Raw genomic sequence first — 144179 nt, forward strand, 5'->3', positions numbered from 1 at the left:
ACCTCATTGTAGTTTTGATTTGCATTTCTCTAATGATTAGTGATATTGAGCATCCTTTCATGCGTTTGTTGGCAATCTGTATATCTTCTTTGGAGAAATGTCTGTTTAGGTCTTCTGCCCATTTTCAGGTTAGGTTGTTTATTTTTTTGATATTGAGCTGCATGAACTGCTTGTATATTTTGGAGATTAATCCTTTGTCAGTTGCTTCATTTGCAAATATTTTCTCCCATTCTGAGGGTTGTCTTTTCGTCTTGTTTATGGTTTCCTTTGCTGTGCAAAAGCTTTTAAGTTTCATTAGGTCCTAGTTGTTTTTTTCTGTTTTTATTTCCATTTCTCTAGGAGGTGGGTCAAAAAGGATCTTACTGTGATTTATGTCATACAGTGTTCTGCGTATGTTTTCCTCTAAGAGTTTGATAGTGTCTGGCCTTACATTTAGGTCTTTAATCCATTTTGAGTTTATATTTTGTGTATGGTGTTAAGGAGTGTTCTAATTTCATTCTTTTACATGTAGCTATCCAGTTTTCCCGGCACCACTTATTGAAGAGGCTTTCTTTTCTCCATTGTATATTCTTGCCTCCTTTATCAAAAATAAGGTGACCCTATGTGCATGGGTTTATCTCTGGGCTTTCTATCCTGTTCCATTGATCTATCTTTCTGTTTTTGTGCCAGTACCATACTGTCTTGATTACTGTAGCTCTGTAGTATATTCTGAATTCCAGGAGCCTGATTCCTGCAGCTCTGTTTTTCTTTCTCAAGATTGCTTTGACTATTCAGAGTCTTTTGTGTTTCCATACAAATTGTGCAATTTTTTGTTCTAGTTCTGTGAAAAATGCCAGTGGTAGTTTGATAGGGATTGCATTGAATCTGTAGATTGCTTTGGGTAGTATAGTCATTTTCACAATGTAGATTCCTTTACCCCAAGAACATGGTATATCTCTCCATCTGTTTGTATCATGTTTAATTTCTTTCATCAGTGTCTTATAGTTTTCTGCACACAGGTTTTTTGTCTCCTTGGGTAGGTTTATTCCTAGGTATTTTCTTCTTTTTGTTGCAATGGTAAATGGGAGTGTTTCCTTAATTTCTCTTTCAGTTTTTTCATCATTACTGTATAGGAATGCAAGAGATTTCTGTGCATTAATTTTGTATTCTAAAACTTTACCAAATTTATTGATTAGCCTTAGTAGTTTTCTGGTGGCATCTTTAGCATTCTCTACGTATAGTATCATATCATCTGCAAACAGTGACAGCTTTACTTCTTCTCTGATTTGGATTCCTTTTATTTCTTTGTCTTCTCAGATTGCTGTGGCTAAAACTTCCACTACTATGTTAAATAATAGTGGTGAGAGTGGGAAACCTTGTTTTGTTTCTGATCTTAGAGGAAATGGTTTCAGTTTTCACCATTTATAACGATGATGGCTGTGGGTTTGTCATATATGGCTTTTATTATGTTGAGATAAGTTCCTTCTTTGCCTACTTTCTGGAGGGTTTTTATTATAAATGCGTGTCGAATTTTGTCGAAAGCTTTTTCTGCATGTATTGAGGTGATCATATGGTTTTTCTCCTTCAATTTGTTAATATGGTGTATCACATTGATTGATTTGCATATATTGAAGAATCCTTGCATTCCTGAGATAAACTGCATTTGATCATGGTGTATGATCCTTTTAATGTGCTTTTGGATTCTGTTTTCTAGTATTTTGTTGAGGATTTTTGCATCTATGTTCACCAGTGATATTGGCCTGTAGTTTTCTTTCTCTGTGACATCTTTGTCTGGTTTTGGGTCAGGGTGATGGTGGCCTCATAGAATGAGTTTGGGAGTCTTCCTCCCTCAGATATATTTTGGAAGAGTTTGAGAAGGATAGGTATTAGCTGTTCTCTAAATGTTTGATAGAATTCGCCTGTGAAGCCATGTGGTCCTCGACTTTTGTTTGTTGGAAGATTTTTTTTTTTGTGGTATGCAGGCCTGTCACTGCTATGGCCTCTCCCGTTGCAGAGTACAGGGTTCAGACGCGCAGGCTCAGTAGCCATGGCTCATGGGCCCAGCGCTCTGTGGCACGTGGGATCTTCCCAGACCGGGGCATGAACCCTTGTCCCCTGCATCGGCAGGCGGACTCTTAACCACTGTGCCACCACGGAAGCCCTGTTGGAAGATTTTTAATCACAGTTTCAATTTCAGTGCTTGTGATTGGTCTGTTCATATTTTTTATTTCTTCCTGGTTCAGTCTCGGAAGGTTGTGCTTTTCTAAGAATTTGTCCATTTCTTCCACACTGTCCATTTTATTGCTATAAAGTTGCTTGTAGTAATCTCTCAGGATCCATTGTATTTCTGCAGTATCAGTTGTTACTTCTCCTTTTTCATATCTCATCTATTGATTTGAGTCTCTCCCTTTCTTTCTTTATGAGTGTGGCTAATGGTTTATCAGTTTTGTTTATCTTCTCAAAGAATCAGCTTTTAGTTTTATTGATCTTTGCTATCATTTCCTTCATTTCTTTTTCATTTATTTCTCATCTGATCTTTATGATTTCTTTCCTTCTGTTAACTTTCGGGTTTTTTGGTCTTCTTTCTCTAATTGCTTTAGGTGTAAGTTTAGGTTGTTTATTCGAGATGTTTCTTGTTTCTTGAGGTAGAATTCTTTGCTTTAAACTTCCCTCTTAGAACTGCTTTTGCTGCATCCCATAGGTTTTGGGTCGTCGTGTCTCCATTGTCATTTGTTTCTTGGTATTTTTTGATTTCTTCTTTGATTTCTTCAGTGATCTCTCAGTTATTTAGTAGTGTATTGTTTAACCTCCATGTCTTTGTATTTTTTACATATTTTCTCCCGTAATTGATATCTAGTCTCATAGCGTTGTGGTCGGAAAAGATACTTGATACAATTTCAATTTTCTTAAATTTACCAAGGCTTGGTTTGTGACCTAGGATGTGATCTATCCTGGAGAATGTTCCATGAGCACTTGAGAATAAAGTGTATTCTGTTGTTTTTYGATGGAATGTTGTATAAATATCAATTATGTTCATCTTGTTTAATGTGTCATTTAAAGCTTGTGTTTCCTTATTTCCATGCTATTTTGATTACTGTAGCTTTGCAGTATAGTCTGAGGTCTGGGAGAGTGATATCTCCAGCTATGTTCTTTTTTCTCAAGATTGTTTTAGCAATTCTGGATCTCTTGTACCATATAAATCTAGGATTATTTGTTCAAAATAACTGTTCTAGTTCTGTGAAAATGTTATATTTTGATAAGGATTGCATTATATCTATAGATGACTTGGGGTAGTATGGCAATTTTAACAACATTAATTCTTCCAATCTAAGAGCACAGGGTATCTTTCCATTTCTTTGTAACTGGATCGTGGTGTATGATCATTTATTGTTTTGTTGGATTTCGTTTGGTAGTATTTTGTTGTGGATTTTTGTGTCTGTGTTCATCAGTGTTATTGGCCTGTGATTTTCTTTTTTTTGTGGTATCTGTCTGGTTTTGGTACCCAGGTGATGGTGGCCTCACAGAATGAGTTTGGGAGTATTCCCTCCTTTGCAATTTTTTGAAATAGTTTCAGAAGGATAGGTGTTAAGTCTTCTTTAAATGTTTCCTAGAATTCACCTGTGAAGCCATCTCATCCTGGACTTTTGTTTGTTGAGGGTGTTTTTGGTTTTTTTTGCAGTATGCAGGCCTCTCACTGTTGTGGCCTCTCCCGTTGCGGAGCACAGGCTCCGGACACGCAGGCTCAGCGGCCATGGCTCATGGGCCCAGCTGCTCTGCAGCATGTGGGATCTTCCTGGACCGGGGCAACGAACCCGTGTCCCCTGCATCGGCAGATGGACTCTCAACCACTGCCCCACCAGGGGAGCCCTGTTGAGGTTTTTTAAATCACAGTTTCATTTTTAGTACTTGAGATTGGTCTGTTTATATTTTCTATTTCTTCCTGGTTCAGTCCTGGGTGATTGTACCTTTCTAAGAATTTGTCCATTTCTTCCTGGTTGTCCAAGTTTTGGGCATATAGTTGCTTGTAATAGTCTCTTACGATCCTTTGTATTTCTTTGGTGTCCACTGTAACTTCTCCTTTTTCATTTCTAATTTTATTGATTTGAGCCCTCTCCCTTTTTTTTCTTGATGAGTTTGGCTAAAGGTTTTCAATTTTGTTTATCTTTTCAAAGAACCAGCTTTTAGCTTCATTGATCTTTTGTATTGTTTTCTTTATCTCTATTTCATTTATTTCTGATTTGATCTTTATTATTTCTTTCCTTCTTCTAGCTTTGGGTTTTGTTCCTCTTTCTCTAGTTGCTTTAGGTGTAAGCTTAGGTTGTTTGAGATTTTTCTTGTTTCCTAAGGTAAGCTTGTATTGCTATAAACTTCCCTCTTAGAACTGCTTTTGCAGCATCCCATAGATTTTGGATTGTTGTGCTTTCATTTTCATATGTCTCTAGGTATTTTTTTAACGTATTTTTTGATTTCTTCAGTGATCCATTGGTTGCTTAGTAGTATATTGCTTAGCCTCCGTGTGTGTGTGTGTGTGTTTACAGCTTTTTCTTTGTACTTGATTTCTAATCTCATAGCATTGTGATCAGAAAGGATGCTTGACATGATTTCAATTTTCTTAAATTTACTGAGGCTCATTTTTGGGCCTAGTGTGTGATCAGTCCTGGAGAATGTTCCATATGCACTTGAAAATATAGTATTCTGATGCTTTTGGATGGAATGCTCTATAAATATCAATTAAGTCCATCTGGTCTAATGTGTCATTTAAGGCCTGTGTTTTCTTATTGATTTTCTGTCTGGATGATCTGCCCTAAGTCATATTAAAGAACAGTGATTGAACTTGAGGACATGGGGAGCCACTGAAAGATTTTAAACATTAATGTGACATGCAATTTTATTTTAGGACTACTTTTTGAGGCTGTGTGGAGTACAGGTTGGAGTGGGGTAACTTTAAGATTCATGGTGACATTGGCAAGCAGATTTGGTGAAATAATGGGGACAGGCATCTAAGAAGAAAGCAGTCCCAAATCTTGGCCTTTCAGATCCTTGATCTCATTTCTCCTGATCTTTTCCTCTATCCACTTTACCACCATTATGTAGACCACCTCAGAAGTCTTATATACATCACTTTTTACCTTCCAAACTCATCTACTTTAGCACCCTCACTTCAAAATGTCTTTACTCCAAAACACTGGCTCTATCACTTCTCAGCATACAGTCATCTCTCGGTTTCCACGGGATATTTGTTCTATGACACTCCCTCACCCCTCCTCAGATACCAAAATCTATAGGTGCTCAACTCCTTTACAGTTGGCCCTCTGTATATCAACCACTTACCCATATCCAACTCCTGTCCTCACTGCCCTCTTTACCTAGCTTAGATTCCATGCTCCTCACTAAACCTCTGCCCTGGACACATCCCTAATTTTCTTGTCCTTTTCTCTTTATCATGACCATTATTTCTGTTATTCCCCCCTTTTCCACTGGCATCTTCTCCCAGCATTTAAACTGAAGCATCTCCTATCTGAAAAACAAGTCTTTTCTCTAGGCCATATCTCCCTCTACCACCTACTCTCCCTCCTCCCTTTCACAGCCCAACTTATTTGCTGCCTAAACTCTTTACTTCCTCTGCTCTTGTCATTTATGTGCAAATAGAAGTCACCAAGGATAATGATAGGAATATTTGTTGAGAATACAGGACCCAGGTGCTAAACTCTTCAATAAATGGGGGTAAAGGAATGCGATAGCCTAAAGGTCAGGAGATGGGACTGCTGTACAGTCTTAAAGAGGAGGAGGACCATTCAATTATGACTAATCACTGATATCAGAATGAGGAGCTTGAAGCCAGCTTTATACTAGTTAAGGGAAATAATGTGGCATTCTTTACATAGAGGGAGGGGGAGGAAAACCATTGTGGAAGAAACTATATGTACCTGTCTGTAAATATGTATATACATGTATGTGTATGCTATCATTTATATAAAATTGTGTAAGTGTGAATGTGTGTATGTGTGTCTGTAAGCATAAAATTATGTCTGGAAGAGAGTTCACCAAACTATTGATAGTGGCTACCACTGGGTGGTAGGATTTTGGGTAATCTTTACCTTTTTTATAGTGCTCTTTTTAAATGCTTGAATATTCTTTCAAAATATGTGTCACCTTTGAATTTAGGAAGATGCAAAGTTACTTATCATTTTGGGAGAAAATTTTAATGGATTGTTCTGAAGTGGCTCTGGTCCTTGCCTTATCTTCAATTTAACTACATGTATAATGAGCAGGAGAACAGAAATAAGGAGCAGATGGGAAGTGACTTAGTCTTCTTGTACCATGGGATTATTAGATTTAAGCAGGTGGGTGAAAATTTGTTGTAGGAAGACATCTGAATCACATCTAGGCACAAACCTAGAGGCAGAGGCTCATCCCACTTCCTGACATTGGAAAATAAATCAACTTTCAAGTTTTTGCTTCCACCAGAAAAAATGATAATGTTGGAATTTATTGAATAGCAAAAACTAAACATCACATTATATGAGATAACATAAGCCAAGCACCACTACCAAAAAAAAGCCACAAGAATTTTGTTCTCTTTCTTTAGAAAATGTCATATTTAGTTTGTTGCAGTTGTTACAAACCACTAATCTGAGTAAATATCATGAGCTTGTAGTACTTATTGTCAGAGTTATTAGATTGTGATTTATGGGCCCAAAAGGTATATATACTCTTTCAACTGCTAGAATATAGCACTTAATTTTTATCACACTGAAAGATGATGTTTCCTTAAATTACTTGGAAAAATTTCTTCAATTGCTTGCTAATACATTTAAAATTTTTTGATCTTTTAAAAAATAATAAAGACTGAAAACATTAAATTATATGCATAAAACAATTAGCATACATACTCTCCTGTGAGTGCCACTACAGGATGACAAACTCAAAATAGAAATGTACATACTCTTCCATCTGTATAATGAATATTGACCACCAGTTTTGTTTTCGGCATTGAGTTGGGAACTGGGAATAGCATGGTGATAAGACAGCAATCATTGTCTTAAAAGATGAGTCTAATGGAGATCAGACAAGTTAGTAGGCAGTTACACGGAGTGGCATCTGCTTTACCTGGGAATGTGCAGGGTGCTCATGTGAGCACATAGTAGGGGCTCCTACCCCATTCTTCAAGAGTAAGGGAAGGTATCTTGAAAAAGTTCAATAGAATTTCTTTTATTCATGGTCTTAATACAAAATTTAAATCTCTTTTAATTATATTTTTCAAAAGACCTCTAACTTTTACCTTCTCTGGCAATATTTGAAATAAGTGACTTCAGGATTATGCCACTTAAGTAGGATATGATGGGTGGCATTTATTATACCCACTGTGACTTGGATGGACACCTTGATGAAACTCTATATGTGATATCTAGAGAATATGTAGGAATCAGGACAAAGGAGTATGGGCAAGGGACAAGGACAAAAGATAGGGTAACAGGAGTACTAGTGACATTTGTCACCAGGCAGCATTTTAAAATGGTGCTTCTCTTTGAATAGATAGTATACTTCCATAAAAATGTGAGTAAACATGAAAATCTTTATTTGAGATCCTACCTTTTAAAGCCATTTTTATCTACTGTCTACACATCTTGAGTCTAAATTTCCCTCACTAACTGCTCCAGCCCCTTATTTGTGAGAGTATTCTCTGTGATGTGGTGGCCTCTGCAGCTTGTATCCCAAGATCATGACCCTTGCTGGCCATAGTTGATTGGATTATGGAAAGACTATGCATGGTCAATCAGATTCCTTGAGAATTTGGAATTGTGACTTGGAAGTAATTGTTGGACTCCATTTGGCACTTAAACAAGAAAGTGAGATAAGACAGGAAAAACAAACAACAACTCCACCCCCCAACCCTGCCAGCCTCAACAAACAGGTGCAGAGAAGGAAAAACAAGAGACCAAGTGATGAGAAGTAGGGATACAGAAGGAGGGGGAGACTAGGGAAGAGCACCAAAGGTCTTTGTTTTAATGCCTCATGAAGTCTGTATTTCCTGCCCTTTGGTTCCATGAACCAAATATAATTCCTTATTTTATTATATAATTCCCCTTTCACATAGACTAGTCAGAACAGGTTTCTGTTTCTTTGTCAAATTCTTCCTAAGGTAGCAACAGAGTAAAAGACATGGATAAAGTGTCTCTTTTACCTCAAGAAAAATACTTGTGTGCTATCAGGTGTAGAGATAGAGGAGGGGGCAGTGTATACTAGAGATATCCTGAGCCCCCACTGGACCTTTAGGTGTTGCTTCATGACTGTCATTTGCATGTGTGTGTGGGATTCATTTGCTTAACAGCCCCTCCTGTTCCTTATGCGCCCCCTTAATGCTTCATTTTGGCATTTACCTCTTCTGCCAACTGCCTCAGTTTCCCGTTTCCCCATTTTCTACATGCCCAGGGAAATAGGAAAAATGTCTGATTATGCTGAACTTTTCATAATAGACCACAGGCATGCAGATAGGCTGCCATAAATGGTTTCTAGTCAGTTTCCTCTTCTGTACCATTGAAATACCGTCTACTCTTCAGAATTGCTATGAGGGTAAGGAAGGTAAAGTTAAGTGCCTAGTACCACACTTAGTAAATTTCTATCTATAACATTTTAAATGTTTTATTTAGAAATAGTTTCAAACTTAAGATTGCAAGAATAATGCAAATAATGCTTGCATACCCATTACCTATTTTTTAAAACATTTTGCTTCATTGATTTGTTTATATCTTTCTGTAATTTTGTTATGAATCATTTGAGAATAATTTGCGTACATTACGGTTACATATCCCTAAATACTTCAGTGTGTATTTCCCTAGAATATAATCTTACATAAACACAGTACTTATAGACTTAAGTAAATCAACATTGATACAATACTGTTTTCTAATCTACCATCCATATTCTAATGCTTATTTATTGCTTAAGAGCTTAAAGACAGATACTCAAACAGGAAAGAAAAATGACTGGTAAATGCTCATCTGGGCTGTAAGGACTGTTCAGAGTTGTTTACTTTGCCTTAACTAGTAAAGCACATCTCATGTAATCATTTCTCAGAATTAAATATTATTTTAACCTAAGGGTTTCCAGCTCTGTTTTTACATTGTTGCCTACTCTTTAATTTATAGCATTTCACTGATTCAGTTTATAGTTCCTTTTTTGAAGTTTTAATTTTTTTTAACATGTCCATTTGTCAAAATTAGCCATTTTTCCTGATTGCAAAAGAGGCAAAACCAAACAAAGAATAAACAATTTTGTGACTTATAACATATTAACTATATTAAATTTAACTTTACAGATTATAGATATTTTGCATTAGGTCAAAATTCTGATCTTTTGGACAAAATTTGACCATTATTATGGGAAAATGTATATCAGGTATATATTAGAAAAATAAGACTTTTTCAATGCAAAATGAATAAAAGAGACTACAAAACAAACAGGTTACACTAATCTCAAATAAGTGCAGAATTATACTTAATGCTAGGTTAAGAACTTTTCCCATTTCCTGTATTAAAATACCTGAGGGCACTAATATTCCATATCTTAGTGCCTATAGCACTGAGTCCATCAATAAAACTTGATTGTCTTCTGTATCGATGTAATTTTTTCTAATTTTTTCTTGTGCATAAATCTCACTGCTCTACCCAAGTCTGTAAACAGAAAACCAAGAATTTTAAATATTTTTCTTTAGAGTGCAGTGCACAAGATAAGTATTCAATAGCACCAATTAAATGTTGTTTGCCGGAAAGAGAAATGGATACCTGTTGCAACATATTAATACAGACAAACCTGCTCAGAGAGTCCTGAGTCCCCTACTTAGCTGGCTCTGTGGCCTTGATTAAGTCATAACTTAGCTAAGTTTCAGTTTTCTCATCTGTAAAATGGGGTTAATAATAGTTATTGCCTCATAAAGGCAGTGTGAGATTGGTATAAAAGGTTTGCAAATAAAACAAGCCTTGTGAGATAAGTCTAGTTTGGCCAGTATTTCCATTCTAAATTTCAGTACTCAGCATATTAACTTAATGTGCTTTTAGGTTAACTTTTATACCAATAGTTGCATATATCTCACCATTTACAAGTAGCTCAACTGAAATAGTCTGAGTCACCCACAAATACGGCAAAGTGAAATAAAGCCACCTCTGAAGCTCCCAAACTCCCAAGCAGGGCCTCACCTGAGTTTGTCAGGATTTTAGAAGTAAATTATGAACCACCACAGGGTACAGGGATCTCAAACTGGCTGGTGTGAAAGTCATCAATTCTGTTACAGAAATGGAGTCCCAGTGCTCTAAATCACATAATTTGGGGATTTTTTTTTTTTTTAATGCAGACTCTAATTCAGTAGGTCTGGAGTGAATGCTCCAGAGATTTTGCATTTATAAAATATGTTTAGTGCAATGTTTTGATGCTTTCACTCTAAAAACCAATGATAAACATACTGAAACTGTTTATAAAAGTTCAAGGTGTATAGAAAAAAAGAGCCATATTTGCAAAATTATTTATTTACATCTTAAGCTCATGGTAAAATCTTTATAGGATAGAATGGCTAAGATGAAATATACAAAGTCGATATAAACACATAAGCATTAATCTTTACATGAAAAGAATCTTAGTGATGGCTATCGGTGAACTCGGGTTTTCCTTTATAAAACCAATGTTCCCTTCAATCATGCTGTGATAATGTCTTCCAATAAGAACAGATTTAATGAATATCATTCAAAAAAAGCTGGGAAATAAAAAGCTAACTTGGATTTATTATTAAACCACTATCCATATGTCATAAAACCAAAACTGTTTTACAGGGCTGAGATGTTTGAATAGGTCCAAACATGATATAGTGAATAAGTTTTAAATAACGAATGCTTTGGTTATTAGGTTTTGACTTAGTTTTGGCATAACTTGTATAATTTATATCATTCTAGTGAGTCATTAGGTAATCCGTTCAAAACAAGACTTGCTTAATATTATCACGAAGCACTTAGCCTTGCCTTGAGTGAGACTACCTTTAAGATGCTGACAATAGCAACACATTTCTCTTTTCCTTTACTCAGAAAAAAGAAATCACAAAAATAAAAAAATCATTTTCACACGTTAAAGTCCACCATAAACTCTTATTCATTCTTAAAAAAACAAAAGTTCCTCATCATAATACCTGCCCTGGGTATTGGTACATTATTGAAATATTAGACCTGTAAGAACTCCTCATAAACCTTGAAAGCCTATGACTGTGATCTACTTATGTTTAAGGTTAAATATATAAACAATGCATTTGAAGCTTCTGGGAAGAATTCATATTTAAAATAGTTTTAAAAAAATCTGGGTTTATTAAGTTTTAGAAAAATAAATACTGTGATTGGTTCTACCCCTCCTCTTCTACTTCTCTTCCTTCACAAATTTGAACTTAATAGTTCAGGCTTCTAAAAAGCAGAAGAAAGCAAAATAGAACAATGTAGGTTTTATTATCCACACTTTCCTTTTCTAAGGGTAACATTATCACAAAGGCAAACTTGATTTTCTTTCCTTGAAATGAAGATCCTATCTCCTAAGACTTATTTAAATAACTGTTCTTAAGAAATCAAGAGAATTTAACAACCAGTACTTTTAATAAATGAGGAGTTAAATGCCTATAAGATATATAAGGTGACTGTAAAGAGTTCTATTATAAAGTCTGAAAGCAAAATCTAAACATTTAATAGTTTACATTTAATCTCTTTAAAAGGCCTTTTAAAAGCTGTAAGCTATATTATAAATTGCCAGTTAAATTCCCACTCTAGTCTACAAAAATAATCTGCTGCACAAATATATAATTTAAGGTAACTATATATTTCTTGTATTGATCTTTTTTCCAATTTTATGAGTGCAGTGAAGCAAGAAGTAAGCACCGAGGTGTTAGTTAAATTAACTTTCATTTGAGCAGCATTTTGATTTTAGATAAAGGGATTCTAAATGTAGTCTAAAATTTTCCAGAAGTCATATTTACATTCATTGTACAACACTTTATATACACATACAGATTTATAAGAAACAAATTAATCTATACTTTTCATAATGTAAAAAATAAAGATAAAAAACACAACACGTGTGATCATATGGTAAGCCATCTATTTGAGAAATGTGCTTGGTGTTCAGTTCTGACGGCAAAAACCTTGAATAACTTAAAGCATATCACATAAATATACCACAGGTGCTTAGTTTATTTATGACCTTAACCTAGGCCTATCCACAGTTTTAAGTGTTAAAGTCAATGCCATACAAGTAGTTGAGTTTACTAGTAATGTTTGCACTGGAGAAAAATGATTAGGGGAGGCATGACAGCAGATATCAAATGTTTTGAAGTGTAATTGTAGGGAGGGATTAAAATTAATTCTTTTCCAGGGGAAAATCGGGAATTTCTGATAATAGAGCTGTTCAAAAGTGAAAAAGTCTGCTTCTGAAGCATGAACTCCCAGTCCCACAAATGACCTTGCCTTGTCAGGGCTCTTGTAGCAAGGACTCCTGTGTTGGCAGGTAGGACTAATAGTACATGGTTAGGCCCAAGGAACTCTAAAGTTCCTTAATGCAAATTATTTTGTTGATATTGAGTTTCTGACGTGGCTTCCTAAGCAGTTTGCTTCATCTTTTTTTCCTGCCCATAAGGCAGTGTTTGATTTTCCTGTGATACCTCTTATAAATTGATGGGCTTGGCTTTCCTGGAATTTATCAAAGTGAATTTTTCTGATCTAATTACTCTTCCACAAAAACAAACAGGTGGCTGTGATGAGCTCTGTTTGTGTCCCACATAGTAAGTTCTTTACCAACCAACTCCTGGCTGAAGTAGGCTAGAAGCAGAGATTTTACCTGGGGAAAAAAGTTATTCAAAATGTTTACTGTTCTGTAATGTTCTAGTCTTGAGACTGAATGGAAAAATCCTATTTGGCACTCCTTTACCTCAGATGGCATGCGAATGCTTATCACAGTAAGAAATTCTTATGATCAGATTTGAGGTGCAGAGGAATAGGAAGCATGGAAAATTTGACCTATATTAAACAAACAAGCAAACAATAACTCTTCCATATGTTAGAAGAGGTTTTTAACTCTAAAATCAAGGCCTTTTTCCAGAAAATTAAATTCACTAAAAATGTAGAAATAAAAATCCCACTATGGCTCTAAATATATGACAAATAAATAAGGTCACATGGTTTATACATTTCAAATTCTTAACGAGGCCCTACAGTATTTCAGGAAGACGTCTTAAAGTATTGTTCCCTGAGTTCTTGAGGCAACCCCAAATATAAGTTCATGAAATCCAAGACTTTAGAGAGAGAAAAACCCACATGGTTTACTTCTCTCTCTTCTAGGAGTAGCTGTTTACTCCAAAGCAGTTTGTTCAGTGCTTACCCTATAGTTCAAATGCTTTAAGAATGTGGCTTTATCCATTTCTTAGAAGACAAGCTCCCAAATGAAACTTCTAAGAAGGAAAAAAAAAGAAAAAGACTGTTTAAAGAAGGTAAAGTTTTAACATTAGTTAACAGTGCAGTTGAGTAAATGAGTTTTAGATCTGTAATACATAAAGGGTGGTAATACTGTCATAGGTGTTAGAAGGTAGAGTTCTATGGACTCTGGCATTTCTGACCTCAGTGGTATTAATACCAGCTTCTCTTACCAAACAGAAAGTCTAACAATTAATTCAAAAAACCAGAACTATTAGAAACGGAATGACTTTTCATATGTAAATGTATGAGAAGATGTACATTTGGTTATAAAATAAAGATCAAAACAGCCAGCTAATAATTTCTCAACTTTTAAATATCTGCAATTTACATATAAACTTATACATAACAGTAATTTTTAAAAATTCATTCAAAACTGGGGTTTTAAGATTCTTGAGTTGTTTTTGTATCACCTTCTTGATGGCTATTAGAATATTTTTAAAAATTCAAAGCTTGGGAATAATTCAAACAGTGAAATATGTATTTGTTTGCAACTTCCATTATAGTCTATTTAGAAAAACTAATTACAATGAATGGAGATTTTAATTCTGTTGCTGGAAGTTTTACGTTAGGCTTAACTTTAAGCCATTAAAGTTTAAAAAAAAAACCCAAGAAAACCCCACAATAAACAACGGTTGAGAGAACATACTGAAATGCTCCATCCATTTCAGTAAAGTGCACAACTATGAGTGTTTATCCTTTGGCTTGGCTATGACCTTAAGGGAGGTGTAGAAGTCAATGGTGCTGGTGTCAGATTCCTGACTATATTACTGAGGCTGGCAATCTTCTCCTCTAGGAGGTAATTTTTCTTCTCTGCTGTTTTTTGTCGCTGTTCAGTTATTTCCAGAGCTTTCAACAATTGGGCATTTTCCACATACAAATCCTTCACCATCTCATCTGCTTTAGTATTCTTGCAGAGCTAGAAATAGAACCAGAAACATCTTGACTCCATTTCTGTAATTCTCTTAAATTTAAGGTCTGACATAGGACAGTTGTTTATAAAGGCAAATGGCTTCTATCAATTATATTCTTTCATTTTACAATACAGCTTTAACATCAGACCTGGCACCAGGGATACAAGTAGAGCAAATCCACTTATTCCAAGCTGTTTCTCTGCATAATATGTTTGTAGAAGTCACTAATAAAAAGAACAAATTGATATTTGAGGGCTCGAAAATGAAGGTATTTTTCAACCTAATAAATTAGGTATTATTTCTTTATTCATTCTCTAAAAATACCAAAATACTTCTATAACTTAAATTTCTGAGGGTGTGAACTGTGTTTAACTGTTATTAACAATAGGTGCTTGAGTTTCCCATTCATAACCACATACAACCTACTGATTGTTATAATACATGAGCCAAATTTTAAAATAAAGAGAGAAGATTTGGCAGTTACTTTTCCTTAACTCTCCCTCTTTGTATAAAACCTTGTCTAGAAGAGATATTCTAATCTTTATAGTTAGAATATACAGTCTTGTTTAGGGCAGGAAAACTTGTCAGCAGCATTAGGATAATTTTATTATTGCTCCTGTTAGTTAATATCTTATAATCTCCTTTCCCTCATTATACCTTTAACTCCTCATTTTACACCCAGTTTCAGGCAGGGCATCTACAAGTATAAAGGTTTAAGGGAATAAAGAAAACTAAGGAGTGGTTAATTAATTTACATAATAGCATTTCAAAGGGCAATGATAAAGACTATCACACTGAAGCCCAGAACCTAAGTGACTGGCAAGTTTAACATAATACTAACATACTTTCTATCGAACTGTTTTTATACAAACTTTCCTCCTTTCCTGCCATTAAAAAACACTTTGATGACTCTTATCTACTACCGAATGAAATTCAAACTCTGTGGCTTAGCACTAAGACCCTCTACTGTCTGCTCTTCCCTATCTCTCATTTCTTTTTCTTCTCCCAGGACAGGATGAACAGTTAATGCCAGTGTTTGTAGATGACCACACCCCATGTTTCCCATTTTCTTTATTTTTGAAACTGCTATCTGGCCGAATGCTTGGTACTGTGAACTACACTAGTAGCTGTAGTAAGTGAACTACACTCCATATAGGCAGGATTTTGTTTTGTTCATTGCTGTATTTCTAGTGCTTAGAACAGAACCTGGCATGTAGTAACTATGTGTTGAATAAAGGATTAAAGGATTGAATCAATAAATGTAAATACAGGTCCTTCTCTCCATTCTGTGTATTAAGATATAGGGCTGAGGAAAGTTCCTGTCTACCTCTGCATTTAGACTTTCCCTTGGAATTATTCTTCTTGGATTTTATATATCTGAAAAACCAGGTTGGGCAATTTCCACCTTCCCACTCCCGCCACAGTTTGTCTCAATCTCAGATTCCAGAGAAGTTATAAAACTTTCCTAGAAAGTAGTCCTTCTTGTATATCTCTTCAGTGGATGCACAAATAATTTCTAAGCACTGAGGCCACACCTGCCACCAGCAGGAAAAAAGGATCAGGCTAACTAGTGGTCCTGAATTCAAGAGTCCAGATTCTAATTCAAAACAACCTTTTGGGGTCTGGCTATAGCCATAAGGTTGTTTTTGAGGCTGTCATAGCTGTTGCAAACAGGAAAGCTAAAGTTATACTTATTATCCCCCAATTTTTTACCAATATAAAATTTCTTTTTATTTAAATAGGAATATTTCCTCTCTGGGGAAAAAAAATCTATAAAAATTCAATTTAAATTGAACCTCATTAGAAATGCTTTAGGTCCATGAGAGTCACTGCTAGCAAATATACATTTTTTAAATTGTAGACAAACATATGACTCAAAAGAACTTTGGAAAAAAACAACGTAGAATACAGAATTCATATTTTTGAAGTGGTATGGGAAAGAGTGACTCCTAAATTCTTCTAAACATTTATAATAGAATTTGCTTTTATTAGACAACAAAAGTTAACAAGTTAATAGCAACAGAGGAATGTAAAATTGGAGTTAAAGTTGAATATGAGGTGGGTGGGTAGAGATGACCTGGGAGGCTCACTTGTTCTTTGAGCTGATTCACTTTTTCCTGAAGAAGCCTTTTCACCAGTTTCAATTTTTGTTCAACTTCCATCATTCGTTCCTCCATGACAGTTACCAGGTGTTCCTGGTTTCCCTGAAGGAAAGAAAAAAATTTGTATTATCATTTGAAAATCATGCCACACAAAAGCACTAATAGTTAATTTTCCCCATAAAATGCCTAGAGAAAGGACAGCAAATGTTTGCCTTTGAACAGGAAGGGTGGATTTCTGATGAAATGGGAGCTCTGAACACTGCATGGGTTGCACATGTTAGAAAAGTAACCCTATTAGAGAAAGAATCAAAGACAAAAGAAGAATCTTACCTGTGTTACCATCTTCCCCTGAGATAAAGCAAAATTCTTAAAACCCATAATTTAAGATCTGTGTGTACTTATTATAGTAAAATAGGTATCCAAAGTAAATTAAAAGATGGTTCTCAACCTTTCATCTGTGATTTGGGTCTTTGCAATACTGTGGGCATCTCAACAACAAAATAATCAAAAACTGAGTTTATTTAGGATCACCTAACATTTCCAATTAGCTTGCAATATGTGTCTGTTTTTCCTTTGAAATGGCTGATTACTGTGAGGGTGTTAGTGTTTCTAATAGCCTCTTCCTGCTAGTTATTCTGGTTATTGGTTTCCTAATTTGACCTGTCAATGTGAAGCACATATCAGAATTGGAGGATGGATTTATCATTAGAACAGATTTAAAACTGAAAATCTCCCCATAAAAAAACTCCTAGACAAAACAATAGGGCAGAAAAAGGACCCTGGCTTCTCCTCTCCTCATACAACAGTGATGGATTAAGGAGTGTGTGGGTTTTGGAGCGCAGAGTGACCTGGAACAAGATTTAGAGTGCAACTGACGGCCCTTTCTCCCAGTCCACCAAAATGTTCACATAAAGAATTTCAGGGCTTCCCTGGTAGCGCACTGGTTGTGAGTCCGCCTGCTGATGCAGGGGACACGGGTTCGTGCCCCAGTCCGGGAAGATCCCACATGCCGCAGAGCGGCTGGGCCCGTGAGCCATGGCTGCTGAGCCTGCGCATCCGGAGCCTGTGCTCCGCAACGGGAGAGGCCGCAGCAGTGAGAGGCCTGCGTACCAAAAAAAAAAAAGAATTTCAGATTTTAAAAGGTTCTTCAAATGTTTAAGCAAGACTCAGGTATTAATGGCTGATGGCATAACCTGTCCTTAAAAATATTCCCAAAAAGGTGTCCTTTAAAAAGCACAAAAAGAATGACCAAATGTGAGTGGAAAGCCAACATGTGTTTGGATATTAAATAATAACATTTATTCAAGCATAAACGAAACAACTAAGCCATGAGACTAATTTGAAGAGAAAAATTGTAGTAGGCAAAAGACTAATGCAAAATTTCAAGAAACCAGGTCTTAAGAACATCTAAAATCCTATATTTTAAAAGTTATAATGGCTTTTTAAAGTTCAAACATAAATGGAAAATGCCAGATTTCCACTTGCCTTAAAAGAAAAAAAAAAAAAAAAAAAAAAGCAAAAAAAACAAAAAACAAAAAAAAAAAAAAAAAAAAAAAAAAAAAGCTAAGCAAACCAAAAAAAACCCCAGATAATTAATTCAAAGAACACGGGGCATGGCAAAAGAGTGGGGAAAGAGGAAAAACAAAAGCAGTCATATATTTAAAATTTATTTTATTTCATCAAAAATTTCCTTTTTCCTGTCAAAAAAGTATTATACATCTTATATAAAACAGTATAAATAACCCTGATTTTCTTCAAATTTCACATATAAAAGTAGTACCTTTTGTTAAAAATAGTTACAACATATGGAATGAGAAAATATATAGAATACATCCTTTCAAGAATCTCAAGTCCACACTCTTTAAATCGTATAAATAATTACGTGTAACAAGCTGAAATTTGTGAATTTGATTCACAAAATCTGTCATTTCTACATAAATAGGAAACATAATACTGCAAAGGCTTAACAACAACAATAATAATAATAAACTTAAAAGAGCACTTGATTCCAAAACATTTCTCAGCTTATGTCTCTGTTTGTGTGGTGTGTGTGGGTGTGTGCATTTGAGTATCTGCCATGGTAAGAAATGCCAGCAATAACAGCCCAGTGTTCACAGGTGCCCAATCCTTCTGTAGGAATCTGCATGCACTGCTCGCTGCTCCGGTAGCAAGGCCTAGAGAAAGAAGGCAAGTGGTACACTTCACCCTGATGTCAAGATTATGTTTTTTGGGGGAGTCTAAATTCACACATTTATAATGCAAACAATTTTTAAAAGCAAACATCAATACTACATATGCAAGCAAAGCAACACAAGGCAGAAGAAATCACATCACTCCACACACACAGACAACGTGCAGATTCTAATAGCTTTCTATATTCTTAAAATTAGTGTCAGCTTAGTTACCAGAAACAGGAGAGCCTGCCATGGCATTCTAGTGAGAGCAATAAGCAGTCCACCCTGCCATCTGGAGAAATTCTTTCTTTTTTTTTTTTTTTGAAGTACAAAAGTCTTAAATTTTGTCTATCTAATCCTCAAATAATTGAAGTAAAAGGATTAAACACTGGTGGGTGGGTTGGGAAGAGCATGTTTTGAAAATAGTGTATATGAAAGAGCAATGAGTAGGATCTTAGTCTAATCATTTGGTTTTAAATGTCCATTAAAAACTGAGGTCACTCAGTTTTTAATGAAGAGTTGAAGCATCTGTCCAACACCCACCATCACAATTTTAATTCTGGAATTAAATTTTAGTATTTGGAAATTGAGTGTAGGAAGCTTCCAAAAACATGGATTTTAAGCCTTTGTTAGAAAGAATAGATGACAGAAGTACATCATGCAAAAGCACAGATATATACTAGTAGGAGAAGAAAACCAAGTTGTTACAATGTATAATTATGGTGCTAATGTGACTTTGCAAAGCGAGGGTGAGGGGATTACAGAAAGAGAGGTGGGAAATTCCTTGTCAAACGTCAACTGAAAAGCAAGGTATTTGAAAACAGAAGAAGAGCATCCAAACTAGAACAAACTAATTTAGAATTCTACAAACTAAGGAGTAGTTTTAATTTTATTCCTAATTCTGAATAAATGGACAAGACCAAAGAGTCAAGAGACTTCTGAAAGAGGAGAATCATGAATGAAGCACTAAAGAGAAATAACTATTTGAAAACCTAGGTAATATAAGATTGTGTCTGGTAGTGAGCTGGGATAATGCTAATTCAAAGGGAAGGGGAAGAAGATCTTTATTTTCTTAAAGATAGAGTTTTTCAAACTAGATCATTAAAAAAATAAGTTAAATGAACTATGTCAACTAAAAGAGTCACTGATGACACATTTTACTTTATTAGTTGAGAAAAGTGCCCATTTGTGAATTCCATGGAACTCAGCAGGCTATACTCCTCTGGTACAAGAAAACCCAGGATGCTCTGTTAGTAATACATATCCTAGAGTTGCACTTGAATTCTGTAATATCTTTGGCATTAGACAAGAATGTTAGGTCAATTGTGCAATATGCTCAAGTGATCCTGAGACTTCATCATCGATTACAAATGTGCAAAGGAGACCCAGAACACTTAATTACCTAGCTTAGAAGCTGAGAGCTCAAAAGCAGCACTGCAAAAAACCCAAACCAAAACAGCACTGCAGTTCTGTGGATTTGTAATTCAGGTAAGGTGTAACTGCCTGACAAAAGATTTAGGTTCTTCATCCCCACATGTGAACTGGTATAACTTTCAAATAAGCAGGTAAAATTAAATTAGGTGATCTGAGTTTACTATTAGAAAAAGATCCTCATACCTGTGGTGTGTTGATTTCAGAAGTCCTGTTTTCAAGTTCCTCCTGCAGGCACTGGTTTATCCTTTCTGGCTGTAGCAGCTGATATTGAAGCTGCAGAAATTGCTCCCTGGGAACCATTGGACAGGCTTGCTGCTGGAGCAGCTGCAGATCCCAAGCATGAGGGGATGGGCTAAGCATCACAGTGGACCTCAGGTGCTGCATCTAGAGGATAAGGGCAAAGCCCTGGTCAGCTGCAGTGCCTTCAATCAGAGAGTTGCCCTTGAAAGTGGCAAGCAGAGAGTAATAAAGTCTATGAATTCATTAATGGCCTCTCAGACTCACTGGTAACTTGAAAGCAGGCAGCACATGATCCTGAGTAAGAATAAAGAATCATTTTGCTTAGGAGATAATACATTTAATGCATAAGCAGGCCTTGAAAGTTTTAGACTTAAACTGTACTTCCTCATTCTTAAGTGACTATAAGACATGAGGCACATGATGTACATATGTCTGAATTCTCCTTTTTTCTTCTTACACTAGAACATTTAATTATCCCTCTTTTTTTTTTTTTTTTTAAAAAAATGGTTGGAATAGGCAAAGGGGAGAATGAGGTTATGCTTTAGAGTTTTGCCACTTACCACTCATAAAGATTCTTAAGAGTGAATGTTCAATGACTACATTTTTTCCAAGTTAGCAATTTGTTTTCAAGATTCTCATCTTGCATCTCAAATTATTTTAACCTATCTTAGTTTATCAGACAGGCAATTCCGGGGCATAAGATGATACCCCAGAACATCTGGGAATTGAAGTACATGGAATGAAAGTATTTATTCAAGACAATGAGGAAATGGTATGTGTATCGCAAGCCAGTCAAAGTTGGGGCGAGGGAAAGGAGAAGGCACTGCATTTGGCTAGTGAAGCATGCCACTTCACATCTGTCAACACATTCAGCAGACACAGAGCTCAATGGAAGACATGCAACAAATATGACCAAGTACTAAACTCAAGAAGAAGCACCCCCAGGCATGTGAGAAGGGAAAAAGGCCCTCTAAGACACATCTATAATTAAATGTTATCATGAAACTTCAGAGCCACTATCCATTTCCTTAAATCTAAATTTCTGAGGTGGGGTGTTACCCATTTTGAAATATTTCTAGTTATAGATTTAGAAAACCCACCACTTTATTTTTAAGAATAAAGAATATGGAGAATTACGATCCCCTGATTTTATATCAGTGGGATGATTTTCTTCACACACGTCTTCAAATACTAAGGAAAATCCTGATGTAAATGTAAACAGATATATTCCAAAATTAAAGCAAAATGAAAATGAATATTGGCTCTTACCTTAAGTATTTATTAACTGTCATAGTGGTAGAAATGATTACATGAACAAGGAGTTTAATGAGATGTCTCCATGCCATGAAATTCATTGAGAGAATGTTCTACCTTCACACACTATCTCAGGCAGAGAACTGCACCCTTCTCTGCTAGTTCCAACCACAGAGTTCTAGGTACAGGTTAGCCACAGATAAAACAAAAACAAAAGAGAATTAAGGAGTTATACAAAGAGGAAGAAAATATGAGTTATAAAGAGAAAGAACAGTACAAATTGGGTATATTATATACTTGACCACATGTGCTCTAGTCAGTAGGAACTTAGAAAGAACCAACATTTACATTTCTCTGTATATAAATTTTACAGATATTAAAATGTCTCACATCTCTAATTCTGCAGCCACTTCCTCATCTATTGCAATTTGGTTGGTTTACGAGCTTGCTACCTTTACCTCCACCCATCCCAATATAATAATTCAGAAGATTTCAAGTCCACTATGGAATGGACCTGATGTTAAACACCTTGCCATATGGAGATGCAGAATATAAACTATAAAACATTTTTGTTGTTCAAGTGTCTGAACTGTTGGCTAAGAGGTACACAACAGACTTTAAGAATTGCTAATAGTCTATAACCCTGTTTTTGAGTGATCAAAATGAATTGCTTATAGAACCCTGCTTCACACAGTTGGAGAAAACCCTGGAGTGGGAGGCAGATTCTTCCATATTCTTGTCTAGTGATTTGGGATCTTTAATTACCCTGGGGTAGGGCTATGTATTATGTTACATCAGTGACTTTCAAACTGGCATATAGGGATGAGGAGAAACCCCTTCCCCCAAGGGGGTGCATACATCAGATTGAATCGCCTAGAAAGCTTTCCCTAAATTTCTTGATCCCAAAGATTCTGATGTAGGAACATCTCCCTGCCTACTCACTGCCTCTCCCCCAAACCCGATGAGAATCAATGCCAGAGTGAGAGGCATGTACCTATCCCTCAGGTCAGGTGGGCACAAAAAATGGTGTGAAAACCACTGTTCATCCTCAAATTTGGCCTATCTATAGATATCATAACATAAATAAAAATCCAATTTACAGGTCTGGTGGGAAGGTGGAATGGAGTGTTACTAGTGAATGGTTAGTGTTCCTGTTTGGGGTGATGAAAAAGTTTTGGAAGTAGTGGTGATGGTTGTAGAACATTGTGAAAGTAATTAATGCCACCGAATGCCACTTAACAAAATCTGTCATTTTAACCATTTATATCTATCTATCTATATACTTAGCACAATTTTTAAAATAATGTAATATACCCAAACCACTGAATTAGACACTTTAAATGGATGAATTGTGTAGTGTGTGAGTTACATTTAATAAAGCTGCTGAAGAATCGAATTTATATGTCTGGACAGAATTCATAGCTCGGTCTTATTTCTAATGAAACTTTAATTAGAATAGTGTATGAGATGTTCTTTTCAGTGTTCCAATTAAAAATTCATGCCTTTTCTTTTTCCAGCTCCAGGGCCAAGAACACTCAATTTCCCTCATCCATTAGCAAATATTTACTACTAGATCAGGGAGAAGAGTAATGAGGGGAAATTGCTTATGATGATTAATCATGTAAGGTAGGATTGGGAGAGAAGGGGGCTTCTGAGGCCAGAGAGAATGGTGGGAGAAGAACTGGCCTGTTGGCAGAGCACTTGGAGAGAATCTGACAGTGATTAAGTATACCCTGTTACTTTTCAATCAGGTACCAGACATGTCACGCTTCGCTTCAGATATCTTATTCATTAGAGTATATAATTATTTCATCAGAAAAGCATAGCTACATCTAAACACAGCCTGCAGCCCACGGTTTTAAACACATTTATTATACGCTGTCAGAGAAATAAAAAATGGTTTGGATTTCACTCTTCATAGTTTCACTAATCTCCCTATTAGTGGATAAATCAGAGAACATAAAATTGACAGAAACCTTAGCGGTCATTTAAATGTCAATGTGATATGTTTGCCCATATTTCATATATAAAAACCGAGCATCAAACTTACCTTTGCATGTATCCAGCTTCATGAAAGAAAATATTTACATATCTCTCTTCCTTCCTATAATTCTGGCTTAAAAATATTTGTATGCATAGTACTTTTTAAGAGCACAGAAAGACATTTTCTACCCAGGCCTCTATACCTTATATAAATTTTACAGGTCATTAAATGTTGGATTAATTAATATTTTCATTACCCAAAGCAAAGGATCTCAATGAAATTTTTACTTATTAAGGAGGATTTTACATAAGTTGTTTTACATCCTATAATTGTGCTTGGTATTCAGAAAGCAATTTATTAGACTGGAAACTCAATGTCCAAGCTGACAGGTTTTACAAATCCACATTTATATTTATCAGATGTACCTCTCCCAAGGCAGTGCTGAGTTACAAATATAGTAATGAACAACAGCAGCCCTTGAAAATTGAACCTCTAAATGCTAATGCTCTTAAATTCCCTGCATGCATTTCCCAACTGAACAGGTTGTTACAGAGCAATCACATCTATAAAACACTACACTGTGGGAGGTATCAGGAAACTGTTAAAACCACAGCAATGGCGAGAGAGCTCTGAGCCTCTTGGTCAGTACTGAACAGAGTCCCTGCCACTTGAATTTGTTGAGGTACAGGTCCTTGCATTTTAGGATAGTCAACATTATTCCTTCCTCTGTGAAGCAGTATATATTCCTATGGCTGTATAATTAGCAAAAATATCTATCAAACTTGGTAAGACAGACCAAAGAATCCAGCTTGGCAATGTACTTAGATTTTCACTGTTTTCATAATAGGAATTTAATGCTATGCTAGTCTCTCTCAACAAACGGCTCATTCATGGATTAAAATATTCTTCATAGCTAAGGCCATTTGCTTAAAAACTTACCTCCATTAGCTGCTCATCCAGTTTTACTTGTTTCTTTTTCAGGCCTTCATTTTCCAAATGAATTGTTTCTAATTCTCGTTCAAGGGAATTCATCTGACTAACCTGTTAAAAAACAAAAAACTCCCTCAAAACCAAAAACAAAACACTTGAGTTGCTCTACTTTATTTTGACGAATTTACGCTAGTCACAAATCTCAACTCTTGGAAGAAAACTGAGTTCATTCATCAAGGGAAAACAACAAACAATATAATTCAGTGTACTGATTATATTTAGGTAGTCTAGTTTTAATCACCACTCCTCACATAGAACAGATTCCAAAGGCAGGTAGCTTTCAAACTTCAATGCCACTCACTGTAAGCAGCACATTTTCTCTTGCAACCCAGTACAAACACCCACACCCACATATGTGTATGTGTGTGTGTGTGTATGAATATATATACGTAATCAGTTATAAGTATATATCACTAAGAGAAAAATTTCATGAAATTATCCTTACCATGAGCCATGCACTGATATTTTCTAGTATAATTTAATAACTTAAAATGCTGCTATTTAACTAGATTGATTTCATGATCCTCTACTATGGATCTGCAGTAGGGAAAAACATGTCTTAAGGCAAAGTTTAAAGGTATAGAACTGAGAATACATAAAACCTGATTTAACTCCTTTCTCTATTTTAAAGAAGAAATTTGAAGATTTTATGAGTATCCTTTTTTGGAATTCTCTTTATTACAGACTCTTATGAGAATCTAATGAGCTAGAGGACACTGGGACTCAGAATATTGCTAAGTAGAAAACATATGACACTATTCTAGAGTGCTGATTTTTGTTTCTATCAAAAAGAACTGAGGAGGGGGCTTCCCTGGTGGCGCAGTGGTTGAGAGTCCGTCTGCCGATGCAGGGGACACGGGTTCGTGCCCCGGTCCGGGAAGATCCCACATGCCGTGGAGCGGCTGGGCCTGTGAGCCATGGCCGCTGAGCCTGCGTGTCTGGAGCCTGTGCTCCGCAACGGGAGAGGCCACAACAGTGAGAGGCCCTCGTACCGCAAAAAAAAAAAAAAAAAAAAACTGAGGAGGGTAGCAAGAATTGTTAAATGGAATTAAGTGTAATCTTTCTAAGTACATTTAAATTCACTGTTATTTTAAAACCTATCATTAGACTTTTCCTTTGGTAAGCAGCTAGATGAAACCCAATGTCCTTCTGAAAAGTTTACTTGAATGTACCTAAACTTAAATGACATTTCAGCTTTAGAGCACAACCAGTCTCTTTACTGCCAATGGTCGTAACTTTCACAAACTTAAAAAAATTTTTTTGAAATATTTATAACAAAAGGAAATGACTGTTCATCATTCTTTCCAGATTTTTAAACAAACCATAATTTTCAGAAGAGGAAGGTAATACAGGCATACCTTGTTTTATTGCACTTCGCTTTTATTGTGCTTCACAGATACGGAGTTTTTTACAAATTGAAGGTCTGTGGTAACCCTGTGTCGAGCAAGTCTATTGGTGCCATTTTTCCAATAGCATTTGCTCACTTTGTGTCTCTGTGTCACATTTTCATAATTCTCACAATATTTCAAACTTTTTTATTATTATATTTGTTATGGTCATCTGTGATTAGTGATCTTCAATGTTACTACTACAACTTGCTGAAGACGATGGTTATTAGCATTTTTAGCAATAAATATTTTTAAATTAAAATATGTACATTGTTTTTTTAGACAAAATGCTATTGCACACTTAACAGACTACAGTATAGTGGAAACAATTTTATAGGCACTGGGAAACCAAAAAATTTGTGTGACTCACTTTATTGTGGTGGTCTGGAACTGAACCCAGAATATCTCCAAGGTGTGCCTGTAGTGAAAACTCTGAGTTTAGTTTAGAAAAAGAAAGGAAAACAAGTAACAACAAGAACTCCCACGGTAACACTGGCCTAGAACTCTAACTTCATGGAACCAAGAATAGAAAACAAACTGAGTCATGCTACAGAGGTTTAACCACGTAGTAGCCAGCCTCCAAGAGGGTGCCCAGTGATCCCTGTCTTCTGGTATTCAAACCCTTGCCTTGTCCCCTCCCCACTACACCAGGATTAGTCTGTGTGACCAATAGAATACAGCAGAAATGATTGTGTGGGACTTCTGGGATTAGCAAATAAAACTACTACAGCTTCCATCTTGGTCTTTTGGGGCCTCTCTCTCTTAGATCATTCATTGCCACAGCCTGAGAAAAGGCCCAGGTGGTGAGGAGCTGAGCCTCTGGCAATCAGCTAGCGAAGAACAGAAGCCTCCTCCTAACAGTTATATGAATACATCTGGAACGGATTCTCTAGTACCAGTGAAGCCTTCAGATAAATGCAGTCTCAGCTGATATCTGGACTGCAGTCTCAGGAAAGACCCTAAGCCAAAACCACTCAGTTAAGTTGCTTCCAAATCCCTGACCCACAGAAACTGAGACAATAAATGTTTGTTGTTTTAATTTATTACACAGCAATAGTTAACTAATACAGACCATATTAAGATGTTCCTAATATTCAGGCTATATATGTTTTACTAACTTATAGAAGCTTATGATACTAATGAAGATAATTAACCATCTTCTTTATAAAAACTTAAATTGCTCCTTTCTAGCGGTCACTCAATCAAAAAGAACCATGATACTGTTTTGACAAGATTACAAAAGCATAGATATAAGGAAGAACCAAAATATGCCATTGTAATCATTTCCTGGAAGCATGCAGGGGAAGAAACATACACTTAGGGATGCATCATAGTCAGAACACAGCCACTTGGTATTAACTCTCAAAAACTCACCTTCCTATTAGCAGGAGATCGTTCCTTTTGAAACTGTTCACACTCTCTCTTTAAGCTCACCTTTTCCTGCTCTGTGGGCTTCACAGTACCTGATGAGTTTAGATGTTTTTGGAGCTTAGGAGGAAGAAGGTTGGATTCCAGTTGACGGACCTAACAAGAACCAGTATAAGAGGAAGAAATGCTAATATAACCACCCAGCCAGGAAAAACAAAAAGCGAACATAAGGAAAGTTTGTATTCAGTGCTTGGGTTTTGTTGTATTAAGAAAACTTTTTCCAGTCAAGTCTGCCAATTCTTGAAGCTTATTACATTTTTGGATTTCAAAAGATCCTTTCTAGGTAAATCTATTTTTAGTCTGATGCAACACTGAGGATCAGAGAAGGACAAAGGGACTCCTGGCTCAGCCAAACAACTGGGAGTCAATAGTGTGACGTGGCTGCCAAAAAAACATAGTCTGTAGGCACCTTTGCTCTGACATGAGCATAACTTTTAGGAGTGAAGGGGGTGACAGTCCCATTGACTTTGTATTGGACTGTTCACACCTGAAACAATGCATTTACATCAACTAAGTTCCACGAGGACAGCAACCATGTTTAGTCTGTTCAACACTGCAACTTCAGTGATAGCAGAGTTTCTGGCACATGGTAGGTGTTCTAAATGAATATCTGTGACTCCTAAGAGAGTTCTTCCTCAAAAGAGGTATTTAAGCATAGGTTAAACATAGTTGGTCAACTACTTAGCAGAGGTAAAGAATTTAAACATCAGCTTAGTGATGAAAAAGATGATCTTTAAAGACCATTCTAGCCTTGAAATGCTGTCTTTTAAAAGGGGCACCTTTTCTCTTACAAGAAGTTAGACCAACAAGAACTGAGTTTAGTTTTGCCATTTTTATACTACCAGTCTTGGCGGCTAGCCTATTTGAATGAGGAATATATGGTTAACATAATTTCCATTCATAAGATCACAGATTTTAATATAGAACTGCTTATACAAAATGAAAAATATTATATAAACACAGCATGATAAAATTATATTGCAAGTAAATGATAAATTATACATTCTTAAAATAAGTCTGCCACACCAGAATACTCAAATCCATACCTTAGAATCACTGTATCAAACATTCATTTACAAACATATGCCACCATGTACAACTTTTCAAGTTACCTTCTCCCGGGAGTGTATGAGTTCTGCTTTGGTGTTCTGTACCACAGTTTGGAGTCTCTCATTCTCTTGCCAAAGCAGCTGTTGTTCCTCATTCGTCAGGTGATCCAACTTGTCCCAGGACAGCCTTTGCTGTTGGTTATGGAATCCTGATGGAAGGGTGCCTATTTCTGGGGCCCAGTTCTTAAGAGAGAATTGTAGAGTTAAGCCTTAAAAACAAGCTGATTTCTTTTTTGAGCATCTAATGAGAGTGAGCACATGTATATCTAGATATAAGTAAAACAATATTCTTGAATGCTGATTTAAAAAAAAAAAAGGTTTGGAAACTCTCTGTTTAAAATGATCTTTGGCAAAATAGTCCCGTCAAATCTAATAGCAAAGATGATTGTAGGGCAAGTCCCAGTTCCATATAGGACCCAAGCGCATAGAGATTGGGGACCTTAAAAATTACCTCATTCTTATGAAGTTATGCTTTGAACCCAAATAACTATTCTTTTGGTTAACAGAGAACACAGAGAACTCTGAAATGCACTGCTAACTTGAAAGCTTTCCCTTGCTAAACTCTACTTTCATTTTCACATATGCAATCATATCCTTTTTTAGAATCCAAAGCACGTATCATCCACATAATTGAGGCCTGAACTCAGGAATATGCTTTAAGCTACCACGGTGATTTTTTTGGATCCTGAAAAATGCTTTAAAAAAATTTTTTTTAAAGGTAAAAAAAGGGTTAGGGTTAGGGCTTTTTCTTTTTCACGTTTTGCCTTTTAAGCCAAAACATGAAAAGGAAAAAAAAAAAAGGTACAATCTCATTTTGAAAAAATTTTCAGCCCAGAAGTAATTTTTTAAAAATGGAAGCAACTATTATGTTTTTTTAAAAAAACACAGTTTAAAAAAAAGTATCACCAAGAGATAAAGTAGCTGAATTTAGTGCCTACTTTTATGGTAGGACAAAGTCTTAACATCTACCCAAGACTGACATACATACATTGTTCTTAATTTATTTGCACATAGGTGAAACAGCATTGTGATATATTAAAACGAGACTTACTTTCTACAACATCAAAATGTTTTTATTACTACAAAACAACTCAGCCATGGTCTTCTGACTTGCACAATTACCTTGTCACTATAGTTCCATTTATGTGAGGTTCAGAAACAAGCATCCCTAACCTGTGGTGGTTCCCTTGAGGTTATCAACTGAAGGGGACACAAGAGAGCCTCCTGGGTGCTGGAAATGTTCTTTATTTTGAGCTAGGTGGTGGTTACACAAAGACAAACATACATATATATTTTACCTATAACTGTGTATATTTACATATACATACATATATGTGTATAAAAACAATCAAGTTATAGAGTTAAAATTTATGCACTTTACTGTATAAAGTTAGATCTCAATAAAGAAGAAAAGAAATTACCTCGTCACCAGCATTCTGAAGTTGCTTGTGTAGAGACATCACTTCTTGTTTTAAAGCCTCCTTTTCCTGCTGAGTCACTCGTAGATCAGATTTAATTCGGGACATTTGCAGGTTTACATTCTGCAGGGTGTCTTCTAAATTCTGAACCTGCATCATGAGAACAGTCATACACTGCGACAAATCCTCATGGTCTCACCTATAGCATGTCCATGTATGAATGAGCTAAGACAAGAGAACTCCAAGGTCCCTTCTGCTTCTACTTACTATATCCAGGTCTTTTCAGTTGCTCAGTGCAAATCTAGGATATTATGTATCTTTACAGGATGTTAAGTTATATTTAGGACAATAATGAACTACACCTAGAGCAAGGTATTGCTGGTATAGTCATCTGGTATATTACCAAGTGATATCTTACAGAACCAAGGAATACCAACAGGCATCACGACAGATGATTTTACTGAACTTTGTAGAAATTACATTTTAGACTGTGATGTTGGTTTGTAAAGGACCGCTTAGATGAAAATAAAAACATACTTTGTAGAACCCTACTCCATGCTAACAGCTCATATATATTTCAATTTTAAAAAATTTAAATTGGTAAACAGAATGTTAATAGAGAGCTTTAACTATAATAGGGCATGAACCTGCCTTAGAAATCCTAATTCTAAATTAGAAATAAGCAGTCATTTTTACACACTATTCTCAAGCTTTCATAAATAAATAATCTCATAATGATGAGATAATCTTATGATTATTTCATAATAATGAACTTTGGGAGAAACACTGTTCCAATTATTTTACTATACTGTAAGGTGTCAAATATTAGTTAAATTGAATCATTCTGAGCCCTCTTAGACCACAACCACCTGGAACATTCTTTCCACTTGGAGTTCTGTTGGGAGATATAGGAAAATATTAACTGTGCAGATGAAATAAGAATTGTCCACATACCTTTTCCTGTGAAGCCACTAGCTGTGATTTCAAGCTTTCGCTCTGGTGTTCCCAAGACTTCTGTTCTTGCTTCATAGTAGCAATTCTGTGCTCTAAAAGACTTGATTTTGCCAACTGATTCAGGAAAAGAAAAGCGGTAACAGCATTTCTACAAACACGTCTAGCTTCATTTCACATGCCTTCACTTATACTGAAAAGATCAAGTACCATCTCTCTACAAAGGGGATCAAGACAAGGTAAAAGAGAGACATTTCCTTGACTCCCTTTGTACCTTTAATTTTGAGGAGTCTCTTCTCTTTGGGGATTTCAATTTTTCCTTCTCATTGCCTCATGTTTTTGGGTGAGACGTGGTGGGCTGGAAGGCGATTAGAAATCCCAAGAGTGTGCCATAATAGGAAAATATGGAATGCCTATTAAGGCAGGTGGCACAAAGGCAGTGTTTTTGGATTTGCTAGGGAAAATACAGTAGAAAAAAAGTGTCTATGTAATGGATTTCAGATTATTAAATACATAATATTTATATTATTTATATTATATATAAGTAGGATCGTGATGTATTTAAATAATATATATTAAGTAGCATAGTTACTTATTAAAATAAGACAAACTTTATATTACCGTACTTAATATTTATTAAACAACTAATCTAGACTCCTGTTAAAATCATGGCTTCAGCAATCTACAGATTTAATGTGATCCCTATCAAATGACATTTTTCACAGAACGGGAACAAATAATCCTAAAATTTATATAGAACCACAAAAGACCCAAAATTGCCAAAGCAACCTTGAGAAAAATGAAGAAAGCTAGAGGCATAACCCTTCCAGACTTCAGACAATACTACAAAGCTATAATAATGAAAACAGTATGGTAATGGCACAAAAACAGACATATGGATCAATGTAACAGAATACAGAGTCCAGAAATAAACCCACACACCTACAGTCATTTAATCTTGGACAAAGGAGGCAAGAATATATAATGGAGAAAAAAGAGTGTTTCAATAAGCAGCATTGGGAAAGCTGGACAGCTACATGTAAAACAATGAAGTTAGACTACTCCCTCACACCATACACAAAAATAAACTCAAAATGGCTTAAAGACGTATATATAAGACATGACACCATAAAACTCCTAGAAGAGAAAATAGGCAAAACATTCTGTGACATAAATCGTAGCAATATTTTCTTAGGTCAGTCTCCCAAGGCAAAAGAAATAAAAGCAAAAATAAACAAATGGGACCTAATTAAACTTAAAAGCTTTTGCACAGCAAGGGAAACCATCAACAAAACAAAAGGACAACTTTAAGACTGGGAGAAAACATGCAGAAACGATGTGACCAACAAGGGATTAATTTTCAAAATATACAAACAACTCATACAACTAAATATCAAAACAAAACAAAAAAACTAAACAACCAAATCAAAAAATGGGCAGAAACCTCAACAAACATTTCTTCAAAGAAGACATACAGATGGCCAACAGGCACATGAAAAGATGCTCAATATTGTTAATAATTAGAGAAATGCAAGTCAAAACTACAGTGAGGGATTACCTCATACCAGTCAGAATGGCCATCATCAAAAAGTCTACAAATAATAAATGCTGGAGAGGGTGTGGAGAAAAGGGAACCCTCCTTCACTGTGGTGAGAATGTAAATTGGTGCAGACACTATGGAGAACAGTATGGAGGTTCCTTAAAAAACTAAAAATAGAGTTACCATATGATCCTGCAATCCCACTTCTGGGCATATATCCAGAAAAGACAAAAACTCTAATTAAAAAAGATATATGCACCCCAATGTTAATAGCGGCACTATTTACAACAGCCAAGACATGGAAGGAACCTAAGTGTTCCTTCCTACAATGGAATATTACTCAGCCATAAAAAAGAGTGAAATAATGTGGACCTAGAGATTATCATACTAAGAGAAGTCAGTTAGACAGAGAAAGACAAATATTACACGATATCACTTATATCTGGAATGTAACAAATGGTACAAATGAGCTATTTACAAAACAGAAACAGACTCACAGACATAGAAAACACACTTATGGTTACCAAAAGAGGAGGAGGAGGGAGGGATAAATTAGGAGTATGCGATTAACAGATATACACTACCATATCTAAAATAAACAACAAGCATTGACTGTATAGCACAGGAAATTATATTCCATATCTTGTAATAATCTATAATGGAAAAGAATGGGAAAAAAGCAGTACATACACACACATACACGTATAACTGAATCACTGCTATGCACCTGAAACTAACACAATATTGTAAATCAACTATACTTCAATAAAAGAAAAAAAATCATGGCTTCAGGAGCTCTAAGGTCACAAAATGCTGTTCTAGGAGACTTTTAGGCTAACATGTAGCCCCCCATGTGCCACTGGCGTTAGAGAAATGCTCATTATGGTACACACTGTCCAATGATGGTAAAAAAGTCTTATTTTTACTACCTTATCAACACAGCTATTTAATTCTTCACTTAGAGCTTCCTTTTCTTTCAGCAGTTTTTCATTGTGGCTTAGAATACTAGAAATTTTTTGCTGGAAGTCAGAGAGATTGGGACATCTGTGCAGCTGTAAGAGATAAACAAGCCCACCCATCACGTCTCATGGTTGTATTTAAAAAGATGTATTTATAAACAGGACATTTTCATGGCTGCTGCTGTTTCCCTATCTGTAGATATTTCCCAGGACATATAAACTCTAGGGGACTATAATTAACTTTAACAAAATGTTCCCTGCTGGCTTCTCTCTATTCTTCAACTGACTGCCGAAATGTCTGCTTAGACAAAATCAACCAGACATTAAGTAATGGTCCTAGCTTTCTGTTTTACCTTCAGGATAAAATAAATAACATACTGCCATCCTGTCATGAATTTAACTTGTGTACATATAGCACAAAACATTTTCCCCATGTTTTTTAACTAGAAAAAAATCTTTTTCAATCAAGACTACGGAATTGGCATCAACCAAGTACAATGTATCAACCAACAAAAGGGGAAGTTTTTTTTAAAAAATATTTATTTATTTATTTGGCTGTGCCGGGTCTTAGCTGCGGCACGTAGGATCTAGTTCCCTGACCAGGGATCGAACCCGGGCCCCCTGCATTGGGAACACGAAGTCTTTCATCGCTGGACCACCAGGGAAGTCCCACGGGCAAGTTTAAAGATAAATCAAGCAGTGTTTTTCAGCACGTTCTGTATACCCTTCCCTTTGGAAGATGCCTAAATTGACTTGCTAAGAAAAAGGTTGCTGGTAGGGACACACTGGTTTCTTCCTCTGCACTTTATGGCATCAAGACAAACGGAAAACTTTTTGTTCCTTTTCATCATCAGCCTTAGCACTACTGACATTTTGGGGCAGGTAATTCCTTGCTGTGGGAGACTGTCCTATGCACTGCAGGATGGTTAGCAGCATCTCTGGTGTTACCTATTAGATTCCAGTAGCACAGCCGGCCTCCCCATACACTGGGTGTGAAACCCCAAAATGTCCCCAGACATTGCTAAACGTCTTGGGGTGGGGGAGCAATTTCCACCTCCCCACAACCACTGCTTTAAGGAGACTGATTGTTTCTTACACTTCTTAACCCTTCCCATAGTTCATATGTTTTCAATTTCCCTCTACTTCACTTGGCTTTCAATTTTCCATTATTTATTGTCATTATGATTTTACGGCCATCTTTCAACTTTTTACCTGAAGTTCTTTTACATTTAGCTTTAGGAATAGTATGACAAAATGGACTTTAAGGATTGAATCTTGTCTTCAACTGGCAACGAATCCAGCATAATTTACAAATCTAAACAAGTCAGAAGGATGAAGGAAAGTGTAAAGAACCTGGGCATTGGTTAACAAAGGCCTTTTTTCCTTTGCTCACTACCCCATCCCCAGACCCTCACAAAGCCTGGTACCATTTTGGGTGTCTACAGACTGGTATGTGACTACTGCTGACGCTATTCGTGTTTCTTTTCAATGCAACAGATAATACAAATAAAAATGTTTTGTGAACAAGAAATTATTATGTCATACAGAGCAGCACAGGCTTTCTAGGTCCGAGCTGTGTGGAAGCAACAATGGGCTGACACCACCTTAACCCTTGTGATCCAAGAGTCCAGGTGCCTTGAACAACTGCCCACCAAAAGCAAAAGGGCTCACTGTTTTTCCATCTCACTATTTACATCAATGCTTCAAAAAAATATGCAATAAAAATGTGCCTACTATTTTACTCCCAACTCAGCTCCTTTTCTTCTGATCCCTAGCTTGGCAAAATCACAAAGCATACATTTCCCATGCTATGGATTTGGAATCCATTTTTTTTTTTTTACCATTATCTTTACCATTACCATTTCTTTACCATTATCATCTGAAAGGTTGAACAACAGACATAAAATGATAAAGGAGAAAAGTATGCCCAAGTTAATTAGGATGAATTTAGTAATAACAGCTCTGGAATACTTATATACCACAGAAGAGCCTTTTAACTTCTGGAATGTTTATATGGACAGACAGCTTCTGCTATGGCAGAACAGATAAACTTTGCATAGCAGCATCTGGCTTGAAAAGGTTCTTATAAAGCACCTATCGGGTACCAGTACTGTATTAAGCACTGTAAGAGATACAAATTTCCTGAGAGTCTTATAATCCTATTAGGAAATCAAGACTTACAGGTGTCAATTAGGAATCAACATGAACATAACACACTCAGTGGTACAGACTCAGCATTCAGAGGACACCTTTATGCTCATAGGCTGAATAGGTATAAGAGAATTTTATAATCTAAGGATATCATAATATTAAAGTAATCCTTTGGTGAAGCAAATAAATAAAATGGAAAAACTAAATTCTCCTAGTGTAAATCAGGATTGCTCAAACTGAGGGATTCATGTGCTCATTGAAAAATTCAGAATAAAGAATAAAATTGGACAACGTTCAGAATATATTAAGGTGAACCCTCTTTTATACTTAAAATTAGGTCTTTGTTTTAAACTTTGAAATGTGCTTCTTAAAGCCAAATTCATAGGTGAGACTGCATCCCTGATAATGTTCTAGAATCTACTCTTCTGCCCAAGATAGATGCCTCAAACTCACTATGAGAAAAAGGGATGATGAGGGACCAGCTTCACCTGTGTCTCACAAATCTGGGTGAATAGTTATTAAAGTTATGAGTAAGAAAGTCACCATCTTTTTAGACAAATTTATATTATTTAACACCTGGCCGGGAGAAGGTAGAGCAACAAATTTCTTTTCTTTTTTTTCTTTTTTGCTGTACACGGGCCTCTCACTGCTGTGGCCTCTCCCGTTGCGGAGCACAGGCTCCAGATGCGCAGGCTCAGCGGCCATGGCTCACAGGCCCAGCCGCTCTGCGGCATGTGGGATCTTCCCGGACCGGGGCATGAACCCGTGTCCCCTGCATCGGCAGGCGGACTCTCAACCACTGAGCCACCAGGGAAGCCCAAATTTCTTAAACTGAAGTGGTTATGGTTCATTTATAGTTACAGAATGTCAGTCTACAACATGTAAGTTACATAACTAGAACAACATTTAGAGAATTAGCAATAGGAGCCCTTATAAATAGACTTGTACTGCAAGCCCTCAACTTTACTAAGTAATAAGCTAGTTAACAGGACTCAGTAAAAAGGACATTTGGTGGCTAGAAAAGTCAGACCATCAGGTGCATATTATTCTATGAGCCCCCCCATACCTCCTGTCCCCACCTAAGCAACACACGATCTTACTTGTTTCATTTTCTCCAGTTCATCTTTGAGAAGGAGGTTTTCCTGTTCCACAATATGAATTTGTAGTTTAACTTCAGAAAGTTCTGCCTCCAGAGAAGACACTAAAGTGGAAGACTAAGAAAAAATTTAAAAAGTCATATAATACACATATTCATTTAGCCTGGGGAAACTTAGTAAGTTCACAAAAGGCAGCATTAAGGAAACACTAGTACCAATTCAGTGACACACTGTTTAATATCATTTGTCCTTATACTCAATGGAACTAACCAAAACTATATTTTAATAGACTTTCCACTAAAATGGCATGAACATGATTTCTAAGTCTTTGAAGATTTCTTCACTGTAAAGTTACTATCTTTCTCTGGGGGGAGATGCTTTGAGACCATGCAAATAGTGTTTTTCCTTAAGCTTTTGCTTATTGATTTTAGTGTCTATCAGTGGATTTTATCTACAACAATTACTACTCTGGTGTTTGCCTAATGAAGACTTTCTATTTCCTTCTTCATACATTTATTAATTGGAATTCTCTTGTAAGGAAGAGCTGTTATTTCTCCCCCCGTTATTTATGTATTCAATTTTTTTATAACAGTATGGACCTATAGATATTTATTTTATTTTGCATTTTATAATTATTTTATGCTATGTTCTATTTTGTTGATCAAATTATTCCAGCTTTGGCCATTAAGAGCTTCTTCAGGTTGTGCCCTGTCCTTTTGACATGTCCCATCTTTTGGGGGGCACCTTTTTCTTTCTGACACCATGAGATGTTCCAGGCTCATCTTGAATTGACCCTGCCCCAGCCTTGGGAGCAACCATTTTTCCAAGTAGCCCGGGCTCCTCTTATACGAGAATAGTGTTTAGAAACCAAGATCTGGGTACTCGATCCATATACACACATCTACATCTCTGTATCTATCTATCTGTCTATATATTAAGAAATACGAGTTTATACTAATACCTCAAATTCCAATCCAATATCAGAGGGTTCATTTTAGCCTTCTCAGTTTCCCCACTTGCAACTTCCTTTTCCAAAAATGAGAAACACAGTTCTTATTATCTACAATACGTTTACTTATCTGTTCAATTCTAGTATACACAGAGTAGTTCCAGAATTACTAACATACACCCCCATGAGAAACACATTTACTCACTAGATTATTATTGCCTTTATGTACACTTCTTTTTGTCTTAACCCTACTGTATACAGTCAAGATACTAATTTCTAAATTACTTATTTTCTTCCACACTGTAGCTATGTTATCCATTTACAATACAGTTAGGTTCATTTGTTAGTGTTTGTGTTCCATTTTGGTACCCCCCATCTTTGTTTTCTGGATTGGTTTTAATTGTGTGTTTATTTGAGGGGGTATGCGAAGAGTATGTAAAACATTATTATGGTTCTAAGCATCAGAGCTATGTGCAAATGTTCTCAGCAGTGTCACTCCCTTCCTCATTCCTTCTATCACATTCCCATTCCTCTCTTCCATCCCTTTCCCACTCGCCCTCTATAGGTAACCATCTCTTTAGTTATCTGGTTTATCATTCCCATATTTCTTTTACATAAATTTCTGTATTTCTTTTACACAAATACATGTGTATTGCCTAATATCCCCTTCTTTCTTACATGGACGGAGACATACTATCTTAGATACTCTATTGAGCTCTTCTTTTCTCACCTAACAGTATGTCCTGGAAATCATTTCACACGAAGAGACCTTTCTCATTTGTCCATTCTTTCTTTTTCTTTTTATATAGCTGTATAATACTACTCCATGTGTGGCTATACCCATCACATTTATCCAACAACTCTCCGATGTATGGGCATCTAGGTTGTTTCCAATATTTTGCAGTTACAAACAATGCTGCAATGAATAACCAACGCTTTGTGGTGAATTTTCATATTTTTAGAGGAATATCTTTAGGGTAAATTCCTAGAAGTCAGACTGCTAGGACAAAAGGTAAGTACATATGTAATTTTGTTAGATTTGCCAAATTTCCTTCCATAAATACAATATCAGTTTATATTCCAGCAGCAATGTATGAAAGTGCCTGTTTTCCCAAACCCTTGACAACAGAATATGTTGTTATATTTTTAAATTGTTGCCAATCACATAGGTGAGAAATGAGATATCAGCGTTATTTGCATTTCTAATTCTGAGTAATTTTGAACATTTTTTCAAGGTTTGAGGGCCATTTTTATCTCTTTTTTTGGTGTGTGAATTTTTGTTCGTGCATTTTTTCCTATTTGGCTATCAGATTTTGCTCCTAAGCCCTTTGACTTTTAAGAGTTCTTTACATAGTAGGGATATTAGCTCCACTCTTGGTGGTATATGATGCAAATATTTTCTCCCAGTTTGTGAGCTGTCTTTTGACTTTGTTTATGGTATTTTCTTGGTCATGCAAAAATTTAAAAAATTTAATCAGGTCATTTTTTTGCCTCTAGTTTATGAGTCATAGTTACATAGCCTTTCTCTACACCAAGCCTAAAGATGAATTTGCCCAGTTTCTACTAGTACTTGAATGTTTTACCTTTTATATTTAGACTCCTAATCCAATTGGAGTTTACCCTTATGTATGGTATAAGATATGGATCTAATTTTATTTTCAGTTGTCTACCCAGTTATCTAGGCACCACTTATTAAAAACTCCATCTTTACCCCGGTGATTTGAGAAGCTACCTTTGTTATATACTAAGTTTCCATATGTATTTGGGTCTAATTCTAGACTTCTCTTCCACTTATCTGTCTATTCATGTGCGAACACCACACTGTTTTAATAATTGGGACTTTATGTATAAGAAATTAAATACAAGCATTTCTTTTATTTACTGGGATTTCCTCCAGAAAGGCTGTAGAGTGGCTGTAGACCATACCTGCACTTTACAGTGTTCCAGTTCTTCTTTTAGATTAGACTTCTCTTGTTCCCATTCCTCACATGTACTGTGTCCTGGCTCTTTATCCTTCTGACTTAGCATTTCTGCCAGACGTTGATTAACTTCTTGCAGTTCTTGCTGATTTTGAGAATTCTTTTGGCTAAGCTCCATATTTTCCAAATCCAACTGTTGGTTTTTGGTTTTTAATTCTGAAATCTAATTAAAATTGAAATAAGTCTTAAAAACTAGTTATCCTACTTCTGCTAAAAATATATTTAGAGACTAATTGTTTTACTTTCTCTATGTAAAGTTATACACACACACATTTAATAACAGAAAAAATACATACTCATTATTACAAAGTCGATCAGTTCAGAAGTGTATGAAGAAGTGACAGACACTCTGTCCAATCCCATTCCACAGGGGTAGCCACTGTTCACAGCTGGGTACGTATCCCTACAGATTGTTTTCTATGCATACACAGACCTATATACGTGTAGTTTTTTCCTTCTTTAGAACATGCTTTTTCCACTTATAATATCTTACAGGCTCTTATCTTTCCAAATCGGTGCATTCAGAAACCACCACATGCTATATTTTTAGTGGCTATAGGGCAGCGGTCGCCAACCTTTTTGGCACCAGGGACCAGTTTCATGGAAGACAATTTTTTCACGGACCTGGGCTGGGGAGGGGTGGGGGGTGGGTGGGGTCAGGGGAGGGGGATGGTTCAGGCGGTAACGCAAGTGATGGGGGGCGGCAGATGAAGCTTCACTCTCGACCAACCGCCGCTCACCTCCTGCTGTGTGCCCGGTTCCTAACAGGCTGCGGACCGGTAGTGGTCTACGGCCCAGGGGTTGGGGACCCCTGCTATAGGGTATTCCATGTATCAAGACATTCCATACAGTATTTATCCATTCCCACACTGATAGACATATAGGTTTATTATCATTTTTTCTTTTAATTATGAAGAAACAAAACAATCTTTTGGAAAATTCATTTACACATGGTAGCATTTTGTATTTAGGATCTTATTTTTGGAAGTAGGGCTGCTGGGTTAGAAGGCGTGCATATACATTACTGTTTTGATCGATATCCCCACAATGTCTTCCTCACAGACTACCAATTTATAGTCCTATCAACAATGTATGAGTATATTTGTTTCCTCAGTCCCTTTTTAATACTAGACCAGATCAATCTTTAATTTTTGCTAATCTGACAGGTGAAAAAAAGAGACTCATTTAATTTGCCCTTCCCTAATTACTAATGAGGCTAACCATCCTTTTATATGTTCTCTTCTTTTTTTCTGACTTGACCAATCATATAAATTATTCACTTTTCTACTCCATTTTGCAATTTGTTTGTAACAGTACAGAATATATTTTGGACGTTAACACCTTGCCTATTTCAAGTGCTGAAAATAGTCTTTTCCCAGGATGTCCTTGTCTTTTGACGGTTTCAGATAGATTCTCAAATGGCTTTTCCCCACACAATTGCATATTGTTGAGATTATATAAATTGGGCACTGAACGGCACAAGCTATCTAAATAAATCATAATTCTGTGAAAATATACACAGATTAACTAGTATTCTATATCTGTAAAATGCTGTTCTTAACTTTCTGCTTTTAATTGTGGTGAGGAAAGAGGAAGGAGCTAACATGAATCAAAACCACATGTGGGGACCTCCCTGGTGGTCCAGCGGATAAGACTGTGCACTCCCAATGCAGGGGGCCCTGGTTCGATCCCTGGTCGGGGAACTAGATGCATGCATGCTGCAACTAAGGAGTCTGCATGCTGGCAACAAAGATCCCGTGTGCTGTGACTAAGACCTGGTGCAGCCAAAATAAATAAATATTTTTTTAAAAAAAGCCATCTGCTACAAAGAGCACAACTGAATCTAATTAAAAACAAAACAAAACAAAACCAACATAGAGCTAGTATTTCACAGGTTCGGTTTTAGAGGTTATCACCTCCCCACTCCCACTGATTATAAAGCTAGTATTCAGCACCAGAGTCTAGAAATAATATATATATTATTATATTCACAAAAAACAGAAACCTAGTTTAGAATTAGCATGAGGTGAGTTTCCATTTTGAAACTCAGGATTTACAACCTTACCATTATTAGCTATGTTTCCAGTAGCATGTGCTGTAAATTTCAAATTTAAAAAAAGAAAATTTTAGAATCAGGAAACATTGGGAAATATTCTCTCCTTACCTGTTTCTTTAAATTTTCAACCATCTTCTGAACTGCAGCTTTTTCCTGTTTTACGGTTTCTATTTTTTGCCTAAAGGGACAATGAAAATATAACTTAAGAGTTAGGCTTTAACAGTTGAAGTAAAATACCTTTAGTCCTCACAAAAATGCCTTAAGAACATTTAAATATATGTCTTACCACATTTCTTCCTGAGATCCATTTAATTTCCCTAATTTCAGGTTAGAAATGCTGTCTTCTTCATTTAAAGTAGTAATTTCATTTCTCAAAATAGAATTCTCCTCTTGAAGCTTCTCAGATTCATATCTGAAGTACAGAGATTTTTAAAAAATAGTTATAACAAGGCAGTCATCTGGCATCTTTGGAAAATACTTTATAGTAACTTCCAATTAAACACGTACTCCATGCCAGTTAAAAAGAAAAGCCTAAATTAGTAGTCTCTTGGTGCTTGGAAATCAAGCTACGACATATCGACTCATTTCTTTTGGGATGTAAGAATTTCACTAAAAGACATTAGGGAAGTGTGACTGAAACACCTGAGCATGGAGACAGAAAGGAGACTCAATGCCCATCCTGGTTGCTGACTTTCTCAGTGGCAAGCATATGCTTTGAGCAAATTATTTATTTCAGTCTGAAGTCCTGCCTGCTCCTAAAAGACAAAAGCCATATTACTAAGCTGTATGAGCTTCAGTTTTAAACCCCAGGGTACCTAGAGAAAGAAGATTCACTACATAAATGAAAGGGCCATGTCAAAATATGTACACTAATGTTTACTTTGTGATTTCTTTCATCTCATTATGATTTTTAGAACTATATATGGTCTGAAGTAAAACGAGGAAAAACTACGCCGAGAATTATTTTGTTTTTTCGTATCTTTAAGATATTTCAGACATGATGTAGCATTTTACAAGTTTTTTTTGGAACCAAATTTGTTAGAAGGCTATTGCAATCATATTTTATAAAGTTGAGTGAGCAGTGGTTCAAATTAGTATGATTTTTGTCTTTGTTCTTCAAGCACGTTTATTAGAATCTGATAGCTCCTCAAAAAATTATATGTTCTAAGATAAATTTCCAATGTTTACAGAATATCAGCCTGCACTTCAAGTGATATAAGTGAAAAACTATAAGCCATGAGACACAACACTTTTTCTATATTAGTGTAAGAAGAGACTCCTTATCTACCAAGTGAGTTAATGATACACGAAAGGCATTCATTCTCATATAACTTGTTTCATCAAAATGAAGAAAATAACCAACATTTAGCCAAAAAAACCCCACCAAAACTATCCATCCAAATGCAGTGCTACAAAAGAGTTAAAGACTTGACATACATTGATGATGCACATGGTTAAACAACTAACACTCTCCGTCATGAACTTTCACACCCTAAATGAACGACATTTATGTCCTATAGAGGAAGCAGTGCCTCCTAGGCAGGGTTATTCTACTTGTTAATACGACACAGAAGCAGAAGGAAGTCTAAAGTACTGCTCTCTTCTTGAAGACTAACAGGTTAGTTTCTCTAGGCACAGCAAGCAGCCAAGTTAGATGTGGTGAGGTGCTCTGTGGGATTCCGTGAAGTGTAGAAGGTACATACATTACCTCAGAAGCTCAACTTTTTGCTGCATCTCACTGCACGTGATTTGCAAGTCATGCATCATTGCCTTCAGCTCTTCCTCCTTTTCTCCTTGAGAAGGTACATCTTTTTGCTTAACTAAAGCAGTGACTCTTTCCCTCAACTTTCTAGTCAGCTCCTGCAGCTTCTTTTTCTCCCGTTCTAACTCTGTGATTGTGGCCTGGCGCTGAAAATGTTTGTCCTGAAGGCTGAGGAGAGCGGTGTTTTCCTCCAGTATTACTTGGTTCTGTACTCCAGGCTTTTCTTGATGTGTCTGGAGTGTTCCATGTAGCCAGGCAATTTCATGTGCCTTTACTTTTTCTAAGAGCTCTGTATTCTCCTGCTCTAGGTACTGGTTTTCTTGACAGTGTTCTTCTATAATATGGTGTACATTCATAATCTTTGGTACACACTCTTCCGGTGTCTGATTTAGTTCAAGGATCTTCTCATCAGGTCCGACTTCCAGGTTATCTAAATGGGCTTCCCATAAGGAGAAGCAGTCATACTGCAGCACTGCTCTTTCTTGCAGCTTCTCCATCTTGTCTTGAAGTCTCAAAACCAGAACATGCAGTTCCTCATTTTCTCTTTTGACCTCGTCATAACTCTTTTCCAGGCTAAGGAATGTTTCAGTCACTTCTTCAACTTTCTTTAGCTCATCCTGTAATCGGAACATTTCTGAAGTGAGTTCTTTGTTATTTTCTAGTGCTTCATCGTACCGCGTCTCCATCACTCTCAGCTCTTCCTGAAGACACTCATTTTCTCTACTAGCATCTTCATATAACAGTTTATACTTGGCGGAAGCCTCAGGGATTCTTTCAAGCGTCTTTAATTTCTTTTTTAGCACAGAAACATCAAAAAGTAAGTCCTGTTTCTTTTCAGAAGCTCGATCACAGTCTGCACGTAAGATCATTAGTTGTTCCTGAAGCTGGCCAATCTGATTCTTTAGGTCCCAGGTTTCAGTCCTGGTCTCCTCACTATTTTCAAGCTCAGAAAAACTCTCTATTGATGCTTCAGACTCCTCTCTTCTGACCTCTTGTCTCTGACCAGAGCTTGTCCCCGTACTTTCCAGATCCCGGACCTCATCGCCTTGCAGGTCACTTAGGACGTGCTGCATGGTTCCACCTTCTACTTGTTTCATTCGGTTTGGCAGTAAAAATGGCTCTGTTTGTTCCACGGAATTTCCAAAAAACCCAGCAGTTGGCTCATCTAAACAAGAAGACATTACGGACTCTGGCTCTAATTTTTGCAGCCTCTGTTGCAACCTAGAAATTTCAGTTGCCATTTTCACATTTTCCTTCACTGCTCGTTCATGAGCTCTTTGCAGGCTTAAGAGGACATCTCCGTTCTCTTCCAACAGCTGCTCTCCTTGCTGGAGCAGGGACATGGCTCCACTTCCTTCCACTTCCTCCCTTCCCATTGCCTGGCAGCCATTCTGAAGCCTGGAGGGAGGAGATCCCACCTGCTCCATTTCCTTAATTTTGTTCTGAAGCCTGGAGATTTCTGTGCTCATCTCAGCCCTCTCTCGATCTGCTTTCTCACAGGTCGCTTTGTAGACACTCTCCATGGCCAGAAGCTTGGACATCATTTCCTGCCTCTCCTGGTCACGTTCCCTTTCGAGCCTTTCAAGCCTCTGGCTGGCCAGCTGCTCTGAGGCGCCTGCTTGGCACAGGACCTGCTCACGGTCCTTCAGTTCTCTTTCGTGACTGCTCTTCAGCTCAAGTATCTGGCTGGACAGCAGACTTTGCTGACTTTCCGACACAGTTCTTAGATCTTCCAGGTCTTTGAGTAGCTGCTGTCTCTCAGCAACCATGCTATTCAAATGTTCTTTGTATGTTTTCTCCAGCATCTCTCTCTCCTGGGTCAGGACCAGAGAAGTCGCTTTCTCTCTCTGGAGAGTCTCTTTAAGCTGCTCCTGGGCTTCTGCACACTCCTGGGTGAGCTCATCCTTCTCAAACTCCCACTGGGATCTCTCCTCGCGCTGTTGTTCCAGGACCTCCTTCAGCTCTCGGCGGTAGTGCCCCTCCAGGCTTCGCAGAGCATTTTCATATCTCTCAGCGACTTTCTGACAGTCAGCCTGAAACTGGGCTTCTATCTGAGAGGTTCTTCTATTACACTCAGTTTCCATTTTTTCCCTAAATGTGGTCAACATACAGCATTACTGAAACTGCCATCAACTCCAGAAGCAAACAAAAAACATTTTCCCATGCATAGAAGAAGCAGCCAAGCAAACAATTCAAATATTTTCTAAACATGGTCTCCACTTATTCCTATGTGATTCAGTTATACTGAGAAGGGATCTCATTTCTGAGAGCCAGTGCTGGCAGCCATAATTAATTTAAAAGACTGACTTACCTCTCTCTGCATTTAGAAGGAAAATTTAGAAACCCAGTTCTTTGGTTTACTCCCAGAGGTATTTGTTTATGGATTTTTAGCAAAAACGTAGGCTGATATTTCACATTAAATGTTCAAATGCATATTAGCCTAAACCCTAATTTGGGAAATACATAAAATTCTTCCATTTTACTTAAGTAGACATTGGTGGATACATAGTCATATAAACCACACATATTAACAAATTCATTATGTTTTGCTTTTTATTTAATAAAGTAGCACCGGGTTAAAGTATGAAGCACCGAAGCCCTGAAAAGTACCTGAGATTTCACGTGAGGAAAGTAAGCACAAAATGGTGTTTCATAACTCTGGAAGGAAATGTAACTTTGCCCAGAATCTAGCTTATAAATGGCCTTTCCCAGAAAACAGCAAGACTGAACTAGGAAGAAATCACATTTGTGATAATCTTATCCTCATCTGGAACCTTAAAAAGTACATGCCTGATACAAAAAATACTTTCCTCTTTCTAAAAAAAAGTTTCAATACCCCAAGGTAGGCTTATATCTAAACAACGGCAAAACAATCTGAAAAACTAAAAAAGAATCTAGTCAGTCAGTGGGCTATTATGTCTTCTGATTTTTCAAAGTCTCCTTAATTGACTGGGATTTCTGGTGCCCCCAAGGAATGGTGCCCCAGGTTCCTCCATTTCCCCCATTTTCTTACCTTCCCTCATGTAGTTCCCTTTGGTGTTTTTCCAAGAGCTCTTTTTGCAATTCCTCTTTCTCAAGAGTATGCTTCTCCACCAGGCTTTTCAGCTGCTCCTGGTGAACTTGTTCTAGTTCCTGAGTCAAGCTTCTCACCTTCTCTTCTGTCCAGGCACCATTTTGAATGAGTTTTTCCCTCTCTTCATTAAAGCTTTCCTCTGCCTGCTGCAGCCTAGCCCTCAGCTCCATCTCATGCTCCAGCCTCAACTCCTCCTGCAGGTGAGCCTTTTCCTCATCCCACTTCATTTCCAGTTGTTTTTTCTCCTCCTCATGTCTGCAGATAGCCGTGTGTTGTACCTCCTTGAGTACCACTGTCTGGCCCTGAAGTTCTGCAATTTCATTTTTAAGGTCACTTATTTGTTCTTCCAAGATGTGCACTTCATCCTCATACTTTTGCTTCACGTTCTCCTGCTCCTTTTTACAGGCAACCTTGGTTTCATCTAGCTGCTTTTCATAATGATGCACCTAAAGCCGGAAAGTAAAACCACCCCAATGTTATTCAACTCAAGGCCATGGAAAGGTGATGGGGCAGTAATTACTTTTCTCCTACAAGACATTCCTCAGTTTTCCCATTTTTTGTTCTAAAGTAACAATTCAAAAACACATTAAATAAGATATTTTTAAGTCAGGCATGGTTTGATTACCTTTTTAACTTGGTTGAATTTTATTAGTTTCTGAACAACCCTATTAAAACTGACTAGACCTTCACAGAGATACCATTTGTCTCCACGGGCAAACTCAGGGCCTTAACATAGTTAATTAAATTTAAGTATTTGTTTAACACCTGTCAGGTACCCTGCAGGCCTCGTGAGGACACAAAGTTGGGTAAGACATAGCCCCTGTCATTAAGGAAAAACCACTCTAGACATGCTCATGACAACTACAAAAAAGTATACTACAAGTCAGAATAAAACATATCAAAGGTATAGGAAAAATAGTTACAATGTAACCTGGGATTCAAAGGAGGGAAAAATCACATTTGGTTGGGAGAATTCAGGAATGTAAGAGGTAGCATTTGATATAAACTCTCAAGGTTAAGTAGACTTTCAAGAGGTAGAAAGAAATAATAACACAGCACGTAATAGCATGAGCAAAAAAGGACAGTTTGATGAAGAGCAGCAAACTACCTAGTTTGGCTGGAAGATAAGGTAACTCAAATGAATGGTAAAACAGAAGACTGGAAATATAACCTAAAGCAACACGGTAAAGGGTTTTGAAGGCCAAGATTCACCTAATTTAGGAAGTAATGCTATATCAAAGGGCTTTTTAGTTTTTTTAAGATGTCTTTCAATGAGTTGGAAATAATGTGATTGTCTGCAAGTTCCATGCTTGCTAGGACTGAAGGTACTACATTTTAAAGAAGCTCTCTCCTATGAGGAAAAGGCCTCACCCTTGGCCTGTGAAACCATGCTGAGGTAGTGCGTTCCTGGTAGCCAACAGGACACAAGAGGAAATGTATAGAAAGTGCTGCTCTTTGAGGAAAAAGAATTGAGAATGTCCTACATGCAAACGCTTGTCAGAGCTCAAAGAAATCAGAGAACAGGACTGATAAAAAGGTCTTACTTTATCTTCAAGCTCCAGTCTCAGGCAACACAAGTCCCTGTGATGTTGTTCTTTCATCTGTTCGATGACCAGCTCCGCCTCGATGCTCATATTCAATGGATTGCATTCTTCAGAACCAAGCCCTGAAAACACATCGGATCTGTTGACCCTGCAGCAGGTTCTTTCAATAACACAACTGGCATCTAAGGAAGGATATCCAGTTTAATTGAGGAATAATTTTTAGCTTAAATTACTACAGATGAGATCTACTAGGAAACAACAGAAGCCAAGTATTAGGGGAAACAAGAAAAAGTGAAGGTGAACAGATTCTTTCATGTACAGGCAATGTACCAAACCTTAATAGAATCCAACAAAATAGGAGGTGGGAGTAGATGTGGAAATTGTTGCTTAAAGGTGACCTCCTCCTAATGAAAATCCTGCAGAGTGAGGTAGTTAGGTCAAACCAACCAGCCTTCTTTCCATCCAATGAATACTGAGTGACAAATTAGCAGAGGGGCAATGTGGCAGGAGAATGAACGGCCAGCATACTTGCTATGCTTTGAGGTGTTAACTTCATGGGTCAAGATATCCAACCCACCCCTCAACATTACAAAAGATTCAGTATTGTAATATTAATTTCCTGTAGTGCAGATAGGGCCTTACCTTAAATTATCAGCTAAAATTTTTTAAAGAATAGGGCATAGGTTAGGAACCTGGATATAGGCAGATTCGACAGAAAATTCTCGACTCATTCATATGAGTTCACCTCTGCAACTGCCCATGATGATGACTGAGAAGGACACTGAAATGTGAAGCATAAGCTGAGGGCTGAGCTAGTACAAAGACAAAATGATTACATCTACTACTACGTAGAAATCTCTTAAGGCAGGCGACACAAAAAAGCTTTTCATGTGGAGATACACAGGCAGATGCAAGAAAGAGCATAAGTCTAGCATCTGGAATTGACAGTCCTGCTTTGGGCTTTCTCTTCATCTATCATGGCACATCCCCAACTGAGAAGTGATACCTGGGGTGTAAACCACCCCAAGATGACACAGCCTCATGTACCCATGAGGAGAACTCCCAGCCCTTGGTCATCTATGGAAAAGCCCGGAAAAGCTTCTCAGATACATCGTATCAGTTGGGCTCCATTCTTATACCACAGTAAGGCTACAGAGTACAGACTTAGAATCAGAGGAAAGGTGTTCAAGCCTGTCCCTGCCCCCCCCCCCCAATCCCTTATTTATTCCAGAATAAATAGGTAAGGAGAAGAATAAACAACCCTTGTAAGAACCTGTACTCCTGTTCCAAGGAGCAGTGGGGAAAACTACTTATGATGAAGAATTTATTATAAACCCTTTCTGAAACTGAAATTCAACACACTGGAGGAAAGGGGCAGGATGCCAGGAGGGAGGAAAAGAGCTGATAATGAATGTAGGAGGGTTCCCAAATGACTCTGCCTTCCAACCTTGCGACTCAAAATCCCCCTCAAAGGTACAGGCAACCAAGGTTTATTTATCTTATTTGTTGTTTTGCAGACATTTAGCACAGCCAGCATAACGAAATCAAATTTTGTGGTTTCTGGCTGGCTCGCTCTCCAAAACACTGTCATACCAGTTAGGCACTCTTTTAGAAAGGGAGGATTCAGCAATAACTCAGTGACTGAATTCTAACACTCCCAAGGCCTGGATTCTCAGACTTGTGGCCAGTTTTTTTTTTTTTTTAAACGAAGCAAATATCCTTGTGGTTTGATTTTTCCATTTCTTTGTTGATGCATATAAAAATCAGATGGAAATACTCTCATAAAGACTTCAAGGACAAATGAAAAAACAGACCACAAGTGAAACAGCTCAAGAAAACAGCACTGCCAAAGTCTTTTTTTTTGACGGGGGGAGGGCTGGGGTGGGGTGGGATTGCCAACATTTTGCAATTCTACATTCAACCACGGTTTTAAAAACAAAAGTCAAAGGCAGAGACTCTGAAAAGATGGCGTCTGAATGGCTTACCCTGGTCAGGCTCGACGCAACCACTGTTAATATCAAGTTCTTCTGATGGTGAGTTTTTCGAGGGAAGTCTGAGCACTTTGCCTTGTGCACGATATTCTTCCAGCTCAGACTGGAGTTCATCTACTTGGTCTTGTAATAGCTGGAGTTTAAAAACCAATACAAGTCTTAGATGTGATGTCAAAAACACAAGCAACAAAAGAAAAAATAAATAAACTGTACATCATCAAAATTAAAAACTTTTGTGCTTCAAAGGATACCAACAAGAAAGTAAAAACACAACCCACAGAATGGGAGAAAAGTTTTTGTAAATTATATATCTGATAAGGGACTTGCTTGTAGAATATATAAAGAACTACTACAACTTAATAATAAAAAGACAAATAACACATTTCAATATTCAACAAAGGATCCAAAGACACATTTCTCCAAAGAAGATAAGCAAATGAAAAGATACTCAGTGTTATTAGCCATCAGGGAAATGCAAATCAAACTCACAATGAGATACCACTTAATACCCACTAGGATGGCTAAAATAAAAAAGACATACATGTATCCCCATATCCCTTTCCTTCTTGAGCCTCCCTCCGTATCCCACCCCTCTAGGTGGTCACAAAGCACTGAGCTGATCTCCCTGTGCTATGCAGCAGCTTCCCACTGGCCATCATTTTACATTTGGTAGTGTATATATGTGCATACCACTCTCTCACTTCGGCCCAGCTTCCCCTCCCCCATGTGTCCTCAAGTCCATTTTCTACATCTGTATCTTTTTTCCTGCCCTGCCACTAGGTTCATCAGTACCATTTTTTTAGATTCCATGTATGTGCATTAGCATACAATATTTGTTTTTCTCTGTCTGACTTACTTCACTCTGTATGACAGACTCTAGGTCCATCCACCTCACTACAAATAACTCAGTTTCGTTTCTTTTTATGGCTGAATAATATTCCATTGTATATATGTGCCACATCTGCTTTATCCATTCATCTGTCAATGGACACTTAGGTTGCTTCCATGTCCTGGCTATTGTAAATAGTGCTGCAATGAACATTGTGGTTCATTGCCACAATGAACATGACTGATGAAACATGACTCTTTTTCAATTATGGTTTTCTCAGGGTATATGCCCAGTGGTGGGAATGCATATGTATACATATAGCTGATTCACTTTGTTTGTGGTACGGCAGAAACTAATACAACACTGTAAAGCAATTATACTCCAATAAAGATATTTTTTTAAAAAGACATATAATAACAACTGTTGGCAAGGATGTGGAGAAATTGCAACTCTCATATTGGTGGGAATGTAAAATGGTGCAAACATCTTGGAAAAAATTTGGCACTTCCTCAAAAGGTTAAACATACAGTGATCATATGACCCACGAATTCCACTCCTAGGTACATACCCAAGAGAAATGAAAGCGTATGTCCACACAAAAATTTGCACACAGGACTTCCCTGGTGTCACAGTGGTTAAGAATTCACCTGCCAATGCAGGGGACATGGGTTCGACCCCTGGTCTGGGAAGATCCCACATGCCATGGAGCAACTAAGCCCATGCACAACTACTGAGCCTGCGCTCTAGAGCCCATGAGCCACAACTACTGAGCCCATGAGCCACAACTACTGAAGCCCGCGCACCCTAGCGCCCTCACGCTGCAACTACTGAGCCCACGCACCGCAAATACTGAGCCCACGCACCGCAAATACTGAGCCCACGCACTGCAACTACTGAAGCCCACATGCTCTAGGGCCCGTGTGCTGCAGCCAGTGAAGCCCGTGTGCCTGGAGCCCGTGTGCCACAACAAGAGAAGCCACCGCAATGAGAAGCCCGCACACCGCAATGAAGAGTAGCCCCCACTCACCACAACTAGAGAAAGCCCACACAGCAACAAAGCAGCCAAAATAAATAAATAAATAAATAAACAAACCAGTGTGTACGTGTCCATCCCAAACTCCCAGTCTATCCCTCCCTCCCACCCTTCCCTGCTGGTAACCATAAGTTTGTTCTCTAAGTCTGTGAGTCTGTTTCTGTTTAAAAAAAACAAAACAAAACCAAACTTGCACACAAGTGTTCACAGCAGCATTGTTCACAATATTCAAGATAACCCAATGTCCATCAACTAATGAATGGTTAAATAAAATGTGGTAGAGCTATATAATGGAATATTATTCAGCAATGGAAAGAAATGAACTACTGATACATGCTACAGTATGGATGAACCTTGAAAACGTATGCCAAATGAAGGAAGCCAGTCACAAAGGATGACATATTGTATAATTCCATTTATAGGAAATGTAAAGAATAGGCAAAATCAAAGAGACAGCAAGTAGATTATTAGTTGTCTAGGGCTGGGGGTCATGGGAGAGATTACAGCTAGGTGGAGAGGTAGTTTCCTTTTGGGTGATGAAAATGTTCTAAAATGAATTATGGTAATGGTTGCACAATTCTGTGAATATACTAAAAGAGACTGAATTATACACCTTAAATGGGTGAATTGTATGGTTATGAAAAACTGTTTAAAAAAATAAATAAGTGGACAAATTTGGGGAATTTTTGGAGGTAGAGCTGACAGATTTTACTGATGAAATAACTAAAAGCATAGGAGAAAACACCTCTACTTGATTAGAGTCAAGAGCCATAACTTATTTATAAGAGTGGCATAAATGTTTCGTTTCTTTTCTCAAAGCGTGCACGTGTATTTCCTGAGAAGGCAGGCTATGAACAACCTCATAAGGAGGTGATTGTTTTCTTCATTTTTGCCCAAGTACAATGTTCACCTAAAGCAGTTAGAACTCAGTTATGCCTACCTTGTTAAAATAAACAAGTGTCTGTGGCTTAAGGAAAAAAAAATACCCCACATTCCTGAGCTTCGGAGAGTTACTTTTTTAAAAAATCAAAGATTCCTATTATTTATAAGGATGTTTTTGTGTCCTCTGGTAGGAATTTGTAATGCCTTACTACTTAAAGACTTGAGTGGTTTCTGCTCCATTTGCATTTTGTAAATAAAATAAGGACTGTATTCAGGAAAAAAAACCACAGAACAAAAGCAAATTATATCAGCCTGCGTTGATCGCTCAGGAAAGACTAGTTTTGGAATAAGCACATCAACATGACCACGTTTTCCTTCTCTTAGAATAAAACTTTATTTTCCTCCAATTACTGGCAATTTCCGACCCAGATAAAGCAGACAAATGCAGTTTGCATGATTCTCTCGTATTTCAGGATACTAAACAATAACATTAACAACCAGCACGTAGGTTAAGTGTTTTCTGTGTCTCAGGCTCTGTTCTAAGCACTTTACATATATTTACTCATTGACTCTCCACAACAACCTTATCTGGTGGGTACTCTTATTTTTGCTATCTCATAGGTGAGGAATTGAAACACCCGCAGATTAAGTGATGTGCTCATGGCCACACAGCTAGTAAATGGTGAAGCAGTATTTGAACCCAGGCACTCCTCCGCTAAGTTCTCTTCAGTCACTCACCCTGCACTGCTGCCCATATTCATTTCTCATCTGTGTCAGCCTTTCTTCTTGCAAAAAGAATTCAGCACTGCTGGGATCAAGGTCACCAAACTAGAAAATGAAAAGGGCAAAGTTGTCATTTTTTCCAAGTGTCCTTCTTTGACCTATAATGTACCAAAGACCCAAGTTTCTGGTGTTCACCCAGTGTCTGGAGTATGAAAGGAATGTGACATTTAAGCAGAAACACCATCAATTAGATAATGGGGAGAAGATTCTAGAGTGATGTGTTCAGTCAAAGCAGAGATTGTTTCTCAGTGCCACGCCATGTTTCCCTCGTATAAATTAAATCCCTGCAAAAATGACAGCTTCCTTTAGTCACATAAATAATTCCATAGAAGAAATTTTCTTGGTGGCATAGCTTCTGCTCTTTTGAGTGAACTACACTTTGGGGCTACATATCAGGAAATCAAATTTAAAGACTTACCTTTTCTGCCAAAACATTTTCCAAATTTCGCTTAAGTTTGTTTGTCAGATTCTCATACTCTGCCAACTTCTCTGCATTTTCCAGAAGCTCATTTTCTAGACGACTGTTTTCCTGAAGAAATTTGGGGAAATTAAGTGGGCACAGATTAAGAAATAAACTGTTGTACCATTTTATAGCACACATACATCAATGCTCTAGATCGAGAAAATGTGTTCATCTTGAAAGTTTCAGTACATTAGAGCAGAAAAAGTAAATATTAAAAAACTTATATCTATCTTATAACCTCAAAGCATGCCTCCTGGAGGCATGCTTTTCTTGATCCTACAGAACCATGCTGCCCAACAGTGGTCACAAGCAGTCACAGGTAACTATGGAGCACCTGAAATGTATACAGCACAAACTGAGATGTGCTGTGAATATAAAATATTCACCAGATACTGAAGAGTTAGAACAAAAACACAGTAATAATTTCTGTAGATGAATTACAAGTCAAAAAGATACTGTTTTGGAGATATTAGATTAAATAAAAATGATTTAAAATGAAATTCACCTGTTTCTTTTTACCTTTTAATGTGCCTGTTTGAAAATTTGAAATTACATATATGGCTTGCATTGTATTTCCAATTCGACAGCATTGTAGTAGAAAATTTAATGACGTGAAAAACATTCTCAATAAACTGTCAGATGAAAGACTGGTTGCAGAATACCTTGTTCATCTGACAGCAAAAGAGAACTCAAAAAAACTCTAAAAAGTAGGATAGCTCTAACAATTTTCATTTAATGATGATATAGATATGTTATATTTAATTTACAATTTAATTTTGGTTTAAAGATGTAAAAACTATACATACAGGTTTTTCATAGTTTTTATTTTGAATTATTATAATAAAATAACATATCAACCAAAGTCCACAAAAGGTAGGGTTTTTCTGTATATAAAACACTTGTAAGATTTCCACCCACATTTGTCAAAAAAATAAATTTGACATATTTTCTATTCCAATGCTATAGGATAATTGGAAGAACATTATTTTCAAAATATATTTTGCCAAAAGGATATAGAGCCAATATATCTTAAATACATTCTTGTTCACACCCTCACACAGTAACATGGAGTGAAAAAGAATGTGCCTGAAGTGTTTTTGAAAAATACTACTTCCCCCAAAATGCAAGTTCTACAACTCTAATCTTCCAAAGTGTGTCTAAATTTAGATGTTAAAACCATCAGGAGCAGGGCTTCCCTGGTGGCGCAGTGGTTGAGAGTCCGCCTGCCGATGCAGGGGACACGAGTTCGTGCCCCGGTCCGGGAAGATCCCACATGCCGCGGAGCGGCTGGGCCCGTGAGCCATGGCCGCTGAGCCTGCGCGTCCGGAGCCTGTGCTCCGCAATGGGAGAGGCCACAACAGTGAAAGACCCACGTACCGCAAAAAAAAAAAAAACAACCGATCAAGAGCAACTATCGGGCCTGTGTTGATGCTCTGGAAACTGACAAATCAGCTTCTGTTGCTGACCACAGGGAACACACAATCGGGACCACGGCCGGGGAGGCAGATATGGATACAATTATCTATGATGTGATAGAAAATATGCTATCTTCTGGCAAGAAAAAAAAAAAGTGTAATGGGAATGAAAAAGTAGTTTGGCCTGCAGTGTTGGAGAAAGCAGTGAAGGAGCCTAAAAGCTTACTGAGGAACTGAGACAGCTGATGGCAGGTGCAGCAGGGTTGACGGCATGGCCCTGGGGGTTGCTGGCAGGATCTGAGGTTAGAAAGGCATGAGGACAAGTTCCCTTTCAGGGCCCTTCAGTGCTGCCATGTTGCACTTTTACAGAGGGAACAGCATGATTTTAAGTGTTCTTAAGAAAGGTAACTCTGGTGACAATATGGAGGTTGGATAGATGGAAAAAAGGATGCACGTAGGTCAGCTGAGAAATCGTGATGAATTGTGCACCTCTTCAGAGGCTGTGGAAATGGAGAGATGGGATAAATCTGAGAAGCATTTCAGAGCATCAACGGGACTCAGAAACTGATAATCAAGGATGACTGAGGACTTTAGCTTCTATGACTTTCAGCACAGGTGGTGATGTAGATTAGGGAGAAAATTCCAGAGAGGAAGCAGTTTGATGGTTAGGAAGTGAGAATTAGCTCAGTTTTTGATGTGTGGAGTTTCAGGAACCTTTTATAACTTCAACAGTAGTGAATATTCCATAGGTACTTATTACCTTCTAGATACTGTAATATGTAGCAACTCATTTAATCTCCATATCAATGCTATGGGGGTAGGTATTACGATGGTGCCTCTTTTGTGCATTAAGAAACAGGTTTGAGTAACTTGATCAAGGTTTTCTGTAAGTAGTGGTATCCAGATTGGGACCAGGCAGTCTTGAGGCCAGACCCCCTCCTACCCTGCCCACCCTTTATCTCTAGATAACACTGTACCATATTATCTGGTGTCAGAGTCCAATAAAGAGAAGGATCACCTCCTCTACAGAGGCACAGGGAAGGACAGGAGGATGTATAAGGGAAAAGGTACATTTGGAAGCAAAGAAACAAAGCTGATGGCCTCTGTGTGGCAGGAAATAAAGTCATCTGCTAAGAACGAGGAAGGGGGAGTGCAAGGAAGGAACAGAGCATCAACCAGGAGCCAAACAGCCCTGAGGACCCAGTGCAACTTCCGGGGGTAAGAACAAGATACGCTGTTGGCAAACCAGAAGCCTAGACACCCCTGAAATCTAGCTCCCAGTGGGGGCTCTACCATGTCCGGTCATGACCCAGCTGGGCAGACTTATGAGCCCCGTGCAGACCTGTCCTCTTACAGAGCCGTGGTTTTCCATGTGTATTCCCAGCAGGGACACAGACTGTACAACCAATAGGATAATTACCTTTAAAGAGAGGGCAAGGCGGTCCCGGGTGTAATTCTCTTCTGTTTTTGCCTTTTCAATTTCCTGCTCAAGTTCCAAACGCTGCTTGCCCACCTGTTGTAGGATCTGTTCTCTCTCCTTTCGAAGCTCATTCTTTAAGGCTGCTATTCGTTCCTTGTACTCTTCATCCAGTTTCCTGTGAGGAGGAAAGACTGACAAGCTGCCATCAGATCCCTCAGAGGTCCCTACGTGGATCCGCCAAAAATGGAAACACAGAGTCACAGACATGGGAAGCTGCTTGAGAAAGTGTCTAGTGAATCCTGCTTTCCTTGAGGCTTGCCCACACCTAAGTCCCTCCGGCCAGGTGTGGCCAAGCGGGCAGGCAGGCTGAGCCCCACTGCCCTGGGCCAGGGCGGTGGGAAAGGAGGGTCCTGGCCCAGCCAGTCATACCTGAGGTTGTACTCATTCCGCCGCTCTATGGCTGCGTGGTGATCGTCCACCTCTGAGGCCATTAGAGACTTGAGCTTCTCAGCTTTTTCCAGATCTGACCGTAGCTTCTCTTTTTCTCTGACCACTTGATCAACTTGCTCCCTAGAATCAGAAAGAAACCAAGTATGAGGGAAACTGTTTCTAAGCAACAAGTAGACCCCAGAAAGCTCTCCTCTAGCTTGCTTCAATACAAACACAAAACCAAGACAACCAAAACCCTTCAAAAACACAGACATTCCACACAGACACTGAAGAGACATTCCTCTTCAACAGACTACATGCAAATCTAAGCTCTACCTCATTTTCACAGAAGTGAGATGATAGGCGATTAGCCACAACTGCGTACAGGATGGAAGAATGTATGCCACAGGCATCTGAATGACTTGCTCGACAAGTAGGAAAGGGAATAGAGCAGGTGAACCTTCTGCTTAACTCACAGCAAATGCCGGATCTCAGCCTTAAAGCTGGCCAGAGCTGCCTGGTGAATGCTGTTCTTGGTAACCAAAAGTTCATTTTCAAGAGCCAGCGTCAGTTCTGTCAAATTAACATTTCCATCAAGGCTGAAATCCAAGGCCTAGAAATCAGAACAAGTTCAAGACAATCACAAGTTCTATCCTGTGAAAGCAGAAAATGTGAAGCTGAATTTACAGTCTCCAGGCTGGAGGCTTACATTTCTTTAGTGATTGCTTAGAAACAATATTCAATCCACAGCATAATTAAGCTCTCTCTAAGAAAAACATAACGTGATTATTTGCATGTTTAAAAAAATTGCTCTCTGGCACTGTAAATAAACACAACGGTAAAACTCTAATCTTTACCAACCAGAGATCAGCTAAGAAATTTCTTATCAATAATTAAGGGGTTAAAAACATGGAAAGAGGTTATCAATAATCCTGGCTGAAGTGGGTAGGAAAAGTTACCTCTTACGTCTGAGATCTTGTGAATAGAAGAATCATTAAGGAGAAATAGAATCAAATCACAGTTTCAAAAAAATGGAATTTTTCAACCCTGCCCCAATTCGTCATTTTTCTCTCATTTTAGCTGCCACACCTTCAGGATCTCCTGGCTGTTCTCAATGCCCTCTTCATGCCAGGTGTCAAGTATTCTCTCCACTGATGCATAGCCCATCCCATCATCCAGGCAGGAGAAGACCCGAAAGCCAATGGTACTTGTCATCGCAGACGGGGTTGTGGTCCGTCGTCCACTCTCATCGAAAGACTGGAAGAAGAAAGAGACTTAAGCAAGCTCAGGCATTGCAACATGGTGTTGGTCAAGACCAAAACTGGTCAGTCCTGACCACAAGGAGCAGAAGGCGTGTCTCTCTAATTTATACTGCTAGGATAAGAAGTCACACAGCCCCTTTGATCTCCCTTTCCTAAGTCAGCCTAGAATGCAAAGCTTATCAACAGTTGACCTGGCCGAGAGTTCCTTCATATAGATGAAATGTGCCTCTACTTAACACCAGGTTTCTTCTGACCTACAGCCAACAAGAAGGGGCATAATTAGTGGTCTGCCTACTGTAATTTATGGTCATTTCTCAAACCCAGCTTTTCCTTCCCCAATGGTTCAGTCTTTCTTTACTACTCTTCTTTTGCCTCTCTTTCTCCTCAGTATTTTTCTTTAGACAGCAGATTAATTCATTAGAAATTATTCAAATGGATTTTAACTTCTACTCACAAAGAAACCACTTCCTATTTCTTACCTGCATGGAGAGGTGCCTTTTCAATTGTCTATATGGGGTAGATGCTGATGGGGTAAGGGATTTTCCATTTTTGAACAAGCCGTAGAAAAAATCTTCTACACTCATCGTACCGTCAGGATCAAGATTATGGAAGACTTCTTCAAGCATCTAGAAAAGGGCAACCATATATTTTAACTATTTCACTCAAAAAACCCCAAAGGCCCAAAGTACACTTCCAGCCAACAGAACTTGGCACCACTCTTGATCCCAGGACTCCAGAAATATAACATGTCCCTTTATTCTCACTTGACTGAATTTTTTTCCTTTCTAGTAATATGTCCTTCCCCCTCACATAAACTAAATAAAATTCATTTTCAACACCTTCATAGTTTTATGCAATTTAGCATTTAACTGTTTTCTCTTTTGCTCACACTGTTAGAATGGGTAATCTTTAATGTTACTACACGTTATTCTTGCGAATTAAAGAATTATTTAAAAATATAAAGATATAGCTTCCCAGTGTTGTAACAACAGAAAATAGTTAGACATTCATTAAGCCGTTATATTACGGTGACTCCACATGATATTTTGCTTATATTGAATTTTGGAAATTGGTACGTTAGCACGGCAGAATTGGGTCTGGGACAGATGGCAATGATCTAATAGTTGGGGTCTGAAACCCATGACTTGGGATTTAGAACTTTACTTGGAACAGCACTGCGTGTTTGGGGTCTTTATTTCTTTTAATGCTTTAGCACAGGAGAAGTGAGGACTGGATAGGAAGGATTTCATGTGTATGCAATAGAAGGGTCCCTCCAAGAGATGTAAAGAGAAGGGAATTTTGCCTGACTACTTTGCACCCTGTGACAGTAATCAAGTAGTCCTCACCACATACAGTCCCTTCTAGAGGCTTGCCTAGGAGATGGTTTGTTCCCTAGCTCAACAGAGGAATGGAAAAGGGAATAAGCAGCACGAATCATGGATACCGCAAAACAGGGAGGGAAGGCGAAGACCTCCACCCTCACAGTCGGCTTCCTCTTTATTTGGGGGGCTAAAATTTTTCTATAGGACATGCCCCCAGTGTACAAAATAGAAATCACCTGAGAATCCTGTTAAAATGCAGACTCTGATATAGTTAAATCTGGGGGTAGGGCCTAAGATTCTGCATTTCTAACAAGGTGATGCCCAGTTTGCTGAGTGGCAAGGAATAGAACAAGCAACAAACTTACTCTTGTTGCATTTAAGCCTACACCTGGTTCCATTCTAACAAAGGCCTCTTTGTAACAAATCCTCAAATTTTCAATATTCACTTCTTAAGTCCGGACTATGGCTAGGACTCCTGTCTTCTCATAATTGTTGATTTTATCCTTCATCTAAGTGCCTGAGGCATTTCTTTTATCCAATGCTTTTTTTTCCAATTCATACCCAATAGGAAACATCTGTCTCTATTCTTGTTTTTATACCACTTCCTCTGGAGAGGACTCTGAAACAAGAAAATCATTCTAAAGAGTGGAAATCTTGGGAAGAAGCAACAGTTCCTAATAGAGAAGCATATGATGAAACAGATGGAAAGGTATTTGGGGCAAAATTCTGAAGTTGCCAAGCTCCCTTAGCTTCTCCGTCTGGTTCTTATCAACCAAAAGAACACTTTCTTAGAGGACTAGGCTTTCATGACTGTCAAACCAGAAGTCACAGTAAAATCCAAGTGTGCTGACTGGAGTGAATCAGCATATTTGGCTCTAACCTTAGCTCCACGTGGGTTGGCCCTGTGACCTTGGCCAAATCAATGCACAGCTTCCTGACTGCCTAAGCACCCATCACCTGATCCATCTGAAGTGGTGGAGTAAGTAAATCCCGCCAGTTACTGTACGTGGGGGAGTGGACAAGTAGTGAATAAAGGGATGTGGGTTCAGAAGAGGGTGGATGGGCAGGGCTGGGCTGACAAGAATACAAGTCAGTGGGCAACTAGGGCACCCCCTGCAGTCTGTGCAGGAGCTGAATCTAGAACCCTGAGGACATTCTTACTCCCCATCACCAGCCAGGTCTTTGGATGGCTGATTTCCCAATGTGTAAGTTGGGAAATAATGCACTAGAATAGGGATCACAAATACCTCGAGGGGCCAGGAAGGTGATGTAAATAAATGAGGCAGGATGGTCTTGAGACATTAGGAAGTGGTGCCTTTTAAACCAGCGAACAGAACACGAGTGCATGCCCTGTCCAAAGGGGCTAGCTGCTTCTCACTGCCAGCAAAATGGAGCCAAATCTTCTGATTTTTAGAAAAATCTCCTGATTTTAAAAAGTATAGCAAAAAATTCAATTTTTAAACATTGGGTAGGCGACGTAGCCCTTAGGTCATATGTGGCAGCTAGAGTGACAGTTTGCCATCCCTGCCCTACAGTCGTCCTTGCCTCTGGAAAGCAGGGCACTAGTTTTAGCCTTAAGACAGTGAATCTAGTTTCCCTTCGTGATGATGGCAACAGGCAGCAGTGATCTCTTTCTTTATCTATAAAATGAGGGGTGACTAGATCTAAAATTGCTTTCAGTCGTAAAATTCTAGGATTCCAAGTTGTATGCTGATGAGATCATCTTGGACTTTCAGCTCCGCTGTGGTCTAGAGCTAGTCATGCAAAGTACTATAGTGTTTCATGATTTTGGTGGGGAGGAAAAACACAGTAAAAGCTACGTTCAATTAGCAATCCTTTACTCATCCTCACATCAGAAGAAAATAAATGTGCTGCTTCTTTTCCTGGGTTCTGGAGTCTCCACCACAGAAGAAAATGCAACTCCCCACAAATAGCTAAGTTTATTCCAAGATTCGTTCTTAGATAAATAATCCAAGTTTGTGCAATATTTCTTGGCAGAACAACCCAAGGTTCTGCATACTGCGCTGGTTTATAATTTAGGAGGATGAATTTAATTTTATGACTCAACAGCCATCCCTGAAAAATAAATGACGACTGAGCCATTGAAATGTAGTCAGAGGGTGTGCAATGGTCACATACACAAGGGAGAAGGGGGGGAAAGAACTTTTCTGCAAGCTACACTACTTGGAAGCTTTTGATAATAAACCTCTTTCTGGTTTAGGAAAATAATACCACTTATCCTCTGAGCAAGCAGATAACATGGTTTCAAATATCATTATAATCAAAGTTTCCCAAAGCTACAACTGTAGCCCTAACCTCTAAGTCCCTCCAATCCTTATTTTCAGCTCTTTGAAAGACATATCTTGGAATTAATTACATTCTTATGTTTCATGGCTGTTCACGCACCCAGTCCTGCCACCCCTCTTAATTTTTTAGAAAACGTGAAGTTCAGAATTTTACCGAGCAAGAGTCTTCCGGGGGCTCCTTCAGGACTCTTCTGTTGTACATTTTCAAAACCACCAACCTACCCTTTTCCCTTTCCTCATGACCAGATTATTGTGATGGCTCCTGGCTGGTCTCCTAATCTAAGGCTCTCTTTACACCACTATACCCCATAAAAGAAGTTCAGACCACCCTCATTAAGTAAGTTTTTCCTATGTACTATTACTTAATCTGCTTAAGAACCCAGGGGTGATACTGAGATCTTCTCTCCAACAAACTAAACTTATCAGCCTGGCCTTCAAAATATTCCAACTCAAATCTCCTGAACTCCCCTCTTCGTCCTTCCTCGACACCTTTCCCACATTTTGCTCCGTGAATGCCACATCTACACATAGATTGACATCACGCTACACTGAACTGGTGTCTGATAGTAATGTGGGGTAATGTGCTTAGCACAGTGAGGGGCACACAGTACGGGTTCAGTAAGTGTCAGCTATTGTCAGTTTTTCTTTTCCACAATACAACATGAGGTCCTCAGAGACAGGATCTTCATGGCTGACTTCCCAGGAAAAAAAGAGAATGGAGTCTCTGTAACATGCTGCAGGAAACCGAAATATGGCTATTCCTAGCCTGTGGCCAGTTTAGCTTTTATCATGATTACTATTCCTGAATAAAAATATGATGCAAGGCTTACCTCTCCATCGACATTCTGCAAACCATACTGCTCACAGATGGAGATCAGCTTCTTCCGGTTTAGGTGACCATCACGGGTGATCCCCAAATCTTCACAAACCTCCTGCAGTTTCTCTTCTATCCAGTCTTGGGGAGGGGAAGGCCCACTTTGTGAGGCATTCAAATCATCTGGGTTCCAAAATCTTAACTGGCCTAAAATAAAAGCATACAGTGTGTTGTCCCTAAAGGAACTGAGAGCCTATTCTCAAAGAAAAATGTGCTTTTTGAAAATAAATGCTATAATAAAGAGACTACAGATGTTGATTTGATTTGATCCTGAAGTTCAAATGAAGTGGAACCACTGGTTCTTAGGCTGCAACTAGGGCCAACAGACACTTTTTTGTTCATTGGCAGCCATACCTATGTAAGAAATACCATCTCCTGTGCAGTAATGCCAAGGTTCTAGGCTCATTTTATTCCGAAGGAAAATATGCACAGGCTTAGGCTTTGGTGTGATCAGAAGGAAGGCTGGTTGAGAGCCATTCTAAGGAGCTTTATATGCCCTACCTCAGCTATAGCTACCAGACTTTATTATCTCCACTTTCTTTCTAGTCTAAGCTCTGCTTCTACTGCGAAGGAAATAATTTCATGATAAATATCATAACATGATTATAAAAGGCGAGATTAGCCTGTTTCCAAATCTTTACACATACGAATATTCTGACCTATAAGGATTCCAACTTGAAAGAATAAATGTTTGCCAGGGCAAGCTATTAATTACTGGTATATTAAGGATAAGTTCTATTTGAAGATTTAAGGATCAAACTACTTATTTAAAAATAAAAATTTATTTATCCTCTATTAAAAGTTCTCACTTCTAGTTAAAATTTACTTCCATATTAGAGATTCTGTAAAGTCATTACTTAAACATGTGCTAATTACTGACAAGATTGTGTGTGCCTGGAAGAACCTCAGAGAGTTGAGAAGAGCATTTAGTGCTACCCCTACTATTAATCAAAGCCATTAAGCCCATCACCGCTGTGTCTTTACAGGTTGGAAACCTAGAGAACGTGTAATTACACTTAAGTACAGTTAATCCAGGGTAGGCTGTGAAGTGGGCTGAGGTTCCGTCAGCTGAACCACACTGCCATCTGCTGGCCAGAAGATCAACGTGTTTTGATCTATCTTAAATACATCTGAAACTTGTCAAGGGATACATTTTTTTAAACATAAACTTATTTATTTATTTTGGCTGCGTTGGGTCTTCGTTGCTGCGCGCGGGCTTTCTCTAGTTGTGGCGAGCGGGGTCTACTCTTGGTTGTGGTGCGCAGGCTCCCCACTGCAGTGGCTTCTCTTGTTGCGGAGCACGGGCTCTAGAGCGCAGGCTCAGTAGCCGTGGCGCACGGGCTTAGTTGCTCCGCGGCATGTGGGATCTTCCCGGACCAGGGCTCGAACCCGTGTCCCCTGCACTGGCAGGCGGATTCTTAACCACTGCGCCACCAGGGAAGCCCTGTCAAGGGATACATTTTAATAGGTAACTATTTAGTTTTGGACTGTTCATAGATTAATGTGAAAGTCTATGTAAGAGAGTAATTAACCCATAAGTGAAATTCTACATCTTAGTTGCCACATCTTGCATGATGCTAAATGCAAGGATTTAAAACTATGAGCTCTCAACTGGGAATGAATTTTTTGTTGCTGTTGTTCTTCAGGTTATTTCTCAGTTGGCCTCCAGCAGGCAAGGTGGTTAGTAAGAAGGCAAGGGATGCAGGAAGGGGATGTGGAGAGTGCCCTGTGAATGGCAGCCCCTCCTTCCCAGGCAGGTCCCACGCACACTCAATTCCTACCTTCTGCTTCATACTCCTCGCTGCGCTGCGTCTTCCAGTTCTAGAGGAGGCAAGAGAAGATGAGTGCGTTTTAGAACTAATTCTGTTCTCCAAGACCCGATCACTCTCTGGCTCTGAAATCATCATCTGAGGGAGTCACATGATTCGGGACCCTTCAGTGCCTTCACAGTTCTGTATTTCACAGTTCTGTATTTCACTCAGAAAGATACTGAAGACAGCACCAGTTCAAAGCGTTCACCAAACTTTGCCACACTAAGCTGAAACCCCAGACTGACAGCACTGAGATAAATTATTCTTGCCACAGAGAGACATTAAAAAGGCTATAATTCAAAATATATTAGCTCACTACAACTCATTCAGATTACAACTGAAAGTCACTAATATACATGGTATATCTATGGAAGGTGAATTGGTGCACAGTGTGATTTTTTACTTGTTTGTGATTACAATTATATCAGGCTACATTTCCCCATAAAGACATATCTCAACCCTGATGGATGGATATGAGGTGTGAGGGTGGGGAGGGAGCAATGGAGGAAATAGCACTCTAGATTTTCTTACTATTGATTCTGGGCAGAATTCAATTGTTTTTACTTTTTTTATTTTTTAACATCTTTATTGGAGTATAATTGCTTTACAATGGTGTGTTAGTTTCTGCTGTATAACAAAGTGAATCAGCTATACGTATACATATATCCCCATATCTCCTCCCTCTTGTGTCTCCCTCCCACCCTCCCTATCCCACCCCTCTAGGTGGTCACAAAGCACTGAGCTGATCTCCCCGTGCTATGTGGCTGCTTCCCACTAGCTATCTGTTTTACATTTGGAAGTGTATATATGTCAATGCTACTCTCTCACTTCGTGCCAGCTCACCCTTCCCCCTCCCCGTGTCCTCAACTCCATTCTCTACATCTGCATCTTTATTCCTGCCCTGCCCCTAGGTTCTTCAGAACCATTTATTTTTTAGGTTCCATATATACGTGTTAGCATACAGTATTTGTTTTTCTCTTTCTGACTCACTTCATTCTGTATGACAAACTCTAGGTCCTTCCACCACACTACAAATAACTCAATTTCATTTCTTTTTATGGGTGAGTAATATTCCATTGTGTATATGTGCCACATGTTCTTTATCCATTCATCTATCGATGGACACTTAGGTTGCTTCCATATCCTGGCTATTGTAAATAGAGCTGCAAAGAACATTGTGGTACATGACTTTTTTGGATTATGGTTTTCTCACAGTATATGCCCAGTAGTGGGATTGCTGGGTCATATAGTAGTTTTATTTTTAGTTTCTTAAGGAACCTCCATACTGTTCTCCATAGTGGCTGTATCAATTTACATTCCCACCAACAGTGCAAGAGGGTTCCCTTTTCTCCACACCCTCTCCAGCATTTACTGTTTGTAGATTTTTTGATGATGGCCATTCTGACTGGTGTGAGGTGACATCTCATTGTAATTTTGATTTGCATTTCTCTAATGATAAGTGATATTGAGCATCCTTTCATGTGTTTGTTGGCATTCTGTATATCTTCTTTGGAGAAATGTCTATTTAGGTCTTCTGCCCATTTTCGGATTAGGTTGTTTGTTTTTTTGATATTGAGCTGCATGAGCTGCTTGTATATTTTGGAGATTAATGCTTTGTCAGTTGCTTCATTTGCAAATATTTTCTCCCATTCTGAGGACTGTCTTTTCGTCTTGTTTATGGTTTCCCTTGCTGTGCAAAAGCTTTTAAGTTTCATTACGTCCCGTTTGTTTATCTTTGTTTTTATTTCCATTTCTCTAGGAGGATCTTGCTGTGATTTATATCAAAGAATGTTCTGCCTATGTTTTCCTTTAAGAGTTTAATAGTGTCTGGCCTTACACTTAGGTCTGTAATCCATTTTGAGTTTACTGTTTGTGTATGGTGTTAGGGAGTGTTCTAATATCATTCTTTTACATGCAGCTGTCCAGTTTTCCCAGCACCACTTATTGAAGAGGCTGTCTTTTCTCCATTGTATATTCTTGCCTCCTTTATCAAAGATAAGGTGACCATACGTGTGTAGGTTTATCTCTGGGCTTTCTAACCTGTTCCACTGATCTGTATTTCTTTTTTTTTTTTTGCCAGTATCATACTGTCTTGATTACGGTAGCTTTGTAGTATAGTCTGAAGTCAGGGAGTCTGACTTCTCCAGCTCTGTTTTTCTTTCTCAAGATTGCTTTGGCTATTCGGGGTCTTCTGTGTTTCCATACAAATTGTGCAGTTTTTTGTTCTACTTCTGTGAAAAATGCCATTGGTAGTTTGATAGGAATTGCACTGAATCTGTAGATTGCTTTGGGTAGTATAGTCATTTTCACAATGTTGATTCTTCCAATCCAAGAACACGGTATATCTCTCCATCTGTTTGTATCATCTTTAATTTCTTTCTTCAGTGTCTTATAGTTTTGCGCATACAGGTCTTTTGTCTCCTTAGGTAGGTTTATTCCTAGGTATTTTATTCTGTTTGTTGCAATGGTAAATAAGAGTGTTTCCTTAATTTCTCTTTCAGATTTTTCATCATTACTGTATAGAAATGCAAGAGATTTCTGTGCATTAATTTTGTATCCTGCAACTCTACCACACTCATTGATTAGCTCTAGTAGTTTTCTGGTAGCATCTTTAGGATTCTCTATGTACAGTATCATGTCATCTGCAAACAGTGACAGTTTTACTTCTTCTTTTCCAATCTGGATTCCTTTTATTTCTTTTTCTTCTCTGATTGTTGGGGCTAAAATTTCCAAAACTATGCTGAATAATAGTGGTGAGAGTGGGCAACCTTGTCTTGTTCCTGATCTTAGAGGAAATGGTTTCAGTTTTTCACCACTGAGAACAATGTTGGCTGTGGGTTTGTCATATATGGCCTTTATTATGTTGAGGAAAGTTCCCTCTATGCCTACTTTCTGGAGGGTTTTTATCATAAATGGGTGTTGAATTTTGTCAAAAGCTTTTCTGCATCTATTGAGATGATTATATTGTTTTTCACCTTCAATTTGTTAATATGGTGTATCACATTGATTGATTTGCATATACTGAAGAATCCTGCATTCCTGGGATAAACCCCACTTGATCATGGTGTATGATCCTTTTAATGTGCTGTTGGATTCTGTTTGCTAGTATTTTGCTGAGGATTTTTGCAACTATGTTCATCAGTGATACTGGCCTGTAGTTTTCTTTCTTTGTGACATCTTTGTCTGGTTTTGGTATCAGGGTGATGGTGGCTTCGTAGAATGAGTTTGGGAGTATTCCTCCCTCTGCTATATTTTGGACGAGTTTTAGAAGGATAGGTTTTAGCTCTTCTCTAAATGTTTGATAGAATGCGCCTGTGAACCCATCTGACCCTGGATTTTTGTTTGTTGGAAGATTTTTTATCACAGTTTCAATTTCAGTGCTTCTGATTGGTCTGTTTATATTTTCTATTTCTTCCTGGTTCTGTCTCGGAAGGTTGTGCTTTTCTAAGAATTTGTCCATTTCTTCCAGGTTGTCCATTTTATTGGCATACAGTTGCTTGTAGTAATCTCTCATGATCCTTTGTATTTCTGCAGTGTCAGGTGTTACTTCTCCTTTTTCATTTCTAATTCTATTGGTTTGAGTCTTCACCCTTTTTTTTCTTAATGAGTCTGGCTAATGGTTTATCAATTTTGTTTATCTTCTTAAAGAACTAGCTTTTAGTTTTACTGATCTTTGCTATTGTTCTTTCGTTTCTTTTTCATTTATTTCTAATCTGAAATTTATGATTTCTTTCCTTCTGGTAACTCTGGGTTTTCTTTTGTTCTTCTTTCTCTAATTGCTTTAGGTTTAAAGTCAGGCCATTTATTTGAGACGTTTCTTGTTTCTTGAGATAGGACTGTATTGCTATAAACTTCCCTCTTAGAACTGTTTTTGCTGCATCCCATAGGTTTTGGGTTGTCGTGTCTCCATTGTCATTTGTTTCTAGGTATTTTTTGATTTCCTCTTTGATTTCTTCAGTGATCACTTGGTTATTAAGTAGTGTATTGTTTAGCCTCCATGTGTTTGTATTTTTTACAGTTTTTTTCCTGTAATTGATATCTAGTCTCACAGTGTTGTGGTTGGAAAAGATACTTCATACGATTTCAATTTTCTTAAATTTACCAAGGCTTGATTTGTGACCCAAGATATGATCTATCCTGGAGAATGTTCCATGAGCGCTTGAGAAGAAAGTGTATTCTGTTGTTTTTCGATGGAATGTCCTATAAATATCAATTAAGTCCATCTCGTTTAATGTGTCATTTAAAGCTTGTGTTTCCTTATTTATTTTCATTTGGATGAAATGGTGAAAGTGGGGTGTTAAAGTCCCCTACTATGATTGTGTTCCTGTCAATTTCCCCTTTTATGGCTGTTAGCATTTGCCTTATAAATTGCGGTGCTCCTATGTTGGGTGCATAAATATTTACAATTGTTATATCTTCTTCTTGGATTGATTGATCCCTTGCTCATTATGTAGTGTCCTTTGTCTCCTGTAATAGTCTTTATTTTAAAGTCTATTATGTCTGATATGAGAATTGCTACTCCAGCTTTCTCTTGATTCCCATTTACATGGGATATCTTTTTCCATCCCCTCACTTTCAGTCTGTATGTGTCCCTAGGTCTGAAGTGGATTTCTTGTAGACAGCATATATACGGGTCTTGTTTTTGTATCCATTCAGCCAGTCTATGTCTTTTGGTTGGAGCATTTATCCATTTACATTCAAGGTAGTTATTCATATGTATGTTCCTATTACCATTTTCTTAATTGTTTTGGGTTTGTTATTGTAGGTCTTTTCCTTCTCTTGTGTTTCCTGCCTAGAGAAGTTCCTTTAGCATTTGTTCTAAAGCTGGTTTCATGGTGCTGAGTTCTCTTAGCTTTTGCTTGTCTGTAAAGGTTTTAATTTCTCCGTTGAATCTGAATGAGATCCTTGCTGGGTAGAGTAATCTTGGTTGTAGATTCTTCCCTTTCATCACTTTAAGTATGTCCTGCCACTCCTTTCTGGCTTGCAGTTTCTGCTGAAAGATCAGTTGTTAACCTTATGAGGATTCCTTTGTATGTTATTTGTTGCTTTTCCCTTGCTGCTTTTAATATTTTTCCTTTGTATTTAATTTTTGATAGTTTGATTAATATGTGTCTTGGTGTATTTCTCCTTAGATTTATCCTGTATGGGACTCTCTGTGCTTCCTGGACTTGATTGTCTATTTCCTTTCCCATATTAGGGAAGTTTTCAACTATAATCTCTTCAAATATTTTCTCAGTCCCTTTTCTTTTCTCTTCTTCTTCTGGGACCCCTATAATTTGAATGTTGATGCGTTTAATGTTGTCCCAGAGGTCTCTGAGACTGTCCTCAATTGTTTTCATTCTTTTTTCTTTATTCTGCTCTGTGGTAGTTATTTCCACTATTTTATCTTCTAGGTCACTTATCCATTCTTTTGCCTCAGTTATTCTGCTATTGATTCCTCCCAGAGAATTTTAAATTTCATTTATTGTGTTGTTCATCATTGTTTGTTTGCTCTTTAGTTTTTCTAGGTCCTTGTTAAACGTTTCTTGTATTTTTTCCATTCCATTTCCAAGATTTTGGATCATCTTTACTATCATTATTCTGAATTCTTTTTCAGGTAGGCTACCTATTTCCTCTTCATTTGTTTGGTCTGGTGGGTTCTTACCCTGCTCCTTCATCTGGTGTGTATTTCTCTGTCTTCTCATTTTGCTTAACTTCCTGTGTTTGGGGTGTCCTTTTCACAGGCTGCAGGTTCGTAGTTCCTGTTGTTTTTGGTGTCTGCCCCCAGTGGGTAAGGCTGGTTCAGTGTGTTGTGTAGGCTTTCTGGTGGAGGGAACTGATGCCTGTGTTCTGGTGGATGAGACTGGATCTTGTATTTCTGGTGGGCAGGACTGCCTCCGGTGGTGTGTTTTGGGGGATCTGTGAATTTATTATGATTTTAGGCAGCCTCTCTGCTAATGGGCTGGGTTGTGTTCCTGTCTTGCTATTGTTTGGCATAGGGTGTCCAGCACTGGAGCTTGCTGGTTGTTGTGTGGAGCTGGGTCTTAGCGTTGAGATGGAGATCTCTGGGAGAGCTTTTGCTGTTTGGTATTACATGGGGCTGGGAGGCCTCTGGTGGACCAATGTCCTGAACTCGGCTCTCCCACCTCAGAGGCTCAGGCCTGACACCCAGCCGGAGCACCAAGACTCTGTCAGCCACTTGGCCAGGTATGTGGGGAGTTTCCTGCCTTTGGGGAAGTCTGAGGTCTTCTGCCAGCATTCAGTAGGTGTTCTGTAGGAGTTGTTCCATGTGTAGATGTATTTATGATGTATTTGTGGGAAGGAAGGTGATCTCCACGTCTTACTCCTCCACCATCTTGAAGGTCCCCTCCTGTTTTTATTTTTAAAGTTTAAGTCAATAAATCCCCACTAATAAAAGCATCCTGTCTGTCCCTCCACATTTATTTCCTCACCCAACAAAGCAAATGATTGAAATGCTCGTACTACTTTGGCACCCAAAATGGTGAAAATTCAGTATTCAATATATAAGTTGGAAACACCCTAAAATGAAATCCATTCGGTCAGTCCACCTAACACAAATAAAATAGTGGTGTTGGGAAAGTTGGACAGCTACATGTAAATCAATGAAATTAGAACACACCCTCAAACCATCCACAAAAATAAACTGAAAATGGCTTAAAGAGTTAAACATAAAACATGACACCATAAAACTCCTAGAAGAGAGCATAGGCAAAATATTCTCTGACATAAATTGTACCAATGTTTTCTTAGGTCAGTCTCCCAGGGCAATAGAAATGAAAACAAAAATAAACAAATGGGACCTAATCAAACGTACAGGCTTTTGCACAGCAAAGGAAACCATAAAAACAACAACGAAAACAAAAACAAAAATGAAAAGACAACCTATGGAATGAGAGAAAATATTTGCAAATGATGCAACAGACAAGGGCTTAATCTCCAAGATATACAAACAGCTCATACAACTCAACAACCAAAAAACAACTCAATTGAAAAATGGGCTGAAGACCTTAATAGACATTTCTCCAAAGAAGACATGCAGATGGCCAGTAGACACATGAAAAGATGCACACCATCACTAATTATTAGAGAAATGGAAATCAAAACTACAATGACCACCTCACACCAGTCAGAATGGCCATCATTAAAAAGTCTACACATAACAAATGCTAGAGAGAGTGTGGAGAAAAGAGAACACTCCTACACTATTGGTGGGAATGTAAGCTGGTGCAGCCACTATGGAAAACAGTGTGGAGGTTCCTCAGAAAACTAAAAATAGAATTACTATATGATCCAGCAATCCCACTCCTGGGCATATACCCAGACAAAACTATAATTCAAAAAGGTACATGCACCCTTATGTTCATAGCAGCACTATTCACAATAGCCAAAACATGAAAACAACCAAAATGTCCATTGACAGATGAATGGATAAAGAAGATGTGGTACATATATACAATGGAATACTACTCGGCCATAAAAAAGGGGGAGGGAAGGATTGGGAGTTTGGGATTAGCAGATGTAAATTATTATATATAGGATGGATAAACAACAAGGTCCTACTGTATAACACAGGGAACTATATTTAATATCCTGTGATAAACCATAATGGAAAAGAATGTTAAAAAAAGAATGTATGTGTATAACTGAGTCACTTTGCTGTACAGCAGAGATCAGCACAGCATTGTAGGTCAACTATGCTTCAATTAAAAAAAAATAATAAAGTTTTAAAGAAAACAAAAAAAATAGGTTTCTATCATCTAAGAACCATCAAGATAAAACCTACCAAATTACTAGTAGGGGATGATTTTTAACAGCACAAGCTGACATGAGAAATGGCAGGAGAATATGCATCACTGGACAAGCCCCTGCTGGGATACACAGCTGGAAAAATGCAAACACATACCTTCAAAAAATCCTTGGTAAGAAAGCAACAAGGTTATATTGCTACAGAAAAGTTTATTTCTTATATTTGCTCACTTACTTCTTGATTCATTTGAAACTAGTGAGCAATTAATTAGTTCAAAGGAGCAAGAGGCTCCAATATACTGTTTCCAACATCTCATGAGTTTATGCAACTGGGTGCCTCATCTGATCCACTCTTCCCGGATGCCCTCTTGCCCTGATTCTCACCTCTAACTAGTAAGAAATCGAGGGTGGAAGCCAGACTGCCTGGCTCTGAATCCTGGCTTACTTACTGGGTTAAGCTTGGATAAGTTTCTTAACCTCTTTTGCCTCAGCTTCTCCATCTATAAAATGGGAATAAAGCAGTACATATTTCACAGAGCTGGGTAAAATGTTTAGAATTGTGCCTGGCACCTAATAAGCACTATAAATTTTGATATTATTTTTCTTGGACACATGTTTATGTAGTATATATTAAGTTTATATTTGCAGGTTTTTTTCATTACCATGTTCAAACTTAAAGCATTAATTTGAGTGACGCTGGGGAGTACCAGTTATTTATATAAATTTGTAAGAGAAGTGCCAAGTATCCAGCAGATATGCAAAGAATACAGACAGACAATTCACATAAGAGGCAACACAATTAAACAGATATGGGGAAAGGTTCATTTCAATAGCAATCAAAGAAGTATAAATTAAAACCAAGGAATCTTTTTGTTCCCATTAAATTAGCAAAGTATTTAAGAATATAACTCCTATTACCAACAAGGTTATGATTTAAAATAGGCCTGTTTATGTTACTGGTAACAATGTAAATGGATATTACCCTTTTAGTAAAGAAAATGGCTTTATGTATCAAAAGTCATGAAAATGTTCATGCTCTTTGATCCAGTTTCATATGATTTCTGGTGGCAATAAAATCAAAGAAAGAAAAAAAGTATATATGTAAATATGTACATTTAGCACTTTTTGTAAAAGTACAGTACTGAAAACAATTTAAATATTCAACAATGGGGCCTAAAGTATAATGATACATCATAATGTAGTCGATAAAAGTATAATTATAATACCATGTAGGAGCATGGAAAGTTAAATGAAAGACCACAACAAAAATGTCATCAACACTATGATTACCACTGGAAAAAAATATTTATACAATTAGACAAAGACTGGAAGAAACAGAGACAATAAATAAATAAATAAATAAATAAATAAATAAATACATACATACATACATACATACATACATACATACATACATACATACATACTTGGTTGAGGGAATATGGGAAACCATTTTATTTCCTTTACTGTTATAAATGTTGTTTATACCATACAAATAGGTACAACTTCACTATTTCTTTTGCCCACCTGCCCCTGAATTCTCACTAAATGAATTCCCTGTGACCTGGGGGTGGGGACAAAGGGAAACTTCTGTCCCCTTGGTATGTACCACTCTGCTAGTCAGCCACGTCCTCCTGTACTGTGACCTGTGATGGAGAGACCATGCTTGGTGGGAGGTCCAGGCACTTTCAGGAGGGTGAAAGCTGCTCTGTGCCAATGCCTCCTAAACTTAGCAGAGTGTGGGAAGATCAAGGACACTCGTCTGAGACCTGCCTTAGGGACTGTGACCACAGCCATCCAAAGAGGCATTCTTCAGACAGCCTAACCCAATGGCGTCAGGTACAGCAGTTTAAGTGATTTCACACGAACTCTTAGGGCAAGTAGTGGCAAGGTAAGGGTAACTTATTTTAACATCTCCAAGGGTAACGATTTCCCAAGCATTTCTCCATGGCCCTGTGTAAGAAGCCTAGATCCAGCTAAGGCCAGCCCTGCTAGAAGGAGAAGCAAGCTTATGCTAAGGGCTACATTTTCATTCCAAGACCACTTCAACCGGAGATTGAGTTTGCCACCCAGATGTTTTGCTATGCTTCTTCCCCGTCTCCCCCAAGGGCCTATTCCTTTAAGAAGGGGTAAGCACATGGGTGGCTGAATGTTTGTCATTAAATTGCATTTTCGGTGGGGTGGGGGGTGGGGAGGAGCAGATTCAATTCACTCACAGCTCTTTTATTTTCATTCTCACTGCCTGGGGCCAGTAGTTCCAATTAAAAAGCAGGGGGAGAGGGAAGGGAAGGCAGGTTAGAAGGTTGGGAGGGGGCGGATTTGATCATTTGGCTACTGGAACACCACCAATAAAAGGAGGCATCACTCTGCAACAAGGTCTTTTATTGCTGAGGGTTTACCCAGCACAGTGAAAGCCTGGCAGGTGGCCTCTAGACACAGATCAGCCATGAGTACTGGAAGGGGGGTGATCACGAACATCTCTGGAAAAGTGGGAGAGGAAGGGGGTGGCAATTGCTGGGATGTGTTCTCCATACTATTCATAAAAGGAGAGTAAAAGGATTTTCAACTTCTTCCTTTGAAATCTTATGTAGCCTCTCACTGGAGAAAGAATGGATATGAATAAGTTTTTAAAAATCATTCAGCAATTCCTGACTCTGGAGGCAAAATGGTAGCCGGGGGAGATTGCCGGGGTTAAGTCTGGCCCTGCCACTTTGTGTGACCCCTCGATACCTTACTTCATCTGCAAAGTGGGAGTGACCCGCCTGATAGGGACACGGAGGCATATGCCTGGCTCTTAGGAAATGTTAGCTCTTGTTATTATTTCAGCCAGAGCAATGAAGTGGTTAAGGGTTTAGACTCCAGAGCTGGACTCTTCACTTACTGGCTGTGCAAGCTTGGGCAAGTTACTTAATCCCTGTGTGCCTCAGTTTCCTCAGGGGTAAGTGAATAATACTTACCTACGAGGGTGCTAGTATTTGGAAAGCACTTGAAACAGTGCCTGCTGCGAATTAAGTGCTGTCTGTTAAGTAAATAAATTTTATAATTACTATTCCTACTACCTGGGTGTTCAACACTAGGACAAGGGCAGAGGAAAGAAACAGCAGACAGACCAGTGTCAGCTTTAAGAACAAACCCAGAATAAACTCTGTAGAAACTCCAGCTTTGAGTGTGTTAGTTCTGATGAAGCAATCAACTTTTGATTCAACGTAGGAGCAGGGCCTCCCCTGGGGCCCTCCGCGCTGTGGACAGTGTCCCCTGGGTGGCCACATCTGTCAGGGCCCACCATGCTATGTGTGCTGGCCAACAGGCCCCGTGAGAGCGGACAGAGGGGAGACGGTCAGAGGTTGCCCGGTCCTAAAAAGGCTGCTGCAGAAAGAAGTGCCCAGCACCGCCAGGTAGGCTGACAAAGGGAGTCCCACACACCACCGCCGTGGGCTGCGTGTCTCAGTCACGCTGGCCACTGTGGTCAACTCTCGGGCTGTCCTACAGCTGGACGAGGGTGCCCTGCACCTGTGGGCTGCACTGCTTTCAGGAATGCTTTCTTTGGAGGGACACCTGCTTCGCTGGACGGCGGAACAGATGGCCCGAGCCTCTTGGATCCCGGGGCTTCCAGCCCCGAGGCTGGGCCAGCATCTGCAGACTGCGGGTCTGGTGCAGCCCCTTCCCACAAGAGCCCAGCCGCAGACCCACCAGCCATCTGCTCCGGCGCAGACCTTTGTGCCCCTCAGAATGTTCGGCTAATTAAAGCGATTACGGGGGGCGCACACGGGGCTATTCTTTCCCAGCAGAGGTTGCTGAACTGATCTCAGCAGCCTTAAGCAGATTTTTTTTTTTTGTAAAAGGGAAAGTCTTGCAAGCCCAGAGAGAAGAGAAATTTATTAAAGCAACAAAGCTCCCCCAGCACACTGAGCCATGGTGTCCATTTTACAAGAGCACAGTAAGTAAGCACAGGAAGTCTCTGCAGAAAAACAGGATCCGTTTAGGAGATACTTATGATGGAAACCTTAGGACTTTTAAAAACACAGCATCTATCTCATATTTAACTAACAATCCTAAATACCGATAAAGCCCGTGCTCTGGGCAGGGAAGCTAAGTGCACCCAGCAAGGCTGGCTACTGTTTCTGCAGCGACACGCTTCTTAGGACTTCATCTCCACCTCTCCCGCATGTGAAGGAAGGCAAAGGGGCGATGAAAGGGGGCCTGACAGCCCCGCTCCCAATCTCTCTATTCTGAACCCAGGGACAAGCTGCTCAGTTGCAGGGCTGTCATGACTAGAATGCAAATCAGTTCCTTTATCTTTAAAAGCAGTTAAAAGCTACAAGTAAGTGTTGGGGATAACAAGAATCAATGTATGACTTTTAAATGCACACACATTTAGATGAGTCCCGCTACGGTGCCAAACAGCCTTCAGTACTGCCAGTGTGAAGAAATGCTGAATTTCAAGAAATCTGAGCCTTAAGCCTCTTCTACCAAGGTTGGGGACTGGTTTTGCTTCACTGGATTTTAAAGTCCACTGGATTTTAAAGTCCTTAAAGGAAAGGGATTCTTTGATACATCTGCTTGTGGTATCCTGCTTATCAGAGTTGCTCTCAACAGATAGTGAATACTGCTCTCCTATTTGAAAAATACTTAATGGTATAGTTGGAAAATGTTACTATTATCATTATAATTAACTTGTTAACTTTTGATGTGTTGTCGATTTTATTTTCTAGTTGGAAAATAAATATTAGAAATTGTTGACCTGCAAGGAGGTGAGAATGAGGGCTAGACTCCAAGGGAACTTCCTGTGGGGCCAAGACAGGAGGACTTAGCAGAACAGCAAAGGCTGAAAGTCTGAAAGCTGAATCTGTGTTAGAATGAAAACATCTTATTAGCTTTGAACGGGCTTCTTTATATCACTTTCAAGTGATTTATAGTTGCTTCTTGAATGAGTGTTTCATCTCTGAGAATAGCCAGAGATGATCTAATAATACTCAAGAAATATAAAGGGAAACACTGGAATTCCATTAATAAAAAACCTATCCTGATGATGTCATATTATTTGATGGAAACGAATGGCATCAGTAATGAAATTGCTTACTTTGTCAAGGACTAGAACAAAAAAATGTAACGGGCGAGTAATTGGAAAATAGGTGCATTTCAACTACAAAAGCTCTTAGAAAAACTTCTCTCAGTCATTAAGAAGTTTGCGCCAGAATGAAATCTTTACTCTATACAATGTAAATGAATAATTTATGAAGTTCAACCGCAAAGTTATGCATATATGAAAATGGAAATAAGGGGGACACAAGTCAGTTTCGCACTTCTGGAAGAAGATTGATTTTATGGAGGGCAGTAAAATCAGTTTGGGGGTTCTTTGTGTTTGTGTTTTTGTTTTTAAATAACGACCACTCATCCTCCTACCCTCACAGTCCGACACAAGGGCTTGGTTTGCTTGTCCATTCTCTGCTGAATGAAGCAATTGGCTTTAACTTTTCTCTCAGGTCCTCACTTAAACTGCATGGTTTTGGCTTACACTACTATTGTCTACAGTTGAAGAAATCATTGTTTAAAGCCTCTGGCTCTTGATAAGAATCTTACTAGACCCAATTTATTCCCTGTGGAGGAAAACAGTTAACAAGGTGTCCCCTGTTTTGAACAAGGGCAGAAAGCAAAGTGGCCCTGCCCCAATTGTATTCATTGTCAACCTTTCCTACCACGTCTGAGGAATACAGAATAAAACCAAGACTTAGTTTTGTTTTTGTCCCCAACTTCCAGCTACCCTTAGAAGAAACCCTTATAAAATTCAAGGTCAGTTCAGTAGCCACTGCATATATGGGGGGTGGGAATATATACTCTTCAGAGTCTAAAAACTCCAGAATGTGCCCTTTGTTAGTCTGGATTAATCCAGAATAGAATGTCTAACTGAATTGCCTTGAGTGAAAATGATCCCACAAAGAAAAATCACCACTTTCCTTTCAATACCACCCCAGATGAGAGGTCAGACTCCCAAGGGATCCACTTGCCAGGTAAACACAGTAAATTGGAAGGTGAATGCACATTTCAGCCAGACAGTGGAACCCACCTGTCACTTGCGAACCAGCACATTTTGCTTCGGGGTTTCTAAATGAAATTCTGAAATACACATATTAGTGCTGAAAATTTAGCAAGATTACAGTGGTCTTTCCCTGTACAAAGGCTTTATGGCCTTGTAAAGTAAACTTGGTAGGGGAGACACACTTAATAGTTATGTTGGATATTTTCTGGTTCATCAGGAAAGAAACTGACTGAATAAAGACGGGGGGAGGGGAGGGTGGAGATGATTAAAATGTTTACAATTTATGTTAGGGCTTTAACACGCAGACTGAAACAAAAGTCGAACACAACCACCTAACAAGGTTAAGACTTATATATTCTATTCAGCGGATGAGGCCAAAGGGTGAAGCACTTGCGATCCCACAGTCACAACATGGGTTCTCACCCAAGCCATCACAATGGTGCACCATGAATGGTCATGGGGGGAGTTCCAAACTGCTGTAACTAAAGAAGACTGGATACTCACGTGGAACTTACGTTAAAAATTTAGGTGCTTGAAAGCAATCTCTACAATAGCATCACTCTTACTTGCCTGCATTTCTGTTTTCTTGGATGAGACAGAAATGGTGGAGTTACAAGTAGACTACAGAGAATCATGACTACTGAGAATTACCTATAAATTTATTGTACATGGGCTTCCCTGGCGGCACAGTGGTTAAGAATCTGCCTGACAATGCAGGGACATGGGTTCGAGCCCTGGTCCGGGAAGATCCCACATGCCGCGGAGCAACTAAGCCCATGTGCCACAACTACTGAGCCTGCGCTCTAGAGCTCGCGAGCCACAACTACTGAGCCCACGTGCCACAACTACTGAAGCCCGGGAGCCTAGAGCCCATGCTCTGCAACAAGAGAAGCCACCGCAATGAGAAGCCCATGCACCGCAACGAAGAGTAGCCCCTGCTCGCCACAACTAGAGGAAGCCCGTGCACAGCAACGAAGGCCCAACACAGCCCAAAATAAAATAAATAAATAAAAATTTGTTGTACATGTGGGAGAAGGCCTTCCAAACAAGGATGCATAAAGAACATCGTGAACCACTAGTCCAGGAGCCTAGGAATGAAATGTCCACTCTTAGCAATTCCCCAACTCTTGAACAACCCCAGAGGGAAGCAGGGAAGGGATTACTCTTTTATCCCTTCAGATGACTGTCTGCTCACATATCCCTACAGGATGAGTTCCTAGAAGGAAGCGAGCCACCCTGAGGACAGCTTGTATAGGTGGCTTGTGACACCATTCCATTGCACTGCACCCCTCCCAAGTCCTCAGATACATGAGATAATTACTTGATTCATCTTAGGGCTGAAATTAGTCTCCTGTTGGGTAGCAACAGCCAGACTTCTCCACAGACCTTCTGACAACAGATTCAGGTTCTTTGGTCTTCAGGAAAAATGAGGCCTGTCTGAGGACAGGAGAAACTGCAGTCTCAGGGCAAGCTAGGAACCCCTAAGCCAGGACCCAGGAGTCAAAAGAAACCCACAATCAAACCAAGAAGGCTTGTCTCCAGCTCCCCATCTCACTACTCCTCATGAAATATTCATGTCATGGGAGACCCAGCCCCCTCCCACCTTCAATACTGCCCAGCAGCACTGAGATGAGGTATGAGTCCCTGATCACAAACACACCCAAGGAAGAAATTCTTTTTTTTGCGGTACGCGGGCCTCTCACTGTTGCGGCCTCTCCCGTTGCGGAGCGCAGGCTCAGCGGCCACGGCTCACGGGCCCAGCCGCTCCGCGGTACGTGGGATCTTCCCGGACCGGGGCACGAACCCGTGTCCCCTGCATCGGCAGGCGGACTCTCAACCACTGCGCCACCAGGGAAGCCCAAGGAAGAAATTCTTAACACCCACGGGCAGGAGACAAATGGGCCTGAAGCAACCAAAAGGGAGAAAAAAAGCCAGAAGTTCAATAAAGAACTCCTGACAGGTTCTGAACTCCTTGTAAGTTAAGAACAAATAAATCCCACAGTTCATTGAGAATCTTGCTCTCCTCATCTTCCCCACCTGAGGGCCACTCTAGAATAGGGAAGATGACCTGGCACTCCGCTGAGCCCCAGGCAGCTTCTGTAGAAGGGAGGAGGGTTTCTACGGCAAGGCCATGCTGCCCAGAGCGTGAACTGTGTTGGCCAACTGAGTGGCCCTCAACCGCTGAGGCTACTGCAGAAACTGGCCAGGAAACAGGAGCGCTATCTTGACACAACAGGATGCAACAAGACCGACGCTGAAGAAACTATGCCACAGCCCGTGAGGGCAGCGCATGTGACCCATGGCCATGGTTACTGCATGAAGCTGGGGCTGGCCCTTCTTACTGCCCAGAGGAACATCAAAAACATCACACATGGTTCTATTAACTTTGTAAAATGATGAATCAACTTGAAAACTGACAGGCTCCATTCAGCTAGCAAAACACTTCATTTTTAGGCAAGAAAGCAGCTGGATGAACTTTGGTTTGAGTCCACTTTCAGCAATTAAAAAAAGGGGGGGAGGTAAAAATGTGTTATGTGATTCTACTAGAGGCTTTCTGGTTGGGATATAACAGACTCTCAAAGTCAAGTCAGTAGAGTCCTTGGGGAGAGCAGACACAGAGATAAATGACTCTCTACAGCACTCTATTGATGGTGGGTCGCTACATTAAAGCTTCTGTGGATAGTGTCAAAAGGTCACACTTGGGCTTCCCTGGTGGCGCAGTGGTTGAGAGTCCGCCTGCCGATGCAGGGGACATGGGTTCGTGCCCCGGTCCGGGGGGATCCCACGTGCCGCGGAGCGGCTGGGCCCGTGAGCCATGGCCGCTGAGCCTGCGCGTCCGGAGCCCGTGCTCCGCAACGGGAGAGGCCACAACAGTGAGAGGCCGGCGTACCGCAAAAAAAAAAAAAAAAAAAAGGTCACACCTAAGAGGTTTCTGGAGGAGTTAGGGAAGCTGAAGTTCATTGGGGGTGAAATGATTCTCCCAACATACCCTCTCACTAAGACAAAAGCAGCAAGATTTTGCCCAGACTCAGGCCTCAACCCTTCATTTTATTTACACATAAAACCAAAGCCTCACTTTTTAAACAGTACATCTCCCTGGAAATCAGTAAATAAGATTAAATAAGGATATAAGAAATATCCTGCCAGCAACAAAATCAGCTCTGCCCAAGAAGATTTCTGAGTATCCCCAGGTGGTAACTAGAAACTCTCTTCTCAAAAAAACAAGCAACCATTTAATTTGTGAGCACCAAGTAACAGTGCCTCAGGTACTGAAAAGAGTTGGAGAAAGGAGATACTAGACTTAAAGGTGTTTTCTGTATAAGAAAAGCTTCCCCCGTAAAGTGTTGAGACCTATTTTAACCATTTTTTTCACAGAGAAATGTCTCAGATACATTCCACACTCTTTAGGGTTATGAAACAGATTTAATGTTATAAAATGATACCCTTCCTGATAGCAAGATATTATGAACACTGCAATAACTGAAGTATGCAAATTACTTGCCTCCCTGAAATAGTACATATAACACTTTTGTGCATGTGAGTCTATGTGTTTTCTGGGGAAAGGGCCCTACCTAAATTCTCAAAGGGACCCAAGAAAGGGTCTCAAACCGACTGAACCAAGATGGGAAGTAGCCTCTGCCCCAGACCCATTGGTCCCCAGTGCTGTGATGTTCTAGGCAATGTTTTCCTTTTTGCTTCTCATGGTCTTTCTGTCACTTCTCACCCGCACTACTCACACCATTTTTGTGGTTTCTGTCTCCCTTCTCCCCTCTAGCTGCTTTTCTTCCTCTCTTCTCACTCACATTTCTGCCAGTGCTCCTTTACTTCTATTGTGAGGATGGGTATCACTGGATTTTAAAAATAAAGGTGATCTGATCAGCAGACCAGTCACGTGTCTTCTAAATCGCAGTACTTGTGGTTGTTTTCATTTTTGCTCAATACTTGAGCCCTTTCCAGTTACCTTTGAGTTTGTGGGGTTTGTAGGTATCTTTGGGTTTGTGAAGATGCCAGATGTCTGACTGCTGGGGACGTTACTGGAGCAAGCTTCTTGTAGATTTCAGCAAGCTGAACATGGACTTGAGACAGCAACAAACACTCATTCCCCCCCATCAACCTACGATCTACAGACTACTTTAAGAAACTTGAGGCACTTTGTCTTCTTCCCAGCTTATATGAGCATCTGAAGTATCTGCATCCCCAGTCTAAGCTGGGATTTACAAGAAATATTTAGAGCTTGCTCAGCATGGCACCTTCAATCATGTTCTATAAATGGTATGCTGGTAAATGAGCCGTAAAGAAACAAGAAAATGTCACTGTTTCTCCTTAATTGGTAGATTATAGCACCGTGTCAAATGGAAAGAAGGGAGATGAAGGAGGCAGGGTAATCTCTGACTGCTAGGGAGCCAGACATGCCAGGTGGGACAGAACCACTAAGAACCCTGGTAACTGCCGGGCACTGGGACAAGGATGAAGTTGCAGAGCTGCTTCGTCCCACCACAGAAGACAAGATGCTGGCTCTTGAAATGCCTAACCACACTGCCTTCATTTCTTACCTGTCACGGCGGCTGTCTTATAGTCTGCGGGGAAGGAGCTGGTTAGCTTTTTACGTAACTAAAAATAACAGTGCTGTGGAGGAGAGAGATATTCCCAAGAAGAGCTAGAAGTGGCAGACCTCAGATAGTATAAAAATAACTGAATTCAAAAATGTATAAACATAAAGCATGCACAGAAAGGTCAGCTCTCCAAAAGTTGAAACAGATGAAACGTATAAACAACAGAAAAAGTAGTCACATATATCCAAAAGGCAAGTAATAAGATCAGCAAGTAGTTGAAAAAAATGGCTGAGAAAAGCCATAAACCCCTCAGTTCTCCTGTCTCTGCACCACTGTGATGTGGCTATCCATGGCTATCCACACCTGTGATCCAGAAGGATGTGCCTGTCCAATTTCTTACCTCACCGCGGTCGCTGGCTGGGATGTGTGAAGGCCTTGCTTCTTCATCGAGTGGCTCAATCACTGTCACCTCTGCAAATTCCTCCACGGATCCTTGAAACTCGGGTAAGGACCTTCGTCCATAACGCTTCCCACCTCTAACATATTTGGGCTGAGCTTCGAGAGTGCAGTCTGGGCAAGGAGACAAGAGTTGAGGCCACATTACATGACAATCTCAGCCCCTATCTGACACACAGCCTTCGGACACAGCCTCTTATACCAGCCCCAAAATAAACCACCACCGTTTGCCAGTTGCGGTGGACGTGGGCGTATATGAGCCAGTAAGTCAGATGCAGAGCACAGCTTCTAATTCCGAATGATTTATAGCACCCCGAGTATATCTCAGCATGTGGTGGGAGAGATGAGGAGCCAGCAGTGAGGGATTTGTTTAAAACTAGGGAATTAAGATCAGGACAAAGCAAGCGGTCATATGTGTTCTTCTGTTTATTAAGCTCTGTTTTGCAGACAGAGGGAACAGGAGAGGGAAGGATCATACTACCAGAGACACATTGGAAAATGATGATTAAAAAGAACACCTTATCAGCACTGTAAAGTTAGCATTCACACCATTTAGTCTGGAACACACCCCTCTAGTACCTTAGTGAGTCCTTTGTTAACCATCCCACTTTCTGATCCATCAGACAAGCAGGAAGACAGAACAAAGAAACTGACACAGTGGATCCTAATCAATTAATGACAGCTCACTGTTCATATGAAACTTGTCATCAAGATCTCATTATAAAATTAAAAGCTGTGGAATAAAATAGCAAACGCAAAACTGCATTAAGAAAATAATATATGATGTTCTTTTCTCTTCATGAGCTTTGTGTTGTACAAAATAAAAGGAATGTGTGTAAGGGGAAAGTCATCTCTTGACCCTGAAGGACTTCAGCGTTCAGCAGAACATGTCTCAGGTTCAGCCTTCACCACCACCCCACCATCATCACCACCAACACCACCAACACCATCACCATCACCACCACCACCACCGCCACCACTGCCACCATCACCACCACCAACATCACCACCACCACCACCATCACCACCACCACCATCACCACCACTACCACCGCCATCACCACCAAAATCACCACCACCACCACCACCATCACCATTACCACCATCACCACCACCACAATCACCATCACTACCACCACAATCATCACCACCATCATCACCACCACCACCACAATCACCATCACTACCACCACAATCATCACCACCACCACCACCATCACCACCACCACCATCATCACCACCACCACCATCACCACCACCACCACCACCGCCATCATCACCACCACCATCACCACCGCCACCATCACCACCACCACCATCATCACCACCACCACCATCATCACCACCACCATCACCACCAACATCACCACCACCACGACCACCATCACCACCACCATCACCACCATCACCACCACCACATACTAACCTTTCTCTACAATGGTAGCTTTAGAGCAATAAAATAAATACTTCACTCATTAGAAATGTCAGCTTAGAGACACACTTTTTTTAGCACCTTGAACAGAATTAGGAGGACAAAATATTCCATTAAAATATAAAACTGGCAATGCTTTGATTTCAGTTCTTATCACTCACATGGACATACTGTCTCTCTGGAGAACATAATATGTGTTCTGTTTGAACATGACAGTCTTAACAAGGTATGTCTGAACTCAGACATGTAGATTTTTAGATGAGGGCTGTACACAGATCATCAAAACAAGGGTAACTGATTAGGTAAGAACTAAAAGAACAAAACCTTTCCTTTATCACCACTGAAACCATGTTGGGGGTAGCTATTCCTTTGTAGTCTCCCTGGGAGGACTGGTGATCCTGCATGACTAACTCTGTCCTCCCCGCTCCCATGCCCTTCCTCTGGGATAAGCTTAGGTTTCACAATTGTGGTCAGAAACATCCTGAAAATGCTCGGCAGAGCTCAGAGTGAAGTATTTATGCTTGCTCTATAATTTCTAGCAATATTTATATCCAAAGTCCCAGCCAAGTCATTTTATTAGGTCGAGCGATTCTCTTACAGGAAGTGTTCAAGCATACAAAAGTTATATTGAAAGTCGCATGCATATTTGAAGGTACCTTTTATCAGAAGACAGTGTGTCAGCTTGTGAGCGTTCAGGAGCGGCCCAGACACCCGAGCTACTTGTTGGCAGCTGACACCCACAGATGCTAGTCAGATAAAAGGCAATGCAGAACCATCCTTAATTTATTACATATTCTTAAATTTTAGTGGCAGACAACAAGATACACCATTAGTGATGATGGGGGTTTGGAAAAGATTAAAGGGAAAATGTATAACGTCAGAAAATGGAACGTGGGATTTTCCCGGTATGAGAACATAAGTCATGGTCTGGGGAAGGAAGTGGCAGAGGAACTCTGAATGCATGCCGCACTTTTTCAGAGGGAAAAAAGCAGTGGGGAAAAGCCACAGTCTTAAAACAAACAAACAAACAAAACCACAACCCACTGTGATTTAATCCAAAATCCACCTGTGGATGAAATATTTACTACTAAATGTTTCATGCTGTGTAGGGAGCAGTGGTAGATTTGAAATAGCTCTTTTTCTAAGCAATGAAAGATAACAGACTGTGAAACATTAGGGATCCTGTGGAGTTCTGGTTTATTTATACACTTACTTATTTTTGCATTGCCAGGAACTTTAAATTAATTCTTAAAACTCGAAGTTAATATCTTTCACAGAATGTGCATACATCACAAAGTCAATTTCTAGAGAAATCTATTAAAATGTAGAATCTTCTTGAATAAAGATATTAGCACAAAGGAAAAATGGGGCATTAAAGTTTCCTCGTAAGAAATTTCACAACACTTCCATACAATAAAGAATTAGACTAATCACACCAATTACAAATAGTTCTATTTTAGACGTGAACACACTCCTACAGCCTTCTTTTATTTAGAGCATCAGCCTCATTGTATTTACAAGATAAGAAGGGGAAGAAAGGCATTAAAAGTAAGGAGATCCAGAGAGAACATTCATGGTCAACAGCCATTGTTGTGCTAAGCCTTTGAAAACTCCAGCGCTCTCCTGATGAATTTCAAGCAGGGCTTTACAAGTGCACAGCAGCAGTCCACCAAACAGGAGGCCTTGGTGGGGATTTCAAGACACTCCTGCCCACCCAAATTAAAGAATGCCTTACCCCTCCCTTACCATGCCCAACAAAGACTTGCCAAACCACAGCCCTGGGGCAAAGTGTCTTTACTTTATGGGCACATCCAGATGTGATGTATGTATTTCAGGGGTTTAGCCTGGAACAATTTTATCTATGCCAGATAATATAGGGTTATTTAATTTATTAAGAAATGAAATTATTTACACACAGCTTCCTTTAACATAAGTGTAAGTAACTGCACCGATCGTAAGCTCCAAGGAGGGACATGAAATGCCAGCGGAAAAAAAAACACCAAGATATAAAGGACTGCTTGTACTTCCGGTATTTTATTTCCTTGAATGTATATTTATGATTCTACCTAGATTGTCAAGCTTCTGAGCCAGTTCCCCTTCTTTCCTATTTTCCATTTTCCCTGTTTGGCATCACTACATAAAAATACAAATGAGCTTTGAAGGAAAGCAGACAGGCCCGGCCTGCCCAGAGGAGTCTTAGACTCCTGGAGCCCCTGGCGAGCTCACAATGAGACGCACCAAGAAGAGAAACTCCAGAGGTGTGATCATGTTCACTTTCCAGAACCAGGATGAACCACAGTGCACATGTATGACTTGTGACCAGAAGGTCTTGCACTTACAATAAAAGAAAAATTGAAATTCAATGTTAATGAGGATGACCACTTGGCGCGGGCCGGCTGCAGCCAGGGAAAACAACCAGCCCCCAACCTGTCCCTCCGCCTCTCCCTCCCTTCCCCCCTCTAACTGAGCAGGGCAGTTCACACTCTGTACTCTCTCCCAGAACTGCCCCAGCCACCTGTGTGATGTGGATGGCCACTTGGAACACGCAGTTCTTCCAATGACCAAAGGCGAAGCAATGAGGACCCAAGAGGAAGGTGAAATCATTACCCAAAAACCTCAACACTATTTATTCCATCAACGTTTTTCTTGAAAAACCCAAGGCTTAGGACATGGGATGAGGTACCATCCTCAGCACATACATGGGAAGTTAGAGGAGAGTTTCAAAGATGCACTCCAGTATTAGGTGGATTCATTTAACTTATATCTATCAGACACCTGCCGTGGACAAAGCATTCTATCGTACTTGTTGAGGGATAAGAGGGATATCGTAACACTTTTTGATTCAAACTTCCCTGTTTGACCTGAGGATACTTCCAGGGTGAAGAAGAAAGCCCTGCCTTTTCGGTGCCTGATCTTCTTGTTTTGGAATTGCTCACGTAGACCCCCTTGCTTTCTACTTTCCTTCCTGCCCCATTTCGTTAACCTGGGAAATCATTCCCAGAGACCCCACCCCCTTCCAAAGGACCTGGGCACAGGGGGATCATCTGAGGCCCTGTCTATACTACATTTCTGCTGAACTCACGGGATTCCTGAAACCCCTCTGACAATAAGGAGTCAAAAATGAAGCACGTGTAAACCTCAGGACAAGCCCCCCACGAGAGGCAGTCACGCAGCAAATGAGCACCACCAGCCCCACTGCACCTGCCACCTCCTCGCCTACTCTGAACGCACCGTTGCACAGGGCTTACACAGTCAGAGTGCAAACCCACACCTGATACTAAATAAGAGAAAAGGGAAGAAAAGAATCAAATCAATTGCTGATCATCAAATTATCAACACAGAAGGAGACAGAGAGATTGAGACCAATAGCAAGGGAAGGGGGTGAGGGACAGAAGACAGGCAGAGAGCTGGAGGCCTATGTGGGGATGGGGGAGGGGAAGCAGGAGGAACTGATGGATTGGGGACCAAGAGGTAGGAGAAGAATGGAGTGAGGGGCCAAGAAGGAGAGGAGAGGAGGGTGGAGGTGAGTTGGAGAAGTAGAAAGAAGGGATGGGGAGGGAGATGTCCCAAGGAAGCGAGGGGAGAAGAGAAGCCAAGAGAGAATGAACGACATAAAAAAAGACACCCAGAAAGCCTTTGGACACTATCGGCCATTCCTTCTGCCTCCCAGTGTGCCCCGCCTCTGCAGGGACCGTCAGCAGGCAGGCTCCCCACCCCAACACTTTGTGTGCACACAGCCCTTGCCAAGGCAGCTGCTTCCCAGCCACTAGCACCCCACTCCCCAATCACGCCTCTCTTCCAGAATCTTCACACGAGATGCAGATGTCAACTGGAGCTTTCAGGTCCTCCCCGGATGCAATGACAGAATTTTAGGAGCAGTCTTCACATCATTTCTTACCAATCTGAGTGATGTTTCCTGCACGAACACAGGGGCTTCTGGGCACAAAGGTAATAAGGTGGCTCTGATTAGCCCTGCCTGGAAGGAAGCATCGAGGGGAAGGTTAGCACCCCGCAAGGGTGCTGAGGATGGTGGATGCGTGTGGTCTGGCAACCCCCAGGGCTGACTGGTCTGATCAGATGGTCTATCTAAGCCCTAGAGCAGGTGAAGGTCCGTCAATAAGAAAAACTCTTCGAGTTGATAATGATGATGTGATTGTTCCCCAACCTTCTTCCCAGGAGGATCGGCCTGCCTGCATCTTGAGCCATTTGGGGGATAAAGGCAGAGATTCACTTATCACCTAACTGAGTCCTCCCCATTGTTCAAGGCTCAACTCAAAACTCATTTCTTTCAAGTAACTGCTTGGCACAAGTTTCACGGAACGTTTTTTTCTATGAATTTAGTGCGACCCATACTGTTGATAGCTCCCGATTTAATAACGATCATGGTTATATTTTTCTAAAAGCATTTTACATGTTAGAATTACCTACCCAGCTGGACTGAATGCTTTCCAGGGCAGCAGTGCTTCATGGAAAGAGCCTGTGGGCTCTGAATTCAAACAGACCTGGACCCTCTGTCCTTATCAAGGTGAGGAGGACCTAACGTCCTGAGGCTTGGTCTCCTCATCCGGAGGAAGGGAAAACAACAGGAGTTCCGTGGGGCAAGGTCACTATTCTGTCAGGTAGTGTGCTCCCACCCAGACTCCTGGGGGTCAGCAGTGGCTCAAAGCCAGCAGAGCAGAGTCAGGGAGAGCCTCACAGCCCCCAGTCCCGCAGTAGATTCCCTGACCTCATCTGTCGCCATGGGTGAGATTACTGGCGAACACACAGTGACGACATCCAGTCTGTCATCTCAGAAACTGAGGCTGCCTCCAACTCATTCATGCCCTAATTTTCTCTTCCTTGTCATCTGCTTTCCCTTCATCAATGGGCTGACATGACAGGACACACCAATTCTCTAAGACTCCCTGCAGAAAACTACCATTTTCATGTCCCCAGTTTGGAAACCTTCTCATACACTGGAGTTGAAATAAACTTACATCAGCACAACTCCCAAGCAAACTGTTTCATTATCAACATTCGCACCAGCCCTACTTATTTAATTTTAAATAACAGGAGTATCTTTTTTGCACATACACATATTTTTAAAAGAGTGCCTTCTTACTCCTTGTAAAATCATAACAATAAGTATTCTTCTATAGGACAGCTGAATAGTTGCTTAGTCTTTGATTCCACAGATACATCATAATTTGCCTAACCAAAATACACTGTCAAATATTTATTCTTGAGAGATATATATATAGTTTTGGGTTTGTTTTTTTTTTACTATTTTAAATGACTATCCTTACACACACATCTTCATGCACATCCATAATTATTTCCATAGCATAAAATCTGAGCGTGGCATTGATTGGCCAAAGGCATTTTTATGGTATTGTTTTACATGATTCTAGGAAGGTTTTATCAGTTTACATGACCACCAGTGGGCGTGAATGTTTCCAATTCCCTCTGACCTTAGGAAATGGGTCCTCACACCCTCTTTTGATAGTGGTGGTGGTTAGTGGTAGTCATTTTACCTTACTTTTAATTTTTGAAGAAATTTTCTGGTGCTCACTGTTAGCATCTCATACATACCAAAGGAACCGAGGACTAAGCCCTTACTCAACCAGAGAGAGGACAAGAGAACATGCCTGTTGGGCCATCTGTGTATATCTCCTAAAAACAGGGTCCTCAGCCAGAGTTCAGTTCAACTCTGAATACAGCTGCAAACACAAATCTTCAATCACTGCAAACCAGGATCTAGCCCACTGTCTGGCCATGAGACCTGCCTTGCTGAGTGAATGAAGAGATATTTGTTTATTATATTTATAGCTTCCCAAAATATAAGGAAAATAACTAGAAATAGGGCAGTTTCTGGAAATAGTAATGTTTATTACCAAAAAAAAAGAAAAAGAAAAAAACAATCATCTGCCGTGCCTTTTTTTCTAATGATTTGGTTTTTCCAAACCTGAGTTTTCCCTCACCAAATAAACAAAGGAAAGATATTTTACATTAACCGCATGAGGGAAAGAAAGAGCTTCCTGCATTATGCTAACATCTACTACAGAACACAAATCTAATGTAAGATGCATCAAACAAGGACAAAATCTCTGGAGAACAGATCCAGACAGCGTGTTGGTACCACGTCACTTAGAGCCTGTGCCAGCATCTCCATTATAAAAATTAAATTGTACACATAGACATGAGGGAGCTACGCCATCGGTGACGTTAATCAGTTTGGAATTTACAAAGGACCCTCTACATCCCCAACCCATTTTTCTGACCTTATCTGAATTTCAGTACTTTTCATTGTGTACTATTGTTGTTTTAGGGAAAAAACTCTCTCCTAGGAGTCTTAGAATCATACACATCAGCGTTAAAAAGATGCTGGAAATCATCTAGTTCGTACCCTCTGATTTTAAAAATAAAGACACTGTACCGCAGAGACGTTACAAATGGCACAACCCAAGACTACATAAATAATGACTTAATTCCATCTCCTCTGACATCCTATTATAGCTCTGTGTTTGTATTATTTATATACAACTGCCTTTTATTAGAAGAATATGAAAGCATGAACTATACTGGGCATTTGTCCTTAGGATGCAGACCCTTATAGTGTCAACTTATGTTGGGTGAAATTTTATAGAAACACAAAGCTAGCTTTCTGCTAAATGTAGATGTCATTTAGATATTAGGAGACAACACAACTGAATCTTGGAGCTGAATGGATTTTAAGTATTTTCCAGCACAACTACTTTCACATATGAGGCAACTGAAGACCACAGAGGTTGTGACGTATAAGGCCACCCGATTAGAGGAGCAGGGCCAGTATTTTGTAACTCCTGGTTCAAGGGTCTTTCTACCTCATCAAGCTGGATTTTCTGTATTACAGTCAGGTGCAACACCTGATATTTTTAACTTATAAAAATCTTGGATGTTATAAAATATCAATGCATGACCCACTCAATGTCTAAGGCTGTGCACCATGGCCCTCCTATTTTTGCAGTCACCTTCCATAGTTGAAGAGTAACCTTTTCTCTCAAAGTCTAGGAGGTCCACTGATTTGAAAAGGCAAGACAAAAATACAACAGCCCTGGCCCCTTACGGCAGAAGATGAATTAAGTCCTGAACAGCCAAATAATGTCACTAATGATCAGGTGAAACCTGCTCTTATTTGCTCCTTCCTTCTGCCTCTGGCCGCCTGTCAGAATCTTTCCCGCCAAGCTGCACTGACTGAGGACTGCTGCCCCCAGCTCATCCATCTGAGGGTTAACATCCTCCCCTGCTACTATCTGTGAGACTTCAATTAAGCCACATCCCTCTTTGAGCCTCAATTTGCTCATGAATAAAATGGCAGCATTTGCTCCAGCCCTACAATCATATGGTCTATGAGTTAAGGGAGAGTTATTTTCATAAAGGGGAAGGAGGGGGCGAACTCAAGGGGCCTCTCGATATACAGCATTTGAGTCCTGATCCTTCTTTCTCTGTCTTTTGCCAGCCAAGCCAGACAGCCTATGGGGGTGGAGTCACATTTTCAAGTGGGTGGGAGAACATCTGAGTGGAAAGCGATGCATGATCTCCAAAAACAACTGGAAGGGCCAGGGAGCGATGGGCAAAAGATAGAAAAAGCAGAGTTCTCAGGAACAAAGAAGGAATGACTCCCAGCCTCATATGAGATAAAACACTCTTAAGGCACAGGCTCAATCCTGGATTTTATGCTGCCAGGCCAAACCTTAGGAAGTCGCATACACGCTGGATGAAATGCTATAATTACTTTGCTGCTTCATTACACTGATTTGGGGCAGCTCAGTACAAAGGTTTGCTGCAGCCCACCCAAAGGATGGAGCACACGGTGACCTATAAAAATCCCTCTGCGTGTCCCCCTGGAAGATTTGTCCAAATGATGGCCTCAGCCTGCACAGCACTGAGGCATATACATAACTCTGAAACTACCGCCTGGAGCTGAATTCATAAACCTTACTTCCGAGCTGTTTCCAAGCTCAGCCAGCCATTGTCTACCTCCCCATCATGCAGAGCCCTCTATGGGGCACCCTTCACATTTGTGGTCACATCAATCTGTACATTTATGATGACACTTTTCTGGCAGGTGATAGGAGAGGTTTTGAAGAAAGAGCAGCAAAAGGACCACATGAACTAGTGGTAGCACTGCCTGTTCCAAACCCATATTATGGTAATACAGAAGAACACTGAACTTAAGCTTACGTTACCTATGCTCACATGAAATAAAATAGATGTGGTAATGTCACCATAGCTCTAGTCAGGGTCCCTAGATCTTGCACTATTGTCATCAAGATGACAACCTTGGGGCTTCCCTGGTGGCGCAGTGGTTAAGAATCCACCTGCCAATGCAGGGGACATGGGTTCGAGCCCTGTTCCGGGAAGATTCCACCTGCCACGGAGCAACTAAGCCCACGCGCCACAACTACTGAGCCTGCGCTCTAGAGCCTGCGAGCCACAACTACTGAACCCATGTGCCACAACTACTGAAGCCCGTGTGCCTAGAGCCCGTGCTCCACAACAAGAGAAGCCACCGCAATGAGAAGCCTGCGCACCGCAGCGAAGAGTAGCCCCTGCTTGCTGCAACTAGAGAAAGCCCGTGCACAGCAACGAAGACCCAACACAGCCAAAAATAAATAAATTAAATAAATAAATTTTTTTTAAAAAAAGAAGACAACCTTGATTTCAAATTTTTATTTATTTATTTTTGGCCGCGGGATCTTAGTTCCCTGACCAGGGATTGAACCTGGGGCCCAGCAGTGAAAGCGCCAAGTCCTAATCACTGGACTGCCAGGGAATTCCCAAGATGACAACTTTAAAAAAGTAAAACTGCCAATAAAATGTGAGACCCCATAAGAACAGAAGTCCATGTTCCAGCAGTGGTCACCTACAGAAATTCTACTTTTTGTCTGGAAAATCTCTAGAATGCAATAGCCTCCCTCCTAGGCCCACTGGGGGCTTGCAGAGAGCTCTGGAAAGCCTCAGAGTTGGCAATAACCTTAGCAAAAAGGGGGAGACTCAATCTAGAATCCAAAACACTGCTAAATGCAGAGTTCATACATATGACACAAATCTGGGGCATTTCAGAAGATACGATGAAGAACTAGATCACCAGTGAGGATAAGACATGAGCTCCCACTTGTGCTTCTCCTAAATAGGTCACACTGAGTGACTCCTTACAGTGACAAACTGTCAATGATTTCTCCTCAGTCTCAGCACTGGACTATATTTTTAGTGTTCTCTTTTTTAGTTCTCTATGGGTTACACACACTGGTAAGATCTGTAGCCACCACCACAATCAATATATAAAACAGTTTCATCACCCCCCAAATTCCCTTGTGCCCCTTTATAGTCAACCTCTAATCCTAGCCCCTAATAACCACTGATTATTTTTTTATAAAACCAGACTGTATTATAATATAAATTCCAACACTGTTTTAGACTTCCCCTTAAATATTTACCATATTTCATTGATTTTAAGACATAACCTCCCCCCACACACCCCTAGATTAGAATATTTTGAAATTATTATGTGTCTTACAAACAATGGCATTTTACCATTATAATTGAGAATAATTTTTCTTTTTAGAGGTATATAAAATAATTGTGTCATAATTTATGGTGCCTTTAAAAAAATCAGTGAAGTATAGTATTAAGTTTTTCATTTCATAATGTTCATTGGATACTTACTATGTGCTAAACATCCTATTAGGCACTAAAAGTACAAAAACGAACAAACGTGGACCATAAGGAACTATCACTCGAGAGGAGATAGAAAAACAATTATAATATAATGTGATAAGGTCTGTAACAGAGGGCTATCCGCTCAGTAGGACCGAATAAAATTATCTCTTCATTGGCCAACCTTCTTCTTTCAGACAAAACTCCCCCCCAGTTCATACTGTTCCTCGTTCACAGGAAATGAGGAGGGAGGAAGTACCATTCAGCCCCACTCTGCTCATTCCTAGAATGAGTTTTGGCCACACCATCTGACACACCTCCTAGGAACAATCCAGTGATTTCTTCCACAATTCGCTGCTGTGGTAGAGAAGGCTCATCGTAGTGGGCAACAGCTGCAAGGCTTTTATGACCATGTCAAAAATACCCACTCAATCTGTGGGAGGCGGATGCCCCAAAGCTTTCACAGACATGCTTCAAGGTCCCCAGATTCTTCCCTGGACAACTTTTAAAGCAGAAGGAAGAGAGGAAAAGTTAGTGTCCTTACCTGGTTCTTGAAAGTGTTCTTCATTTGATAGAGTTCTAGACAAGATAAGTATTAATGCTTCTTTAAATTGGTCAAAATGCACCTAAAAATAAACAATTCAAAAGAAATTCAAAATAGTTTCCACAGCCTTAAGGAAACAAATCCATCTACAAGGTTCCAGAACCATTTGTTAGCATCTGACAGCCTTGAAGTGAGTCATATAACCTGTTTTTGTTCCTTTTTTTCTTCATTTCTCTAAAGCACTAAAGGGAAAATAGGCTGATCATTTTACACGCCAGTGTCACCAACACTAATATCAATATTTATTCAACCCTGAGGGGGAAAACTACACATCAAAACCCTCTTTATAAACTCAGAAAAAGATAGGTTTTGAATTCTTAGCTCCTTTAATTTTTCTAAACAAGACCGGAAGAGCAAGATGTTAGGTTAGGTACTAGGAAAAACTTTCCAAGTAAATGATCCTCTGTAACAATGTCCCAAAGATGCTTTCATCTCTTAAGATATTCTAGAAGAGGGGAAACTACCTTTCGAAGATGACTTGAAATACAGTCTTGCTTGAGGCAGGAATACGTTATATATTTATCTCCCAAGGCCCCTGTAATTCTATAAACAAATAGAAATCAATAGCAAACACAAAGAATAAAAGAACCTTGGGAAGCATTCTCCCGAATTCTTAAAAATACAATTACCTTGACTGAAGTAGGAAAGAACCTGAGTTTCACTTAAGTGAATACTCAGAATTGGGATATTACTTTGGTTAACGGGATAAAATAGTTTTCTTTATGGTCAAGTACATTCTTCTATAACTTAAATTTACATGATCTCACCATGCAGCAGAAGGGAGAGATGGTATTTCTTCTCATCATAATTATAGTTTAATAACGTGGTGCCTATTTATACAGAACCCTGTATGTAAATACAAAGTCGGTAAATGTATAACTTGTGCTGCTATGGGTCTCTTTAGACATCATTACAAAACGTTGCCTAGGAGATTAAATATAGTGACAGATAAAAACCACTTCTGAATTAAATGTGGAAAAGCAGCAAACCTTGTTAGTTATCTAAACAACGAAGGAAACCAATCATATGTCCTATTCACGCAAATCAGTGCAAAGGAGAGGAATCCACTGAGATTCGTATGTCATAAAATAGCATATGCTTGCAGTTTACCACTCTCTCCCAAAGAATATGTGATTTCTCTACCACATTCATTTTGATTACTTGAAATTGCTTTCTAAAATCATATTCCTTTAGATCACACAGACTAAAAGTCAGCATATTTGTGCAGCCAGAGCAGAAGTCTGTTCAGGAAGGGAGGGCATCTGCTAAAGAGCCAGGGTGGTACAATCAGTGAAGGACTAAAAGATTACAGAATTATAAACTGTGCTAATTAGGTTTCATAGCTGACGAATCACGGAGAAGCCTGGGGGAGGAAGGAGAACTAGGTTCCGCCAGAGTCAGGGATGGGCTTCAGGCACCGTGGCATCCAGCTTCAGTTACCGGGGGCGAGGCCATCTTCCCAACCAGCCGGCCCACAAACAGCACCTACCCAAGCCTCTCCCACTCAGGGGCATCTCCCACCCTGGCATCTACTATTTCCTACCAGAATCAGGCTTTCCTCTTAGGGTGGGCAGGAGAAGGGTGAGGAGTGAAAGCTCTAAGCTGGAGCAGCTGGGTCTAGGTCCTGACTCTGGCTCAGCCACTGTGAACTGGCTCAATTACCAAACCTCTCCCAGTTTTAGTTTGTTCCACTTGAAAAATGGGTTATCTAACAACTCATCTTTATGATTTGCTCAACAGATATTTATTGGGCCGCTGCTATGGGCCAGGCCCTATCCTAGGCCCCGGTGATAGAGCCGCCATGGAGCGCGTAGTCTCAAGAACTGTCACAGGGAATCAGGCAGGTACTGCTAAGGGCACTGCATGTATTTTATGTTATTTATACTACCGCCTCCCTCATAGTGGCTTTAGGGAGATAAAATGAGAGTTATGTAAAGTGTCTAGAACTTCCTGGGACTTGCTAGGTAGTCAGCAAGTGGTAGTTAACACTACTAACAGGACTAGTAATGGGGGTGACTGTTCTCACCACTTTCACAGAGAAACAGGGCCATATTTCAAGCAAAGCAACTGGCCATGAGAGTGACCCAACCAGCCAAGTGGTAGGGCGGGGGTGACAGCAGGAGGCCCAGGAGCCTGCCTCTCCCCAGGACCTGTGCAGCTGGCCAGCATCAGAGAAATGGATCCGGTCTGCTGTGTCTAGGGACCCCAACTCCGAGATTCTCCTCTCCCTTAGGGTATCAGTGGACACGACCCAAATGAAAGCAGAGTCCCTCACTGCCACAGTAATGAGTTGAACAGAAGGAGGCTCCTGTTTCAAAAGGGATGTGGTTGCCTTGAGACTTTCACAACCTTTATATCTGACTCTGTGGGTCTCTGCTGGGTCTCTTCAACGTGTCAGTTTTGATAGAGGTCATTGGAAAGAGCCCTTCGGAATTTAGTCCTAACATAGTTCAACTCGGCGGGGATTAGCCATGCAGGTAACTCAGGGGTTTCTGGATCTCAAGTTTACTTCCCCCAACCTCCAAACATGACAAAGACGTCAATAACCTGGAAGTTAATTCTAACCAACTTCTAAGACTTTATTATACCAGATTCAAGGGACACTTAGGCCTCATACAAACACACCCACTTCTGAGACAGTATGTACCTCACGGACATAGAGGTTGCTCCTCTCTCAGCCTCAGTCCTCTAGAGCATGGCAGACAATCGGGAAGCGGACACGTGGTGTCCAAAGCTGAGGAAGGTGTCGTAAAGCCCACTCACTCTTCTTGTAGAATATGCCCTGGAACCGACTCAGAAGCTATTTCCTCTCACTCTACATGATTTATTATCAACTTCATTTTCCTGCTTCCCAACCCCCTACAGATTAGAAACAGCAACTAAAAGACAGAGACACTTCAAGGTAAGTACAAGAAGTAGCTACTGACATACTGGGATTGAGAGAAGACATTAACTATACCCCCTCGAACAAAAGTAAAGTATAATTTTTTATACTTAAAAGCAGTTTAAAAGACATACGCACTCAAAACCTAATAGACTGGGGCTATTTAGTATTGAGGCAAGGATCTACGTACTGCTAAATAAATCCTGAGGGTATTGTTCTTATAATACAGAAGAATAACTGACAGACCAAGAAGATTTTAAATGATCAAGAATAACCTCATGATGTTTATTATACTATTTGGTAGGGTAAAACTTTAATAAAATTTTCTCAATCCCCAATGGTTAACCCCTTTTAAATTTTTTTAAAGTTTGCCACTAAATGGGGTAAGAGATCCAGTTATTAGAAAATTATATTAATCCGAGTTCTGGGAGCATTATTGTAGGCTCATTCTGTCCTGGATATTTGGCCAGTTGAATCTCACGACATCCATGAGAGATGGTCAAGGTCCCTCCTTTGAACTGAGGGGAGAGAGGCTCAGAGGAAGCATGTGCCTTGCCCAAGGCCACCTGTCTTGAAGTGATAGAGTTACCGGGAGAACTGAGGCCTTCTGAATGGACTCATCAAAGTCCAGCCACCCTGCCTGCCCCAGGCCCTCTTCACTCCTGGTCTGACCTCTCAGGGAAATCCCTCTGCTGCTCCAGGTCAAATCCTCAACTTCACACAATGTCACCAGGTACAAAGTAGGACACTGGGGACTCAGAGGACACAGAGCAAGAGAATATATAAGATTCTAGAGTGTGGGAGGGTGGAATGGGGAAGAAGAGAAGAAAGTTGATTAGTAACTATAATACAAGGCAGAACCTAGCAAATACTTTGAGAGAGACAGAAAAAGCTGGTAGGGGCCTCTGATAAATGAGTATGTCCTAGTAGGCCAGCAGGGAGGAAAAGAGGGACAGTTTTGTGACATTTGACTTCTCCAAGATGTTCACAGGCAGAGCTTAAAGGTTTCCAAATGGACTTAGGATGTATTAAATCAGCCACATTTTAGAAGGAAAAAAATCTATAAAAAACTAAACATGGGGGCTTCCCTGGTGGCGCAGTGGTTGAGAGTCCACCTGCCAATGCAGGGGACACGGGTTCGTGCCCCGGTCCGGGAGGATCCCACATGCCGCGGAGCGGCTGGGCCCGTGAACCATGGCCGCTGAGCCTGCGCATCCAGAGCCTGTGCTCCGCAACGGGAGAGGCCACAACAGTGAGAGGCCCGCGTACCGTAAAAACAAACAAACAAACAAACAAAAAACTAAACATGATTATTAACTCAGGGGTTCTTCACAATCCAGCAATGCCTATCTGGGTGACACCCTTCTTCCCCCACAGAAAGAATCTAAAAATCCAAAACAAAAAACCTGGCAAGCTGATCAAAAAACAATTGGAGCAGCTTGAAGTCTTAAACTGCCCTTTATTTTCCTTCTTGTGAGGGCAGAGACACCGGACCCTCTGCTTTAAATAGCAGTAAATTCCACATCTTTCAAGAGAGTTCTCTAATAGAGGCCGGTGACTACTATTTTCCATCAATGCTCATGAATACAGATGGGGCAGAAAAGCCCCTCAGGGCACAACCGAGAACCAAACCGTGAATAAATGCCCTTATTGTGAAGAAATGCACGTCAGTGGGCTCACTCAATTCAGTCCCTGTAATTTTGAAGTACCATTTTTTCTCCTCCAAGGGAGCTTTACTATTGTATTCTGTTAAAATTTAGAAATCTTCAGAAATATACAATGCGATTAAATCTCACATGGTAACCAGCGAGAGCCATGTGCACCTCGGCTGGTACCCCCTCATTTGAATAATAATTGCCGCCATTCATTTTACAAGCATTCCTATACCTTGTATGCCTCAAAGGGCAGTTTGCAGCAATGGGAAAATTACATGACTGACTAAAAACACACATGACATTTAAACTAAATTAACAGGAAGACTAGTTAAATCTGACATTTTTTTGTCATGTGTCACCACCGCTTAATAGAAATTTACCTCATCACTTTTCCTCCCCAAATTTCATAGGAATGCTTTTTGAGAAACATAATTTGCCTTTCTGAAAAAATAATTTAAGCACAGCATAAGAAACAAATTCTATTTCAAACCACACAAAAAAACCCTGTAACAGGAAGTAGAATGAGGAACTTAACGTTGCATAAAATCATCTCGAGCAATCATGGAGATCAGATGCATACGGTTTCCCCATGTGTGCAGGCAGCACTTCAAACAGACCTGAGATGAGAGGGCTCAAGCCAGCGTTCAACAAAGTGGGCTTATTAGACCAGACAAAGGCCCACGTAACTCTCATCACACTTAGGAGGTTTGCAGCCATTAATACACAGGGAAATCAAAGAAAGGACATTCAAAACATTAAGTGTTAGCTAAAATGGGTATAGAAATATGGACTCACCAGAAGGTCAATGTAGAGGAAAATAACTGACAGCATTATGCAAAGAGAAATGACACAGAAGAACAAAGAGACATGGTTTCATGATGAAAGATACAGTTACAAATGTTTTCTCCTAAATACAGCATTTAGGTTTTTGCAGCTTAGTAGTCATTTACTGCAGACAACGTGGAGAGAGGCAAAGGCCATTTTAAGAGGTGGGTTTGTAAAACCTAAAGCGACTGTGTGAAGCTGTACTCCAAGATGGACCCAAGGAGCCCTGCCTACAGATAGAAACAGATGCAAACCACCGCCACACAAGAGACTTGCTAGCAAATCCATTCCCTACTCTAATGAGCTTTCTCAGAAAATCATTCCTGGGAAGTCACCATTTATCGAAAACCCACTCTCAGCGTGTAAGAGATGGAGGGGGGCAGTGTACAGGGAGACACAGGACACAGTAGTTAACTGTGTTCCTGGCTCCTAGATGGGCCTTTGATACACATGCTCTAAGTCAACCTCATCCCAATCTTATAGGGAGGGTATTATTTTTCCCATTATAGAGATGAAGAAACTGAGGCTCAGAGTATTTAAGATAATGTACATACATGGCTAAAAAATGGCAGGAGTCAGTACTTGAATCCAGGTCTGATTCAAAGACTGCTCCAATAGCATACGGCATCCATGTGGTGGGGGAGGGAGTTTGAGGATGGGGGTGGGTTGCGGGGGATGGAGAATGAGATCCATATTTGCATATGTGGAGTCTGAGGAGGCTGTGGAGACATGCATTCAAACTCAGGGACTGGGAAATCTGGGTTCCCATCCTGATGCTGCTTCAAATGAGTTGCCTGACCCCAGACAAGTCACCATCTTTTTCCAAGTTCTGGGTTCTAGGTTTCTCTGTCATACAGATGAACACTGAAGTCTAAAATCTGTGCTGGACACTGAAGAACTATAAGTCCCCTCCATCCAAACAAGAAGCTACTCATAAAAGTATAAATGGAATACTGCAGAAATCTAATGAGCATTCCTGATCATACTTTCTCTGGTGGGAGTGACAGTCATTACTGAAATAAAGTAGGTAGAGAAGAACAGCCATTTAGCACTTGCTCATACCTCTTGTTGAGAGTAGAAGGCCTTCCCAACAGGCTGCTGGAAGGCCAGCCCTCCCCTTTGCCCTTGCTTTATGTCAAACTAAATACCTTGCGAGGTTCACAGTATACAACACCAAAGTCAATTTTGCAGTGAGGTTGACAAGAAAGTGTTAATAAAGAAAAGACGCAAGTCTTGCAGCCTCTTAATCAGAAGGTCTTTTTGTTTATAAATGTGAACTATAGACCCTTAGGAGTTCAAATCAACCCCACAGAGTCACAAGACCAAAATGGAATTAGAAAATATCCCTCACTGTTTCAGGTTAAACAGTAAGATAGATGGCAAAGGTTCAGACATTTAAGAGATGTAATGAGAAATGTTCCCACCTTTCCCTCCAACTCATTCAAAAAGCCCAGATCAATAATATGAAACAGGAGTATGAACATGGGGTGGTTATAAACAGGCACTGTTTGATGATCAAGGGTAGTTTTGCACATAGAGAACAAGTACAAATAATCACCACCAGAAAGTACTGCTGTACTTCTGATTCACTTTTCAAACAGTTAAAATGTATATAAGTGAAAGAAATCTTAAAAAGCTGAATGAAGTGGAAACAAACCAGCAAATGGCCATATACAATTAATCGTGATGTTTATAAAAGAACACAAGCACTTGAAAATGAAAACTGCAAAAGCGGAGTGGAATTATATACTTGTACAGTTATCAAATTTTAATACAAAAAATTCCAAAGTGCCTTTGATGACCAAAGTCCACACACCTATGGGACTCTTTGGAAGCCAATGGTAAGTTCTGCTACCACGCGGCTTGTTCTGATTCTAAAGAGTGTCAAGAACATGAAATATGTCAGCATCTAGATTCATATTAAAGAGTAGAGCAGGGAAGCTCAGGGGATGGGGGGGCAGCTTTGTCTCAAAGTTAGTATATTCAATAAGGAAAGGAAAATGTATTTCTAAAGCTGGACCTAACTAAATAAAGGCTTCAACAAAACCAAGGTAAATTATCACCTTTAGGTTCTGATTTCTTTTTTTTTTTTTTTTTAGGTTCTGATTTCTAATAAAGGAAATAGAGAGGCATGTGGAAACACTTCCTTTAAAAGGCACAATAAACAGGAAGCAACTACAACTGGAATTAATTGCTTGGGTGGAAACTTCGTTCAATAAGTGAGCTAACATGGTTCCCTTTGTTTTGTTTTGTTTTGTTTTGTTTTTTGCGGTACATGGGCCTCTCACTGTTGTGGCCTCTCCCGTTGCGGAGCACAGGCTCCAGACACGCAGGCTCAGTGGCCATGGCTCACGGGCCCAGCAGCTCCGCGGCATGTGGGATCCTCCTGGACCGGGGCACAAACCCGTGTCCCCTGCATCGGCAGGCGGACCCTCAACCATTGCACCACCAGGGAAGCCCTGTTCCCTTTCTTAAAAGTTTGTAGTATTTACTCCCAGTACTATTCACCTGCCAGGAATGTTACCTGACCAGACTATAAGTTCCTCAGTGTTTCAAGGAATCCCTTGTCTTGAGGGGTCTGACCCACCCGACAGGTGCTTAACTGATGACAAAGATATGAATGGAGCTCTTTTGATAACCTAGTAGGAAACACCTACCAGCAATGTCCTCTTTCCTTTAAATCAGTGATCCGTAATCTTTGGGCATTTCAAACATTTACAGGGTAACCACCATGCTCAGGGGAATATGGTTTCAAGTTATAAAGCAAGATCAGACAGATTAATTTGAGGGTAAATGGCCCATTAGTAAAATGCATGAAAATGGCAAGTCGATTTAAGTTACTTTCCTTGACAACTGTCATAAAAAACATTAGGCTTTAAAAAAAAAAAAGGACAAGAAGTTATGAAAGATGGATCTTAAGATAAAAAATAAACAGACAATATTCTTAGCTGAGGGAGAAAATGCTTTTTACCTTATTTCTTTTTCAACAAAAAAGATTAATTCAGCTTAATACCAAAGGAGGTAAAACTCAGATGTTTTCTTTTATTTAAAAATTATACTTGTTATGATATAAAAGACAAAATTAAAACCACAAGCATCCAGTAGGCTGATGGGTACTAATGTGCTCCAAAAGCCAATTTAATGGAAAACTTTAGTTTACAATAAACATAAGTTGCACTCATACCATAAGACCATTAGAATGCTGACATACCGGACATACACAATACATATTTTTTGAATTAACGAATCGATGAATATATTTACGTTTGTCATGCTGTTATTTCTTTCTCCTTTTTTATGAAACCAAACTGCTAACTCTTACATATTTTTCTATAAATACCATCTAAAGAGAAGAAAGACGGCTGGTATTAGAAACAGCTTACAATTTTATAATGTTACAACTTATGATTCCTCTTCAGTATATCAAGATGGTAGAACTCGGAATTCTCCAGTGAAGTCTAAGGAAATTTTTTTCTTTATAATTTAAAATTGTAGACCATACAGAGTATCTTAACAGCATATGGCCCAGTTTATGTGATCATCTGAGAATAATTCAGTTTCATAGAAAATGCAAATCTAACAGTAGTGCATTACTTCATGCCAACCCTGCTCTCAAGACAACCGCCAGGGACCTCCCCCATGAAATCTATATGCATACATCTATTTAACTTTTATCACTGGCTCACTAAGTAAATATCAGGCTATAGACCACTTAGGTATTCATTATTCGCAGGCGAAGAGCACACGTAAAGGCGGGCTGGTAGTGTCAAGTCATTAACGAATCAATCGATAACTGGGCCCCTGTTTTAGTCTGCCAAAGGAGGGCAAGGATGTGTAGCATCTGGAGAGCAAGCTGTCGATCTGCTGCCAGGGAGCAATCTGTTTACAGCAGCGGGTTCCACATTTACACTGGCTCTCAAGGAAACCTGAAGTTGTATCATGTCTTCTCCGGCTTTAATAGGTGTGAAAACAGATCCCCACTTTGACACTCTTCCTCAGATACCCAAAGGACTGAGATCCCCAAGGACGACAGGGAGAAACGCTACTCTGTTGGCTCCCCGAAGTCTCTGAGATTGAGGCAGAACTAGAAAACATTTGAGTGCCTTACATGATGAGAAGCAAGTCGTTTAATTCTCAAAGCTCCCATCTCTATTGCTTTCAAAGCAAGATTTTAAGCATTTTTTAGGGATCATGTGTATTCACAAGCAGCTAATGCCCCCAAAGTTACCAAAAATGGTTCTAATTTTACAAAAACTCACACTTTCTTTAAGTGTGAGCCCTGTTAAATGCCACCTCCACGGTGCCAGGCCCCCAAGAACATCATTCAACTTCAGGATGATCGCCACTCCCGTCCATCTCACATCACAGAGAGCCAATACACTGCACTGTATCTGAGGCCACCTGCCCAAAGCTTCAGCTAAGAGACAGTGAAAATGAAATGAAGAAAAGGAAGTTTGGTCACTGGAATAAAGTTGAGTTTCACAGCTGCTTCCTCAATTTATACCACGTGATAAAAACGGACGTCTACAAAGTGTCAGCGATGGCAGCAACAGAGCTCAAAAAGTACGGCCCATTTTTCCTTCTCATCATGCAAAACACCAGCAGCAAGATTCAACTCAAAGCCATACAAATGATGCTCTCAATTTTAATTATGAGAACTGAAGACACTGTCAGGTCAAGACATCCTTCCCACTAACAGCAAGAGGGAAAAAAGGACCCCTTCTCACCTCTTACTCATCTGTGACTCGATCTACGGGGAGAACGTGACTATTTGTTTTCGTATGTAAAAGCTAGTATCAGTACACACGCACACCCCTGTCGGAAGCAAGTCGTGCTGGGTTTTAAGTAAAACTGCACTTACCCTCCTGTCTTATTTTCTGGGTGAAAGGTTTAATTAATACTTTACCCTAGAAACAATCCTCATGAGAAACAGCTTTATGGGGAGTGAAAGTCGTAACAGCAAGCTGCTCTTCCTGGCAATGGCAGTTTTCTTACTGTACTTTCCTTCACTTCCATGGAAATCTCAGCCCCCTCTCTTGATGAGTGTGGAGTCCATAAAATGATACACAAAGAATAAGGAAAGCACTGGAAAACATCCTCTTGTTACCTTTTTCTCTTTTCATCTGAGAGGCTCAGAGGACACCTTCATTCCAGAGCACAAATTAAAGCGGGCCCTCATCACCGGAGCAAACTGCGCTGCTAAGTCACACCCATTACTTTTTATTTTTTCCTTTTTCTTTTTTCTGTTTATCAGGTTAACAGCTACAAGCACACACCTCCAGGATGTTAGAAACAAGTTGCAACACTTGTGGTTCGCCCCACCCCCAGCGCCCGGGCAGAAACCACACCCACTTCCCAACCCCCTACCCCACCCCGCCTCTTCCCAGGCCTTACCCTGCCCAGGAGGTTGTCCTGAAGCAGCGTCTCTTGCAGCACCGGGGCCACCTCTTCCAAGCTCAACATGTGGCAAAGGTCGGTGAGTTCCTCCTGTCCCAGGGACCCGGTGCCCGTCGTGTCAAAACTGTCAAACAGCTCCTTGAGTCGGGCCTCATGCTGGTCCTGCTCCGCCTCATCCATCCCATCGCCCACAGCGCTCACCTGTGCGGGACAGAGAGGGGGATGGGTGGTGGCAGCGCTGGAGTCCTGCCACCGCCCCTCCACTAGCCACTCCTACCCCTGCCAGCCCCTTGGGAAGAACACTCTGTGTGTCCCGGTCCCCTCATGCTGGTCCATCGGGACCTTGTGAGGGTCAGCAGGGGAGGTAACACTACACCTCCCGCTCCAGAGGACCTGCCAGATGTTGCAACTTGCCAAGGCGTTTCCCTTCTCTTTCTTCAGCCTACTGCCCCCCACCGTAGTCAGACTGGAGGGCTGCAGCAAAGAGGCACTGCATGAATGCTTCTGATACAAAACCACTCCCTGTTTACATAAGATCAAACACTTCTTACATGAGTTCCTCAAAAAACAACTCAATTAACTTCACTGGTGCAATTACCTGAGGTGTGACAGGAAGAGTATTCCCTGAGGCTCGCTTCAGCCCCAGGGAGTTTTAGGTAATGCTTAGCTGCCTAGAGAAAGGGGAAAACACAACTGCAGCCTTTCAATGAGGTTCGAAGGAGCCACAGACCACCTGTGAATCACACAGAATCTCAGGACCCTCCACTACCTAGACAGTCTCCCCCCTGTACTCCTGGTTAATAGGTCTTCCATCTCTCTGATCCACCCTAACCCCAGACTTTCCATGTTTCCACATTTCATGGGATTTGTGAAAACACAGAGTCATCAATATCTCTCAGAATCTTGTTTGCTAAAAATATATATCATAAAATTCTAGGTCCCTCAATACTTGAAGAATGAAATCTGGTTTTTTGCTTGCACAATAATTCACTTTTAATGTGTTGGGTTTTCCAACGGAAGCCTGAAACCTTCGCATGTGAAGGTACCTTCACAATGATGCAATGGAAGCCAAACAGAACATATGCCCTTGAGAGGGTGACCTCGGCCAGCTCAAACAAGGATCGCAGAACCAGACCCTTGACTATAAAAAGCAGCACCTTTTTAAAAAAGTATTTATCTTGCCAATATAATTTTTTATTGTGATAAAAAACACATAACATGGAATCCACCCTATTCACAACAGTTTAAGTATGCAGTACCGTATTTGTTCGCTACACACGCACTGCTGTACAGCAGATCCCTAGAACTTTCCCATCTTGCATGACTGAAACTCTATACCCGCTGCCCAGCAACTCCCATTTCCCCTCCCCTAGTCCCTGGCAACCAACATTCTACTTTTAAAAGCACACCTTTAACTAAACCGAGTCCTGGGTCAGAAAACTCTTAACTTAGAGGTGATGTTATAGGGAAGATCATTACAGCACGGGAACCACACACGTTAAGATGCTGAACGCGGCCAGACCTGAAAAGAAGCGAGCCTTCTGTAACACATCAGTGCTGCTCTAAGCTGGGTTGCTTTCTTTTCAGAGACAACTGTTCAAAACATGACGAGCTAAAACAGAGCCAACGACTATCCCAAGGGTTTCAGCAGAATGAGGTGAAGTCAGAATATGGATCCAAACAGCTGGGCCACTCATTAAAGCAAAGAGGTAATGTTCTGGTCCAGGCTCCTGGCCTCCCAGGTCTCTTCTCCTAATTATCAGTTTTTCTATTACGGTGCTGCTAGCTCTGGCTGCCTTCCCAGGGTTGGTCTGTTGGGTTAACTAATCACCACGTAAATGTTTACAAAATAACCTGAGAGTGCTAAATAAACATCAAAGCATCCGAAATGAAAAGCCAAGGTGTTAAGCAAAGCCTCAAAAGTTAGGAATTTAGACGGGGCCAAGGCTTAGCTAATGAGGTTCACTTAGCATCCACCCAGTTCATCATCACCTAAGATCTGCTGAGAATCCCCAAGATGCACTGGGATTTTCAGGGCTGCCACAGCTCTCAGACTCACTCTCTGAGTTCTACAGTCCCCCGGGCTGGAATCTGACCAACGTCATAAAAGCAAGACTATTCTGCTTCTGCTTGACTTTACATTTAAAAAAAAACAAGAAAAAGAAAAACTCAAAAGTGAAAGAATTCTAACACTTCCCCTTTTAATAATTATTTTAAGGGGTGGGGATTTGTCCATCTAAACCAATGAAAGAGGACCATAAAGGTCACAATGGTAATGTGTATCTGTTAATCCCATCTTCCTAATTTATCTGCCCATTGGTAACTGTAACCATAAGTTTGTTTTCTATGTCTGTGAGTCTATTTCTGTTCTGTAAATAAGTTCATTTGTACTTCAATATAAAAAAAAAAAGTCTCACAATGTACTGAGAAGTCCCAATCTTATCCACAGCTTTGAATCTGATACGCTATCATGCCCTGCTCTCTGGGAGGTCATTGGATTTCCACTAAATCAAACCTCTTTCATTTCACAGCAACTTTCCTTTGTTATCTCTTTATTTCATCTCCCTGCTTCTCAAGGACTGTGCTTAGTAAAACATTCTTTTGACTTAACAGGGAAAACGGCCCCACCGCTGGAGAACAAATGATCATATGGAAACATCCAAAAGACGTTACATATGGTGACAAGTTGTCAGTACTCTTCTAGCACAGAAGGCATTTTTACTGGCTGATTTTATTCCCCAAACGTTCATCAGTAATTTCATGTGCAAGAATTATTTTTCTCCCCACTTGGCAGAAATTTCTTGAAGGGCAAGGTTCACAATTTCAATTTCTTTTATAGCTTCCCCCAAATGCATAGTACAGTCTGTTCTTCACACCAGGGACTCAGTAAAACATCATGGACTGACTTAGGATATGGAGGTTCCTTACAAGGAAACTTACCCTGAATGAACGCTACAGAAATGAGCATAGGAAGACTTGGAGACACCTACTCCTTCCACAAGCATACCTCTACTTTCCCCATCCAACCCCTTTTCAAAGGCATTTTCAGTCTTAGACATATCCAAGCATAAGTAGAAAGCGAGCACCCACTGCCAGACTGTACCACGTAGCGCCATCTGAAGTTGGTTTCTATGATTTAGTCATTAAGCCAGTGGATTCAATTTTCAGCTGCATTTTTGTTGTTGTTATGGGATATGACTTTGGAGGAGAATCTGTTTTAAAATACTTTCCCAAGTCCCCTTGTTTATAGAATGAGAATAATAATACCCATCTGGTAGGTTGTTCTCAGGGTTAAATATGGCAAGCAAGAGCGGCTAATCCCAGAGAAAGCTGATACAAGAGGGGAATTGAGAAAACAACTAAGAAAATACCTGCGATTTGCAAAGGAGGGGTAAACTGAAGAGGGGTAACTTACATACATCAACAGGTCATAGATCTGCCTTCCTAGAAGCAAAACAGGAGCTGCGGAACGCCATAACCCAGAAAGCAAGAATGGGCGAGGGACATATTATAAACATAAGCCATATCGTATTACTAAATGGTAACAGTAGTAGGTAATGTTCAGTGCTTCCTCAGTCTTCAAAGGCAGATTATTGATAAATTTAATGTCAAACTAAAGCAGAAAGCCTGAAATATAGTTGGAAGTTCAGAAGACACTTTTTTTTTTTAAACTTCTGAGCATTTACTCTAAATCTGGCCTATGCTGAGTACTTAGCATAAATGATTTCATTTAATCCTCCTAATTCTTTAAAGTAGATCTCACATTCCCATTTAATATGTAGAAACTGGGGCTTGGCAAGGTTAAGCTACTTGTCCAATGATACAACGCTAATAATGGTCATGGACCTGCGATTTGAACTCTGGTCTGACTCTATACTATCTCTTAGTCCTACACGTGCACACAGAACACGTGAATGGGACCACTGGAACGGTATCATTGACAAATCACTTATCTCCACTTTTATGTGTTAACCAGCTGAACGGTAACAAGAACTAGAAATGACCATGGAACACTTGGTGGCCATAAACTAAGCTCCTCCAAAATGGAAGGAGGAGGGGTGGGGTTCCTTCCTCCCTATGTGCCTTGATTCATTTATTGACTAATTATAGCCTATGAGACACTAAGGATACACAGAATAAGCATTCTCTTTTTTCTAAAGTAGCTTTGGGATTTAAAGGCAAAGAAGACAAGCACTTTTACATAAATATGATTATGAAGAGTCCTGTGTCTTCGATAATGGGCACAGTCCAGAAACTGATCATTGTTAAAGCACTTCCCCCCACAAATATTTAAGCATGTCTAATCTGTGCAATTCAATGCTTTCCAGAGTCAGAGCCTAGCTGACACTCACCAGTGACAGGAATCTTCCTTAGAGATGAAGGAAGTTGGGTTTTGAATGATAAATCGTCCTTCAAATTGCCAAGGACAATTCCAGTTTTATAAAGCCTGCCACAAACCTGGGCCTCTCATCACCACCTACCTTCCCAGTCAAGTTGCCAGAAGCCTTCATGACTCCTTTGGAATAAAAGGGCCAGTGTGGGCAATATTCTGGAGTTCTAACAAGGGATGATTAAATAAGAGGCAGATGCAAAGAGCCATTAATCATAACAATTACCACCCAACAACCGCCCATAATAAGAACTATTCAGAGTATTTTCCTTCCAGATAACTCAAAACAAGGCTGCCAGAATGAGCAGACCCTGACAGGGAAGTCCATCAGAGACTGGTGTCACTGTGCTCCCTTTGGCAGCCCTGACTCATGAAATCACAGTGCCAACTGGGATCGGAAAAGAGCAAGGTGGAGGTGCTGCTGGGATAATGAAGTCCCCAACATAAGGTCCACATGAAGTGGATCCATGAACTTGTGAACTTTCCAGCATCCAAGGTATAGAAAGGAGCTTCTAAGAATGGCAGACCAGCCAAAGGGGACGTCTGCTCTGGGCCAAAGGGAGTGAAAAGGAGACAGAGTCTGGCAAGGAAAAACCAAATAATAAAATGAACACAATGCCAGAGCCCTAGCCCAGGCCTTTTATTTCCCCTCCAGATGGTCTAGCAGCTGAACAGCTACAAGGAATGTCTGGATGCCCCTCCTGGCTCAGCAGCTTTCCCTGGGTATCATAATAGATGCTTTCGGATCTGTGTTCAGACATAGCTGTTGAGGGTCCACAGTCCAGGCAGTGACCACCAAGTGACTAATTTACTTTATAACTAAAGAGACGAACGTGGACAAACTCTGCTTTGGCAAAGCTTTTCATTCACGCCTTTAGCTTTCACCGTTTGGCAGGTCAGAGCCTCATAAGGCCAATAGTCAAAATAAAATGTTTCTTTTTTCTTCTCTTTTTTGCAGACACTTGAATTTGCTGCAAAGATTTCCAGGCTTACCGTTTTGGACTAACTTCAGCACAACGTGAAATAGTGACGAGAATAAATTCAAGTTTAGCAAAAGCTTAATAGAAAAAGCAATTGTCCCCATTTATGTGTTGATAATAGAATATTTCTGCCCAAAACTGCTGCCCATCAAACTGATTACTGTCAGATAGCCTCCTCTCTGCTCAGATAGCACCTCACTTCTAGCTGGATACTAAAAGCACAAGAGTATCAGCAAGAATAAAATCAGAGTGTAAGAATATAACACAAAAGCTTAAAGGCCACCACACCGGAAAAGAATCATATTAAATTGGAAAGAAAATAACAACCTTTGCTAGCTACAGAAAAAATTAATTTAACTAAGGGTATCCCACTAGCATTTATTCTGAAACATAAATAAGCTTTAGTATTTTACCACCCTGAATGATGTAGCAAACCCAAGCTTTTGTTAAACCTAATAGCTAGGTGGATTACCCAATCAAGTCATTAACTCAGGATGGCTGGAGGAATAAAATCATTAGGTTAGCACATGGTAGATTCAATGACCTGTAATCAGCTACTAAGTAAAATTACGGAAGCAGAAAACAGCTGCATTTTTGCTACTTTCTTAAAAGAGACAGCTTGTAACAACTTTCACTTCTTGAGCCATATTTACTCTAATTAATTTAGAATGCCTGCAGCTCTGACTACCGTTCCCTGGGGTATAAAAATGAAGCACTTCTCTATATCTATAAACAGTATTTTCCCAACTTTGCTTTTTAAGGGAGGATTAGGTCATAAATAGTTCGTCATTTTTGTATCTAGAAGCTTGAATAAATGGTTAATTGCTGATATAAATTGCAATAAAGTGTCCTGATTTCAAATAAAGTTGCTCACTTGCATATTCTCATAATCTTTTAAAAATTCTATTTTATTTGTGAATAGGATAAAAATATCTTTTTGCAAGCTTCAGTAAATCTCTCCAGAAGACCCTGCCCAACAGATGTAAGTTCAATAGCCAGAATTCAAACCACATAATTTATTGGCTTACAAATGAATTGGCACCTATAAAAATAAACCTCCTGAAAAAGCTTCAGGCTGTTTGAATCCCTCTAAAATGATCTGGCTAAATGTGCCAACCCTTTATCAATGTAAGACTGATAAAATGTATTTTCATTATCAACATAAAATGGAAGCACCAAGATTGGTGAAATGATAGTATACAAAGTCATTTGCAGTGACACTTAAACCATTTATTTGAACAACATTTGACTTATGATAAGAACGTTGTCTATTAAGATTGTTCAAAATTCACTGGAGCCCTATTCTTCCCCTCTGACAGTTAACATCTTTTGATATTAAGGGTCCCCACATATCTAAAATGAAAAAAAAAAACAAGAAAAAAGACACCCATGCCATTCTGAGTAAGTGTCTATTAAGATGACTGATCCTTGACATTTTACTGCAAAGACCGTGCCTGCGATGGCTGCCTTTCCGTTGCCCCCTGTAAAGCCTTTTCCTGCCTTGGCAATATCTTTGCTGATGTCCAACCCATTTGGAACATCCGTAAGTCCTACACTTTATCTATACTGCAGTTCAGAATGCTTTCCTCTAAGGAATCACCAGAGACCAGGTGAAAATAAACACATCTGCAAAGAAACTCCCCAGCAGTTTACTTCACCTCTCTAAGGACACTGACAACAGCTGAGGAGACCACAGCAAACTGTTTTATCAGCCAGCCTGTCATGTCACTGTTACACACAGTCTGGGAATTTCCACATCCCTCTTCAACTCCACAGCAAGACCTGCCAATATTTCAGGTCAGCTACCAATACGTTAGCCACTAGGGAAGACTCAGAATTAAGCTGACACAGAAAAAAATACATATCCTTGCAGATTGTCAATCCTCAGGAAACAAGTAAACATATATACATTTATGTTAATGTATTTAAGGGAGCGGGATCGAGAACCTTCCATGGTCTCAGAAGCTTAGCCCATGTGCCTCGGTTGACTTTATTAGGATTCTAATCCTAAAACATGCTTCCACCTCAGTCACAAAAGACAACCATGCGATCCGTTTCGATTTCACAAATTCAGGAGTTAAGTTCTATGGCAAGCTCATCTCAGGAATTCCTCAACACCAGGAGGGGATCTGCCCCAGTCAAGTAAAGAAAGCAGAAGATCTCATAAGAGCTAAGTTGTCTAGAAACAAGGTGCATGGTAGGACAATCTTTCCAGCTCCATTTTACTTGCACCAACTTAGCCCCGGTTTGTCAGGGCTGAGGCTGGGAAATCGCCTCTTCCTATCTCTATCTCTTTCAGCTTCACAGAAAGAGCTTTCAGCAGTAAACAGTTTCCATCAGCTTTGTCCTTTTGTCAGAGACCGGTTTGGTAGCTGCAGAAGCCCAGCCCCTGGAACCCTGGAAGCTTCTGCCGCGACACTCCACACTTCCATTCCGTGGGTCTGGCGGTCAAGGGTTTCAGGCAATAGCCGAGCGTCATTTTGTTCCTTTCTTAGTAGTCGCACTGGGTAAAGTCTTTCTCTGTGCCTTGATCCCTGACACCTTCTACAATGGGTCCAAACAGCTCTCCGCTACTCAGCCCAGACTAACACCTCGGGTTTCCCCAGGCAGGTTTCTCTCCAGTTTCCCAGTCACAGGGGTGCCTGGGTGGCACAAGGCAACAGAACAACCACCCTTTCTGCTCCCCCACCCCCACCCCGGGACTCAAGTCCTCTCCTGGACCAGCACACAGTAGCCGCCTTCAGCTGGCAGCGCGGGTGGGGACAACGAGGGTGGCGGAGGTGCCCAGAGCCGGCTGCGCTGCAAAGCCGGGAGGCGACGTGCGGCTGGAGCGCGGACGCGCCGCCCAGGTCCCCGGCAACGCGTGATGCAGATGCGCCCCCGACCCGCCCGCCCATCGCCACCCCCGGAAACCCCAGACACCCCATTGTGTCCCCGGACAGCAGCTCTCTCGGCCCCCACAGTCCTCGCTTACCTTCTGTCGGCCTCTCCGTTGCGCCCGAACAGCCGGCCGCCTGCCTCCAGTGCTCTGCAAAGCGGGGGAGGACGCTTTGTTAGGGCTCCAGAAGCGGGACAATACTTCGCAGTCGGCGCCGGGGTTCAGGGCGGGCGTCCTTCAAAAGGACGCGAATGGGGACCCGCGCGAGCGTCATTTCCATTTGTAAGGGGCCAGCGCTCACAAAAGCGCGGCTCCTGGGGGCTGCGGTGCGCATCCTCCCCGCCCGCCGGCCCGCTCTCCCGGACCGACCCCTCCTCCGCCTCCCACACCGCCCCCTCCCCGCGGGGTCAGCCTGGAGCGCCCCGGCCCGAGCTGGCCGCCGGGCCACCCGCTTCCTCGCTGCCGCCCCCTGCTCCCGGCCCGCGGGGACGACCACCGCCCGGCCCCAGCCCGGCAGGGGAAGCCCCAGCCTGTTCCGGTGCCTGGGCCGCCAGGGCGCTCAGGGCCTCGCCCACAGCGCGGGGGCAGCAAGAGGCCTCCGCGCACCCCCAGGCCGCGGGGCGGGGGTCCGCGGGAGCGGGCTCCGCGCTTACCGCGTCCCGGGGCTCAGGCGCCTGGCGCTGCCGCGGGGGCCATGGCCGCGGGCGCACTCGGGGCTCGGAGGCGGCGGCGGCAGTTGCAGCGGGACGGCCGCGCCCAGCGCGCTCAGCTCCCGGCTCGGCCGCGGCCACCCGAAGCTTTGGACGCAGGGGAGGAAGGGCCAGGCCCGCGCGGGGAGGAGGAGCCAGGGCGACGCCGGCCCGGGCGCGGCTCCTCCTCCGCGGCCCGCGCAGCTGGGGCCGCTGAGGGAGGAGCGCTGGGCGCCGCCCGGGCCCTCGCGGGGTCCGTCCCCCCCACTCCACCCCTTCCACGGGGACTGCGCATCTGGTGGCCGGAGCACGGAGGAGTCCGGTCCCGGCTTGGCTGTGACCCTGGGGCGCTCGCCTCGGAGATTTGAACTTGGAAGCTCCGGTGCTTGCCGGGGCGCATATGGAGGAGGTCAGCAGAGGTCGACCCCCTTCCGGATAGCTTCTCCTTCCTTCCAAAGGCACCTGCACAAACCCCTCTGTGCCTAGGACACCCGGCCTGCAACGGCTCCGGGTCGGGGAAGAGTCCCCGCCTCCAGCCCGTGGGACTGAAGGTGGGGATCCAGGTGCCTCTTTTTCCCCCAGGCGGCCTTGGATTTCTCAGCCCTCGAGCGCCCATTGGCGGTCATTAGAAGAGGGGTCCAGGAGGCTGAAGAGCTCCAGACTTGACTCTGAACCCTATGGAGCGAGTGCGTCCCTCCTACCAGGTCTAGACTGACTTCCGCACCTGCCCACCATGTCTTCTTAGGCTCCCACCCCCATCCAGGCTTCTGTGGGTGCATCCAACCCTCCGTCACTAGCCACGCGGGACGGATACTCCTTGGAGTCGGTACCGCTCAGGCCAATGATTGCTCGGTGTTTACCGCCTCCTCCCCCCCACCCCTACTCCATGGGCTCCCCCAGAGTCTCCGCTTCTCACTCCCCCATCTCTACATTTCTACACAAGTCTGGTTATTTCAGCAGGAAACTGGAGAACGCTCCCTTGCTACTGAAAGAACAAGGGATAGACGGGAAGGAAACTAGCATTTATTGAGAATCCAGTGTACTGGAAACTTGACAGGAATAATCTTACCTAATCCTCACACCACCTTTGGGAGGCAGACTTTATTATATCCATTTTGCAAATTAGGGCCTTAGAGAAGTTAAGGAGCTTCCTCAGGACCACACAGCTAGTTGGCAGAGCTGGGATTCAAAACCAGATGACATATGTGACAAAAATGCATAGAACAAAATATACAAAAATGAGTGAGCATAAAACTGGTGTCATTTGAATAAAGCCCTAGGATTGTATTGACATCAATTTCCTGGTTGTGATAGAGTACTACAATTATGCAAAATGTTATCATCGGGAAAAATTGGGTAAAAGGTCTATAAGGGATCTCTCTGTATTATTTCTTATAACAGTGTGAATCTACAGTTAACTCAAAGTTTGGGGGCGTTGTTTGCTATTTTTTTTAAGCAAATCAGTCTTATTTTATTTATTTTTAAAATAAATTTATTTATTTTTGGCTGTGTCGGGTCTTGATTGTTGCTGCGCACGGGCTTTCTCTAATTGTGGCAAGCGGGGGCTACTCTTCTTTGTGATGCGCAGGCTTCTCATTGTGGTGGCTTCTCGTTGTGGAGCACGGGCTCTAGGCATGCGGGCTTCAGTAGTTGCAGCACGCAGGCTCAGTAGTTGTGGCTCACGGGCTCTAGAGCACAGGCTCAGTAGTTGTGGCGCACAGGCTTAGTTGCTCCGCGGCATGTGGGATCTTCCCAGACCAGGCCTGGAACCCGTGTCCCCTGCATTAGCAGGTGGATTCTCAACCACTGCGCCACCAGGGAAGCCCCAAGAAGGTCAGTCTTCTTTTAGAACCCAAATTCTATTCCTTCAACACAATGCACCTGGAGAATAAGAAAAAGGAGAGATTCATGCTCCTCTCTCCCGCTTTTTAACAATCTTGTGCAAGCATGCACACACACACACACACTCATGTACTTTATGCATGGTTGTTCAGTCTAGTAATAATTACACAACACACATACACACTCTTTGTTATGGGAATAGCTAACCTGTTACCAGAATCCTTACATAGGTGTCATCTTATAAATAAGAGGATATGTTCATTGGGGACTAAAACAGCCAACAGTCTTAGAAGGTAAGAATGAAGAGTTTTTTTTTTTTTTTCAGAATGAAATAATGCCATTTGCAGCAGCATGGATGGACCTAGAGATTATCATACTAAGTGAAGTAAGTCAGAAAGAGAAAGACAAATACCATATGGTATCACTTATATGTAGAATCTAAAATACAACACAAACGAACATATATGTGAAACGGAAACAGGCTCACAGACATAGAGAACAGACGTGTGGTTGCCAAGGGGGAGGGGGGTAGGGAAGGGAAGGATTGGGAGTTTGGGATTAGCGGATGCAAACTAGTGTATATAGGATGGATAAATAACAAGATCCTACTGTATAGCACAGGGAACTATATTCAATATCCTGCAATAAACCATAATGGAAAAGAATATGAAAAAGAATATATATATTTAGATTTATATATGTTATAGATTTTTTTCTCGTTTCAGCTAGTCTCTGCCATGGGAACCTCACCCTACAAGTTCTCTCTCCAAGCATCCCTTTTTAACCTGCAAGAATCCTTAAGGATGAGACTGTCATTAGTTTCAAGCAGTGATTCTTGGGGGCCAGGAGACGTTCCCTATAGAGAAAGATCAGAGTTGGTGGGGATTGTGTAATTTCAAAAACACAAGATACTCTTTCATGAGGGGAGTTAATGGGGTGGAGTTAATGCTGGAAATTACATATAACTTCCAGCTTCCCTACAAAGGAGGGGCAAGTGTGCAGCATGGCTACTTCACAGTGTAGCTTTGCACGAACAATCCTGCTAACTCAGATAATTTGACACAATGTGCCTGCAATTTAGGTTACACAGGGTGAAAGGTCTGTCTTAGTCCAGACTGAGCTACTGGAAGAAAGCAGGAATTTACCTTAGAAGCTATCAATTGAGCTTTTCTCTGTTAAACAAAAAATAAAGATAACAGCAGAAATAGTAGCCAAGCTCCAATACTACATTATATGCAATATAAGAAAAAAATGAAAAGAAATGTAAATACCCAGAGTTCATACCCTTTACAAGCCACATTTCTTATCTGTTGCAGTTTATCTGCCTCTGATATCAGCTCTCACCTAAAAAAAAGCCTTGTTCAGGGACCCGGTATCCTTAAGGTGTTTATAGCCGAAATTTTTAAATGGCTTTTCTGCTACATTTTTCAGTACTGGACTGGCTTTCTTCCATTGGTAAAAAGCTGTAAAAAGTTAACAAATAATCATCATCCAGGGAAAAGAAAGTTATTCTTTGTTTCCCTGGTAGCACAGTGGTTAAGAATCCGCCTGCCAATGCAGGGGACACGGGTTCGATCCCTGGTCCGGGAAGATCCCACATGCTGCAGAGCAACTAAGCCTGTGTTCCACAACTACTGAGCCCGCGAACCACGACTACCGAAGCCCGTGCGCCTAGAGCCCGTGCTCCCCAACAAGAGAAGCCACCACAATGAGATGCCCGCACACCACAATGAAGAGTAGCCCCTGCTCACCGCACCTAGAGAAAGTCCACGCACAGCAACGAAGACGCAACGCAGCCAAAAATAAATAAATAAACTTATATTTTTTTAAGGGTTGGGGGTGAGGAGAGAGAGGGAAATTCAGGCTTCGTGAATTTCCTGGGATCTGCAGAGTTATCTTTTTCTGGTTAAAGAAAGGCTAGACCTCTAACCAAACTCAGTGTACTCTCCCTCAAAGTCATAGTTGGGTATACATTATTTCTTAATCACAGAATAGTCAAAAAAAATTCTTCTATCACTATGTAGTAACTCCCAGCTCCTTCTACACTTCTTTAATAAGTGTCTTTCTTATTTCTCTGGTGATTTGAACTAATCAGAACAGTGTTCATGTGAGCTGTAGAGCTATATCAGGGAGGACCAAGTAGATAAAGTAGATTATCAGGAATAATCCAACCCAGGGACTGTCTGGGTGAAAAGGACATTATACTCTCCCCAAGGCCCTAAGGAAATGGTGACAGGAGGAAGGGGGAAATCTGGGTTCCAGACATGCAAATCAAAGACTAGGAGTTTCAGTGACAAAATATTTATGGCAAGAACCCAAGAAGATGCCAGCAGGAAATGAGAAAAACACAGAAGAGGGATGGGAAAGAGACAGAAAGCAAACAGGTTTACACTTTTGCCCTGAAGGACCTCTATTAGGAATTAGGATTCTCCATCTTCCCTCGTGAAATATATGAATGAAGAAGAAACAGGGATTCAGCACTTTTTTTTTTTAACATAAGCATTAAACACCTACTCTGTGCCCATTACTATCCTGGGAGTCATGAGATGTTCAAAAGAAACATCAACCTGGGTCCTTGCCCTTGAGGAATGTGTTACTCTCCTTTGGGGAAGCAAAACTATGCACACATGAGAGAGTGAGGGAACACTGTGAGGTGGCATTGGATTCCAGTCAGGTCCTCCAGTTGGGAGACACACACATATATAGCATGACAGAGAAGAGAGGTGTGATTTCCTGAAAACATGGCTTTTATCAAGTCATTCAGCCCATTGCCTTTCATATCAGGTCCTAGATCTCCTTCCTGACATTCAAGACCCTACTTGATCCATGCAGATATATGTATCCTCACTGTCTGCAGACAACCTACCCTCCTTCCACTGTGCTCATAACTGCCTCTGCAGCTTCCCTCTGCTGCTCTTTCTGCCCAGATCATCAGTCTGAAGGTATATCCGATGCCCTGTCTCTGTCCACTGATCTATATTTGACCCAGCAGTTATTGCACAGCAGAAACATGAGCCTTTTGGAGCTCACAGATTGAGCTATGAGGTGCTTTCCAAATACTTGGCCCTTACATGGAGAAGAGATGTCACATGTGTGTGCATGGCAGCACAGGGAGGCTGGTCTTCACTTTTGGAAATACCTTTTTTCATGTGTCTGGAATCTGGAAATGTTCTACTGTTCTAAAGACTTAAGTGCCTGAAGACTGACACTTATAGCCTACTTCAAAGCAGAAGAAAATAAAATTCTAGTTTAAGAAGCATTGGTATTCCTTCACCTCACACTTTCTTAAACATTTAGCCAACATGACATGAAATCTTTACCTTTAAAAAAAAAAAAGGGGGGGCTTCCCTGGTGGCGCAGTGGTTGAGAGTCCGCCTGCCGATGCAGGGGACACGGGTTCGTGCCCCGGTCCGGGAAGATACCACATGCCGCGGAGCGGCTGGGCCCTTGAGCCATGGCCACTGAGCCTGCGCGTCCGGAGCCTGTGCTCCGCAACGGGAGAGGCCACAACAGTGAGAGGCCCGCATACCACACACACAAAAAAAGAAAGACTTTTGAGTGGAAAATGACGTAACATTTTTCCCCAAGCAAGACTACTTTACGTTTTCTAGAATTTGATGCACACGTAAAATAGGAACCCAGAAACATATTTTAAAATAGTCCTATAAATAAATAAACAGTTCTGTCTGAAAGAAATATAAAGTGAGCTACATGTGCAATTCAAAAATTTCTAGTAGTCACATTTTTAAAAGTAAAAGCAAACAAGTAAAATGTTTATATTTTATTTAACTCAATATACCCCAAATATTATCATTTCAACATGTAATCAATATAAAAATTATGAATGATACGATTTACATGAGTGGTTGTACTAAGTCTGAAATCGTGTGTGTATTTTGTAGCTCATCTCCCCTCAGACTAGCTGCCTATGGCTGCTGGCTCGTGTTTCAGGGAGTGTAATGTTAGAACAAGAAGAGGGTTGTTACTTCATCCCACCCAATTCCTTGTTGTGACAACGAGCCTGGGTTCAGGAGGGTTTGGTGCTTTGTTCAAGATCACATATCAGTCCCCTGGGCTGGGCTCATCTACACTCGCACTCGCCTCCCATGCAGGTTCATGGGTGATGCAAACAGCCTTCTTGGAATGAAACACAGAGTTTTTAAGTATTCTTAAAAGCCACCACCCTCTAAAACCTTTGGACCCCCCAAAAGTATTTAAAAAAATAAAATTTCAGGAGAAAATAGCCCAGTGTACCCTATTTTAATACTTAGACATGACAACCCTGCAGGCCATTTGTTAATACCTGTCTCACAGCCTACCTGTTTTCTGCTCAGCTGTATCTGCACCTGCAGGGGACCCAGAGAGAGAGGGGTGGAGGCTCAGAGGGCAGTCACTGCTGTGTGTGCCTGTCCTCTAAGGATGAGTGGGAGGGGCGTTGCTCCATCCTCTATCCTCTGTCCCGCCCACATCAGCTACTGCTGGCATCCTAAGGAGCCGTGTTGTTTTCCATGATTAATCTCAAAGACCTTGAAATAACTGGGTGACCTTTTGTCTTCCACTCTGCACATTTTGCAGTGCTTTATATTCGGAACCAAGCCAAAGGTGAATGCAGGGGAAATGACCATTTCAGAAACAGAAAATGAAACCAATAAGAAGACAGCATCATTTCCAATAATGAGGACATTTGGGTCTAAACTGAATAATGAGGGCATCTTTGCATCTGGATTGATGAGAAAGCAATTAGATCCTTCATTACCAAAAGCGACATAAATCTTTGATTTGCATTTTGTTTTCAATTTGGACAGAATGGGCATGGTTCTCTAAGGATATAATCTAGACCTCTTTGTGCCAAAATACTGAGGTCAAAGTGATGATAAATCTTATGGCAGTGAGCTCTGTGAGTCATATTTCAATCTGCCAAAAATAAATAAATAAATAAGCCATCTTGGAGATGAGGTTTGGGGGCTATGCTGAGATGCCCAGATGCCATGCTCAGACTTTAACAGAAAAAGCATTTTGTCTGATTTTTTATTATTGAGGTCTCTTCCCCAACATCATGCAGCCTATTTCTGGATCCCCTGGAGTACAAATAAGATAAAAGGGGAAGGAGGGAAATCAGCAGAGAGAAAAATGAGTGCCTATTTCTGTGAATCTGGTCACAAAGCAAAGTCAAGAATGGGCCAAACGTGTGTGTGTGTGTGTGTGTGTGTGTGTGTGTGTGTGTGTGTGTGTGTGTGAAAATAGGTAGGTGTGCTTGTTTGTCCTTCCAGATGCCCCCTCTACCCTTCTCTACTGCTCAATTCCCTAAGAGGCCACCAAAATGTATTGCGTTAAGGGACTCCTTTGCACCTGGCATCCCGTTAGGTTCGGCTGACAGGGTCACTGGCAAAAGATTGGAAGGTGGAAAGAGCATGAGGTTGGGGTATTTATTCAGCCAGCTGCCCCCTATAGGGTCTCTGTAGGCCGGCTGCTTCCCTTAAGATCACAGCTTCTGTGGCACAGTCTTTGCTACACAACTCTCAGTCATCCGTTCTGCCACTCAGGCCTGGGCTTGGTAATGGCACCCCTGTTATCAGCTCCCAGGCAGGCACTATCCTTGTTTCTTTGCACCCGACCTACCCTTTTGTAAGTAGTCCCTTTATTAACTATCCTCCAAATACCTAATTTGAGCTTATCCACTATTTCCTTCTGAGACCTTGATTGATAAAGGAGGTATGCATACATTCCTTGCTCCAGAAAAAACTGTCTTCCCTCTGTTAGCACAAAATGCCTTTAGTTTTTCTATTGTCCATAATTTTAGGTTGGTTCCCCAGAACTAGACCCTGAGATGAGGATTTGTGTGCATGAGTTTTATTAAAGAAATGCTCCAGCAGAAACCCGTAGGGGAGGGTGGTGGAGGAGGGGGAGGGGGAGGGGGAAGACACGGAGAGCAGAAGAGAAGAAGCCGGCCAAGGGCAAAATTTCAGGCAAAGTCCCAACCTCAGCCTAATCTTGAGTGGAGCTCTGGAGCATAAACTGCACCTCAGAGTTTGCCCTGACTTGAGTTAGAGGAGCTGGGTTTTCTATTTCCTGCACCAGTAAGTCAGGGACCCAAGGGCATCCAGGCAGAGCACCATCAATGTATACTTCACGTACATCCCTTGTAACATGAAAGTATTTAGAGAGGGGAGACACACTGTTTATAAATTGGCTTAATAATGGAGTTGTTGGTGGAGAAGAAAGCATTGCCTCCAGATACCAAAAAAGCTCACAGCAGATGCTAAAGGGACACATATTTTGAAAAAACATTGCACAAAAAACAAATAGTATTTTATTTTCATGGATTTGGATAATATACTTTAATATTAGTAAAAATCATATCAGGGCTGAAAGTCTTCTTAAAAAGCAAAGGCATCTTTGTAGGAATCTTAGCTACCAGATGCAGGTAGTAGTTCTATGGTGTGTGTGCATGTGGTTGGGAGGGGAGTATATCAACACTTGCCATTTCCTTCTGAAGCTTCTAACACTTGGAAATTTGTCATAGAAGCTTTTCTCATCTGCAGCTCAAACACTTTTTTTCAGCAGGAATTTAGCTGAAGTTGAAATCACCATCTGGCATCTCATATTGAAACAGGTCCTTTTTGTGCCAAGAACTTCTTCTCTTGGCAGTGATGCTGACTGTGATCTTTCAAAAATGTTTCTTGAGTTGGCAGTCTTGACTGAGTAGAGCAAGCAGCCTGTCTTGGAATTTAGGAAGAGATGTGCTCAGCAAGTTGTTGCCCCAGGAAGAAAAGCGCAATGTGAAAAGTTGAACCATAGGTTTTGAAACCCCAGAAGCCATATCTTCTATTATTGAGCTAAAACCAGCTAGGGGGGAAAAACCCATCTCATCAGTATGATTAGTAGCAGCAAAATGTTGCACAAGACCTAGGAAAGGAGTATTCAATTTGAACCAACAAATGTTATTTAAGCACTTTCGAGGTGCAAAGTGATACCCTCCATGCTGTGGGGACGTAAGGATGACTAAGAAGGGTTCTCTGCCCCCAAGTGGTTGGGGATCCAGGGGCTGGGGAGGCTTAGACGGAACCAGGTCAGCCTATACTAAGGAGCAGAGCCGACATTGTCTGCCTCCTCCCGGATGTTCGGGGATCCCTGTCACCATTTCTGTGCCCCTCCATCCGCTGATGTGCTTTTGCTCCCACTGGGCTGAACTAGTGTCTCTTCTTCCGTTGCTACCCCAGGGTACTATGTACAAATTTAGAGAGCAGCAAGTGCTGGGGAGCTTAATTCCTAGCAGTGACTGCTCAGTGTGGGAATAAAAAAAGCCCAGCTCCCTTTGCCTTAGAGCAGGACTTAAGTTAATGTCCAGGCTTTCCCTACCAGATCAGGCCGAGCTACTCCTAGGACTTTGCCTTGTCTTACATTCGCTCTGTCTCTTTTCCTTCCCTGTCCTACTTCCCTCATACACTTGCCAGTCTCTTCTGGGAACATCGCCTTAGTAACACCTTTGCCTACAAAAGCTCCTCTCAGGATCTTCTTCTGGGAACCTGACCTCAGACAAAGGGCATAATGATATAAACAAAATGCTGTGAGAGCAGGAAGGAGGGATTAATTCTGCCTGGCGATCAAGGACCTTTCCATAAAAGGAGGGGTATTTGAACTAGGCCTTGAAGGGTTATTTGGATTTTGCCAGGCAGATGGAATTGAGGAATGTCATGGTAAATCTGGGGAAAATACATACACATGCAGGGATAATGAAGGTGATGGTGGGGAGTGAAAGGTGATGAGGTTGACAAAGCAGTCTAGGAGTAACTGAAGAAGAGCCTTCAGTGTCATTAAAGAGTTTGGGCTTTTTAAAAATTGGTCAGGGTGAGGCATTTTCGATTTCCAAGCAGGGGAGAAATGATACACTTCTCTTTTAGGAGAGAATTGAATGGAAATATAAAGGATGGGTTGGAGGGATAAGAGATAAACAATGGAAACCACTTTGGGGGTCAATATTCCACGTGACAATGATGAGGGACTGACTTAGGGCAGTGGGTGTGAGAATGAAAAGGAAAGGATGGATCTAGAGATTAGACGAATGGACTTGTCAACTAACTGGCTCTAGGTGGGAAAATCAGAGTGATCAAGAGTGGCCAAAGTATTGGGTTAGATCAGAGGGTGAAGGACGGTACCATCAGTCAAGAGACAGAACACAGAGGAAAAAGCCAGATGGGGAAGAAATCAATGCGCTCATTTTTGGATGTGTTGAAATTGAAGGAGACACCAGAAAAAATCCTTAATAACTCAAAGACATTTAAATGAAATCGGAAAGTAACCTGAGAATAAACAACAAACAAATTTTGGGATATTCAGAGACCCATGAAATTCCAGTTCAAGGTTAGACCAAAGAGACACTTTTAAAAATTAGCTCTCTGGATAAGAATCAAACAAGAAAATCAACAACAGAAACTTGGACACCCTTTACGAATAAGAACACTTAAAATTCACTTGCGACAACAGAGCAATGCTTCAGTTTCAGTATGATTTTACTTTGATGATTAAAACTAGAGTGGGGAGTATATATGATTTAAAGATTAGATCTGATATGTTACATTTGTATGGTTTTTTCTATGGACTGTGAAATTCTATGGACCATGAAAACAGAGTCCTAAGACAATGGTGCTGAAAGAAGAAAAACAGTGCCTTTAGCATTCGCAGCCTATTACCTAATGTGACACATTGCTGGTGGAGGGACTGCTGGAGCACTAGTTCCATCAACGGAGAGTGGCCATTTCCTGGCCCTTAATTATTGCTGTTCATTTGCTTATGGACTTGCATTGACTTTTTACAAATAAATCAATGTGTCCACGTGGAAACTGGCATCCCTGCCTTGCATTATTTCAAGGAGCACACAATTAGAAAACAAGCACAAGTCCAAATTCTTTAAAAATGTTTCAGTTTGAGGAAAAGTCTACTCTATACAAGATACATTGTTTCAAAACCCAAATGAATTTTAGGGCAGCAGAGAGGCCTCAGTACTCTGTAACAATGTTACACTTAAACTCTTCTCTTTGAGAACACAATACTTAGAAACAATACTTCCTCCTCTCCTAGGTAGGATGTTAGGGTAACAGAAGCCAAGTTACCCATGGAAGTAAGAGGAAGAGAAGGTAGAAAATATAGAGGAAGGAGGACATTAGTTGTGTTTATTCATTTAATCTCTCTTCCTCCCTCCCTCTCTTCCTCCCTGCTCAGTCCCTCCCTTCCTCCCTCCCCCACTTCCAGGAATACTTGAGGACCTACTGTGTGCCGGGACTACTAGAAGTCAGAGATACCATACTGAACAGGGGAAACATACATGATCTCTACCGTTAGGGAATTTAGGTCTCTCATACTTGATTTCAGATTCCACATGTCAATAAAAGATAACTTCACTTGTTCTTCACTCCTGTTCTCTCTCACCTTCACATTGCATATTCAAGCACATTAGGTTGACCCATTTGTGGAGCACATCTGTGAGGCATGACTCAGCTAGGCTGCCTCCATTTGAAATTCAACTCTCTCACTTAATAGTTGTGTACATTTGGTCAAGTGACTTAACCTTTTTAACCTTCGTCTCTTCTTCATCTATAAAATATAGATAATAACAGCACAGACCTCACAAGACAGGTGTGAACATTACAAGAATTAATTCATTTAGAACTTAGAATGGGCACTGGTACACAGGGAGCAGTCCACTGATGTTACCCATTGTTATTTTTAGCACACACAGGAAAAAAATAGATGAAACAGACCATATCTTTCAAAGAGCTTACAGTCTTGCAGGTGGAGACAGACAGGTACACAGATAAAGGCAATAACGTGTGGTGAGTGGAATGATGAAGAAGGTATGTTTAGGTTATGGTGGGAGATCACAAAGAAGGGAGTGGGGAATTCTTTCGGTCAACTCTTTTGAGACAGATGTAATATCAACCCAAAGTAGTTTCTTATTTCCCTGACCCTTAGGTAAATGATCCCTCCCTATTAAATGCCTGTTTTGCTTGCTTTATTTGCCCATAGTTATTCCACTGTGGATAATTACGTTAGCACAAATGAAGGCTTTTCATGAGGGGTCATCGTGGTCCCTCTTTATTTACACTCTGAATAAAGGAGCTTATTGGTGAAACTAGGTTACGTTTTCCTGATTTCTTATGTTCGGTGGCAGATTTCTTACAGAAGTCAGAGTTGTTTGGGCCAAGGGAAAACAGGCCTTTTCTCACACCAGGAAGTGGTCTAATTCTTTTTGCCGTGACTGGCTAAGACACAGCCATATGATTTAATTCTGGCCAATGGGACCCAAGGAAGCTGGGGGTTCTGGGAAACATTTTCTCAATAATATGAGGCTAATGGGAGGAAACATCACTATTCTTCTCCAGACGTTGTTGGTATGCATGTGATGGCTGGTGTTGCTGCAGCCATTTTGTGACCTGGACGGGAGATATTGCTGACACCCTAAGGATGGAAATAAAGTGGACCCCTGAAGCCCTCCTTGTATTGCTGGATATACAGACTTGGGCCTTGATCCACCTCCAGACTTCTTATTGGGTGAGAAAATACCCTCCCCCCCCTTTTTATTGTTCCAGCTACTTTTAGTTGGGTTTTCTGTTCACTTTCAGTAAACTCCTTGTGGAGTTAATATGAGCAGCATGATGGGGCATTTCTGGGCAGAAGCTTCAAGAGACATGTGTGTGGCTTGCCATGCTCCCTCTCCCCTGCCCCCATGGTCAGGGAAGCATGTTGAGATGGAGCCTCTGCCAGCCTAGTTCCTCAATAAGTAGGCCTTCTGTGACAGACTTGTGGCAGGAACAAGAAATAAACCTTATCACTGAGCTGATGAAATGTGTTGTTATTGTTGTTCCCACAGATAAACCCAGTCTACTTAGACTGGTAAACATCCTAAACATTGTAGTGACTAAAAACAATGAAGTGGAAGCAAGAGCTTGAGATGCAGGCCCTGAACCCCAGGTAATGCAAGACTGGAAAGAACAGGCTCCCCGCTGCCCGCTCCACACACTTCCTGGTTCGTGAGATGAGCCTCAGAATGGTAAGTCATTTAATCTAAATAATGCTTTAAAAATGCCTTCACTTCAATGCATTATTCAGAGTAAATTAATCACAACGTATTAAGTGTCTCTTTAGCCTCCCTGACACTTGCCTCATCACTTTGCCCATCAAGTTTTTTTTATAATGACCTCACTCTGCACTCCCCTAACAACCCCCTCACCTAGACACCTACCTAGGAGTCTTTTGGGAATAGCTTGATAATCACGTAGCTGAAGTTTTGTGGCACAAATATGAAGTGAAGGTGACGTGTCAGTGGGGGACAGGAGAATGATGACAATGATAATTCATATTTATGTAGCACTTGTTCTAAACCAGATGTCATTCTAAGCACTTTATATATAGTAACTCACTTAATCCTCACCTTATGAGGTAGGTATTATCGTTATCGCTCCTTTACAGAGGAGGAAACAGGCACAGAGAAGTTAAGTGTCTTATCCAAGGTCATGCAACTAAAAAGTAATGACACTGGGGTTTTAGTCCAGGCAATCTGGCTCCTAACACTCCTAAAAGTGTTCTAACCATGATGCTTCACCAAGAGTGGGTGGGGAGGGGTGTTGTTTTGGGGGAAGCAGTTCTTAGAGAAGCACGAGGTAAAGAGCCTAGCTGAGCCTCACCTGACTTAAATCCTAGCTGGGTGTTGTTTTGCAACTTGCAAAACACATCTACATCCTGGTTTCCTCAACTGTAAGAAGGCGCTACTGGTAGCTCTGTCCCCTGCAAGGTAACTGAGGCAGGCAAAGACCCTAGTATAGAGCTTGCCTGCAAAACTACCCTCTGAATGTGACTGGGGCTGCTGTAACATTCTAGGACAGATCCCCAGAGGGTGCAGAAGTCTTGTGTATGCGGGGAGTCATGTAAAAATGTGAAATGACTGTTTGGGGATTTCTCTAGGGGGTCCTTTGGAAGGTATGGATTGTAAGGTGACAGGACCTGGGAAAGGCTGTCTGGAGAGCCATTTCTGGAATGGGTGGCTGGATAAGCCATTGGGACCAACTGTGATTTAAGAGGTTTGAGGGGGCATTTTTCTGAGGTCTGAAAGGGGCGCACAGATGTGCAGAGGAGTAGGAGGTGAGCGCAAGGGGCTGGGATCTAAAATTGTATCAGAAAAGCTTTGGAAATGTAGCTCAAGAGAGAGAACTTAGTTTGAGGAGTTGCAATTCACTACCAGAAAGTCCCTTAGGCTGTATCTGTAAAATATATTGCAAATTTGAGCACTTCTCACCTTCCCCGCTGTGGCCACTGCCAGCACCCTGCTAAGGGCCTCTAGTTGGGCCTCCCCCAGACTCCTGGCAGGTCTAACCTGGTCTCCCTGCCTCTATTCTGGTCCTTGCCCTTCCATTTGCCTCACAGTAGACAGTGATTTTTTTAAAAATGCAATCAATTACTGTGGCTTCTTTTCACTCTCAGAATAACCCCCAAATCTTGACTCCATAATCTGGCCCTGCCTAACACCTGGACCTCATCTCTCACCACCACCCCCGGCGCCCCAGTCCACCCCCACTGGCCGCATTTCTGATATACAAACACACCAAGCTCCTCCCTGCATTAGCTGTTCGCTTTGCCTGCAATGCTTTCCCCCCTGTTCTTTGCCCAGCTGGCTCCTTCGGCTGCTCTGGTCTTGATCGAAACATCGCCTTCTCTGATTTCCCAACTGACCTGTTCCCTGGCCCTCACGCTCTCTCAGCCACCCTCCATGCCACTGGCAGATTCTCTCTCCTTCACAAAACTCATCACTATCCAAAATGGTCTTGTTTGTGCCTTTGCTTGTTTATAGGGCTGTTGCCAGTCTCCCCTACTAGCCTGAATTGGCCCTGTTTGCCTCATTCATGGCTGTATCCCTAGCACCTAGATCAGTTCCCAGTGCACTGAGGCGCCATAAATTAAGAAGTAATTTACATTTAATTTCCACCAGTAATACATTTCAAACAATTTACTTATATGTCCCAGTGGAAAAAAGAAGAAAGATTAATTTTATTTACATTTAATTGAATATTGATGCATTCTTTGGACGATGGCAATGGGAGAGTAACATTTGAACACAATTTTGTGCGGATAATCTCTTGCTAGAAAATCTGAAATTATATATGGCTCAGAATAAATTAGTTTTACATAGAAAATTAAAAATCCAGAAGCCACAATTGATAGGCTCCTATTTTTAAATATTATGAAAATATAAAATTTAAATATTATAAAAATGTAAAATATAAGCTACAATGTTTCTATAATAAAGGGCTTAGAGTTAGTAAGGGTAAGGATACAACGTCAAAATCTACCTAACCATATTTTCTTTACTGATTTCTTTGAATAATGCAATGGTGCTGAATGTTTATTTGGAGTCTGTTAAAATATGATACTGGGACTTCCCTGGTGGCTCAGTGGTTAAGAATTCGCCTGCCAATGCAGGGGACACGGGTTTGATCCCTAGTCCAGGCAGACCCCAGATGCCGCAGAGCAACTAAGCCCATGTGCCACTGCTACTGAGCCTGTACTCTAGAGCCTGTGAGCCATAACTACTGAGCCCATGAGCCACAACTACTGAGCCTGCGTGCCACAACTACTAAAGCCCACATACCTAGAGCCTGTGCTCCACAACAAGAGAAGCCACTGCAATGAGAAGCCCACACACCACAACGAAGAGTTGCCCCTGCTCGCAGCAAATAGAGAAAGCCCACGCATAGCCACGAAGACCCAACACAGCCAAAAATAAATAAAGTAAAATATAATATTAACATTATCTTGTGTATTAATTGCATTTGACTATTTGTCTTATTTCTGTATTTGATTCAACATTTTTATATTTAAAGATTGTCAATGGAGAGCCCTCTGGGATATAATCATTTTCAATTCACATATGACTAAATTTGGTCATATCTGCTGATTGTGTAAAGAGCTCTTTCTGAGAAGTAAATATTAATGTTGACTGGTTTTGAAAAAAGAACCCTTTGGAGCACCTCTTCTTTTTTCCATTTTTAGACACCTCTGTTAGCTGCTTTAACACTTGGTTGGAAGTGTTTTTAAAGGAGCTTGTGAAGATTTGGAAAAGATTTTATTTTTAATATCCCAGATTGCATCCTCTGCATCGGGTTGGTTTTGTTACATGTGCTCCATCTGTCTTGAAGATATGGAAAACTTGGTAGGGGAAAAATGGAAAGGGCAAAACTGTTTCCCTAGCTCTACAAAATGTCTAAAAATGACTTCACATGTAAAATCTAGAGCATGGATTCCTTCAGTTAGAACTTTCCCACACTATCCAGGTACCTGGCACTCAACCTTCCCAAGCGGGGAAAGGAGAAATTGTTTAGTTACTCCCTGGTTAGAAAGTTTGCAAGGTTGAATGCCTTTTACACAATCTCTACTTTGTACAACTTCAGTAAGATTTCTTACCATTTTAGGTGAATTCAATTAAACATGTGGATTGATTCTTTTATTATGAATATCCTTAAAAAAGAATATAATCAATTTACTTGCTGGCTACGGTTGATCTGGGATTTCTGATATCTTTCTTTAATGTTTCACGCTTAGTACTGGATAAAAAACTTTGAAAAACAAAACAAAACAGAACGTTTCTTTGCCTATCCCCAGCTGCACCTGACAGTGAAAGAAGCTGAAATCTTACTCTTCACTGGACATTACATCCAATTTCAAGCTTCTATTATCTTTTTTAAAAGCTATTAGAGAATGCTTAGTAAAGATTTTGTTTCTCTGAAGGTCAGCCTGTTATATTTGTAATTGGAGCACTTCATGGATTGGGTGTCTGGGAGATCTAAGTGCTTTTATCCATCCTACCATTGTTTAACATGATATTTATGTGTTTACTGAGTGTCTTGTAGCTTTAGAATGTGGATTTCTGGAGACTCAAGATCTTTTATGATGTGTGTAGCACCAAATAAAATATGGATCCTTCAGTATCATCTCAAAACGGACTTTAATCTGGAGCTATAGAGTGGCACTCCTTTGGTGTGTGTTTATCTGCAAATTATTCTTTGAACAGAATCAAACCTTCAGGGACTTCCCAGATGGCGCAGTGGTTAAGACTCCACCCTCCCAATGCAGGGGGCCCAGGTTCCATCCCAGGTCAAGGAACTAGATGCCGCACGCTGCAGCTAAAGAGCCCTCATGCCGCAAAGGAGATTCTGCGTGCCGCAACTAAGACCCAGCACAGCCAAATAAATAAATAGATAGATAAATAAATAGATAAATAAATAAATATTAAGAAAAAAAAGAATCAAACCTTCAGCAAGCAAAACTCACAGCCCCCAACATTATGAACCTGCTGAATTGAAATGATACTAAAATCCTGGTTTGTTAATTTGGGGAGGATTATTATTTTAGAGTTATTATAAGTAAAGTATTTTCAAGCAAAAGGAGACTATTGGAGAAGGTGATACTTAAACATCATGTGATATTTAAAGCTGGCTTTGCAGTTTCCAAATCATCACCCAAGATGATAAATGTATGCATCAGTGCCTAACCCACATAATATCAAATTTTCTCATGTCCTATGACTCATCTGAGAGCTCTACTCAGTTGCCATCAATATCTCCTATCTTGTTACAAGCCCTTGTCATCACCTAGAACTGCTTCACCTCTGAAATCTTGAACTTTGAAATTCCACTCTGACCTCAACTCTATACCCTTCCATCCCCTCCACCTTCATCCACCCATCTTCAGTCTTACCAAGGCATCGGCCTTCAATCTGCCTGTATAACAGCCCCCAGCCCTCTTGGATTTAAGGACACTTTAAGGGTACTCTCCTCATCAGACACAACCCCCCTACTCCTCTGACGTGCTGGCACAGCCAATCAACAAATCCTCAGTCTTGCATCTTTGGCCCCTGAGCATTACAAGAGAAGATCACATAATGCATAATTATGCAGTCAGGTGCTAACACAAATTTTGATTTCAAACCTCAACTGAGTGCACAAGACCATCTGGAGTTCTTTGATCATTCCTAGGTGGTTCCCTGTATAAGCTACCTGACCTGAGACATGTAGGACTGGATAACATGAATTACAGACACTTAGCACGGCGTCAACTTCTTATTCAAAATATATAAAGTTCATTTTCTCCCCATGGATTTCATGTGAGCCAAAATTTCCCCATTTGTTTGTGTTTCCTCTTATTTTTGTTTTCTTTTGCATTTTACAAATCTCCTCTTGGAGTGATTAAAGAGTTTAGAGGAGTATCAAAGAGTTTCAGATGATCACAAGATATTTACTACAGAGCTGCTGTGTGCCAAACAGTGTTTTAGGCGCTGGGGATGCAGCAGTGAACAAAATAAACAACTCTGTCCTCATAGAGTCTATATTTTAGTAGCAAGGGACAGAAAACAAGCAAATCAGTAAAATTATACTATGTCAGAAAGTGACAGGTGGGACTGCAGAGTCCTGGAGTGGTTGTGCAGGCTGGGAGGTACGCTACGGAAAGGCTGCTCTGTGCACGAGGGGCAAGCATGAGCCAGACTGCCTGGATTCAAATCCGAGGTCTGGCACTCACATGTGTGACCCTCGGCAAGTTACCTAACCTTTCTGTGACTCAGTTTCCCAGCCCATAAAATGAAGAATTTCATAGTGCAAACATCATAGGTTTGTTATGAGGATTAAAGAACTTAATACACACATAGCATTTCCCCTGGTAAGCACTACATAATTGTCAATGATTTTATTTTATATAGTTGTCTCACCACTGCCCCTACCCTCACATTCACAGCCCATGCACTAGAGGCAGAAATAGGTTCACCATGAAGGGAAAGCCTGTCACTTCCTGAGCCCTGAGAGAGGCCCTAGCAATGTGTTCATGTGGTGCGTTTGTCAAGTTTGCAAAAGTAAGGTATTTTAATAGCCATTGGTTAAGATGCTGTCTGTTTCCATATGTTCCCCTTGTGTCAGGTAGCCTGGAAGCAGCTGTCGGCATTTGGGGATCCAGTGGAGAGGAAGTTGAAGGCATTAGTTTGGATTTAGTGGGGAACATCTATGTGGTTTGGTCGCTCCCATATTGATCTCAGTTATTGCTGTTCATCCTGGTGTAGAAGGAGCTCCCAGGATTCCTACCACCCGCTGTGCCATCTGTGCAAGCAGGACATGGTGACAGGAATGTGTCCCATTAGAGGCTGGCAGCAGGGGTGTGGGGACAGAGGGGGAAACAGGGTTTGAAATGTACAAAGCCAGAAGTTAGTCTGTGGAAAGTTCTTGTAATCCCCTTATATATAAAATAAGTAGAGGATTTGGTTCTCAGGACATAGTCAAAACAGAAGTTTTTCCCTGTCAGGAACATACTAGATAATGTGGCATTAATTAATTAGTAATGCACTGTTATGAACTGAATACTTGTCCCCCCTCAATTCATATGCTGAAGCCCTAACCCACAATGTGATTGTATTTGGAGATGGGGCCTCTGGGAGGTCATTAGATCTAGATGAGGTCATGAGGATGGGGTCCTCATGATGGAATTAGTGACCTTATAAGAAGATACCAGGGAGCTTGCTTTCTTTCTCTCAGCCATGTGAGGACACAGCAAGTAGGCAGTCATCTGCAAACCAGGGAGAGGCCTCTCACCAGAACTCAACTATGCTAGTACCTGATCTCAGAATTCCCAGCCTCCAGAACTGTGAGAAATAAACGTCCATTCTTTAAGCCACTAGGTCTATGGTATTTTGTTATAGTAGCCTGAGTCAGCTAAAACATACATTACGCAGGTGTTTTTTTTGTCTTTTTTAATGGGAATTCGGTTAGATAAAATTATAATTCCTGAATTTGCAGAGCAGAATCCTATAGCAGTACTACAAACAGCAGGTAAGTCTGTGTGTGAAGATGCAAGCTTTACGTATCCCACCAGTCAATATTAAAAAAACAAATTCAACCAACCACATTAGAAGAAATATTGAATTATCCTTCTACTCTCTCTTTAGGAAATATTATACAAGTATTCTCATAGAGATGATCAGAGTTTATAGCCAAATATATAAGGGAAAAAAGTATTGCAGAAGTGTGCCAGTTGATAACTATAAACCATATTGTTTTCTGACTTTTATAGGGTTTGTGGTATTTGTCTGTTTTTTAAAAATGTATAATTTGTGTGATTTCTTTTCTCATTCTAAATAAATGTTTACTTTGTCCCTACTTTTGATTTGGTGAATTTTGTGTTCTTCTTCGTAAACAGGCCCTCCCCACAAACTGCACACATTTCAGGTCCACAAGCCGTGGATCCACTTCTGTCTGGAGGAAAGAGGAATGAGGGAATGCCTTTGTTTCTTCCCATCTCATCCAGACTCAGCTGTACGTTCTGTTATAGTCAATATCTCCTCTCATGGAAGAGGAACAGATGGCCCTTCTCCTTCCATCCACCTGTGCCCTCGTGGCCCCTGGTCTCCTCCCCGCCCCCCACCTCGGGATTCTGTCTCTCCACGGACCTCCCCACCCTTGGATGGCCAAGCTCTTCCTCTCCACTGGGTCTTCCCTGTCAGACCAGAGACATGCTCAAAAATGTCATCCCTTGATTCTGGCCACACCACTCCCTGCCTACCTCTTTCTCAGAGGCTTCCCAACTCCTCCCCCTATTCCCCCCCTCCAACTAAATGTCTTGAAAGAGAAGCCCATATATATGGCTCCTACATCCTCATTCCTCACTTCTCTGAGATCTAGCTCCTCGCAGCTTTGGGGTACTGTCCCATAGAGTCACCACTGCCTGACTCTGTGGCCTCTGAATAGTCTGAGTCCGATTGGCCTCTTGCTGCGTCTGACAATGTTGACACAACTCTCTCCTGCATCCTTTCTGCCCTGGCTCCTCAAGTCAGTTCTCCTCCCTCCATTCTGACCACTTGACCTTGCTCTCTTTCGCCACCCCCTCTCCCTCCTCAGTTCCCTTAGATACCGCCTTACACATAATCTGCCTGGATATGCTTGTTTATTCTTTTTTTTTTTTTCATGTTGAGTTCTTTCTCTTCTTTTGGCTATTCAATCATAGTAGTTGAGAGGGATATACTTGCTTATTTTGTAATGAGTCTATGCCATTGATTCTGAAATGAGTCTGTTCCCATGGTTACTCCTGAACTCTGTAGCCATATTTCCCACTCTCCACCTGACAGCTCCAACTGCTTGTACTATGGGCTTCTCATACCCAGCATCTTCACAAATGAAAACTTTCATCATCATCCTCTCCAAACATCTCCTCCCTCCTTGTTCTTTGTGGTGGGAGGTGTCACCGTCAATCACCCAGTCACTCAGCCAGGTATTCTTTTTTTGCCGTACGCAGGCCTCTCACTGTTGTGGCCTCTCCCGTTGCAGAGCACAGGCTCCGGACGCACAGGCTCAGCGGCCATAGCTCACGGGCCCAGCTGCTCCGCAGCATGTGGGACCTTCCCGGACCGGGGCACAAACTCGTGTCCCCTGCATCGGCAGGTGGACTCTCAACCACTGCGCCACCAGGGAAGCCCAAGCCAGGTATTCTTGGAGTCTCCTTGTTTCCCTCCTTCCCCCTCACTCCTCCTCTTTGATCATTAACAAGCATTATTTATTTTAGCTTTAAGTCAGGTGTTCTTAAAACTTTTTCATCATTAAACCTCTTGGCAATATGGTAAAGACTTTGGATTGCTCCTCAGAGTAATGCTTTTTAATGCATAACCAAAAGGCAAAGTGAGGAAAAAAACAAAGCTGGAGGCATAACCCTTCCAGACTTCAGACTATAGTAAAAAGTTACAGTAATCAAAACAGTGTGGTATTGGCACAAAAACAGACATATAGATTAGTGGGACAGAATAGAGAACCCAGGGCTTCCCTGGTGGCACAGTGGTTGAGAGTCCGCCTGCCGATGCAGGGAACACGGGTTCGTGCCCCGGTCTGGGAGGATCCCACATGCCGTGGAGCAGCTGGGCCTGTGAGCCAGGGCCACTGAGCCTGCATGTCCAGAGCCTGTGCTCCACAACGGGAGAGGCCACAACAGTGAGAGGCCCATGTACCACAAAAAAAAAAAAGAAAAAGAAAAAAAAAAAGAATAGAGAACCCAGAAATAAATCCACGTACCTACCATCAATTAATCTATGGCAAAGGAGGCAAGAATATACAATGGAGAAAAGATAGTTTCTTCAGTAAGTGGTTTTGGGGAAGCGAGACAACTACATATAACTCAATGGAATTAGAACACTCCCTCACACCATATACAAAAATAAACTCAAAATGGTTTAAAGACCTAAATATAAGACATGACATCATAAAACTCTTAGAAGAGAACATGGGCAAAACATTCCCTGACATAATCACAGCAATATTTTCTTAGATCAGTCTCTCTTACTTTTCTTTGATCAGAAGAAATAAAAGCAAAAATAGACAAATGGGACCTATTCACACTTAATTGCTTTTGCACAGCAGAGGAAACCAGAAACAAAATGAAAAGACAACCTATGAGAAATGCTTACAAATGATGTGACTGACAGGGGTTAATATCCAAAATATACAAACAGCTCATACAACTCAATATTGAAAACACAAACAACCCAATCAAAAAATGGGCAGACCTAAATAGACATTTTTCCAAAGAAGACATACAGATGGCTAAGAGGCACATGAAAAGATACTCAACATCACTAATTATTAGAGAAATGCAAATCAAAACTACAATGAGGCATCACCTCACACAGGTCAGAATGGCTATCATCAAAAAAATCTACAAACAATAAATGTTGGAGAGGGTGTGGACAAAAGAGAACCCTCCTGCACTGTTGGTGGAATGTAAACTGGTGCAACCACTATGGAAAATAGTATGGAGAGGAGATCGTAGGGAAGATGGTGGAAGAGTAAGACGCGGAGATCACCTTCCTCCCCACAGATACACCAGAAATACATCTACACGTGGAACAACTCCTACAGAACACCTACTGAATGCTGGCAGAAGACCTCAGACCTCCCAAAAGGCAAGAAAGTCCACACGTACCTGGGTAGGGCAAAAGAAACAAGAATAAAGAGAGACAAAAGGATAGGGACGGGACCTGCACCAGTGGGAGGGAGCTGTGAAGGAGGAAAGGTTTCCACACACTAGTAAGCCCCTTCGCGGGTGGAGACTGCGGGTGGCAGAGGGGGAAGCTTCGGAGCCGCGGAGGAGAGTACAGCAACGGGGTGCGGAGGGCAAAGCGGAGAGATTCCCGCACAGAGGATCGGTGCCGACCAGCACTCACCAGCCCGACAGGCTTGTCTGCTCGCCCGCCGGGGCAGGCGGGGCTGGGAGCTGAGGCTCGGGCTTCGGTCAGAGTGCAGGGAGAGGACTGGGGTTGGCAGCGTGAACACAGCCTGCAGGGGGTTAGTGCACCACAGCTAGCGAGGAGGGAGTCCGGGGAAAAGTCTGGACCCGCCAAAGAGGCAAGAGACTTTTTCTTCCCTCTTTGTTTCTTGGTGCGTGAGGAGAGGGGATTAAGAGCACTGCTTAAAGGAGCTCCAGAGACGGGCGCCACAGCTAACAGCGCGGACCCCAGAGACGGGCATGAGATGCTAAGGCTGCTGCTGCCGCCACCAAGAAGCCTGTGTGCGAGCACAGATCACTAACCACACCTCCCCTCCCGGGAGCCTGTGCAGCCCGCCACTGCCAGGGTCCTGGGATCCAGGGACAACTTCCCCGGGAGAACGCACGGCACACCTCAGGCTGGTGCAACGTCATGCTGGCCTCTGCCGCCGCAGGCTCGCCCCGCACTCCGTGCCCCTCCCTCCCCCTGGCTTGAGTGAGCCAGAGTCCCCGAAGGAGCTGCTCCTTTAACCCCGTCCTGTCTGAGCGAAGAACAGACGCCCTCCAGCGACCTACACGCAGAGGCGGGGCCAAATCCAAAGTTGAGCCCTGGGAGCTGTGAGAACAAAGAAGAGAAAGGGAAATCTCTCCCAGCAGCCTCAGAAGCAGCGGATTAAAGCTCCACAATCAACTTGATGTACCCTGCATCTGTGGAATACATGAATAGACAACAAATCATCCCAAATTGAGGAGGTGGACTTTGAGAGCAAGATTTATGAATTTTTCCCCTTTTCTTCTTTTTGTGAGTGTGTATGTGTATGCTTCTGTGTGAGATTTTGTCTATATAGGTTTGCCTCCACCATTTGTCCTAGGGTTCTATCCGTCCTTTTTATTTTTTTTCCTTCAAATTTTTTTTTTGGTTTTTCTTAATAATTATTTTTTATTTTAATAACTTTATTTTATCTTACTTTATTTTATTTTACTTTATCTTCTTTCTTTCTTTCTTTCCTTCCTTCCCTCCCTCCCCCCTCCCTCCCTCCCCCCTTTCTTTCTTTCTTACTTACTATTTTTTCTCCCTTTTACTCTGAGCCGTGTGGATGAAAGGTGCTGCAGCCAGGAGTGACTGCTGTGCCTCTGAAGTGGGAGAGACAATTTCAGGACACTGGTCCACAAGAGACCTCCCAGCTCCACATAATATCAAACAGCGAAAATCTCCCAGAGATCTCCATCTCAACACCAGCACCCAGCTTCACTCAACGACCAGCAAGCTACAGTGCTGGACACCATATGCCAAACAACTAGCAAGACAGGAACACAACCCCACCCATTAGCAGAGAGGCTGCCTAAAATCATAATAAGTCCACAAAACACACCACCAGACATGGACCTGCCCACCAGAAAGACAAGATCCAGCCTCATCTACCAGAACACAGGCATTAGTCCCCTCCACCAGGAAGCCTACACAACCCACTGAACCAACTTTAGCCACTGGGGACAGACACCAAAAACAATGGGAACTATGAACCTGCAGCCTGCAAAAAGAAGACCCCGAAACACAGTAAGATAAGCAAAATGAGAAGACAGAAATACACACAGCAGATGAAGGAGCAAGATAAAAACCCACCAGACCTAACAAATGAAGAGGAAATAGGCAGTCTACCTGAAAAAGAATTTAGAATAATGATAGTAAAGATGATCCAAAATCTTGGAAATAGAATAGACAAAATGCAAGAAACATTTAAGAAGGACCTAGAAGAACTAAAGATGAAACAAGCAATGATGAACAACACAGTAAATGAAATTAAAAATACTCTAGATGGGATCAATAGCAGAATAATTGAGGCAGAAGAACGGATAAGTGATCTGGAAGATAAAATAGTGGAAATAACTACTGCAGAGCAGAATAAAGAATGAAAAGAACTGAGGACAGTCTCAGAGACCTCTGAGACAACATTAAACGCACCAACATTCGATAGGGGTTCCAGAAGAAGAAGAGAAAAAGAAAGGGACTGAGAAAATATTTGAAGAGATTATAGTTGAAAACTTCCCTAATATGGGAAAGGAAATAGTTAATCAAGTCCAGGAAGTACAGAGAGTCCCATACAGGATAAATCCAAGGAGAAATACACCAAGACACATCTTAATCAAACTGTCAAAAATTAAATACAAAGAAAACATATTAAAAGCAGCAAGGGAAAAACAACCAATAACACACAAGAGAATCCCCATAAGGTTAACAGCTGATCTTTCACCAGAAACTCTGCAAGCCAGAAGGGACTGGCAGGACATATTTAAAGTGATGAAGGAGAAAAACCTACAACCAAGATTACTCTACCCAGCAAGGATCTCATTCAGATTTGATGGAGAAATTAAAACCTTTACAGACAAGCAAAAGCTGAGAGAGCTCAGCACCACCAAACCAGCTTTACAACAAATGCTAAAGGAACTTCTCTAGGCAAGAAACAGAAGAGAAGGAAAAGACCTACAATAACGAACCCAAAACAATTAAGAAAATGGGAATAGGAACATACATATCGAAAATTACCTTAAATGTAAATGGACTAAATGCTCCCACCAAAAGACACAGATTGGCTAAATGGATACAAAAACAAGACCCATATATATGCTGTCTACAAGAGACCCACTTCAGACCTAGAGACACACACAGACAGAAAGTAAGGGGATGGAAAAAGATGCCATGCAAATGGAAACCAAAAGAAAGCTGGAGTAGCAATTCTCATATCAGACAAAATAGGCTTTAAAATAAAGACTATTAGAAGAAACAAAAAAAGACACTACATAATGATCAAGGGATCGATCCAAGAAGAAGATATAACAATTGTAAATATTTATGCACCCAACATAGGAGCACCTCAATACATAAGGCAAATACCAACAGCCATAAAAGGGGAAATTGACAGTAACACATTCATAGTAGGGGACTTCAACACCCCACTTTCACCAATGGACAGATCATCCAAAATGAAAATAAATAAGGAAACACAAGCGTTTTTTGTTTTTTGTTTTTTTGCGGTACATGGGCCTCTCACTGCTGTGGCCTCTCCCGTTGCGGAGCGCAGGCTCAGCGGCCATGGCTTACGGGCCCAGCCACTCCACGGCACGTGGGATCTTCCCAGACCGGGGCATGAACCCGTGTCCCCCGCATCGGCAGGCGGACTCTCAACCACTGCGCCACCAGGGAAGCCCTGAAACACAAGCTTTAAATGATACATTAAACAAGATGGACTTAATTGATATTTATAGGACATTCCATCCAAAAACAACAGAATACGCATTTTTCTCAAGTTCTCATGGAACATTCTCCAGGATAGATTATATATTGGGTCACAAATCAAGCCTTGGTAAATTTAGGAAAATTGAAATTGTATCAAGTATCTTTTCCAACCACAACGCTATGAGACTAGATATCAATTACAGGAAAAGACCTGTAAAAAATACAAACACATGGAGGATAAAAAATACACTACTTAATAACAAAGTGATCACTGAGGAAATCAAAGAGGAAATAAAAAATTACCTAGAAACAAATGACAATGGAGACACGACGACCCAAAACCTATGGGATGCAGCAAAAGCAGTTCTAAGAGGGAAGTTTATAGCAATACAATCCTACCTTAAGAAACAGGAAACATCTCAAATAAACAACCTCACCTTGCACCTAAAGCAATTAGAGAAAGAAGAACAAAAAAACCCCAAAGTTAGCAGAAGGAAAGAAATCATAAAAATCAGATCAGAAATTAATGAAAAAGAAATGAAGGAAATGAGAGCAAAGATCAATAAAACTAAAAGCTGGTTCTTAGAGAAGATAAACAAAATTGATAAACCATTAGCCAGACTCATCAAGAAAAAAAGGGAGAAGACTCAAATCAACAGAATTACAAATGAAAAAGGAGAAGTAACAACTGACACTGCAGAAATACAAAAGATCATGAGAGAGTACTACAAGCAACTGTATGCCAATAAAATGGACAACCTGGAAGAAATGGACAAATTCTTAGAAATGCACAGCCTGCCAAGACTGAATCAGGAAGAAATAGAAAATATGAACAGACCAATCACAAGCACTGAAATTGAAACTGTGATTAAAAATCTTCCAACAAACAAAAGGCCAGGACCAGATGGCTTCACAGGTGAATTCCACCAAACATTTAGAGAAGAGCTAACACCTATCCTTCTCAAACTCTTCCAAAATATATCTGAGGGAGGAACACTCCCAAACTCATTCTACCAGGCCACCATCAACTTGATACCAAAACCAGACAAGGATGTCACAAAGAAAGAAAACTACAGGTCAATATCACTGATGAACATAGATACAAAAATCCTCAACAAAATACTAGCAAACAGAATCCAACAGCACATTAAAAGGATCATACACCATGATCAAGTGGGGTTTATTCCAGGAATGCAAGGATTCTTCAGTATATGCAAATCAGTCAACGTGATACACCATATTAACAAATTGAAGGAGAAAAACCATATGATCGTCTCAATAGATGCAGAGAAAGCTTTTGACAAAATTCAACACCCATTTATGATAAAAACTCTCCAGAAAGTAGGCATAGAGGGAACTTTCCTCAACATAATAAAGGCCATATATGACAAACCCACAGCCAACATCGTCCTCAATGGTGAAAAACTGAAAGCATTTCCAGTAAGATCAGGAACAAGACAAGGTTGCCCACTCTCACCACTCTTATTCAACATAGTTTTGGAAGTTTTAGCCACAGCAATCACAGAAGAGAAGGAAATAAAAGGAATCCAAATCAGAAAAGAAGTAAATCTGTCACTGTTTGCAGATGACATGACACTATACATAGAGAATCCTAAAGATGCTACCAGAAAACTACTAGAGCTAATCAATGAATTTGGTAAAGTAGCAGGATACAAAATTAATGCACAGAAATCTCTTGCATTCCTATACACTAATGATGAAAAATCTGAAAGTGAAATCAAGAAAACACTCCCATTTACCACTGCAACAAAAAGAATAAAATATCTAGGAATAAACCTACCTAAGGAGACAAAAGACCTGTATGCAGAAAATTATAAGACGCTGATGAAAGAAATTAAAGATGATACAAATAGATGGAGAGATATACCATGTTCTTGGATTGGAAGAATCAACATTGTGAAAATGACTCTACTACCCAAAGCAATCTACAGATTCAATGCAATCCCTATCAAACTACCACTGGCATTTTTCACAGAACTAGAACAAAAAATTTCACAATTTGTATGGAAACACGAAAGACCCCGAATAGCCAAAGCTATCTTGAGAACAAAAAACGGAGCTGGAGGAATCAGGCTCCCTGACTTCAGACTATACTACAAAGCTACAGTAATCAAGACAGTATGGTACTGGCACAAAACCAGAAAGATAGATCAATGGAACAGGATAGAAAGCCCAGAGGTAAACCCACACACATATGGTCACCTTATCTTTGATAAAGGAGGCAGGAATGTACAGTGGAGAAAGGACAGCCTCTTCAATAAGTGGTGCTGGGAAAACTGGACAGGTACATTTATAAGTATGAGATTATATCACTCCCTAACACCATACACAAAAATAAGCTCAAAATGGATTAAAGACCTAAATGTAAGGCCAGAAACTATCAAACTCTTAGAGGAAAACATATGCAGAACACTCTATGACATAAATCACAGCAAGATCCTTTTTGACCCACCTCCTAGAGAAATGGAAATAAAAACAAAAATAAACAAATGGGACCTAATGAAACTTCAAAGCTTTTGCACAGCAAAGGAAACCATAAACAAGACCAAAAGACAACCCTCAGAATGGGAGAAAATATTTGCAAATGAAGCAACTGACAAAGGATTAATCTCCAAAATTTATAAGCAGCTCATGCAGCTCAATAACAGAAAAACAAACAAGCCAATCCAGAAGAGCTAAATAGAGATTTCTCCAAAGAAGATATACAGACTGCCAACAAACACATGAAAGAATGCTCAACATCATTAATCATTAGAGAAATGCAAATCAAAACTACAATGAGATATCATCTCACACCAGTCAGAATGGCCAACATTAAA

The 144179-nt window shown here is 40.8% G+C and overlaps 1 protein-coding gene and 2 long non-coding RNA genes across 27 annotated transcripts in view; 1 reads left to right on the forward strand and 2 right to left on the reverse strand.

Annotated features, from left to right (window-relative positions):
- Positions 1-10484: 10484 nt before the first annotated feature.
- On the reverse strand, positions 10485-115114 carry NIN (ninein). 25 transcript variants are annotated; one of them, XR_003433631.1, is made up of 36 exons: positions 114954-115112; positions 114397-114450; positions 106050-106253; positions 95232-95313; positions 85666-85755; positions 83522-83691; positions 64756-64795; positions 62931-63121; positions 58952-59098; positions 58300-58467; positions 57687-57823; positions 57211-57351; positions 56782-56956; positions 53902-54012; positions 53439-53528; positions 49951-50089; positions 47966-48147; positions 46362-46867; positions 43295-45439; positions 41873-41998; positions 41695-41764; positions 39478-39693; positions 36606-36719; positions 33325-33447; positions 30859-30972; positions 29908-30054; positions 28490-28669; positions 27324-27473; positions 26320-26367; positions 24511-24612; positions 20598-20627; positions 20277-20477; positions 16474-16587; positions 14119-14388; positions 13378-13447; positions 10485-12837 (listed from the first exon to the last, which is right to left on the reverse strand). XR_003433631.1 is itself a non-coding variant. In XM_027111197.1 (36 exons), exons 3-35 carry the CDS (start codon positions 106230-106232, stop codon positions 13420-13422), a joined length of 6663 nt encoding a protein of 2220 aa, XP_026966998.1. In that variant the 5' UTR covers positions 106233-106253; positions 114397-114450; positions 114954-115113; the 3' UTR covers positions 10485-12837; positions 13378-13419. The 25 variants fall into 25 exon arrangements, 20 of the variants coding, with proteins under 20 accessions (XP_026966998.1, XP_026966997.1, XP_026967002.1 ...); XM_027111197.1 differs by having other exon boundaries at positions 14186-14388; positions 114954-115113; XR_003433630.1 differs by having other exon boundaries at positions 10485-13447.
- Positions 106269-112263, forward strand: LOC113622740 (uncharacterized). Its single transcript, XR_003433635.1, has 2 exons — positions 106269-107761; positions 111401-112263. It is a non-coding gene; the product is annotated as an uncharacterized LOC113622740 (long non-coding RNA).
- Positions 115115-123205: 8091 nt separating the features above from the next.
- LOC113622743 (uncharacterized) overlaps positions 123206-144179 on the reverse strand; it is a 35605-nt gene continuing 14631 nt past the window's right edge. Inside the window, exon 7 of the long non-coding RNA XR_003433636.1 lies at positions 123206-123677. This is a non-coding gene — a long non-coding RNA (uncharacterized LOC113622743). The remainder of the gene's footprint in view (positions 123678-144179) is intronic.

Source organism: Aethalodelphis obliquidens, unplaced genomic scaffold, assembly GCF_003676395.1.
Source record: "Aethalodelphis obliquidens isolate GAN/ISIS:26980383/991018 unplaced genomic scaffold, ASM367639v1 scaffold10, whole genome shotgun sequence".
NCBI classification, from domain to species: Eukaryota; Metazoa; Chordata; class Mammalia; order Artiodactyla; family Delphinidae; genus Aethalodelphis; species Aethalodelphis obliquidens.

Coding starts and splice junctions, on each gene's coding strand:
- NIN (XM_027111197.1), bottom strand. CDS start 106,232: ATGGATGAGGCGGAGCAGGACCAGCATGAGGCCCGACTCAAGGAGCTG. Junction 53,529..53,901: donor AAAATGTTTTGGCAGAAAAG/GTAAGTCTTTAA, acceptor TTCATTTTCTAG/TTTGGTGACCTTGATCCCAG. Junction 24,613..26,319: donor TTCCAGACCACCACAATAAA/GTGAGTCACACA, acceptor GTTTTTTAACAG/GTTAGTCAGATGAATTCCCT.